The following is a 114,392-nucleotide window of genomic DNA, read 5'->3' on the forward strand; positions in this document are numbered from 1 at the left end:
AATAATTATTACTGTTAATTAGCCGTTTTAATTTTCTATGTGTGAATTTTTAAAATTTTTTGAATGCCTGAAATAGGTTTGCATGCTAATTTGCTTGAAAAATTTCTCTCAGTGTCGGCTGACAATAGTGTTATCATTATGATGGTTGAAAAGGGTGAAATTAACCCAGAAGTGATAAATTAACGGGTTCACGTGTACACGAATAGCGACGTGTTGAAAGTATCGGTCGCACTCGTGCTATGAATTTATTATTATTTTTTAAATATTATTATTGTTATATATATGTATATATATTGCCTGAAGCATTTCAATGTCAAGATGTCTGTCGCGTTTGGAGGCATGAACTTTTCATATGTGGAATTAATGCACTTCCGTTTTGCTTCGGATTCGCACGTGACATTTTTTTTTATTATGATGAATACATTTTTAATTTATTGAACTATTTTTGAGCCTCGCATTTCTTTTCGTAGATTTTTTTCATGATAAAAAAAATTTCACTAAATATTTATAAAAATTAAGTAGATAGTGAAAGTTTTCCGAAATAAAAAACTTCGCGATTTTCAGCTTTAAAAAGTAGTAATAAGAACAGAGTCGCCTATTTTTTGTATAAATTTATCAATACACGGGATTATATAAATATGTTTGAAAGCTCGGGTTATGTACGGCATTAAAAATAGAGGATTGAAAAATATGATCGTTCATTGACTGGTCAAATCATCCCATGTATGGAAATTGATGAAGTAACCCCACAGACCCGTACGAAAAAAGTATATATCGGCATATATTCGGGCAAAACTGAATATATGCCGCATATATAAGACATATATTGAATTTTGCCCGTATATATTCTGGATGTATATTTTTTTTTGTACGGGGAAATATATGTATGCAAAAAATCCATGTCATAAATATGTGACCAGTTGTTTTATTTTTGTGTGAACATATATTTGTAGATGTTTTGTATAGATGTCGATATATATGTAAAACTATACGCAAAATTTATCGGACATATTTTTATTTGCGCTAGAGGTACCGTTTTTGGTCTCTTTAGGGCCAGTTTTGACCCCTTGAAAAATTATAATAATATAATTTGTGATGTACGCAATGACATAATTCATTTTTTTAATTCGTTTAAAGACATTTTAATTACGGTATTAGAATATAAAATTTTTTTTCAACTTTTCCATTCAATAACATAAATTACTAACTGTCAAAAAATGGAGCAGTGGCCACAAATTGTGCTTTTACGCTACACGGAAAAAAATTTACTCTTGCTGCAATCGGAGGCAGCCATGTTGCAGCAACAGGAAATTTTTTTCCGTGTAGGGGAGGGTGGGGCAGAGCGGCCCCCCTAAGCCAATTATTATTTTTTGTGGCTTTCAACCATAAGATCACTTTGCTTTTGTCCTATTTCAAACAAATTTATGGACATTTTGCCAAAATTCTGAAAAAAAAAAAATTTTTTTTGTGGGGCAGAGCGGCCCCCCTCCAAAAAATGATAAAAAAATTTTTTTTTTCGTTTTTTTTTTTTTTTAAATTGTTTTCATCATTAAGAATGTATTTCTTTCTCTTGACAACTATTTTTGGTCTTATATTACTCGAAAAAAATTTTTTAAAGCGTAAAAAATCGTTCACTCTCGATTACCTTAATTACTAATTTTTATTTAATAAAAAAAAACATTAATTCTATAATTTTCTTTATTTCAAAAATTTATCAACTAAAAAAAAAATTTAATTTCTATAAATTTTTAGCGACCAAATTTGCCTCTTACATAGAGAAACGGCCGAAAAATATGAAAAAATAATTTTTTCGGAAGTTTCGGCTGGTCCATTTTGCCCCAGGTGTTATGCTTAGGGCTAGAAATGTTTAATTATAATAATTTTTTTTTAATTTGACGATAAAAATATGAAAAAATCACTTTTTCAAAATTTTGGGCTTGTCCATTTTGCTCCAAATGTCATGCGTAGGGGTAACAATGCGCAAACATATCGGATTTATAGTAATTAGTCGAAAAAAAAAAAATTTTTTTTTTGATCAAAATTTCAGGAGGGCCGCTCTGCCCCACCCTCCCCTATATGTTATATATATAGAACATAATTTTGCACGTGGGAAGCTAATTTATTAAACACATTAACTTTTTTTTTGTTCAGAGAAGTTTAATTCCTTTTGAAAAAGATTTTGAATAACTCTTTTTTTTTATATGAGAAAAAAAAATCAAATTTCCCATTGACTTTTACTTTTTTCGTATAAATATATAACATAAAAAACGGAAGTAATTAATTAATAAAGTATACCATCGATAAAAAAAAGAAAATTAACCGTAAAAAAATTTCTCTTATGGTCGTTATCAATTCGTCTCGCATATAATAAGTCTCTTGACATCGTCCACTTAATAATAAGTGCAGTAGGGTGTCAAATGTAATGACAGCATACACAAATGTCTAGATCGATCTGAAATATGAAGGCTCTAGTTGCCCATCCCGTTGTTTCGAGCACAACAAAGTATTTTACTCGAGCGAACTTACCTGCCGTGAGCTCATCAGCAGTCAAATCATGCACAATGAGACCTCGATAATCGAAGACCATACTGAATGAAAAGAAAATTAGTTCTTGCATTAACCAGGTAGGGGTACATTATAACTCGTGTGAGGACGATCCGTATACAGAGTATAGGTAAGTATAAATAGTCACTTGCTCCATCAACCGACATCAGTTGCAGAACTACCGTTGACAATTATCGTCGTCTTCAGTTGACCGTCACCACCAATCGGATCAGATCAATTATAGCAATACTATTGTTGTAGTTAAATTTAATATCTATCATAATGATGAATAAGTTTGTAATAGTGTTGACAGCAGTTGTGGCTTTGGCTGTTGCTCAGCCAGCGAAAATCGACAGTTGGAAAAGTACAAGCATGGATAGTATCGTCGAGCAAACAAAATCCGACTGTGCGCGTAACAATGACGACATGGCTTGTATGAAGTTCAAAGTTCTTAATTTACTTGACCAAATTTTCCGCAAAGACAATTTTAAGGTACTAATTTTTTTTTTTTTTTTTTAATTATTGTTGTTATTATTATGTTTTTTTTTTATGATTACAGGTATCAGATGCTATTGAGGTAACACGCAATACCCAATCTGTCGAAGAAACCGCACGCAGTGAATCATCATTCCTCGAAACAGTACAAAATTATCTTATTTCCCACGACGTGACGTTCAAAATGCCCCTTGACGCTGCGGTAAAAGTGAGCGCGAGGAACATCGAGGATGACCAATTGACTTTTGACGTCAAATTTGGGCAAGGAAGAGCCGTCGAGGAAGCCAGAAGATCCAAACTCAAGAAAGTTATCATCCCTATTATGGTGTTCGTCTTACTGAAGGCGATGACTCTGATCCCGTTGGCCATCGGTGTTTTGGGTCTCAAAGCCTGGAACGCACTTCAGTTGTCGTTCTTCAGCTTCGTCGTGTCTGTGGGACTGGCGATCTTCCAGCTGTGCAAGAAAATCGCGGCCGACAGCCACTCGGCTCCGATTGCTGCCCATGGGCCCTGGGAATATCAGGCCCAGTACCGGGGATTCAACGACCAGCCGGCTGATGAACCATCAGCTCAACATCTAGCATACGCTGCCTATGCTCCAGAATCATAAATTTTTAACGATGTAATTTTTGTTCCTCACTGATTAGATGATACTGTTGTATTATAATTTTTTATTTTAATATTTAATAAATTATTTATGTTATTACTGATATACTTTTTGTTTTTGATCCTCTCATTAAAATTATCTCATTAAAAATTTAAGGCATTCGTTATTCAAAAATTTATTTGCCGGGTGAAAAAATGTAGAGCGAGTTTCACTTGATTTTTTTTTTATTTGCATAGAAGTGATTTTACTTACATGCTGCTTTCAATAATACATTTTTATGCTTGTGAAAGCGTGTGGCAATTTTAAAAAATTCTAGAGTAGGGAGGGGCAAAGTGGCCCGTCTAAAAAAATTTGAAAATTACTTTTTTTTTAAATTAAATTTTATTTTAATTGCTTAGAAAATATTTTATATCACCCAGTTATTAAAAAAAAATTATGGGGGTAAAATGAGCCAGCGCAAAAAAATTCTAAAAGTTAACGAAATTAAATAAAATAATTAATTCTGACCTTTAATATCCTTTCCTGTTACACAGAATTGAAAAAAAAATTTAAACCAAACTCTGACTTTTTTTTTAAATAAAATTTTTAAATAAAAAATTTATAGAACTAATTTCGAGTTTCAAATTCGTAAGGAATTTTGTCCCATGTGGCCCCATGTGGTTTGAAAAAAAAAATCAGAAGTCTATTTTGCCTTTTCCCCTCCTTCGTATTTCAGAAGACTGTTATTATTATAAAATTTTTTAATTAAGGACTAATATAAAAAATATGATGATTTAGAAGGCATAGGAATGCAGTGACACAAAAATAAATAGTAATTCAAAAGCAAATATGAGGTTACCCATCTAAAATTCCAGTTATTACTGAACAACCGTTAGGTACACAATAAACGAAAGGCCCGCCTGACAATGAATATATATATGTATATATAAATATTTTTTTTCACATAATTTATTAAATAAATTTGTGGTTTCACTTCGTAACCATCCATAGCCTCAGACTACTTTTGGCTATTTTTCATATAAATTTTATATCTTCAGCAAATCAGCGGAGTATTACACAGGATGAGACACTACTTGTTCATTGCTCGTGACTCTGAATTAAACTGTCATGAAACCATTGGGGTGATCGAGCCAGCAAATTGATGATTGAGAGTTTTTATCAACAGCAAAAGTCATATTTTAGAGTAAAATATTTTTTAAGTTTTAGTTTCGAATTCTATTTATTTTAAGTAATCGGCTTCATATATTTTATGATTTTTATAGACAACTGACGTAAAACAGCCTTCATAAATAAGCATACAGTGAATACATTGCAAATCAAAATTACTCAGCAAAAACATTTTAAATCTTTTTTTAATTTGCGAGACTTGATCTCTAATTTTTTTCCTTAAAAAAAAAAAAAAAAATGCACGGAAAAATTGTTTTTATTTGACATGCTATGGTGTCATGGTAAAGCCGAGTCATGTTGGTCATCTTCAGAAATTGACTTCGGATTTAATCCGCAAATTTTGACAGCGAATTTAATCCTTTCACTCCCCAAATTTTTTACGGGGTAGTAATTTTTCCGTGTTTACTTCAATTTCCGTCAGGTGGCCAACAGTCCGTCTTTACTATGACCATACACAGAAAAAAATAATTTCTTGAGCCAAGAAAATTATAAGGAAGACCGAAGTTATTTTGGAGCAAGAAGAAATTTTCTTAGCCCAAGAAAATTTACCCTTGACTCAAGATTTTTTCCTTTCTGTGTAATATTTCAAATAAGAATAATTTTTCCATGTGATGCAAAAAATTTTTTTTAAAAACTTCAATCGAACACCAGTCTCTAGATTTTATTTACTAATTTTCCATCGCCAATATTTTCCAATTTACATATCAATAAACTTTAATTTAAAAATGAGACGATATATTTAACACTCACGTACTTGAAATGACTTTCTAATTTGAAAATCAGGCAAATTTACTTATTCATTGACGGAATAAATTTAGCAAAAAAAAAAAATAAAAATACCATAATAATTTGCCAATTACGAATAAAATAAACAAATCCCATGCATTAACACCAGATGACAATGACAGTGATGACAATGATAATGACCCTGCACCCGGTGGTAATAAGTTGAACTGGGAATCACTCATTAGCATACAGACACCATCGTATAACATACCAACATGATCGGGCTGTTCCGTTGTCCCGGTACGGCATGTAAGTGAATACCACAACGTGCAGCGTAAAACAAACGTCACCATACCCATCGGCTCATCGACTTATCAGCAACCAGTGACTTGCCTATCAAGCCTAATAATGCAATATATACATATATAACATATATGTATATATGAAGGATTGTAAGTAAATCGGCTGGCACCGAGTCAGGCGGCAAATGACGGCTCGGTTGTCGCCTTTTCTATGCGAAGTAAATTTAAATAATAAATTTTCTTTTGATAATAAATTCATATCATGTGCGACCGAATAACATAGATACTGTGGTTCGAAATTAAATAAAAGGGACGTGCCACTCCTCCGTCAGTCGCAGTTTGATCGTCGATTGCGTGCCATTGGACCGGTCACAATCGACAAATTTATTTTATTGATTAATAATTAATAATTAATAACAAATAAGAGTTGATAAATAAATTTTAAAATGCGTTCGTTAATTGTGATAAGCATATCCGTATTTTTGTTATCAACAAGTGGATTAACGTCAGCTTCGAGGCCGGATTTCATAACGAAATCGGTCGATGAGTGTATCGGAGCGGAGTCATGGTCCGGGTGCTTGAAACGCGAGGTATTGGAATATTTGGACGATAAGTTGGGCACTACCACCGAGGCCCGTTCCCTCGAATCCGTCGACGAGGCTTTGATTGTCAGAACGGTAAAATATTTGAAAAGTTTTGAGTATGGCGTTAATTTGCCGTTCGTCGAGGCTAAGCTCAAGTACCGCCCGGGACGCAGTCTCGCGGATTTGGACATCGAGTTCGAAAATAATCAAGTCGCGACCTCTCAAGCACGTGGTATTCTGAAGAAAAAATTGTTACTGCCGATTTTATTGCTGCTTAAGTTAAAACTCAAAGCACTCATGCCAATTTTCGTTGCTCTCATTGGGTTGAAAGCTATGAAAGCTTTGATTCTGTCAAAGCTTGCAATCATACTTGTTGTTGGATTTATTGCTGTGCAGTTTTTCAAAAAAGGCGGCATGACACCACCAATGGGTAAGTTTTAAATTTTCATTAATTTTTTTTTTTAAACATTTAAAATATTACTAATGAGGCGGCAAAAATATTTGATGCGATTTAATATTAAATTTTTTATTAACAAGGAATGACGATGGATCCTGCGCCTCCTGCTGGAGCTTACGGAGCACCACCAGCCCCTTCAACGACATCCGGATACGAACCCGTCAACACATGGGACGGAAACGGGCCTTACTCCCGCGTCTGGACACCCAGCAATGGCGAGACTGCGCAGAATCTTGCTTACAATTACTACGCCCCGAGTAGCGGCAGTAATTCAAACTCTTATAGCGCACCGTTGAGCTCATCCTCGAGCGCAAGTTCCAGCAGCAGCTCGTCGAATTAATGGATTAAAAATAAAAATAATTATTTATTTATATTTAAATTTATATTATTTACCCGAGCTCTTCAACGTGACTTGATAAAATCCTTTGATGGGATCGCCATTACAATGACTACGATTTAATAATTATCCAAAGACATGCAAGCAAATAATAGTTAGTTTTTACTTTTTTTTTTTAAAGTTATTATTGTTGTGATTAAAATAAATTATTTTTATCATGGCGTGTCTCTTTATTTAATAAAGATTTTTTTATTTATTTTATTATTAATAATTGTACAGATAAACTATTATTATTATTATTGATTTTTTTATTAAATTTATTTTAGTTGTTTTTTTAATAATCATTATTAAATGTGTAATATATTTATTTTGATATATTTATATATTTTTGTTAATAATAATTGTATTATTTTATGATTTAAAGACAATGCACTCCACCGACAATGGCACGTTTTTTTTTATTTTTACATACATTCATTTACTGTATTGAGTAATAAAAAATAAATATGAAAAAAAAAAAAATTATAATTTTATTTTAAAAAATGTGGAATTTATAAATGGGAAACTGGGGCCATTTTACAGCAGTCAGCGTTTTCGAATTTTAAATAAAAAGAGTCATGTACACGGAAAAAAAATAGGCCCTGCAACAGGATTTTTCCTGTGGAAACAATAGAATAAGGAACAAGTTTCATGTACCAAATTTTCAAAGAAAATTCAAATTTTGAAAAATAAATTCAAAGTTTTAATTTTAAAATTTGAATTTTTTTTCAAATTCTGAAATTTCACTGCACTGACAAAAAAATTGATACATAAAACTTGTTCCTTATTTCATTAATTCTGCCCGAAAAATCCTGTTGCTGCTACAGGATTTTGTCCTTTTGCTCCCACAGGATTTGTCCTGTTGCTGTAACATAAAAATTTTTTTACTCCCACAGGACTGCGGTCTGCTGCAGCGCCTATTTTTTTCCGTGTATCAAACACTTGAAAAAAAAAATTTCTCTAATGATAAACTTACCCCACTTTTTTCTAAAATATCTAATTTCGTTAAAAAATAAATGAAACATATTTACGGCAATTAAAAATTTATTAAATTAATTTTTGTTTTTAAAACAAAATTTTGTGTAACGACATTTCCAAGTTATTTTAAAAAGTGATTACGATTCTATTGGACAGTTTTAATGGGTTTATAAAACACTCAGTCTAAATTTAAAAGTTAATAGCAGGTTTTATTAGCCATGGTTCGATAAATTTCAAAGAATCTTCAAATTTTTTATACTTTATAGCGACTTTCTGAACAGTGTGTGCCATCATAATGGCATCAAAAATTTTCATAAAAATTATTGTAATTTTTGAATTCATTTTCGTCATAAGGACATCGTCTGATATCCAGAATTCGAGTGACGAATTCTCACAATCACAAGTGATATTATTCTACGCGCCATTAAACGGGGAATTGATCAGAGAGCAAATAGTCATTTATTGGCGGAATATTAATTTTAAAATAGGAGACACTGTAGCTTTGTTTTATGGTCTCCCTAGAGAAAAAAATACGAGGATTGCTTTTTCACATACGCCAGGAAGTATGAGCGGTGTAGTTAAAACAAATGTACCTCCTACGGGCGCGATTTATTTGTTGAATATGACCTACGTCTCGCAGTGCGTCGGTAAGTAAAATCATCAGTATTTAAACTTGATGTAAAAAACTTTTTTCCTCATATCAGGGTATTATGGGGCTTGGATTCGTAACAATACCATAAGAAAAATAAATTGTTTGTCTACTCATCCTGATTGGATGAGCAGAAACAAAGATTTGTTTGAAAAAATGACTCTTGGGAAAATATTTTTACCGGGAACACACAACTCAGGATCATATGGTAAAGAAATACCGAGACCACTTCATTCTAGATATACTGTAACTCAGGTACTCATTTTTTTTTTTAAATTTGGTCGACCAGCGATGGGATCGAACCCATGACTGCTCGGTCAAAGCTCCCTTTACTCTGTCCACCGAAACTTTGCTTTCGCTGCAGGATCGTGATGTTTTCGATCAACTGGTATCCGGTGCACGTTATCTAGACATCAGACCGTGCATATCCAATGGAGACATAAGAAAATACTGGGTCTGCCATGGCCCAATATTCATGCACCCTCTCAATGGTATTATCTACGACATTAAAGATTTTATGACCAACACTCACGAAATAGTGATTCTTAGTTTCAGAGAATTTCCCCGCGGTATTTATAAATATTCGTTTTAATAATATATACCGACGTTCTAATTAGCAAATTGTCTAACTCCATTTAAGAAATTCCTCCATTTATGCGAAAAAAAAGTAATTAAAAATTTTTTATTTCATCTGAAAATCAATTCCATATCTAGTATAGGGGAAGGGGGGCGAAACGGGTAGGGTGGGCAAAACGGGGTACCCTCAAAATTTTATGAAAAAAAAAATTTTTTTTTTTCGTCTAATTAGTATAAATCCGATAGATTTGCGCACTTTTAGCCCTACGCATGACACCTGGGGCAAAATGGACCAGCCGAAAATCCTGAAAAAATGATTCTTTCAAATTTTTATCGTTAAATTAAAAAAAATTTGATATAATTCCGCATTTTTAGCCTTACCCATAACACCTAGGGCAAAATGGACCAGCCGAAAATTTTGAAAAAATGATTCTTTTATATTTTTATCGTCAAATTAAATAAAATATAATACATTAATCCATTTTTCGGCTGATTTGTTATAGCTGGGGCAAATTTGGCCACTAAAAATATTCGAAAATAATATTTTATTGTTTTATTGATAAAATATTTTAAATAATGCAAAATAATCTGCAATCTAAAAAATCAAAAAACACGTTTTTTGGGTTCAAAATAATGACAAATAAGAAATACAGAATTGTTTTTTTTTATTAAATAGCAATTAGTAATTAAGCTAATCGATGGGAAACGATTTATTACACTTAAAAAAATTTTTCTTGAGTATTATAAAACCAAAAATAGTTGTCAAGAGAAAGAAATACATTCTTTATAATAAAAACAATTTAAAAAAAAAAAAAAAAAAAATATCATTTTTTGGAGGGAGGCCTCTCTGCCCCACAAAAATTTTTTTTTTTGCCTTCGTGTCCACCAATGATGTGAAATGTAATTTTTCTTTATGTATAATAGATATAAAAGATTCAAGTAATAAAATTTGATCAATTTTCAGAAATTTTTTTTTTTTTTCAACTTTTTTTAAGGGTACCTCGTTTTGCCCGCAAAAAATAAAAATTTTATTTTTTAACGGCAGCTAAAAATTTTGTCGATTTACCTCGAATATCACTAAAAACAAAAAGATTTAGCGTATTTTAGTCCTCGAAAACTTAGTATTTCCTTAGGTACCCTCTTTCCCCCCCCTCCCCTATATAATATTTTTGTCTAGGTTGCTCAAATAATATTTTTTCGTACTATTACTATCTGTAAATTGCACGGAATCACTTACTAAAAAATTTTAAGTTAGACAATTTGCTAATTAGAACGTCGATACTCTGAATATCAAATCACTCATCTCAGTCATTACTCATGAGCTTTCAATCCATCAGGGTTTGGCACTAATGATGACCACCGTGACTTCATAGAGTATCTGAAAAACCACTTTGATGACTTTATTTGTTTGCCAATGATACTTCCAGTAGAATCGATCACCCTCGGCAACATTTGGAAATCAAACAAACGGCTCATATTGAGTTACGACCATCCTATGCAACAAACATCAACTTATTTGTGGCCAGCGATATCTCAATTTTGGCCTAACGCTAAAACAACAGATCAGCTCTACAACTCCATTGACGGATTTGAAAATAGAAAGAAAGACCGTTCATTATTGTTCGTTGCTCTATAATTTAATTTAATTTCAGATGCATTCACAAGCAATGATCTTATAATGCTGTCTTATTTTTTATGTAAACAGAAGATCTAGTACGAAAATAATGAGAGTGACGATGGCCGAAATGACGCTGGACGCTGAGTCCGTCGTTTCTGATAGTTTTGCTCAGTTATTCGGACGAGGGACTGAATCATTGTTTCAACTAGGTGTTCAAGTTGGCCCACTTCTGACTGAATGGTACAATCAGAAGTATAATTCAACTGCTAACATTGTTGCCGTTGACTTTATTGACGCCACGGGAATTGTTGAAGTTGCTATCGACGCGAATAAACTTCGCGCCTCTCCATATTTTGTTGATGATTTCTATTATTATTGAACTGTTGGAGTTTTTAGCAGTCAAGAGAGTCCGTGGGATAGTAAAATATATAATTACTCATTTTTTTCTTCAAGTACTGAGCCCTTAGTCTAGATTTTCTATGAGATTTTTCTGGGATATTCAGAGAAATCTTATGGAATAACACTAGCACAAAATTTAAAGACGTCAGATTTTGCGTCATCATAAATTTTTTTATTTTATAAATTTATTTTCCACGATGGAGTTTTTTTTTAAATAAAAAATAAGTGATAAGTCGTAACGATAATTCTATAATTCTCAGAAAATAAAAGCATAATGCTTATTTCGAATGTATGTACGTGTGTTAAAAAAAAATTTTCAAGATACACATGACATAACTAAATAATCAATTTTTTATTAATTTAATCTAATTATGTAATTTTTTTGAAAATATTCCGCGTTTTATTTCCTCATATGATTATCATAATGCAGGCGATGAAATTCATATTTTTTTATAATTAAATTATAATATGTAAAAATAATTTTTTGTATTAATTGCATTCATTAACTTTATTCATTCATGACATTACAAGTTTAACTCCATCGGATACAATATCAATTATTTTTATTATTTTTCAATCCTGTTTATCCCATGATAAGATTTGGAATCTACAGAAAATTAATATTACCATTATTATTATTATTATTATTATTATTATTATTATTATTATTATTATTATTATTATTATTATTATTATTATTATTATTATTATTATTATTATTATTATTATTATTATTATTATTATTATTATTATTATTATTATTATTATTATTATTATTATTATTATTATTATTATTATTTTTACTTTAAAAAAAATAAATGATACAGAAGTTAATTGACGTCTAATAATTTTTGAAATATTTTCAAAATAATAAATTATAAAAAAAAAAATATTTAAAAAAATTGCACTTGTAGTTTTTTTAATTTTCTACATGTGCATATTTTTTTTTTTTTTTTTTTTTGTAATTCGGCTGCTCAATTTCAAAACACAGTAAGTGAAAAATTTTTTGAAATCGATTTTTTAGTACTTTTAGTTCCAGTGGAGTCTTGTGAACATGATTCGATGCATATTTCAAAAATTTTATTTTTCTCAGTCACTGTGTTTTGAAATTGGGCAGCCGAATTGATTTATTGAAAAAAAAAATCCAAAAATTGTTAATTGTCTGTTAACTTCAGGATCATTTATTGATTCAGAACTTTGTAATAAAAAAGTGATAAGTAATTGTGATTACGTAATATTTAACTTACATTATTCTCATGGAAACAAACAAAGAGCATGTGGGCTGTTTCACACTGGTCATTTCCCCCTGTAATTAATATATTTAATAATTTAAGTGCACAAAATTTGAATAATCCTTTATCATAATACAAATTACTATCAACACGTACTTCTGGTGCCACATGATCTGATTGCACCGACAAGCTGATCGTGGAATGGCAAATTTTCAGGAACTTTACTGGCAGCTACTTCAACATTCAGAGAACCGTCTGCAGTTAACTGAAAATAAAATCCACTACATTTTTTTCCCTCTACTAATTAGTAGTAAATAAATTAGTGTCTCAATCAACTAATCGTCGGCTTACCAAATTTAATTCCTTCAAAACACAAGCCACGTGGCAATCAAACTGCGGGTCGTTTATCATTTCGCCTTGGAGTACACGATCGATTACACTGGGATCGACTCTATTGGTACGGTCGCATGTTCTACGAGCCATTCCAAATTTTATAAGATCTTCGGCAGTTATTGCCTGTCAAAATCATTATAATTATTATTGACCCTATGCTGTAATTGCGCACCTCAATTACAAATAGGAACGACCTGAGCTAAATCGGACACCATTTCTGAGACAGATTTTATTTTCAATCCCTATTTAGAGCTCAGAAAAAAATGAAGAAGGCGGGAAGTTTCAAATATTTTTTACTGAAAATTTTGAATCGGTCACTGGCCAGGCTGATTAATACCCCAGCCCTTTTACAAACGATAACTGAACAATTTTGAACCCAGAAAAAATTTTCGTTTAAAAAATGGTGTCTGATTTTGCTCTGACTCTCTTTTTATAAAACAAGAAGAATTTTTTTGAAAAATATAAGACAGGTGTCACTGATTTCTTTAATTGGGTAGCTCTGCTGTCAGCATTAGAGGTACGCATTTAAATTTTCCTTATCGAACTTACCGATTCACTTAAAACTACAACCGAAGCGAAAATGAATACAACCGCGAATCGATACATGATTGAAGTTGAAGTTTTACTATCAGATAATATGCCATTTCCTCCTCAATACCTTTCCTTTTATACACAACCTGACCACTTATTTATTTTTTTATAATTCTCTTTTCTCAGAACATAAATTTAATAAGTGACAAGGTATCGTCGGAATAAATTTTCCGTCTATTAAATGGTAATTACCTCAATACTAATAAATAACAAACCAATAAATTTTTTCATCATTTTTTTCACAATTACTCAGCAACATTCGTCTCCATTTCATATCATTACTAATAATAGCCGTCAATTGATATAAATATTTTTAAGTCACAATGAGATCAAATATTGCAACTTTGTAGTCTGATTTTTAAAAAAACTCTTGTTTACGCATTATTGTTCCACATTATCGTGATCTCTGCTCCTCATGAACTAGTGCGATACTTATATTATTTATCACTTTAAGTAAAAATAAAAATTACCAATAATTTTCTTGCTGATTTAAATTATTTATTGACGTTCTGTTTTACAATTTCGCATTTCGTTATTTTTATTTTACAACAAAAACAAAATTAATAATAATAATAATTACATAATTTTTAATTAGCTTGGTAACAAGTAGAGAGCCATTGAGTCGTTATACAATATATATATATTTGTGATTCCTTCGGTCGCCAGAAATAAATAATTATTATTATTCGTCATGGTGATGGTGGTGGTGGTGGTGGGGAGGGTGAGGTAATGCCTGTATAACAATGAACAATAATTAAAATTATTACACAATTTTAATTACATATAAATATATATGAAGGTTAACGTTAGTGTTGATTATATCTTTCTTACAATTAAAATAATAAAATAGTAATTAGTAATTATTATGATTAATATCATTAGTTATATTTTTTTACCTTATTTTCACGAAGGCACTTGAAAACAAGATAAGCTGTCTCGCATTCGTCATCTGCCTCTGCAATTATATTATAATTATTAATTTTTTTTTTTCTTACAATCAAAACTGACATAATAGGGATAAGTGTCTCCCCTATTACACTGCCCCCTAAATACTGCTACTCATTAAAAATATTATTGAATATTATCACCCTATCTTGTTTGTTCCCTGGTGGAAATTTTTCGGAATTTTCTTTGAAAAACTCAGTTCTAAAGTTCTATAGACTTTTTCCAAGTTCTAAAATCTTTTTCAGAGTTATTCAGAGAAAAGTCCGAAAAATTTCCACCAGGGATTCAATTAAGTTTTAAATAAATATTATTAATTGCAAGTATCATTTGCGTGTATGGATATATTTTAAGTATTTTTTAACAATGCAATGATTGTTATTTTTTTTTACGATCTTTTAGAGTTAAAAAAAAAAACGTGAAAATATTTAAATAGTTTAGATTAATAGATCTTACTTTGTTCGCTGCATTTTGTAATGGCTTCAACAACTCTTTCGCGATCTGGTGCATCAGCAGGAATCTTCTCGATTATTTTGTCTTTATTAAGTTTTCCATCGACCATCTTTGCAATTTAAATTTGAATAAATATGTTATTATTACATGATTTTTTTCGTACTATATTAGACATAAAACATTAATATATTTTATATATATAGACTTATACATACAGCGCCTTCAGCCTTCGCAACACAAGCATGGAAACATTTGACTTTTGTCTCGGGTTCTTCGTCTTTCTTATGATTATGAAGATCTTCTTTAGTGACGCCTGCTTCTTCCGCACACTTTTTAAAGATTTCCTTATGCTTTTCTTTCATGTCATCATCTCCCAGAACCTAAATTTTCAAACAGCAAAAAATATTATTCAAATAATAATTTTCGCGCCCTTAGCAGATTCAAAACCATTAGATTTGAATCTTAAGAAACCAAGTCCCTGAAGCCCAACCACGTAAATCCCCTCTCTTTTATTTCTTAGAATTTAATCAAACTTTATTTTCACCTAAAATTAAGTATCATCAAAATTTGACCCATCTGCCGATTATGCACAAAAATAAAAATTAAAATCGTCTCTAATTATTTTACTTTCCAAATTAATTCTGATGAATCAAAGCCCACAATTTTACCAAATTTTACTAAAAAATTTTTTTTTCTCATACTTAACGCGACTATTATTTTAAAAAATCGAATTGACTTTTATCAAAAATTGGAGCGTAATTTTTTTTTTATTATTAATTAAAATTGAACGCTAATGAATAAGCAAATAAATAATTAATGATAATGGTAATAAACTTACACCAACTACAAGAGCACAAGCAACAATTGCTAAAACTGACCCACGCATTGTTTAATAGTAATGTATGTTGTTCAGAGAGTATTCAAAAAATATTATGTTTAGAGTGTGAAAAAATTTGTCTTATATACCCAGCTGACATTAATTAGCTCTCGGTACACATAACAAATGTAATTGACATACACGTAATACTATTATTATATATTATTTATCTTTGCTTTAAATAATTATATTTGTAGTTCACGTTATAATTTATTTTTACGATGATCATCCAGATCACACGGACATCAAGTCGTTGGTGTTGGAGACCAATCAACTTAAATATTTATTACTTTGAATGACTTTTTAATTTTTAGTTCGGGGAATCACATAAGCGTTATTGTGTACCTGAAAATTACTTCCTTCCCACTTGTTGTTTATTTACAATGAATACACCGACAAACTTATATGTATCTATATCTGTATATTTATATCATAAGGAAGTATCATATACTTGTTTTACGATGTTATATTTATGACAATACTGAGCATTTTTTCTAGCCTTGAATTTTAATTTTAGTTTAAATAAATATTAATAAATTAATATTTAATTTAAATTACATAAGTAATTATCTGTAATTAGATTCTGTACCGAACTTCAAAAAAAAAAAACGCGGGCCAAAATTAGGCACTATTTTGAAAATAAAAGAAAAATTATTTGTTTGTTTGAAATTTTTTATTTACGTCTAGAAAAAAATGCGGCAGCTTGACCACTTAAGGCAGAGTCCAATAAAAAATTTTTATCAAAATAAATTCAATTTTACGCGGTTCATTTTTCCCGCAATTTGAGTTCGTTTGATGCCTCCCTTGGAAAAAATAAAATAATAAATAACGAACATATGAAAAAAAAATTTGGCCGCTATAAAGTTCTGTCTGAAGTGACCAAGTTACCCCATGATTATAAAATAAACTTATATGGCCTCAGGTTCCCTGACTTTTTTAAAAATATTTTTTAGTCAATAAAATTTTTGAAAATTTGGTTACAGTAGACAACTACTCTCTAAACACGAATAAGTGAAATAAGTGAATATTCACTAATTTTGAGTGCCAACCGAACCACTTTTTGAAATGACTGGTTCGGTTTGCACTTGGAATTAGTGAATATTCACTTATTTCACTTATTCATGTTTAGAAAGTACTTCCGCTTTGCGCTCAGGGTGTGCAAGATTTTGGAGACAAATTTTGATGACCATTGAGATTGTTTTCAATTTCACTAGGATAATTTATAAAAATGGAACGTGTAATAGAAAATGTTAATTTGTCCTCGGACAGGCAATTCTCGTGTTATATATATTAAGTATGCAATATTTCTTACCGTGTAAAGTCACAAGGCTGCTTATATTATTAGTCATCGCATTATATTAATCTGCCGCTTGATCTGGATAATACTTGTTTGTTAATTTACATACTAATCTTCATTATTATTTTTTTTAATATCCTCGTGATTATTACTGTCATCCTGATTTAAAAAATAGCTGACGATTAATTGTTGTCATTCATATCGGGACAATGATTTTTTGACTTTGCACCCACGGTAATAAAATATCAATTTTTTAAAATTAATTTCCCGGTTTAAATTTTATTATTCTCGGGATAATTTTATATAAAAATTTCATAGCCTTGAATCTGAGAATCTGCCGAACTTCACAATTTGATGATCTCATTTCAATATCATATCACGAAAGTCATTAGTCATTAAATTTTATCGACCCATTTTCAACCTCCCCAAGCATATAATATATATAAAATTTGGTAGTTGATTAATGATATACTTACTGTCAAATTAATCGGTATTTTAAATTCTAATATATACATATGAGAATATGATAAATATAGAAATGGCGTGAGCGAATTAAGTCACTTTTAAAATTTCTTAAAAAATTTTATTTTGATAAATTTGTTCGTAAAATAAAATATTATCAAATTAATTTGAATTTATTTAAACTTTGGGAATAATAATGATTAGTATCATTAATAATAAACAAATATATAAATTTTTAAATTAAGTAAATGATGTCATAATAATATTTTGTGGCGATAATTTTAAAAAATTGTGTGTGTTGGACACGATAAATAAGTAAAATAAAATAGGTTATCATTTAACGAAAATAAAAGTTATAAGACTAATCTTCTGTGACAAGACCCCACTATTTTTTATTATATGCTAATATCAACCTTCACAGATGTAAAATATATTCAGTCCTCACCATATAAAAGAGATGATTTTCTCAGCTCGTTTATTCAGTGACTTGTAAGCTTTTGTGCTGATTTATATTTACACCACAACCAAAAATGAAAATATACGCTGTTATATTCGCTGTTTGCTTCGTTGGTGCTCTAGTAAGTATTGCAATTCATTTTACATCAGAGCAGTGATAAGAGTTCCATAAATTTCCTTATAAATTCAAACTATTGGCAAAATGGTTCCCATGATCACTACCAACCTTTTTTTTTTTTTAAAACCCGTTTTGCCCCTCTCCAGTTCCTCTATTCAAAAAATTGTAAGAAACCTTTCTTGTAGGGCTTTAAATTCTCTACAAAAAAGTATCTTATAATTTTTTCAAAAACTTAATAGTTATATAGTTATTTTGAATTTGAAATTACAAAAGTTAAATATCAAATGGAAATTTTGATTTTGAAATTTTTCGGAGGTTTTGAGATCTCGTGTCAACTTAAAAAATTGATTACCACAAAAAAAATGACATATTTTTATAAATACATTCATAATTTTATTATTAATTTTTTGACAAGTCATGACTCATATTTTATACAACTTTTTTTTTTTTTTAATTCAGGCCGAGCTCACAGAAGAACAATTGGCTAAGCTCCGCGAACACAGAACAGCTTGTGTAACTGAAACTGGTGTCGATGAGGGTAACGTAAAATTTTAAACCACTTGAAATCTGTTTAAAAATATTAAATAGTTAAATTAAATATCTATAATAATTTATTTATTTTTAGCCAACGTTGACACAGCTAAGAAAGGCGAATGGAAAATGGACGACCTTAAACTTCGGTGTTTCTTCGCTTGCATGATGAAGAAAATCAAAGTCGTGAGTAATAAATTTAAGAACAAATAATTTATTAATCAAGTGATTAAAAAACGTTATTTTTTTTTACTGTTATTAGATGAATGAGGATGGAACACTGAACGAAGAGATGACTCGCAAGAGGATGGCCAACGATTTGCCAGCAGACAAAATCGACGGCGTCATGATGAAATGCAAAGACATGAGTAAATTATTTTTAAAATATATTATTACGATTTCTTTAATCAAGGGGTTAAAATTAAATATATAATCGATAATTCTTTTTTCAGAGGGCGCTGACACGTGCGAAACCGCCATGATGATGATGAAGTGTTACGCTGGAGAAAAAGCCTTCACTAAGATAACTGACAAAAGCGCTTAACTAATTCATTTTTTCTTCATGTGACTACAAAATTCTATCAATGAAAAATTTCAAATGTATATCTTTATTTTTTATTTATTTTATAAATGTTAAAGAATAATAAATTAGCATATTTTTATTCTAAATTTGATTTGTTTATTTTTCTGTTCATTCATTCATTCGATAAAAATAAATTTATTCAAAAGTTTAGTAACTATAATTGACGTAGGGTAGAAATGGAAGATAAGAACTAGTCAGAATATTTTTTTTTTAATTCCACAAAAGGGTAAAATGGACATGGGTCAATTGAGTCCACGCAAGATTTCTATTAAAAATTTTTTGTTCATATAATTTAGCAAAGGACTCGTCTACTGACATTTGAATTATTGTCAAAAATTTGATTCAGGGCGCAAAAATTTTTTTCTCATACGTAAATCCCCGCCCTCCCCCACCTCCTTACATTTAGCGTCACCTCAGTGTTAATTTGATGTTGCTCATTTGGAAATAAATTGGATATAAATATATGATGTTTGACTGACGTCATTATTATTTTAGTTCTAACCCTTCTGGAAATTTTTCGGACTTTTCTTTGAAAAACTCTGAAAAAGTCTTTAGAACTTTAGAACTGAGTTTTTTAGAGAAAATTCCGAAAAATTTCCACCAGGGAATCCATATAAATATATATATATATATATGATGTATATATGTAAATATGATGAATATAGAAAAGGGATGGCAGCAACGAGTAATTTAAAAAACTTTCTGAATGATTTTTTGTTTGAATTTTGAATTATTAATTTTAAAAAAACTTAATTCGATTTATTTGAGAGAAAAAAAAACACAACAGTTTCTTGATAAATTTATTTACAAAATGAATTATTATCACATTAATATTAATTTATTTAAACTCTGAAAACAACGATAATAATTAGTATCATTACTAATAAACATATATGAAAACGTTTACGTAACAAAGTCAACGAGTGGAAAGCAAATAAATAGTGGAATAAACCGAGACGAGAAATGAAAAATAAAACTTTAAATAAAATAAATTATGTCATTATAATATTTTGTTGCGATAAATTTTAAAAAATTGTATGCAGTGGACACGATAAATAAGTAAATAGGTTATCAATCAACGAAAGTAAAAATTATAAGACTAATCTTCTGTGACACGACCCCACTATTTTTTATTATATGCTAATATCAACCTTCTCAGATGCACAATGCATTCAATTGTCACCATATAAAAGAGACGATTTTCTCAGATGCTTTATCCAGTAACTTGTAAACTTTCGTGCTGATTTGTATCTACACCATAACCAAAAATGAAAATATTTGCAGTTATATTCGCTGTTTGCTTTGTTGGTGCTCTAGTAAGTATTTCATTTCATTTTACATGAGAGCAGTGATAAGAGATCCCATAAATTTCCTTACAAATTCAAACTATTGGTAAAATGGTCCCTGTGATCACTACTCACCTATTTTTTTCGAAAAACCCTTTTTCCCCCTCTCCAGTTCCTTTATTCAAGAAATTGAAAGAGACCTTTCTTGTAGAACTTTAAATCCTCTACAAAAAAGGTATTTCATAATTTTTCCAAAAACTTAATAGTTATATAGATATTTTGGATTTAAAGTCACAAAAGTTAAATATTAGATAGAAATTTTGAGTTTGAAATTTCGCGGGAATTTTGGGATCTTGTGTCATTTTATAAAATTAATTACAGCCAAAAAAAATTGGATATTCTTATAAATACATATATAATTTTATAAATATTTTTTTTTACAAGACACGAATAAGATTTTATTTTATTGTTTTCTTTAAACTCAGGCCGAGCTCACTGAAGAACAATTGGCTAAGCTCCGCGAACACAGAACCGCTTGTGTGACTGAAACTGGTGTTGATGAAGGTACCGCAAAATTTTTAGTCACTTGAAATCTGCCTAAAAATGTTAAATAATTAAACTATAAATATCTACAATTATTTATTTATTTATAGACAAAGTCTCCAAGGCCAAGGAGGGCGAGTGGATGATGGACGACCTTAAGCTTCGGTGTTTCTTCTCTTGCATGCTGAAGAAAATCAATGTCGTATGTAACAAATATTTGGAAAAATAATTTATTATTATTAGCAAGTAAAACATGAATTTGTTTTTACTGTCATTAGATGAATGAGGATGGAACACTGAACGAAGAGAAAACTCGCAAGAGGATGGCCAACGATTTGCCAGCAGACAAAATCGACGCTGTTATGATGAAATGCAAAGACATGAGTAAATTGTTTTTTAAATACATTCTTACAATTTTTTTTTACCAAGGTATTAAAATTAAATATTTTTTTTTCTTTTTTCAGAGGGGGCTGATGTGTGTGAGACCGCCATGATGATGATGAAGTGTTACGCTGAAGAAAAAGCCTTCACTAAGATAATGACTGAAAAGAGCACTTAATTAATTACTTTTTTCTTCATGTGACTACACAATTTTCCCAATGAATTATGACTACTGTATACCTTATTTCTTATCTATTTTATAATAAATGAGTAGATATTTTTGCTTTAAATTTTATTTGTTTATTTAATTGTTTCCTTATTCGATAGAAAAAAATTCACTACATTTAATTGAAGTAGGGAAGAAGTGGAGGGGGAGAACTGAGCAGATTTTTTTTTTTAATTTTACAAGATGGTTAAATGGACATTAGTCGATTTGGTCCACCCAAAATTTAGATTCAAAAATTTTCATTTAAATGATTTTATAAAATACTCATACTGATACTGAATTATTACCCATGGGAAGGAAGGAAATTTAATTTTAGTAACAAATTTGATGTCAACACATGAGTCAATTATGTGCCTTTGAACCCTTATTAAAAGTGGAACAATTATTGTAAATAAAAAAATAAAAAAAGAAAATATAGCTTTTTCTATTAGCTATCAAGTTCTTTTTACATAATAAGGATAGATATACCCGTTACAAAATTATTTACGAATAAAGCCGGAAAAGTAGGATTTTTCGTTATTTTTGGAATTTCAAATGTCCACCATTTCTAAACTAGTTGACCGATTTTGCTCATCTTCCAACTTCACCGCGATAATCGTTCATAGAATAAGTGTGACACGTTTCATTGAGATCCGTTAAAAATTTTGGCCGCTATCGTCGCAACAAGGCATGTTATGTTATATATATATATAAACTTTTGAACCAATGGTATTTTTGAAACCTACGCGATGAATTATGATAGATTGTGGCAAAATTCTTTGAAAATTCCACCATGAGGACAAATGCAAAAGACAGATTTTTATGAAATCTACTAAAAAGGACAATGCGTCATTTCCATTTAGAAATAGATGTCAACTATGATTGGACACGATAAAGTAGATAGGTTATCATCTAACGAAAATAAAAAATTATAAGACTAATCTTCTGTGACACGACCTTTATTATTTGCTCATATATTAACCTTCTCAAATGCTCAATATATTCAATCGTAGGCATATAAAAGAGACGATTTTCTCAGCTTCTTTATCCAGTAACTTGTAAGTTCTCGTGCTGATTTATATTTACACGACAACCAAAAATGAATATATTCGCTGTTATATTGGCTGTTTGCTGCGTTGGTGCTCTAGTAAGTATTGCATTTCATTTTACATCAGAGAAGTGATAAGAGATCCCATAAATTTCCTTACAAATTCAAACTATTGGCAAAATGGTCCCTGTGATCTCTACTCACCTTTTTTTTTTTAAAACCCATTTTGCCCCTCTCCAGTTCCTCTATTCAAAAAATTGTAAGAGACCTTTCTTGTAGAGCTTTAAATTTTCTACAAAAAAGGTATCTTATAAATTTTTCAAAAACTTAATAGTTATACAGTTATTTTGAATTTAAAATTACTAAAGTTAAATATTATAAATTTTAAGTTTGAAATTTTGCGGGATTTTGGGATCTCGTGTCACCTTATAAAATTAATTACCGCAAAAAAATTATATATTTATGTAAATATATTTATAATTTTATTAATGCCTTTTTCGACAAGACACGAATAAGATTTTATTTGATTTTTTTTTTTAATTCAGGCCGAGCTCACTGAGGAACAGCAAGCTAAGCTCCACGAATTCAGAACAGCTTGTCTAACTGAAACTGGTGTTGATGAGGGTAACAAAATTCCTAATCACTTCAAATTTGCCTTAAATAAATTAATTAAATATCTATAATTATCCATTTATTTTTAGGAATAGTTGCCAAGGCCAATGAGGGCGAATGGTTGATGGACGACCTCAAACTTCGGTGTTTCTTCTCTTGCCTGCTGAAGAAAATAAAAGTCGTGAGTAATTAATATTAAGACAAATAATTTATTAAAATCAGCAAGTAAAATATGAATTTGTTTTTAATGTTACTAGATGAATGAGGATGGAACATTTAACGAAGAGAAAGCTCGCAAGAGCATAACCAACGATTTGCCAGAAGACAAAATTGACGCTGTTATAACGAAATGCAAAGACATGAGTAAATTATTTTTTAAATAAATTATTCCGATTTATTTTACACTGTAAAAAATTCGCGGAGTGAATGCGAATTAAATCCGGAGTGAATGCGGAGTGAATGAATTTTTAATTATTCACTTCCCTCGGAGTGAAATTCACTCTGCAGGGGAGTTTTCGCCGAGTGAATAAATTTTTATTAATTTAATCCCTCCGGAGTGACATTCACTCCGGAGGGGGGTTTTAAAAATATTATTAATAAAATATAACTCCACTATGTAAAATCGAAATAAAAATTCGCGTATTACAGTACTGATCAACCGATACGCACACACACCCGAACACACACACGCACATATTCGCACACATACGCACACACGCACGTACACATTCGCACACACCCGAACACACACACGCACACACTTGAACATATTCGCACACACCCGAAAACACACACGAACACATTCGCATAAACGCACTCCCGATCACACACACGCACACATTTGCAGAACTCGCACGCGCACTCGCGCACGCACACACATCCACAGACACGCCCACACACAGACACTCGCACTCACACACACACGCTGTTTAACAATTTAATATAAATTAATTTAAATGTTAAAACTCCGGAACTCCGAGTGGCGGAGTGAATCCGGAGTGAATTCGGATTTAATTTCAATCCGGATTCACTCCAGATTTTTTACAGTGTATCAAGGGGTTAAAATTAAATATTCATTTTCTTTTTTTAGAGGGTGCTGATGTGTGCGAAACCGCCATGTTGATAGTGAAGTGTTACGCTGAAGAAAAAGCCCTCACTAAGATAATAACTGAAAAGAGCACTTAATCAATTTCTTTTTTCTTCATATCACTACACAATTTTGCCAATAAATTATGACCACTTTGTACCTTATTTCTTATCTATTTTATAATAAATGAGTAGATATTTTTGTTTTGGATTTGATTTGTTTATTTAATTGTTTCCTTATTCGATAAAAAAAAGTGTATTCAAAAATTTATAACGTCTAATTGAAGAAGGGAAGAAGTGGAGGAAGAAAACTGAGCAAAATTTCTTTTTAACTTTACAAGAGGGTTAAATGGGCATTAGTCGATTTGGTCCACCCAAAATTTCGATTGAAATATTATTATCTAAATAATTTTATAAAATACTCATACTGATATTTGAATTATTACCCATGGGAAGGAAGGAAATTGAGTTTAAACAAATTTAATAATTTTTAGACTGACCCATTTTGCCCCACACTAAGATTTTTTCTTAGGTTAAATGAACTATCAAATGATTATATGGGGAATAAACCAAAATGAAAAATAAAAAACAAAATTTTAAATTGAATAAATTACGCCATAGTTATACTTTGTTGCAATAAATTTTCAAAACTTGTGTTCAGTTGACACGATAAATAAGTAGATCGGTTATCATCTAACGAAAATAAAAATTATAAGACTAATCTTCTGTGACATGACCCCACTATTTTATATTGTATTCTAATATCAACCGTCACAAATGCACAATATATTCAATTGACACCACATAAAAGAGATGATTTTCTCAGCTCGTTTATTCAGTGACTTGTAAGTTTTTGTGCTGATTTATATTTACACGATAACTGAAAATGAAAATATTCGCTGTTATAATTGCTGTTTGCTTTGTTGGTGCTGTAGTAGCTATAGTAAGTATTTCATGTCATTTTACGTCAGATGAGTGACAAGAGTTCCATTAATTCCCTTTTAAGTTCAAACTATTGGCAAAATGGTCCCTGTGATCACTCTTTACCTTTTTTATTCAAATCCCGTTTTGCCCCTCTCCGGTTCCTCTATTCGAAAAATTGTCAGAGACCTTTTTTGTAAGGCTTTAAATTTCCTACAGAAAAGACATCTTACAATTTTTTCAAAAACTTAATAGTTATATAGATATTTTGAATTTAAAATTACATAAGTTAAATATCAGATAAAAATTTTGAATTTGAAATTCCGCGGGAATTTTGGGATCTTGTGTCACCTTATAAACTTAATTACCGCAAATAAATTATATATTTTTATAATTTTATTAATGTTTTTTTTTACAAGACACGAATAATGTTTTGCTCAATTTTTTTTTTTGATTCAGGGCGATCTCACTGAAGAAGAAAGAGTAAAGCTTGACGAACACGCAAAAGCTTGTGTAAATGAAACTGGTTTTTATGACAGTAACTTAAAATTTTTTATCAGTTCAAATCTGCCTGAAAATATTAAATAGTTAACTTAAATATCTATAATCGTTTACTTATTTTTAGCCAACGCTGACACAGGCAAGAAAGACAAATGGATAACGTACGGGTTTAAACTTCAGTGTTACTTCTCTTGCATGCTGAAGAAAATGAACATCGTAAGTAATAAATATTACGACAAATAATTTATTATTATCAGCAGATAGAGCATAATTTTTTTTTACTGTCATTAGATGAATGAGGATGGAGCATTGAACGAAGAGATGATTCGCAAGAAGATGGCCGATGAGTTGCCAGCAGACCAAATTGACGTCGTTTATACGAAATGCAAAGATTTGAGTAAATTATATTTTTAATACATTCTTACGATCTTTTTTTATCAAGGGATTAAAATTACATATATATATTAAATACTTTTTTTTTCAGAGGGCGCGAATATGTGCGAGACTGCCATGGTGATAATGAAGTGTTACGATGATGAAAGAGCCTTACTAAAGCCAACTGAAAAGAGCGTTTGATTTATTTTTTTTTCTTTATGCGACTATACAATGCTGCCAATGAATTGTGTCTACTGTATGCTTTGATTTTTGTTTATTCTATAAATCATTAGTTGATAATAAATGAGTAGAAATTTTTGCTTTAAATTTGATTTGTTTATTTAATTGTTTCCTAATTCGATAAAAAAAAATTTATGGAAAAATTTATGACATCTAATTGAAGTAGAAAAGAAGTGGAGGAAGACAACTGAGCAGAATTTTTTTTTTAATTTAACCAGAGGGTTAAATGGACACTAGTTGATTTGGTCCACCCAAAATTTCGATTCGAACATTTTTATTTAAATAATTTACCAAAATACTCATACTGATATTTGAATTATTACCCATAGGAAGGAAGTAAATTGAGTTTAAACAAAAAATTTAATATTTTTTAGACTGACCCATTTTGCCCCACGCTAAGATTTTTTTTTTAGGTTAAATGAACTATCAAATAATTATATGGAGAATAAACCAAAATGAAAAATAAAAAATAAAATTTTAAATTAAATAAATTACGCAATAGTTATACTTTGTTGCAATAAATTTTCAAAACTTGTGTTCAGTTGACACGATAAATAAGTAGATAGGTTATCATCTAACGAAAATAAAAATTATAAGACTAATCTTCTGTGACACGACCCCACTATTTTCTATTATCCGCTTATATTAACCTTCTGCTCAATATATTCAATCGTAGGCATATAAAAGAGACGATTTTCTCAGCTTCTTTATCCAGTAACTTGTTAATTCTCGTGCTGATTTACATTTACACGACAACCAAAAATGAAAATATTCGCTTTTATATTCGCTGTTTGTTTTGTTGGTGCTCTAGTAAGTATTTCACTTCATTTTACATCAGATGAGTGACAAGAGCTCCATAAATTTCCTTATAAATTCAAACTATTGGTAAAATGGTCCCTGTGATCATTAATCACCGTTATTTTTTTAAAAACCCGTTTTGCCTCTATCCAGTTTCTCTATTCAAAAAACTGTAAGAAACCTTTCTTGTAGAGCTTTAAATTTTCTACAAAAAAAGTATCTTATAATTTTTCCAAAAACTTAATAGTTATATAGATAGTTTGAATTTAAAATCACAAAAGTTAAATATCGGAGAGAAATTTTGAGTTTAAAATTTTCTGGAGATTGTGGGATCTTATGTCACCTTAAAAAATTAATTACCGCGAAAAAAAACTAGATATTCTTATAAATACATATATAATTTTATTAATACCTTTTTTTTACAAGGCACGAATAAGATTTTGCTCAATTTTATTTTTTAATTCAGGCCGAGCTCGATGAACAAGAAGGAGCAAAGCTTGACGAATACAATGAGGCTTGTGTAGATGGAACTGGTTTTTATGACGGTAACTCAAAATTTTTGATCACTCAAAATTTGCCTTAAAATATTAAATAATTCAATTAAATATCTGCAATCATTTATTTTTAGTCCAAGATCCCAATGCTCCGATCAGGAACTGGATAACGTACGGCCTTAAACTTCAGTGTTATTTCTCTTGCATGCTGAAGAAAATGAACATCGTAAGTAATAAATATTACGACAAATAATTTATTATTATCAGAAGATAAAATATAAATTTTTTTTACTGTTGTTAGATGAATGAGGATGGAACATTGAACGAAGAGATTACTCGCCAGAAGATGGCCGACGATTTGCCAGCAGACAAAATTGACGTCATTATTACGAAATGCAAAGACAAGAGTAAATTATTTTTTAAATATATTATTACGACTTTTTTTGTCAAGGGATTGAAACTTAATATGTATTCAATATTTTTTTTTCAGAGGGTGCTAATATTTGCGAGACCGCCAGAATGATAATTAAGTGTTACGATGATGAAAGAGTCTTACTAGGGTCAACTGAAAAGAGCGCTTAATTTGTTTTTTTCTTCTTCATTCGACTATACATTGCTGTCAATGAATTATGTTTACTGTATACCTTTATTTTTCATTTATTGGATAAAAAATTAGTTGACAATAAATGAGTCGATATTTTTGCTTTAAATTTGATTATTTATCATTTCGATAAAAAAAAAATTCATTCAAAAATTTATTACATCGAATTAAAATAAGGAAACTCGGTGATTTTTTTATTGAAAATTATATTAGAGGGCAAAATGGACATGGGTCGATTTGGGCCACCCGGAATCTCGATTCAAAAATTTTTATTTAAATAATCATGTAAAATACTCATATTGACATTTGAATTATTGCCCATGGGAAGAAAGTGAATTTAATTTTAATAAAAAATTTGGAATAGTTTATTACACATCTAAGGCTTTGCCTCTATTCAAAATAAACAAATATGAAAACGTTTACGCAACAAAATGAACGATTGATAAGCGAATAAATATTGGAATGAAACGACGTTCAAAATATAAAATAAAAATTTAAATTAAATAAATTTCGTCGGAATTATATTTTGTTGCGATAAATATTCAAAAATTGTGTGCGGTTGACATGATAAATAAGTAGATCGGTTATCATCTAACGAAAATAAAAATTATAAGACTAATCTTCTGTGACACGACCTCACTATTTTTTATTTTATGCTAAGATCAACCTTCACAGATGCATAATATATTCAATCGTCACTATATAATAGAGATGATTTCCTTAGCTCGTTTATTCAGTAACTTGTAAGCTTTTGTGCTGATTTATATTTGCACAATTACTACCAAAAATGAAAATATTTGCAGTTATATTGGCTGTATGCTTTGTTGGTGCTCTGGTAAGAATTCCATTTTATTTTACGACCGAGGAGTGATAAAAGTTCCATAAATTTCCTTATAAATTCAAACTATTGGCAAGATGGTCCCTGTGATCACTACTCGTCTTTTTTTTTTCAAAAAACCCGTTTTGCCCCTCTCCAGTTCCTCTATTCAAAAAATTGTAAGAGACCTTTCTTGTAGAGCTTCAAATTTTCTACAAAAAATCTATCTTATAATTTTTTCAAAAACTTAATAGTTATATAGATATTTGAATTTGAAATTACAAAAGTTAAATGTTAGATAGAAATTTTGAGTTTGAAATTTTTCGGAGGTTTTGGGATCTCATGTCACCTCAAAAAATTAATTACAGCAAAAAAAAAAATAATTAGATATTTTTGTTAATACGTTTATAATTTTATTAATATTTTTTTTACAAGACACAAATAACATTTTGTTTATTTTATTTTTCAACTCAGGCCGAGCTCAATGAAGAAGAAAAAGCTAAGCTTCACGAATACAGAACAGCTTGTCTAACTGAAATTGGTTCTTATGAGGGTAACTCAAAATTTTAGATCACTTTAAATCAGCCTAAAAATATTGAATAATTTAATTAAGTATCTATAATTACTTATTTATTTTTAGACCAAGTTTCCAATGCTCCGGACGGCAACTGGATAGTATACGGCCTTCAACTTCAGTGTTTCTCCTCTTGCATGCTGATGAAAATCAAAGCCGTAAGTAATAAATATTAGGATAAATAATTAATTATTAGCGGTTATAAAACGTTGATTTTTTTTTTTACTGTTATTAGATGAATGAGGATGGAACATTGAACGAAGAGATAATTCGCAAGAGGATGGCCAACGATGTGCCAGCAGACAAAATTGACGCCGTTATTATGAAATGCAAAGACTTGAGTAAATTATTTTTTAAATATATTATTACGATTTATTTTGTCGAGGTCTTAAAATTAAATATTCATTTTTTTTTTTCAGAGGGCGCTAACATTTGCGAGACCGGAATGATGATTATGAGGTGTTGCACTAATGAAAAAATCTTCACTCAGATAACTGAAAAGAGCAATTGATTAATTTCTTTTTTCTTCATATAACTTTACAATTTTCCCAATTAATTGTGTCCACTGTAATCCTTTATTCTTTATTCATTTAATAAAAAATCAGATAATAATAAATGAGTAGATACTTTTGCTTGAAATTTAATTTGTTTATTTAATTGTTTCTTAATTCGATAAAAAATTTTATTCGAAAATTTATTAACCCTAATTAAATAGGGAAACTCAGCAAATTTTATTTTTGAAATTATACAAATGGGTAAAGTGGACACTAGTCAATTTGGGCCACCAAAAATTTCGATTCAAAAATTTTTATCTGAATAATTTAATAAAATACGCATACTGATATTTGAATTCCAGCTCATGGGAAGAAATTAAATTAAATTTTAATTTTCTCATTAGGGGAGGGTGGGGCAGAGCGGCCCCCCTGAAATTTTGATCAAGAAATAAATTTTTTTTTTTCGACTAATTACTATAAATCCGATGTGTTTGCGTATTTTTACCCCTACGCATGACATTTGGGGCAAAATGAACAAGCCCAAAATTTCGAAAAAGTGATTTTTTCATATTTTTATCGTCAAATTAAAAAAAAATTATTATAATTACACATTTCTAGCCCTACGCACAACACCTGGGGCAAAATGGACCAGTCGAAACTTCCGGAAAAATTATTTTTTCATATTTTTCCGCCGTTTCTCTATGTAGGAGGCAAATTTGGTCATTAAAAATTTCTAAAAATAAAATTTTTTTTTAGTTGATAAATTTTTGAAATAAAGTAAAACTATAGAATTGTTTTTTTTTTTTATTAAATAACAATTAGTAATTAAGGTAATCGATAGTGAACGATTTATTACACCTAAAAAAATTTTTTTTGAGTAATATAAAACCAAAAATAGTTGTCAAGAGAAAGAAATACATTCTTAATGATGAAAACAATTTAAAAAAACAAAAAAACGAAAAAAAAAATTTTTTTATCATTTTTTGGAGGGGGGCCGCTCTGCCCCACAAAAAAATTTTTTTTTTTTTCAGAATTTTGGCAAAATGTCCACAAATTTGTTCGAAATAGGACAAAAGTAAAGTGATCTTATGGTTCAAAGCCATAAAAATTAATAATTGGCTTAGGGGGGCCGCTCTGCCCCACCCTCCCCTACTCATTACGATTTTTAGAGATTAATTTAAATATCAAATATTTATTTGGGGACTCCAAAATTTTTTTCTTAAGCGTATAATCTCTCCTGCCTCCCCCTTCCTTACACTTAGGGTCAATTCAGTATAAATTTGATGTCGCGAATAGAAGAAACGTTTTTTGAAAAATTTTTACTGTAAAAAAAAAAATAAAAAGAACAATACGTCATTCCCATTTGAAAATAAATGTCAACAATAATTATCTCTGCATAATTATCAGTAGTATAACATTTCCCTAGAATACATAAATATATGATGTTTGACTGACGTCATTATTATTTTACAGCTACTCCATAAATTACTATTTTTTCTTTTTTTTTTTTTTTTATTACAGTATCAGCATATGACGACACTTGCGCCTTAAACATATACCCACTTTTATAATAAATATACAAAACAAAATGTGTGATTCTAATGCCCCAGTAGCGGTACTTATTCTCGGCTAGTAAATAATAAACGGTTTTCATTGTTTCCCATGACCATAAAATAGTAATTATTAAAAGCTCATCAATTAAATCCTCATTAGCACGTACTGGTGATTTTGTATCGTCATGGTTCGAATAATATATTATCATAAATAATGAAATGAATAACATATTTATTATTAATCACATTTATTTTAATAACTAAAGTACACATATATTTTATTATATTACTGGGTATGGCACCCGGGTATTAAAAATAATAAATTTTAAATAAATAAATAATCAATCCCTTATTATAAATAAATAGACTTATTTTTGCTTCAGTTTCTGTGAGATAACAGTAATTAAATTTTTTTTAATTGCACACCTCAAGCGCGACGTGCTCATTTTTTTTTGCTCTGTCTTACAAAAAATTTTCTTTATTTCACTCTTCAATTTTATTTTTCATACGCATACCATGAGTCGAGCAAAATAATTATAGTTGTAAATTTATAAATATGAACTTTTTATATATTTATGATATGAGCGCTCGAGGTGTGCAATTTTTTATTTTTAATAATTTTTGTAATTATTAATGACATTTTAATAATTATTGTTACTCAAGGGCTACAATGTCAAGTAAAAAAAAAATATTAACAGAGTAATTATAAAAAGTATAGAAGACCGGGATAAAATGAGACACCGACTAAGAAAAATATTAATTTTTAAATAAAAAGAAATTTTTTTCTGCTAAAAAATTCTTAATTATGGTTTAGAAAAATTGGGCAAGTTGGCCAGCCTAATAATTTCGGCCAATTTAAAATTTCAAAATTTTTTTTTCAAGTGTTCGTTATCTGAATTGATTTAATAAGAACTAAGACAAATTTACGTTGAGGTAAAACGGGCCACTATAAATCAATTATTTTTTTGGAAATCAAAAATTGGCTCTACTAATTGGCTGACCAGCTTGGCCCAATTTTTTTGACATCAGTACCTAAATATTTTTTAACAGAAAAAAAATTTGGTAATACGACTAAATATCCGCGTTCAAATTTCCCACGAATTTCAACATTTACGGCAAATTTAATATCATACACGTGTTTGGCCTTTTTTCATGAATTCTATGTCTCAAAAATTTTTGGTTTGAAAATGGTACCCGACTTTACGCGGTCTGCGGTGTGAATTTACGGTGTGAAGTATCAAGCGGTGTAATTTTGACACTGTGGGTGTTTTCTCTCTCACCATTCGGTGTTATTACCTCAATTATTGTCCGATAATATATTCTGTAGTTGAAATTTTCAAAAAATATAAAGATTGCAGCACTAGCATATCATTATTTTTACTGACGTCAGTCATTTCGGAGTCAAAATTAAATATCTGGTGTCGAAGTAATCGAGTCTTTAATAAATAACTTATACATTTACACCATTGCTGGTGTGAACGTTCTACCACCCGGTCCAAAATTTAACACCCCGTCAGTATTGAAAATTTTGACACCAAAAATTTATACCACAGTGCGGACTCAAAATTTTTCAGTGTAGAGAATTTTGACGTGGATATTTAGTCCTGTCATCAAAAAATAAATCATATCCCATTTTACCCCGGTCTCGCCTAGTGTTACTTAAAAATAATGAGCGTCAACAGAGCCACTGTTGAGTAACAATAATTAATAACTGAAGAAAAACACCAAATTGGTGTGAATATAAATAATAAATAATAAATAATTTTAAGTTGATAGCCATTACGAACTAGATTCTTAATAAATAATTGTTGATTTTGCTTTGTTACTTATAAACGTTTTTTTTTATGACTGTAAATTATTCACTCGGTATTTATATGACATGGATAATTTCTCAGACAATCTCCTCCTTCTTGTCCCAAACGTGCAGCTGTGACATACCGATAGAATCGTTGACTGGAGGCGCTACCAGTAACTTTACGCTTCAATTCTTGTGGGTCTCTAAAAAATAAATAAAGAAATAAAATGGATTTTTTAAACAAAATTATTATCTGGTTTAATGAATTTCTCGACAGATAAAAACCATATCGAGTGTAAACTAGGACTTGAATAATATTTATTATTCAAACGTAATTTATTAAATTACTAGAGTAATTGTTTTAATAAAAAAGTTACGTAATTAAAATAATATTTATGACGAAATCACGAGAATTTAAATTGGAGGGGACAAAAAATTCATGACCCGATTTTAATTATTGAGAGTGTCTATTAACCGTTGGTACTTATTACCTTTCTCCTTACGGTCCAAAACAATTAACTTCAAAAATTATTTTTAATTTTACGTGTATATTTATTTAATCAAAAGGAGAATGTTCACATTTGATTTATAAATATAATTAATTTTAATTCATGGCTTGGGTAAAAAAAAAAATTTATGATCATGTTTTTATATATTTATATATGAAGATATATCTTATGAGAAATTAACTTTAGTTTTAATTTTAGATGAACTGAGTACAAAAAAATACGACAAAATTTTGAAAAAAATTTTCTTGATCTAGAAAATTTAATGTTCGTTCAAATTTAAAAATTATTAATTACCTCTACCCGGGGTGTGAAAAACTTAAATCGAATAGAATATTAATAAAAAAAATTTTAATCTGAGATCTGATTAGATCTAGGATCTTATTTTTCAAAATTTATGTTAATTATCCTGAAGTTAGTAGACAATTAAAAATTCTAATTTTAGAACAAATCTATTAAAAAAAAAAAAAAAAAAAAAAAAAAAATGCACAAGTAGAAAATTAAAAAATCTACAAGTGCATTTTTTTAAAATATTTTTTTTTTTGCAATTTATCGTGTTTAAAATATTCCAAAAATTTCAGTATCATTTACATTCCCGGGAAAAAAAATTCAGATCTGTTCTGATCAAATAGATCAAATTAGATCAGCTCAGATAAAATTTGTTCATAATTTATACTGAACCCAGATCAGAGTAGATCTGATTTGATCTGTTCAGATCAAACTAGATCTGACCAGATATGACATTTTTTTTGGGGAAAAATAGTCCAGATCTACTCTGATCAAATCTAATCAAGTCAGATCAACCTAGATCTAGTCAGATCAAAATAGATCAACATTGATTAAGCGATCATTTTATGAAGTAAATATGGATAGATCTAATTGGATCTGTACGGATCAAACCAGATCTGAGCTGCTATCCCGGGAAAAAAAATTTAGATCTGTTCTGATCAAATTAGATCAAATTAGATCAGCTCAGATAAAATTTGATCATAATTTATACTGAACCCAGATCTGTTTAGAACTAAGCAGATCTATTCTGATCAGAGTAGATCTAATTTGATACGAACAGATCTGGCCAAAATGCAGATCTGTTCAGATCTGAAACATCAGGTCTAATTTGATCTGAATAGATCTAAATTTTTTTTCCCAGATTAACATAAATTAGTAGATCTATTTAGATCAATTTATCTTTACATAGATCTGATTCCCCAAAAATCGATCTGACAAGATCTAGTGACATCAAATTACGTCTGCCCAGATCTAATTTTTTTTCATCCACCCCATAGACCTGAATTAATTTTCCAGACTTTAAATCTCGTCCAACTTTCCTCTTAAATCTTACTGCCAATTAGTAGAAATTACTTAAGAAAAAAAAAAAAATTACCTCGACAATTCATTAGACACAATATTACTGTGCGGTGAATAAATTCCAGGATTTTTGTACATGCTACAAATGAGTCTCTCCTTACAAGGCTCTTCACTGAATTTAAGTTGTAAAAATATATCATCAAGCCTATGTAGTATTGGTCCATAAAAAGTATCGTCGTGGATCGCGACACGGTCAACTTGATTAGTAACTTGACCGAGCTCACCGGTATTTTTTTTATTCGTCACTTGGGTCTGTACGTGTTGCTGCGTGAGTCTTTTATTGTTTATTTGTGTTTGTTGCTGAGGATTTGTAACCGGCTGATGCGAGTGTTGCACAAAAACGGGATGCACTTGTTGCATGTTGTTGTTGTTGCTGTTAATAAGAGTATGAGTTGCCTTTAAATCATTACGCGCTGGTGCAACGGGAGTGTGTTTAATTGACGGAGTATTAAGTCCAACTTGTACCGAAGGAACTGGAACACTGGGCACTATTCCAGGTCCAACGCCCACAGATCCACCCGATACCCGCCGATTCAACTTTTGATCCTCCAGGTATCCACTGTAAGCCAAATTTTGACCATGAGACGGCACATTTACTGGCTGTCCCAGTTGCACTGGCCCATTTACGGGCTTAGGGCCCAGATACGGGGGACTGTAATTATGCTGGACCGGCGATAATTTGTTACTCAAATTATCGTCGTGGAGATCAGTAAAGGAATCGATTCCCCATTCTTTCAACTCCTCCATGTCTTTACGGAGCTGAATGTGCGGATGTGCGTAATCGTAACCTTCGAATTCCTCGTCGTGATAAGGCGGGTGAGGTGAATGATGATGTGGATCGTAGTACGTGGGTGCTGGCACTGGAGCCGGTACTGGAACGGGAACTGGAACGTGATGATGATGATGAGCGATCTAAAAGTATATACAATATTTTTTTTATCTGTTAAATTGATCATATAATATGAGAATGTAGGGCATCATTTTTTTCGACTTTTAATGATACGGGAAATTTATCATCTTATTTTTTAATTGAAGTTAACTTTTTTTGTTTACTTTAAATATATGATACTGAAGTTAGCAAACGTCAAATAATTTTTGGAATTAAAAAAAAATGATAAATTATAAAAAAAAAAAAATTTGGAAAATTGCACTTGTAGATTTTTTTATTTTCTACATGTGCATTTTTTTAGTTTTTTTTTCTTTGCAATTGATTTGGTGAAAAAAAAATTCAAAAATTGTTGATTGCCAACTTCTGGATCATTTAAATATCAAAAAACAATTCTCCTTTATGGGATGAAATTTTTAATAATTTTTTGGAGATATCAAAATTTTGATATAAAAAAAATATACCTGATGGTGGTGGTGATGATGATACTTTGTATGGGAGTTGTAATAACTCGAGCACAATTTAAATACATGAGCGAATGCTGGTATGAAGAAGAGCAAAAGTTTCAAAAATATTTTTTTAGCCGTTCCAATTCCAAACAAAAATGGTATTATGAACATAAACTTGACCTTAATCAATTTAATGATCAATATCAGAGCCAGGAAACTCAGGAGCAACCGGTTCTGGATAAATTTACCTGCAAGTAAAATAATGACATAAATTAGCCGGCTCATTAGCTGCCTCCTTAATCACAACTTATTAATAACTAATTATACATACGAATTTTTTTGAAAATTCTCCCATGCTCGAGTCCACGTGACCCAAAATCAACTCGTACTAGTGCCCCATCTCGATCTATTTCCTTCGGGCTTATTTTTATTTTCGCTTTGTCAAAAATAAATTCCGGAAGCTGGATTTCATAATCGCGCGTGGCCAAAAATTTAACCGTCCGGTCTCTTAGCGCCGATGTTATTTCTTCCAATGGTGTTTTGGGTTCTTTGTAACCCTGTTCATCATCATAATCACCATCATCTTTTTTACTCCGACCCTGATCGACAAAATTTTCTTCCTCTTCCATCTCATCCTCACAGTTCTTCGAACACGTGTCATAATTCAAATTATTTTTGGTCAACAAAAACCCGTCAAAAACCGTTATGTTGTCATAGTCACCAAGCGTATTGTCCAAATAGCTGTATGCATTTTTTTGTAAGCACGAAAAAGTTAATTTTTTGTTACAATCTCTCAAAATTCCTCTCCACAATTCGTTGCCGCCCGCGCCATTATTCAAATAAGTCAAATTTCGCGGGTACAAATATTTAGCATAACTTATAATATTTACAAAACTAAACGAGCTGACATATATCGTCGACAATAACAAAACATACAATACCCTTAACATTTTGATTATCAATAAATAAAAAATTTCAAAATTTTTAAAAAATTACTCTGTCCAAATTTATTTGAAAAAAATATTTCTAAAAATGTCTCATTACAACAAAATTTTTTGAACAATTTTGCAATCCCTTATTCGCCTGTGCCACTTGAAAAAATAATTCTTATCTCTTATCATGTCCTTATAAAACCCGGTACTTATTTTATTTATTAAAAAAAAAAATTTATAAAACTGTTTCACTAAATAAATTTTTACTGTCACAGTCGATCGATGCTGTTACGAAGATTTTTCTTAAAAAAAACAACTAACCCAGACTTGCGTTCACTTGGATCTCTCCTTTAAAACTAACATCGAGACCCAAGACTATCCAATCCACTATCCGGTCGGTCGGTCTCTCGTGGATTGGATTCACGCGGTCTAAAATGTGTGTCAAAAGTACTCCCTCTCTTATCCTTTCGATGGTTATTATAGAGACGCAACAAGACGAGCGTGTAAAACGGTGTAACCAAAAGGTATCTTATAGATATAAGGTCATTATCATCAGACGGGCTACTAAATTGTCAACGATGTGCTAAAAAAATTTTAAACCACGTAAATGCCTCTGTGTTGTTATTTATTAAACATATATTTATTATTGTTGTTATATGGAAAAATAAAGATGGACAGTGGATCGCGGATTGGTAAGAGAGCAAGGCCGTATCTTCATGCTCCGCTTCCTGGACCGTTGTAACACACGAAAGAGCCCACATTAATTCTGGTTTTACTTTATAACGACCGGCTGTATGAAATATTCAATGGGTTTCATATATTATTATATATACCTTGTATGGGGTAAGAGGAAGAAAAGCGCGGATTTTATTACGTTTAATTATTTACACTCGAGTGATCTGGATTAAATGGATTCTTGATGCGGGTATGTAATGATCGCCGTATCAAAACAATTATATGGTGAGATTGTATGGGGATAAGTGTAGGGAAGTATGGGTTTACATATAAATGTATCAATAAATTTATAGGGAATAGTTTTGGTATTGGGAATTTAGGGAGAGACTAGAGGTCACTGGATTCATATGAGAAACTATGGGTTCAAAAAAATTCATTATGGGTCTATGGGAATTTACTTATCAAGAAATTCGGGATCGAGATGATTATATGGGAAATTTATATGCCCTATAGAAAAATCTATGGAGAATTAAACGATAGAACTTTATGAAGAAAAAAATATAAATTTTTATAGGAATCTATGAATAAATCCATAGAAAAATTCATGGGGATCTAGATGCCCTATTAGAAAAAAAATCCATAGATCTTATGGGAATCTATATAAATAAAGTAGGAGTTTCCATAAAAATCCATGAGTTTTATTATTTAAAAAATTTCGTATAGAAAACCATGCAGGTCCTTCGGAAAACGTCATGGGAAATGGAGTTTCTGATCAGAAAATAAAATAAAAAAACTCATAAAGTAGTGAGTGGACAAGTAATTTTGAATCCTGACGTGCCCACACGGAAAAATTATATATCCGTGTGGGTGGGGTAAATTCCCATAGAAAATCATATGGAAATTACTACCAGTACACAGAAAAAACAGATATCTTGAGTCAAGAAAATATTTTTGAAGACAAAAGTTTTCGGGAACCAAGTCAAGATTTTCTTGAGCCAAGAGAATTCGTCTTGGTTGGAGAAGATTTATACTTTATCTGAGAAAATTTAGGTCTCCAAAAAAATTTTCTTGAATCAAGAATATTTACCTTCACAGTAAAAAACGAATCGTCAAAGTGTAAAGAAAACGTGTGTTAAAATTCAAAGTGCTGAATTTTTAACACTTTTGTGTGTCAATTTAACACACAGTATTTATCTTGTTTGAACTGTCGCAATCGATTGATTTTTTAACACACAGAAATGTCATTTTATTCAAAAGTAATACTTTTTATATGTTACTGTCAAATCAACACACAAGATATGTTAAAAATAATGTCAACCATCACAAAAGAATTCTTGGAAAATTTTTATTTTTAACGTATACGTGTGTAACTTTTTTTTAACACTCACAACATGTTAAAGTAACATATAAATAAGTGTAAAACGTTTGTTTTACACACGGTGTGTGTTGATTTTGACGAATCCTTTTTTACTGTGTTCAGTCGAGAATTTTTTTTTTTTGTGTGTATCTGTGCTTTTTTTTTTGATCGGGCGATGGGTTATCAATTTTAGTGATTTGTTTGTTTATCAATTTACAATTTTCAATATTTTATGGAGAAAAAAATGAGTGTATGTTAGACGGTATTATGCGGGATCTCGTAATCGAGGAGCAAAGAAAGCTTAAGTCACGCGAAACTGGTTATCCAAGTGATTGAGCGCTGGTTTATCATTTTTCTCTATTTTCTAACGCTCCGATGATCATGTTAGTGACATTAACTTACTATTTTATTGATATATAATAAGAGAGTAAGTGTAAGTAAGTACATAACTATATGTTATCATTATCATCATGTATACCGGTGTTATTATTGGTGTTGAAGTTTTTGTCCCAGTGAATTATTTATCAAGGATCGATGCAATTCCACAATAATTTGTCAAGTTCAGACTTTTTTCCGAATATTTTATTAGTGATTTGTTCGCGACCAATGAAAAAAAACTACAAACAATTATTTTTTTTTTCTTTCCATAGATTTATTTTTTAAAAATAAATCATCAGTTTCATAATTACTATTAACAAAGCGGTCAATTTAATGGCGCCCGTTCACCACGCGAGTGGTGAAAGGTCAAGACTTAATTGCGAGTGACCCAGGATTCAAATAAAAAGTGTCAAAGTGGTTTTAATTTTTTTATATAAAAACAAAAAAAAAAAATAATAAAATTATAGCGCAGGTTAAAGGATGTGGGACATGAAATAATTTTTTTATTGATGCTATATATTTATTATAGTTCAGATCATATTTTATGATTTATTGATTAACCGACTTCAGCAATAATAATAATAAATAAATAAATGCACCCGCAGAAACCCGTTAACGCATTAAAAATATATGTGATAAATATAATGAATAATAAAATATAAAAATATGAAACCGAGAATTTCATAAAACAATGAGCTGTCATTATAAATTCTTTAGAGTTTAAAGGTACAGATGTATCACAAGTAACAATGAATGACTTAAGAGTGAGTTGAAAGCATATTTACAAGGTACATATATTGTAATATACCTAGTATATGTGTACATATATGTATATAATTTAAGTGGGTTTCAGGTAAAACGGTAGAATGACAATAATTGATTCTTTAACCTACGGTAGGATGTACGCGCTATTGAGAATCCTTGAAATAAAGTAAAGTTAAAAAAAATAAAGTAAAATCTGTTGAGATTCGTCGCTGGTCGCGTTCCACTGTAGAACAGGTCGAACGGGCCAACGGGTCGACGTACACCTGAATTCCATTGGCCTACTAATTGAAATTGGCTTGATAACCGGATGAGCAATATATAAATTGCTTATTATTATTTTTTTTTTTTTAAACTAAATATTGTTTAAATTTTTTAAGTAAATGTTAATAATTTATTTATGCAGGAATTTTCTGGTTAATTTTAATTTTTAATGTCAACCGTAAACGCAGCCAATTATTTACAACTTTAATTTATTGGAATTAAAATTATAAATATTTTATTCAGATAAATTATTATTGTTATTAATGACGACAATTAATTAATATCGTAATTGTTAATTTAAAAAAATTTGTATAAATATATATATATATAAAAATTTCAGGTCTCGGAAGCAGGGGAGGGGTGGGGGTAAAATATTATGTGGGTCAGATAAAATTTATTACTGAGGCTCTAAAAATATCTTCATGGATGATATGCATAAAACTTCAATTAAAAAAAAATATAGATTTTTATTGCCAGCAATTTTGTTGATACTTAAAATGTATATAAAAACTGTAAATTAACATACGGATTTTATGGGGATTATTTTACATCGAGTTTTTAAGCTCGATAAATTTTTGATTGACGATCGAGCCGTATATTTATAGTCAATAGTGTTTATATACCGAATATCTTTACCTCCATTACATCAACCACTTATCAAAAAATTAAAAAAATTGACGAATTCCCTTTTATGTCATACCTTAAATTTATGCAAGTCCCCAGTGACGTTATTTAACTCAATACATAATCGAAAATTTAAAATATTGAATGAAAAAATTTGTAATTTTTTTTTTGCGAATCGAATGCCGAATTTAAAATTCAAATGTTGCCAAACAAGTTTGCAAATATGACTCAACTAATGGTCCCGAACGTTATGAAATAATAATAGAACACTTTCAGTATCAATATGTACATCAATCAACACACACACACACACACACACACACACACACACACACACACACACACACACACACACACACACACATCTACTAACATTATGATGATTATTTAAACTTGATAAGTAAATAATAAAACCCATTGATGCATGAAGAACATCACACTTCCGGTCGTTATCAATTTTTTTTTACAAAAAAATAAATATGAAAGTGAATTACATTCAGTGATAAGTGATCATTAACGCCTTAATTATATCACCAATTAGATCATTACTTTCATAATAAATTACTGATAACATTTTTTTTCTATTTTTATAATAAAAAAAAATAATTACTCTAATTAAAATAATTAAATTACAGCAATTGCTTTTATTAAAAATTAATTATATGGTAAATTAGAATCTTTCTAACAGTAATTTAAAACTTTTTCTTAAAATAATTTATTTAATTATTACAATTAATAAATTCATAAATTAAATAATTATTACAATTAATAATTATTTATTTTAAATAAATAAATTTATTATTGGGTTGACTAACGGTGAGAAACCATTGAGAATGAAAGCATGCGTATGCATATATATATATGTATATATATATATATTGACTTTTGAAAAGATGCCAGATAAAACAAACCGGAACTGGAAAAATCGGTGACCGCAAGGCTAAATATGACTGCCGGTTTACTTAATAAATATATGTATATATATAAAAAAAATATTATATTCGACAAAATTTAAATTCTGATCCATTAACATAAGCATCAAATTCATTAAATATTATAATTAACTATCTAGACATAACTGCAATAATAATAACTGTTGGTACGTATATAAAATATATAAAACATCTGGACACCTTGTGAGAAGTCAAGTGACATAAAAATAAATAATGGATAAAAAAATTTTAATGAGTGTGCAAGTAATCGAAAAAAGTATTCTCATTAACTCAACTGTTGGTGTGTAAAATATATATATAAATATAAGATGTTTTGTATGAGATAAAAATGAAACAATAACACATGAACCTGTCGTCCTACGCAACAGAAAATCTGGGCCGCTGTAGAGCAAACGCGAGTGAAAAATAATGGCAAGGAGGTTCAGTAGATAATATAAGAACAAGAGCAAATAAATCGGACGAGTACATATATGACACGTGCTTACAGTCACGTATTGTAGATATGTTGTGGGCAGACCGTTAGTTATACGAAGAATTCGTTCGTTTTCTACTACAGTTCTACTGCTTACAAGTTCATATGCTGTTCCAACGATTCCTCTTTCTTCTTTCTCTAACCGGTTTTTTGCGTTTCTTCTAAGTTTACTTGGCTTGTAACCGATTGTTTAGGATGTGGAGAACGGTAGTTTATTTTGTACAGCAGTCGGTAGAGATGAGAGGAAAGTAATGGCGATCGGTAACAGAGAAAATTTAAAGCGGCAAGAGTTGACGAACGATCAAACCGATTTTTTTGTAAATCATCTTTGTTTGGAAGCTTATCATCGGAAATTGATGATGGAGGGTTGAAAAGTTCGGACAGATGACGCGTCATGCATGATTTTTGCTGTCATTTTGTAGAAATTAGGAAACATTCCATGGGCAAAAACATTATTTTTTAAGGGTTTTTACTTTAGGTAAGATTTTAATATGGGAGGAACCTGGGGCGGTTCTAAGATTTTGCAAAAAAATGGAGTAGAATTCATTTCATTGCATGACAAAATTTTCATGGCCAAAATGGTCTCTAAGAAATCAAATTTTTAACATTTTGGGTCGAGTCATAGCTCTGAATTTTCTGGACACCTGTACCCTAGATAGTTTTCAAAATTTCATAACGCGTGTGTGTAATTGCCGATCTGATTTAAGCCATGAATAGCAAAAACGCGGTCAGAATTTCCTACTCTTCATGGTATGTCTCCTGTTGAACGACATTTCCACCAAAAAGTTTGAATTTTTGCCATTGTTTCAGGAAAAGTCGACCCATATTCATTTCAGTTCATTCTATTTGCCATAGAAAAGTTCGACTTTGTTTCCTTTTATCAGAGCATGAATTCCAACTTTTTGCGACCATGGAGTAAAAAAGATACTTTTCTAACCAAATTACTAACAAATTTTCATCAAAGCTGGAGTCGAATGCCATTCAAAACTCATATATTTTTGTTTAAAAATTTGGGATAAAAAAGGGTCAGAAATTACTCAAAAAAATGTACAAATATGTTGAATAATATATAATTTATTATAAAAAATAAATAAGTACAAAATAAATATATTAAATAAATTAGTAAATATCATTATAATTATTTATTTTTTTTAATACGAGTAGCAATTATTGAATTAGTGTTATCCCACATTCCTTGAGTTTCTTCGTAATTTCTCCAGTTACTAGCGTAAATATTTTTCTTAGCATTGGCATGATTAGTAATTCCTTCATGACTTTTGTTATCATCCATAATAACAATAGGTTTTTTATTGTCAAGCGAGTCATCGTTTAATTGAACCACTTCGCCGATGTTTTCTTGACTATCATGAGTCCCGGAGTTGTGATGACGACTGTCGCTGTCATTGATCTTATCTCCGGAATCAGGATAGACGTTGATGATTGAAATGTTGTCATCCTCAATCTGTTGGTTTGTGGGGTTTGAATATTGATCCGAGAAAGTTGACATGGAAAGTCGATTGTTGAAGCTGCGGCCCCAACCACCACCACCCCCACCACCGCTATAATCGTAACCACCGCCGCCTCCACCGCCACTTGAAGGGGGACCGTAACTAGTCGGTGGTGGTGAAATGTGACCTCCTCCACCACCACCATGACCTCCACCACCGCCACCGTGACCTCCTCCGCCACCGTAACCTCCACCCCCACCCCCACCGCCATGGCCTCCTCCACCTCCATCCGATGCTTTGGTCAACAGAACGATCTCCTTCAAGGGCGCTTTGGAAGAGACGATGACACGATTAATCTAATTAGTTTTTTATTCGTTATAATTATTGTTACTAAAACATTAACTACTAGATAATAATTACCTCCCCCACCACCGCCGCCGTGGCCTCCGCCTCCACCAGATGGCCAGCCTTTGAAACTCATCATTTTCATCACCAGCATCGCTTTGGTCATCATCATCGAGGCTCCTGCCATCATTAGTCCTTTCATTGCCATGAATCCCATCATAGCTAGACAATTTTCAAAATTTATTTTATTTATTCCCGCTCATAATTTCTTTCCGTCTATTAGTAATGATCTTACCAATCATCTTCATTTTCAACGCCATCATCATACACATCATCATTTGTTTGCATCCTTTGCCGCCTTTACCACCTCCTTTACCACCCCCGCCGCCTTTTCCACCTCTCCCTAAAATAATAATAACAACAATTATCTCATTTTATTTACTAAGATCGATAAAAAAAATCGAACTAATTACCTTCAACAATAGCATTTTCACCAAAAGTAAAATCGATTTGATTCTGTTCCCTCCTTCTGGGATTCCACTTTGGAAAATTAATCCTCAAAATAAATTTATCAAAAAAGTCGTCAATACTTCGGTCGATTTGGGTGCTGGTCCCAATAGCCCGGGGGTCAATGAACCTTCTCATCGGCGAACTGTTTCTCACTTTAATGAACTTAACATACTTCCCAATCAAATTAACATACTTGAGTCGTCCAATCGCGTCAATATAACGTGCAACCCGATCTCTGACGCAGCTAATCGACAAATCCAAAACACACTTTCCCAAATCTCGGACCGGTATCATCGGAAAATGATCGTCTTCTTCCTCAACGGTCTCATTAACCACCGGCACAATGCGTACATCCAATCTGACTCCATTTCTCTCATAGTCGAACACATGCTTACCCTCTTTTATCTCATTGAAGCGTTCACTCTCACCCTCACCCTCACCTTCACCCTCATGACCAAACTGTCTGTCCTTCGAAGCGCGCCCCGAAAATCCATTCAGATCGGCCGTTTCCAAAAGATTTACTTTGTTTCCAAAATTATCAGCACCAAATTTTCCCAGCACCTTCACTTTTTCCTCTTTTAAATCCCGCGGGTTTTCATCGGAGCGCGCGGAACAAATAAGACCGAAAATAAATAGACTGAAGTATAACTTTTTGTAACAGCTTCCGGTTACTAAGTACACGTCCCTCATCGCAGAAAGACGTTTTGACAGTCGCTTAGTGTCGATACAATGCGAAAAAACGACTGTCTTTGAAACAAAATCCAACTAGCTGTTTATATAGTAGAAAAATCATGTCGCTTGTGGTTTTAATCAATTTTATATTTTTATCGAAGTATTATAATTCGCGTCACGATTTTCATCAGTTTACTGTAAAATACTGTTAATATTGTCACACAACACCCAACAGATTTATTTATTTTCCTTAAGAACCAGAGAAATAAGGAGAGGCAGAGATAATTATATGGATTTATATTGTCATTTACCACTAAAATCTTCAATAAACTTATTATGATCCTCTTAACCTTGATACTGATACTTGAATATTAATTATCGTGACTTTAAAAGGAACACAGATATCATTAATTACTTTATTTAGATTTAAATACAGATATAAAATAAATAACAATTAAATTACATAAATAAATTTTCTAACAGTTTTAATTAATGGTGATGTTTTATAAAAAATGATGATTGAATTAGACGCCACGTCGATTTCGGGGGTTGCCGTACTTCTGGATGCTCTCCTGGACCAGTGAGTCTGAGAGGTCAATTGACCTCCCGTAACCCGAGTGCCCATAACCGTGACCTGCGTGATGTTCTTCGCTGCTGTGGGAGTGGGTGTTGGTGTAAACGGGTTTCGCGATCACTTCGTAGGTGGTTTTCTTCTCGGAGCTGCTGGTCAAGGATTTCAGGCCGACTATCGCTGAGAGCATCAGCGCCATCAGACCTGTCATCAGGGCTTTGCCGGCTAGCATCGCTAGGGCACCGAATCCTAGGGCTCCGAGGGTTCCTTTCATCATCATAAGTCCGGCTGTGAGGGTGCTCATTCCTCCCTTGTCTTTTTTTCCACGGCCTGTATCTGGAATTGCAGAGAAAATAATTTTGAAATTTATAATCACGTTTGGGAAATAAATTCCGGTTGCAGAAGAACATACTCAGGATTTCTTGACATCCAATCAGGAAATTTTCCTTTCCACTCGTCCATTAAACGTAATAGTGACAAATAAATTTAAAAAACTTACCCGTTTCCGAGTCGGTGCCAAAAATTCCAAAACTCTTGACTTCTTGGTTCAAATTTCGCGCGTCTTCAAGTGTTTTGGCATCAAAAAGTTTTATAGAAATCGAATGACTGTTCAAATACGTCCCAATTTTGTGGACCAGAAAAGCGTCTAATCTTTTTTCGACATCATTTGGAAAATCGCGGGCCAAATTGGCAACGAGCTCCGAAGCCGGTACATTGGCCGTATTATTTTCCTTGATCACGGAAATTCCAGGGAACAATCCCAAGTTTTGTTGCTCCGAAATTTTGTCCACAAACGAAACGACGTCAAGTTTCAGACACGTCATGCTGTAGGATTTTATGCAGTCTCTATTCATTGCAGTTTCTTTGTTTTCTTTGTAATCTCCCTTCAAATTGGCATCCTCGACAGATTGCTTCCAACTTTTCGGGTTTATTTCACCGTATCCATGTCCAAAAATTCCTATGACCAAATATATACCCACTAACATCCGTGAATCCATTTTATTATTTTTGAATAATTAAACTATCGATTCTAACAGAGTTAATAATTTTGAATTTGTTTTTCCGACCAAAGACGTGATTGCACACTGAGCAGAATCTGCAAATAGATGGACTATATATAGTAACTTAGAGCAAGAGGACAGGTACTTTTTCCTTTCGACAATTCATATTACATTCTCCTTTAAGCTGGAGCACACTATTAGACCCGCCTTTTTATTATTATTATTATAACTTTACTATTCGCATAAACAATTGTTGTGTCTGTGAATATCTATCGTCTTTCTCGCACCGACAGTGTCGTGGACGGAAAATAAAATCACAATCTTTTATCCTTTGATTATCCGCCACGTCAAATAGAGCGGAGAACAACAAAACTACCGCGAATTTATGTAAAAAAAAAATTGTAATAAATTATATCTGCTTGACTCACTTCAATAAATGGAAAAATAGTGTTGACTTAATGTAAAAACTATAAATTAAAATTATTCAGCTATAATATTTTTAGTAGGGTAAAAGTTATTGTATCCATATTTATGGGGCATTCGTTTTTTTGCGCTACAATTTTTATGGCGGGAAATTTTGTCCGATTGCTGAGAGATGATTGCAAGTGTCATATTTTTATTTTCGGATGAATTTATTATGAAGACTTTCAATTTTGGATTTTGGGAGTCAGATGAAATACAAATTTGATATAGGGGATGAATTATGGATCATATTTTATTATAAGGAGAGTCAATATTTTTTTTTAGGAAGGAAATTTTGAAAAAATCAGAATTTTTGCCAATTTATTGTACAGTGAGATCATGAATTAAAAAATTTTGAAATTTGGCTGACAGTAAAGGCAAGTGGGGAAAAATAAGATCTTAATTTTGTAACTCAAAATTTGAAACTTCGGGCATGAAAAAAAAAATTTTAATTAATGATGTCTCATTTTACCCCATCTCCTAATCTAAAGAATTTATAATTAATAATTTGTACACAAAATATCGCTGCCGTGAAAAAAAAATTGGAAAATTTTGGACTATGAATTGAAGAAAAAAATTTTATTAGGACTAGAAATTCTTTCACGTCCCAAAAAAATTTTTGTTTTTAATTTGTGATGCGAAAAATTTCTTGGAACCAGTGAAAATTTTCTTGGGGAAAGTAAAAATTTTTTGTGCCAAGAAATCTTCATTTTCTGTGAATATTTAAAAATTTTTCACTTGAAATTTTTCAATTAGAAATTTATAGAAACTAAAAAAAATGTTTATACTTAAAATATTAAATTTAACATATGGAAGTGTGCTAATACCCTATCATACAAAGCAAATACTATATAATACACACTAATAACATTTTCACTTTATAGTATATAATATAATCTGTATTATATGTTATCATCCAATCAATAACGTGTTATTTGTAGAAATAGAGCAAAAGTTAAGTATCAATTCATTTTGACGAAGAAAGTAATAATGTTATATTTTACGCTGATTATTATTTACTTAGCAGTTGTACAATTACTATATTTAAATAATTATGTGATGCACAAAAAAACTTTTTATTTTGATATTTATTATCTACTATTAAATGGAGGAGATTAATTATTAAAATATCCGATTCGGTAATCAAAAAATAAAAAATACATTTTTATTTAAATAAATTGCAAAATTTATTTATATTTTATAAATTTTTTTGATACTTTCATTATCTGACAAAGGAGAGCAGTTTATTTTCATATTTTCTTGATTAGTTTCCGCCTCTCCGTCTTCAAGTCAGCATTCAGAAGATTAATTTATAAGAAATAGTCTAATAGAAACTCGCCTACTCTTATAATTAAATTTATGTTAGTAAATTAATGTCAATTTTAAATTTTAATTAAAATTTCATACTCTAATTTTAAATTACACTCAACTTAGATAATTTTTCCCCGTCACATCGTCTGTCAAAAAAAAAAATGTTTACACATAAATTTATTTGTTTCGTAAACTTTTAATCAACAGACAGCAGAATCGAAATTTTGTATTTTTTCTTAAAAAAAAAAAAATTTTCTTTTTAAAAAGCGGTCCAAATTACCCGCTTTCCCCAAAGTAACTCAACTTTCCTGTGGGACTGAATTATATTTTCAAAGAAATAATTAATTTCCTTAATTGATCTTCGATTAAAATTTTGATAAAAAAATTTTGTTATTATAAAAAAAAAATTTCTAATCTAAAGTAATTTGCTGTAGAATCTAAAATTAAATAAAAATAATAAACCATCATTAGGTTTATGATCAATAAAAATTCTTGTAAAAAAATCATTAAAAAAAAAAAAAAAAATTAGATATATTCATATAAATAAATCGTAGCCTCGAGTCATAGTTCAATGTACTGAACGGTATATCATCTGGCACATGTGGTAACCAAGGAATCGCTCACCGCGACAGAGCAAGTGTGTTCACCTTTTGATAGCAACTCGCGTTTATATACTTGACGTCAAGCCAATTAAGCCCGATCCCTACTATTTACGCGGCATACCCACCACTAGTTGACGTATTGCACTGAGTGTCATGTGTAATTCCCGCCATGCTGATACATGACTGCAGCACACATACAACACAATAGCAATGATAATAATAACAGTATCAGCTTGCAATACGAGCAGCCTCACTTCAAAGTGAAGGTAACTTTTATCTGGTGGGAGTGAGTGACGTCAAATGGCCCCCACCTTGGCCTCCACCAGTGTCACGATTGACGGCCACGGACATATACTTGAGAATAGAATGGAAGTCAGGGCCAAGGCAATGGCACACTAACCTTGATGTTAAACTCGCTCAAGTTTATTGTGCGGAAAGTGGGGATCCATGCACAGTAAGTAGGAGGATGAAGAGTGGGAGGTGGAGAGGGAGACGAAGAAGGAGGATCAGGATAAAAAGAGACAGAGTTATCATTTTGCTCGAGGCTACCAGAAGAAGGCCAGTCGTATTAAGTCAAGGCTCTCTCCCCGTTTTTTTTATCCCACTAACCCACTTATCACTTCCTCACTCTCTTCATATATTTTTTATGTTTTTTATCCATTCACGTTCTCTCCCACTTTAAACCAACGGTATTCAGGTCATCGGCCTTTCTCATGTATTTTTTTTTTTTTTTTTATATTTATTAATATCAAGATATTTTTTAATGGAATTTTTAAATAAATAATTCGGTAATTAAATAAATTTATTTTTTATTTTATTTATAAATATTTTGATAAATTTTTTAAATAAATAAATAAATAATGAGTATGAAAAACGTGATAAAAAAATTTAATTTACAGGATTTTGATTATTTTAAAGGCAAGTCGTGATAGGGGTAAGGGTCGATGGGGAGCTCGGGTGCCCAGGCTTTGTAGGGCTGGTTCACTTCCTCCTGGGAGCGATGCCAGTGCTCGTGGTAGATCTCGGGCTTGACCACCCCGTAGCTCACCCGGGCTGGATAAGACGGTGGTGGAGTCAAAAGAGCCTTGAGGGCAACGGCACTTGACAGCAAAAGGGCCGCTAAGCCTACGCCGAGGCCCTTTATTCCCACAAGACCGATCAAAGTTATTATTATTGGCAAGACTATCAAGGCCTTGAGTTTCAATGCTAGTAATACTGGTAACACCATCCTCTTTAATTTTGTTCTTCCTATAACAGAATCATTAATTTTTAGTACATAAATCAGGTAAGAAAATTTATAAGCCTAATTTCGATATACAAAAGCGCAATCTAGATTTTTCGTAATATCGAAAGAAAAATTTGCACCTCAATTTTCGTTTTTTTTTTAAATTCTACTTCACCTCCGATTAAAGCAAAAAAAAACATTTTATTTATTAACAAAACATATAAATATCAGTCGTTGAATTTTTGCAACGAAAATTTGTAAAAAAAAAAATTCTGGAGATCTGGATCTGGTATTTTGTCAATCATTTAAATTTGTAGAGATTTCGGTAAACGAAAAAAAAAAAAAGTAAAATTACCCAAAGGTCAAAATTTCGATTTTAGAACAAAATTTCTAAGTCGTAAAAAAATTTGACATAAATATGGTGAAATTAACACGCGACTAATTTTGGAAAATATATAAATATATGTGATTAGACTACAAAGACGTCGTAGTCATAGAAAATAATGACTATTGATATATATGATATATAACAAAGCCTACTTTCTTCAGTTAACACTCGACACTCTCATTGCTGACCCTATCATTACATTATTCCTCTCGTCTCTGTACCAGTAAATTATTTTATGTTTTACCGTTTTCTTTGTCCCACAAACCGTGAATTTTCTACTATATCATGTACTTTGTCCAGCATTGGCTGCATCAATATACATCACGGTTAAAAAAAAATCTCCGCCCTTTTGAAAAAAAGACCCGAAACCCAAACCTGTAAAACTTCTCTCAGAATATCACAAAACCCCTCGCACCGAGTTGCAAGTTTCCACGAAGTTTTTTATTCAAAAAATAAGAAGCGTCAATTTAATAGAAATCTTAAATTTATGACATATATAATATTTTTTATGACTGTGGAATTCCGAGGCGGTGATATTTTAAAACCAGGTGGACGATTCGGATTCGGATTTGGATACGGAACCGATCGACCTACTAGTTGGCCAATCTCGGTATCATGTCAATGTCCCACTTAAATGTCATTGGTCGAAGACGAGAGATCTTGGATACTATATAAGAGTGTACCACCTCCAGAGTTAGCTATCATTCGATGGTTAAACTCTGCAGGAGATCAACATCGTAAACTTATGATTTTTTTATTACACCCAAATTTATCAATATCGAGTTATTAATTTAGAATTAGATTTTTTTTATTCCTTCATATTCTTTTGATCTTTTACCGACACCAAAATTTCATTAGAATGCTGCGATTGTTATTTTCAGATAATTACCTCTTGCATAAAAATTTTTCGAAAATTAGTCAATTAGATCATGCAATTATTTTCATATTTATTCATAGAAATTTATGATTATTAGAAATAATTCAAATTTTTTAACTTTGTATAATTCCCAAATCTGTTTGTTATTTTTTTTAGCCGCAAATAAGTATTCAGTGTCCATATGACCTCATAAAAAATTAGAAATCTGAATGTACTACAAGTGCATTTTATAGATTTGCTCATACTCTAGAAATTTCATTCACAAAAATTTAGGAGCTGATTCCGATTCAAAAAATTTTTTAGGTCGTTTTGAGTCGCTCTTATTACCCACTGGGTTCATATTGCCCCTTTGTTCTATTTTAAAAAATATCAGAGCCCCATTTTACTCTTGTAATTTTTATTTATGAAAAATTAATTGAGGCCCATTTTACTCCTTTCTATTACACGCTTTTTTTGCCAAACATTTGCGGAGTGAACTCGGAGTAAATCCGGAGCTGATGATTTTTTTTTTTATTTAATTCCCGGAGTAAAATTTACTCCGATGGGGAATTCAATTTTTTTAAATTCCAGTTTGGAGTAGATGCTAATGTAAATAAAATCCACACTCCGAAATTACCCCGCAAAAAAATTTCCTATTCCCTCCAAATTCACCTCATAATTTTATATCATTATATATTTTATATATATAAGTATTTATCAAGGACACATATAAATTTACTGCAGCGATGCAAGATTTGAACACTAATAAAATTAATCACTAAATTAATAATCAGGAAATTACCGCCCCTATGACGGAAATGACTCGTACTAAGATCAATTAAAAGTAATTCTTATTTTCCACATTAGATAAATAATTTAATAACAATCTCATAAAATCATACGAACTAACCTTCAGATGCGCCAGTAGTCAGACCACGCAATTCGATATCGATACTTTTTTTCCCCAAAGCGCGAGCGAATAAATCCGCAGCGGAACCGTCACTCGGGAATGTCAATTTTATTTTCCTCGTGGCCAAAAATTCGTCAACCCTCGCGACGAGCGGATCGTCAGTGCGCTTCGACCGATCATTAACAACATCACTGTCATCTAATTTCTCAAGCGTAACAATGTCTCCAAAAATTTTAATACTATGCAGTTTTTTGAGCTCCTCCATTTTGCGAACCATCTTGGTCTCGATCGTCTCGACGTCCTCGGAGTCACCCCTCGCGATCGCAACAACGCAAAGCAAAATGATAAATTTTTTTTTCATTTTATTTGAAGATATATATGAGCGAATATAAAATAAAGCGGCGACTCTTGAGATTGACGTACTTTTTTCGACTGTTTTAGCCCGTAGACATTTTTTCTTTTATATCGGCAGCGTATTTGTTTGGAGGGGCTATAACTCAATGTTTGTGAGCCATTTGGCAAAGAAAACGCAATGTTCTTGTCAAGAATTTAAATTTTTTTCATTCTTCATATATACATATATACATATATATATCATTTCAATTCATATGTACTATGTCTACAGTCTACATACACCTCTATGAGTCGTGTGTGATGCATTACAATGCACAAAGCAAATTTAAAACGTGATAGGTCTCTTTTGTTGCTGACCGACTAAATACATTTCGATCAATCGCACACTTTAATCCACTTTTAATTGTCACCATCCAAAGCTTATTTCCCTTTTTATCCGATTCTTATATATGTATATATGTAATATTGGCTATGAATGCAATATATTGCTTGAAAATTTATCTGTCATTCCTATAAAAAAAATTCTATTTTTTTCTAATGAGTTCATCTTTTGTGTTTTTTTAATGAGACCGTCGAGAATATGCAATAAAAAAACTTCTTTATGTTTGATGTCAAAGGTCAATTTTATACTTGAATTAGTTTATTTTGTTGTATTGAAATAATAATATAGGGAGGGTGGGGGAAAATGAGACCACTTTTCAAGGAAAATTTTTTTTGTAAATATTTATATGCAGTCTCTAGGAGAAGTATGGGGTAAATTGGTCAATGAGCAGTATGACAATTTCGAAATTTTGATTAAAAGAAAATTTCATATTTAATAGAAATTTGAAAATGTCAAAATAATAAGCGCGTATAAAAAATAAAATAAAACTATAAATTCTGCCTTATATATTGCTAAGAAAGTATGTAGGATAAATTAGGTAATAAACACGAGAAAAAATTGTTTTCATCAAAATTTTGAAAGGGTCATTTGGAGTGACCAACTCACTCTATATTTTTTCTAGAGACTGTAGAAAAACATTTACATTTAGAGAAAATAAATTTTTTGTTAAAAACGGTGTCTGTTCCCCCTCCCCCCTTTTATATATTTTTTCAAAAATATATACAAGACTTTTGAATTAAAAAAATTTATTTTAATAAAAAATCATACTATGAAAAAATTTCTCTTCGGACAATTAATTTGCTTTTGTTAAATTCTGTTGAACTAAAATTTGGGACAACTAAATTTTATTACGTCAACATAATCTATTTTGTCATCTGTAACAAATGATTTAATAGACTCTATTTGGTCGACATTAATATTCCTCTCTCTAAGATAATAAAATCATTTGGTAAAGTTAAGAAAATATTTATTTGATAGACAACTAAACTAATTTGTAGTGCCAACAAATCCAAATATTAATGCGTAGTATTGTTATATTAACTCTAATAAATATTAATTAGATACAAAAAAATATATTCATGAATAGAGAACATGGAAGTTGTAATTAAAGAAAGAGCTTGAGATACGTTTTAAACGCCTGAGACACTTGAGATCCGTTTTAAATTTCGACTCGGGGCGAGGTGAGGTACCTAAATTTGAACTCAACAATCGAAGATATTACAACAGCAGCCGGAATAGCGCCGGGCCATCTTAAAGGCCCCGAGACTAATTAAACAATAACTTCAAGAATATTGCTTAGATCGGATTAAAATTTTGAGGACATATTCTTGAAATGTTAAACAACAAGATAAAGAAAAAGCTTCAGTCACGAAATCAAAACCCTTACCCCGCCCTTATATTGAAAAGTGATACAAAGAACTCAACGAATTGTCTCGGCGCAATTGCACCGCAACCTCTGCCGAAGGGCAGTATGTTCTGCACAAATGAGACGAAATTAGAGTATCTGAAATTACTATTAAGAAAAAATCCGGGCGAAGTCAGTGTTAGTTTTCAAATCCATATTTTAGAATAATTTATTCTTAAAAGTATAAATTGACAAGTTGTTTTATTTCGTTTGTTACGTTAAGTTTTAACGTTTGCAACGTTAAAAAAAAAACTTTTATCGATCAGCTCAATAGTTTGGATTTTATTAGAAAAAAAGCGGAAAAAATGGGACTTAAAATGTTATCATGATATGAGAGGTAATTTAGAAAAATAATTTATTTCCTTGAAAAGTACTTTTTTTTTTACCATACAAAGAAAATTGTTCAGGGAGTCATTAATGTCATAGTGTAATGCAGGATACCTCCACATTACTATAAAAATGGATTATCACAACTCTGATAATTTGTGGCGAATGACGCGCTCCATAAATGCTTCAAGTATGGAATATAATAACTCTGAAATAAGTTTCTTACCAGGGACACTACAACTGGTGGGCGCGATCTAGCGGCGAGCACCGAACTACTCGCGCTGCTGCTTAGCACCATAACTTTTTAAATCAACAATCATTAGGTTTAAATATATATTTATTAACCTCGAACAAATATATATTTATTCTAAATGCATTTTCATAAAATTATTTACATAAATTAATAAAATATATGTGATGGACTTTTATTTGTCAAAGTATTTAATAAAAGTGTGTTTTATATTTGCAACTTTTTTGAAAGTTACGAAACTTTAATTAGATTATGAATATACCTGTCAAAAAATACTTAATAAATATTTAAATACAAATAAAAATAATTGTTTGGAAAGTATTTCATACAGATACTAAAACTTTATGAGTTTATATATATATATATATATATATATATATATATATATATATATATATATATCTATATAAAAGCGGCATTGACTTTCAGGTGAGGATTAGTTTTCCATGACTGTCGTGACACACTATGGTATGCAAAACTGTGTCCTAAATAATTCGGCTTCAATATACATACATATATATAAATATATACAATATATGGGCGAGTCTAAGGAATATTTGGGACAAGTGCTATGTTATATTGGGCGTTTATGTTAACAAGAGGGAGAGTCAATTTATGTAAGAAGAGAGAGCTGGAGTTAAAATTTTTCTGTTATATTTTTGTAATTTTGTATTTATAATCAAAATTCTCTGATAATTTTCCTTTTACTTTTAATTATAATTAATAAAAAAAAATTAATTTAAATAATTTATTTTATTCAAATAATTTACAGTAAAAAAGTGTTTAAGTACAAAAAATTTCAAATAAATAAATAATAGAGATCTAGCAGTCGTTAATAAATAATAATAATAATTATTAGTAATTATCAATACCTTGATAATTAAAATAAATATTAATATGTATAAGAAAGAAGTTTAAGTGAAAAATTGAATTAAGCCCTTAAATTTATTCGCTGTCAGCTGGTACGTGAGCTGAGAAAGCGAGTTTCTGTGCGTTCTTCTCATCGTTGAAGCTCCTTTTGTATTGATATCCGTTGTTGGTGGTAGCGACATTTGGAGCCCATTGGTTTGATGAACTGGGAGCGTCGTAGTAGGCAGCTACTGGTGCTGGTTGAGCGTAAGGAGCTTTGCCGAAGATGCTGCCGACACTGGATCCAGATCCTACGGCTCCGCTGCCGAAAAGTTTTTGGAACATCATCACTCCGGCAAGAAGTAGAGCGACTTTGCCAACAATCAAAGCTTTAAGTACCAAAAGACCGAGTCCTCCAAGTAAAATTGGGATCAATGCGAATACTTTAACTCCAGCGGCTGCGATCAGGGGCAAAATCATTTTCTTTATTTTGGCGCGACCTTTAAACAGAAAAAAATTATGTTTTTATTAGAAATTTATAATGTTCAAATTTGTTTAGTCATATATACAGATTTGATACTTTTTCAAAAATATATAAATGACTTTTCAGTAAAAAAAAATATTTTGATAAAAAATTCATAATGACCAAAAATTATTATGATTTTCAAATTTATTTGATCAAAAAAAAATTATAAGGGAGACTTGATTTTTAAAAAAATGGGACAAGTTGATCAGACTAGAAAATTTCAAATTTCCAGTAAAATTTTTTTTTTATCTTTCGGTGATGAAAATTGAAATTTGAAAATTTTTTTTAAATATTTCGATCTGATTTTTTTTATTGAGGTAAAAAAAAAAATTTAATTATCCCTACTGTCCATTCATATAAATTTGCCCTTTTTTTTTTCGACCGATTTTTTTTTTATTATAAAGAAAAAAATTTTTCAAATTATGAATTCATGATAAATTGAATTTAAGCAAATATATAAATATACTTTCTCTGAAATATATAAAAGACGGAGTGAAAGTAGGATTTATAAGTCTTAAATCACATGGCACAGAAATGATCACGCAAGAATTACATGAGTCAACTTAATATTAAAAATATAATAAGTAAAAGTAATCTGATGACTGCCAAATTTATTAATCAGTCAACCAGATTAGATATCAATAAATAATTACCTTCATTGAGGGAGCGTGAGATTGACTCTTCTGGAACATTGATCTTGAGACTGTGGCTCTTGAGGAAGGATACAGCTGAGTCATAGATCATGGCCACGAGTTTCAACGCTCTGTCGGACGTCTCTCTTGGCAGGGAGTTAATTAAATCCGTTTCTGTCTCAAGAGCTTTGCCCGTTCGTTCAACTGTAAAGAAATATATTTTGATATAAATTCGTCGAAATTTGTCAATTTTTTGATGACTCGGATCCTCAAGATATCGGAGATCGCTCTCGATAATAAAAAAAAAAAATTCACTTACGTGGAGTGTCGCGATTGAAAGTGACTCCAGGGATGAGTTCAAAAGAACCAGATCTGGCGGCTCTGGAGATCGCACTGTTCGCTTTAATGACAAAACAACTCAACATATTGTCATCTAATCCAAGACAATCCAAGCTGCCGGAGTTGTGGTCGGCGTTGGGGGCTGGTACGGCGACGGCCGAGGCCACGAGGAGACAGAAGATCACGAATTTATTCATTTTAATTAATATATTTACTAGATATCACCACACGATAAATCTCTGGTTTAGAGATGAGAGATCACTGACCAAACTGTGTCCGGAAAATTTTCGGAGCTGAGTGTGTCTTGGCCCTGCCGGCTTCGGATTTTATAGTTGACTCGATCCGGGCGTCTCCCACCTTTTTGACTCGCGAGTCCCTAGCCCCCTAGTGTATATGCTATATAGTCAATGTCTCATCTGAACACTACACGTGGACATACCAATACGACAATATAACCAACCAATACACCGACGTTCCAACACAGCATTAACAGGACATCTAACATCCACGGATGAGGTACGCAGCCAACTTACGACCAGCCGCCGTAACTTTCGACGTTAATTTTTTAAACAAACCCAAACCTAAACCACTAATACTAGTACTAATATACTAATACTAATACTGATGCTGATATCACGGTGCTCTTATTGGACACCAAACCGCCTACTTATGCTCCAATGACTTTCGTCTTATGATTGGGATCACTATTTTTTATTTGGGTCATAGGTAGACATAAATTGGGAATTTTTATTTCGAATGTACTGTTTAAAATTCATTAAAAATTTTAATTATAATTATAATTATCAAAATTTGAGAATTTGAGTTTCATTGCTTTGGATTCAAATTGTGGGCGAACCATTGAACTTAGAGATAAAGTCAATAAAAACTTTTTTGTAGAAAATTTTATTTCCGACAAAATTGTATACGGACATATTTCTCATATTTTTGATAGTTTAGTCAGAATTTTGATTTTTAAAAACTCTGTTATTCGGAGTGATATCTTTTATTGAATTAGAAACTGAGTACTATAAATCGATATTGTGAGTAATTTATCAAAGATACGACAAAAATGTATAAGACTAAATTTATAGAGAATTAAATTTGCTACAAAAAAGTATTCTTATAGTTTTTTCATTGGCCCACTAATTACTAAGTTATTTGAACTCAAAGTTTTGTGAAAATAATTTTTGAACTTCCAGTCATTTTTTGAACTAAATAATTATTTTTTTTTAATAATATATAAATGTCAGAGTAAAATAAAAAAATGAGTATTTACTTTCAAATTGACTATAGAAAAAATTTTTTTTAAATAAATTATTTATTAATAAATATTTGAGTATTTCATGCTTATCAACGTCGGACAATATTTGTTTAAAAAAATTTAAATACACATTGGTATCTATATTGTTGCTTAAACATTGTTATTATGAATGGACCGACACAAAAAGCATTAACTACTTTGCAAGACATACATACTATACTTATTACTATTCATCAGTATGTTCTTTATATTACCGAGTATGAATACTCTCAATAACAAAAGTTTAAAGCAAATGAATTTCTACTTATCGAGTACTCGCTCATAATACAGCCGCTAAAAAAAATTTTTTATGAAAAATTAATCGATGATTAAATAAATAAATTTTTTGAATTAATTATTGGACGTAATTTTTAATTTTTAATTGAAGCAGAAAATTTTTAACACCCTGTTAAACAATAAAAATTCCTGCGAGGTGTTCTCCTTGACCCAGAGACAGGAGTTTATAATAACCGGCATTGGAGGAAGTCAACATGTGTTTCTATATAAATTGCGGTCAAGCAACTCGATTATATAACTTTGTAACTCAAGAGATCTAAGAGCACGTTCTCTTCTATATGTCCTTTTCTTTTGTCTTTTTATGCATTCAGTAAATTTTTAAATTTTTTTCGACCTCGCTTTGGAAAAAAATTTTTTATTAAAATAAAGGGAAAGGGAGGGGGTAAATAGGAATCATAGAAAAAAATATCGTGAGTTTTCAGCTAGAAAATAAGAATTTGTGGTCAATATGACCCAGGCATAAAAAAATTTTTACTTCCGGGCCTTGAAAAAATTTTTGAAATTACAAAATTTAATTTTTGACAAATTTGTTGCCCATATTTCCCCATGTACAGTTTTTAAAAAAAATTTGAGACCCTTCCCCCTTCCACTGTTTTTTTTCAAAATTAACTACCAAATTTTTGAATTTAATTATTGATGTAAAAAATAACGTAATTAGGGGTAAGTTGACCACTGGGTCAAAGCGGCTGATCTAAATTTTTTTACCCCAGGGCCGGTAAAAATAGTGACTCATTTTACCCCAGTTCTCTAATTATTAAATTCGGTATCCAAAAAATTAATTTAAATTTAGTGCCGCAAGACTGACAAAAAAATTCAATGTCCTAAAATAAAAAATTATAAATTAAATTATTTAAAATATATAGAAATTATTTGGGTCAAATGATAAATTTAATAAGTTATGTGCAGATAAATCCATTGTATTCCATCATTGGATCTTAAATATTTAACAGACACTCACACCTAATATCATATATATTAAGTAGTTATTATCTTTAACGGTATCCACGTGCCTCTGAATAAGTATAGATTAATATTCAAGCGAAAATATATATATACATACATATATATTGGTTAGTTATTTTTATTCCGGGTCACAATAAAATAATCTTTGTCTAACCTGCGTCATCATTTTCATCTCCCACTTAATCACTCTGCTGGAATGCGTTTTCGTAATTATCAAGTGAGTAATCGATCGTTCGCGGTATAGCTTTCGATGCTAGTGGTTTCCATATAATCATCTTATATTATGTGGAATTCTTAAAATGGAAAGTGACCCGAAAGTGTTTGGATTTTTTTTTACTTACAGTCAGTTAGCACGAGCGATACGAGCTTTTAAAAGAGAAAAGGACAAAGCGACAATATATTGTGCAAAACAATTATTTAAAAAATTATATTATTTTTTTTTTTAAGGTATGTAGCACGCGTTAAACAGAGAAATTTTTGTCATGTCAATACACACAACCCACGCATACCACACGCACGCACACACATGATAGATCATGTCTATCATAATTTTTATCACAACTCTTTTGTGTGCAAATAAATTTTGAACTGTTCCTGCGCTTTTTTTTTGACATCCATTTTTTTCAATGTCCATATATATTTATATATATAAAAGTCGGTCCAAATTGAGGACATGGAATCATGGAATTTTTTTTTAAATATTGAATACACGATTTTTTTTTGGAAAAGTTGAGTGAGGGTCAAAAAATAAATATTTTGAAAAAATAATTTTTTATTACCTGACATCTAAAATCATAAAATTCTTTTACCAAAAATTTTAATTATATGTATATATATGTATATATATAAGGAATATTATCTCAAAAATGTCTACGATATAACTGCTATTTGGCCTATTTAAGTTGGTCTTCAAACTCATCAAACGAAAAATAATTTAAGTTTTATTTCCTCACTCTTTTGTCTTGACAAAAAAAAAGAAAAATATGTATATGTATATGTATATAAATTTTTTATGAGTGATAAAATTTTATCTCCATCTCGTATCAGTGATTGATACGTCGGGAAAGTTTTATTCAAATTAAAACTCCAGCTCAGAGTTCCATAGTTCTGTATCCAGATTCTATCGCATTTTATGATCGCTTGCTGACATTATTTTGTATACCTCATATATTCTCTTGTATGCTTTGTATTGCATTCTAAGACCTCAATTTAAACTTTTTTTTTTCCATTCAAACATTTCTATGAATTTTTTTTTTTTCCATTTCATTGTTCCCTCAAACACTTCGATCCGAATCCTTGTATAGATTTCTAGATCTGTATAGATCAGAGCCAAAAAAGTAAAAATTCAAAGTTCAAAATTTTGACTTAAATAAAAAAACTGCAATTTTTTATGATACTGAAATTAGCCGACGTCTAATAATTTTTGGATTTTTTAAAAAACGATAAATTATAAGAAAAAAAATTGCACCTGTAGTTTTTTAAATTTTCTACATGTGCATTTTTTTAGTTTTTTTTTTTCTTCAAATTTAATTATTAAAAAAAAAGTTCAAAAAATTTTAATTGTCTGCTGACTTCAGTATCATAATTTTTTATTTAAATTTATAAAATATAAGTGACTTATTTTTGGTCCACTGGTGAATAAATATAATAAATAAAATAAAAAAAAAGTAATAATTAATTTATCAGTTGGGTGGACGTCTGTCCTGATAATAATCATATGAGTCGCCCAAGTCGGACTGATTTTCGTGCTCCAAATAATCTTGTCGGTTATATTTAGCATATGCACTTGGTCCAGCGCTAAATCCCAAAGCCATCGGCAGTAATCCACCTTGCGCAAGTCTTCTCAATCCCATAATAGCGGCCAATATCAAGCTCATAAGGCTCAGGACCACAGCTTTCCCGCTCAATAGTGCCAGAGCTTTCAAGGCGATCGGCAGTAAAATAGACTTTATCAACAACCATCCGACTATCAGCGGTATTATATATTTGCTGTGCTTCTTCCACTTTTTCTTTTTTTTCTTTTTGCCTACAATAGAATAATTATTATTGTCATTATACTTTTACACAACCACGAGAACCGCTAGCTCAGAATTCATCGGGTACATGATGCGGATCATTTTTTTTTAAATTTAATTCTCAAAATAATTATATTATTTATTTTCTGACAGAAATATATTTTTTACAACAGTACCGTTCTACGATCGGCTTAAAATTAATTATCTTAAAATTATTCGTCCGCAAATTTACAGAATTGATGCCCTCGCGTACTTCCGTTACACTTTTACCGTAAACTAAAATAAATTTTGGCTAAAAAAATTAACAAATAATTTTTTTTCCATTTACTGCCAGACGGAAGACGAAATTTTTCGAGGAATTTCATTTCGGACCCAAAAAAAAAGAAGTGAAAGATTTAAAAAAACTTGAATTATAAGAATTACATATTTTTTTAAAATAATAAATACCCACATAGATATCGTCCTTGTCTATTATATTTATTTTCCCATGGAAAAATTCGGTCACCAGTTTTTACAAATCCAATATTACTCAAACCGGTGGTCAAATTAACAGTGTCAATAATATCCGGTAAAATAGTCGCCTGCAGTGAATTTTTCAATCGGAAATTTTCAGCAAGACACCAGTTATTGAACAAACACATCAAACATGCAATCAACACTTTGACCATTTCAAAAAAATATAAATTACCCACGTATTTTTCCGACCACTGTTTACTTTAAAGAGATTGCGAATAACTCGAAGATAAAGTTAGCAACCCCTGCCTTATATAGATCCGCGGTATTTGAACTGCGGAGATGACAGTAGAGTAGGAATTGATTAGTTAATCTAGCTTGGTAGTGATGCGTAAAAAGAGGTTACAAATACTATTGTATTAGTCTGTTATAAAAATAATTTAAAACGAAAATAATCATAACTGTCAATTGGTATGAAATATTATTATGCATTTTCTCAGTGAGCACCGAGCTAACTAATTTCATCTCAAGCATATCCAGAGCTAATATCTTTTATTGCCTGAGGTATATCATGGAACAACGCGTTAATAATATCGACATAGTGCAAAAATTTTTTTTTTATTAATTCTACAGTCGAGTTAAATCAAAGAAAACAAACTATTTTTTTATGTGAAAGAAAAAATTTTTATTTCAACTTTTGAATTTTTGTTTGAAATTTTTTTGGCCAAATTTTGATTTTTTATAATTATTTTTTTTTTCAATGCGTTGTGATGAAATAATTGGGGAAAAATGAAAAGGGGAGGCAACATGGGCCACCTAGATTGCAAATAAAAATTATACGTAGGGTTAAGATGGACATTAGGGGCTTTGGGCAAATCAAAATTTGTTAGAAAAAAATTTATTTAGGGGTCTATTTTACCCCGCAGTTTAAATTTTTTGTTGAAACCTGACCTGGGAACTAGAAGGAAGAACAGTAAAAAGATTTTATTTCAACTTTTGAATTTTTGTTTGAAATTGTTCTGTTCAAAATTTGAATTTTTGATAATTATTTATTATTTTATTTTTTTTCAATGCGTTCTGATGAAATAATTGAGGAAAAATGAGAAAGGGAGGCAATATAGGACACCTAGATTACGAATAAAAATTATATGTAGGGATAAGATGGACATGAGGTGATTTGGGGCCAACCAAAATTAGAAAAAATTTTATAGAGGGGTCTATTTTACCCCGCAGTTTAAATTTTTTGTTGAAACCTGACCTGGGAACTAGAAGGAAGAACAGTAAAAAGATTTTATTTCAACTTTTGAATTTTTGTTTGAAATTGTTCTGTTCAAAATTTGAATTTTTGATAATTATTTATTATTTTTTTTTTTTTCAATGCGTTCTGATGAAATAATTGAGGAAAAATGAGAAAGGGAGGCAAGATAGGACACCTAGATTACAAATAAAAATTATATGTAGGGTTAAGATGGACATTAGGTGATTTTGGGCCATCCAAAATTAGAAAAAAATTTATCGTTTACTCCGCAATTAAAATTTTTTGTTGAAACTCACCCCGGGAACTAGAAGGAAGAACAGATAAAAGATTTCATAGATATTTGGAGGTTCAAAAATATGAAATTATAAAAAATGAAAATATGATTAAAGAAAAAATTATGATTTAAAAAATAATTGTAATTAAAATTGAACAATGTCAATAAACGATCTAAACAAGATGCAGTCAAGTGAGTAATTTGATAGTAAGCATTAAAATTGCGGCCATAAATACCGTGAAATTAATATATGTAATGAGCCACACTCGATTTAAGAACTGGCACAAGTAATGAAAAATTATCGTTGATATTGAATTTGAATTCACGAAATTTTTTTAATTTTTTCGTAATAAAAGTAAATTTCTAATCTAGTTAATAAACACTTGCATTAGTGTTAATAGTTTTTGATACTCAAAAAATAATAAAGACAAGTCAATAAGTCAATAGAAAGTACAAAAAAAAATTATAACAAATTAATAAAATATCCGGCATTGTTTTGATGTACGATGATCGCTTATTTTACACTTGAGAAATTTATATAATTTTATATTTAATACTCAATTGTGGTTATCACAATTTTTTTTTCTTTTTCAGTTCAAACTTTTTCAATATTTATAAATTACTTTAACTCATTTCTTTTAAACTCATTTCTTTTGAAGGAAAAGGAAGAAGGTCAGTCACAAAAAATTTTATAATCAGACAAAATGTTCACCGGAAATAAAAAAATAATAATTCATTTGGGTATGACCTGATCTTTCATAGAAACCAAATTTTTTTCAATAATTACATACAGGAAACGAGAACCGTTTCAAAAAAACACCTCATAGAAATCTACACAAAAAAAGAAATTTCTTTGCTCAAGAAATTTTCTCTCGCCCCGAAATTTTTTTTCTCAATTCATAATTCAAAAGATTTCTTATTTGGGTAGGTAAAAATTTTTCCCGCCAAGAATTCAAATTTTTCTGTCTTCATGTCGATCTGCACTAAAAAAGTTTTCCAAAACCAACCCAATGAACTTTTTTTCAAAATCCAACTCTAGTCACGTTTTGATCGAGTTCTCTCAATCGATATCGATAATTTTCCGCGAATCAGTCGTCCCAAATACCCAACCAGCATGACAAATAAAAAATAACCTCAAGCACCCTCAGTCATCACTAGAACAATCCGATTGTAAATAACAAATAATTATCCCCACCTCGATGATTTTTTTTACATTGTAACTAAAAAGTAGAGACATTGATGCCTCCACTTAGATCGTAGCTTACTTTTTATTCCGTTTATTGGTGAATCGGGCATTATAATTCCGTCAACATATACCTCTATATATATAAATATAAACATAATAGTATACCTACTTACGACACGCATATTATATCGAGCTAATTTTTCCACGGGCTGCCAATTTTCTTAGCAACTCAACCGTTACATCTCGTTGGCAATGTTGTTGTTGTTGTTGCGGGTCCTCTATATCCTAACTGGGGATAAAGATCGGATCGGTTAGTTCACAGTTGTACGTTGTCCCGATCGTTCAAGTGACATCAATTTAATTTAAATAAACGTCTGGATTATTTTTTCAAATTTAAATAACCCGCGCAAAAATTAATTTAAGTGTAGAAATAAATAAAGTGCAAATGTAATTAATAATAAATGATAATGGTGTCGAAAGAGGATGACAGAAAAATAAATGTCATGATTTATTCATAATAAATAAATATATATATATATATATACTAATTATTTAAAGTTAATTATTGAACGTGTAAATATGCATAAGTCGATAGTGTATCTAGTCTTAATAGTACTGACACTTATTTATATAGCAAGTGGATTTAAAGTCGATAATCGAAAAAAAATTGTTAAGAATAATTTAAATAAAATTATGGAAAAAAATAAGACTGTCAATTACAAGCAGAACAAATTTACTGTAAGACCGGTGTCCAAAATACCCCTGACTACTAGTGCCCCGAAATCGCTTGTGAAAAATGTAAAGCGCGTTGAGGTGAAGCCGAGTAATAAACTGCCGATCACTGACTTAGAGCTGGTGACAATTCAACCCAGGGGTAATTTTTTTATTTATTTAATTTTTTTTTTTTGAGGTTTTTAAATTCTATTTATTTTCAGGTCGGCCGAAAAAGCCGAAGAAACACAAAATGAACCAGACGTTAATGGCACTATTGCTGGCTTACAAATTTAAATTTGCTGCGCTTATTCCCACAATTATTATGGGATTGTTTTTGTTGCTGGGTACCACTGGACTTGCTGGATTTTTTTTCGCACTTTTTGCTGCCATACTTGGACTCAAAGCTCATTAAAACATCGTTATCATGAATTTATTTTGTTCTTGTGTTTAAATTACAGGGGTTTTATTTTTAAATTTCAAGTTTTAATTAAAATTTCAAATTTTGAAATTCGCGGTCATAATTTTATTTTTCAAATATTGAATTTTTTTTGGAAATTCATTGCCAATAAAAAAGTGACATAAATTTCTCATATTTCCAATGGAAAATAATCATTTTTTTTAAATTTCAAAATTTGACACTGAAATTTTTTCAAAATTCAAAACTAATTAAACAATTTCTAAAAAATATTTTTTGGAGTCGAGTTTCGTTAAAAAATTTTACTCTTATTAATTTTTTCAAAGAAAATTTATATAGAAAAATCACAAAATTTAGAAAAAAAAAAAAATGTCCCATGAAATTAAAAAAAAATAATTTCTGTAATTTTCACACAAGTATTTTCGTAAATAAAATTGTTATAAATAATAAATATAAAATGTAACAAAGGAAGAAATAAAAAATTCAATTATTGTGCTATTGTACAATTTATTTAATCGTCTTACATAAATAGTTAAAATAAATAAATAATGGCTGTAATAACTTTAAGACATGTATAAATAAAGTGAATTAATTTTTAAAAAATTCATAGATTAAATAAAATAAAATAAAAGTAAACTGTACTGATGAGTAGCAGGTGCGCAAGTATGCCATCGGTCTCGCTTGACACGTAACAATCATTCATACGTACAACGGCGTATATGCAATAAAATATTCCGCTATAAAATAAAAAAAATAATATCTAAATCATCTCCATGGATGCGTGTAGATAAAATTATCGTAATGAAGATTTTCCGTATGGGCGAGCGTAAAACCGCGTCACATTTAAATACGCGACCGGGAACTCTGAGCACGCGACAAACGACCGCTTCCCGTCTGAAAATGGGTTAGTTTATTTTCCGATAAATTTATTACCCGAAAAACAAGTAAATAAATAAATAATCACTTTTAATTAAATATAAATATAAATACTAATTAATAAAGATCACGTCTTAATTATTTAATTTCAGAATTAATGCTGGTAAGGCTTCTGCCCAGAGTACGCCAAATTTTGGGCGTAATTGCTGTCAGTAGACTCGACGTTCTGTAAATCCAGAGACGAGTGATGGACGTCTTTGATGCTTCGGTCCCATCCGCCGCCGCCGCCACCACCGCCACCACTCTGCCATCCTCCGTGAGAATCTCCGCCCTGTTTTTGGCTCAACAGTTTCTTCAATCCGATGATCATCGACAGCACGAGAGCTATTTTGCTGATGATCAGAGCTTTTCCCGCCAACATGAACAGGACACCCATCGCAATGGGAACCATAGCTGCCATTTTCATGGCCATTCCAGTCATCATCATTCCCATCATTTTCTTCATCTTGCCTCTGCCCTCCTCCATGCTTCTCTTCAGCTCCACAGTATTAGTCTTCGGCAAACTTATCTGAACATTGAAACCGTTCATCAAATTCGCCACGCGGTCCAGCAGAATTTCGTTGAGTATTTCCTCTCTCGAGGCACCAGAACGACCCAAATTATCCAAATCACTTGGATTATTCAGCTTACTTATCGTCGCGTTATCATTAGAGACTCTTACTAGCTCGAGATTTTCCGTTATCGGGATGTTGTCAATCCGTCCGAGTCTCTCGAAGAACGCGATGGCTTTTTTCTTAAAACACGGCGACAATCCGCCATTCCGCTGCTGGCATTCTTCGTAAACACGGTACAGTGATCTGTACCCACGTTCGAATGCCATATCGTCGGCGGTTGATCCCAACACGAGGGCCAAAAGTACCGAAAATATCACACACTGTAAGTACGGCTTCATGGTTTTAAAACGTTTGTTTGCCAAAATATAGCAAATGCAATTAAGTAAAGACTCGCGTTTCGTTAATAATCACTGATTCAGATTGGCAAGTTAGTGCCTGGACAGTTCACGAGTTAACTGGCGTCAGGATGAGGTTTTGCTGGTTGCTTTATACTGATGGTGGTTGCTGGTAGGTTCGTAGATCAGGACGACGAAGGAATACGCGGGATGAGCGGGATCCTCTTTCGAGGGGAGAGAGAATTATTCCCACAACAAGACCTGCATGAATGTATACCACTTACCGTATGTATCAAGAGATGGATGAAGAAAAGAGAAGAGAAGAGAAGAGAAGAGAAAGATTTAACATTGTAACTGTGTGCTCTATGGAGACGGGGAATAGGGAACCGAGAATGCGAAACGAGGAAGCGAATCCTGTTGGCGAATCAACAGCTGGGTCTTGGATTTTTTATCCGTTCAATCACATGAGCATTTATGGTAAGCATGTACTGGTAGGTACATGCTTTCATAGGTGTACGTGACCTTTGTGACATAAAGACCTACTAGTGTATCTCACATTGTGGATAGAGAGAGAGTTTAATAGGAAGATGAACTTGCGGAGGTAAAGGGGAAAGAAGCGGAGGCGGAGATCTAAGAGGGGGAAGGGGACCTGGGAGATGATGACAATGAATAAAAAACGAGAGACCTTCACGACAGGTAGATAAGCGCAAAGTGAAGGTACTTGAGTTATTTAAATAGTTGCAACCACCAATTGAAACGCGATTCCGAACGATACATACACTTGGGGATCCGCCAATCACATTCGCTAAGAGAGGTTCTGACACCGTGACCTGCGCTATGATCTTTGGGCTACAGAGAATACGAATCTAGACCACTCGTGTGATCATCGTGAAGACGATGCTGTGCCACAAGGTCTTGGAGAAAGAGAGGGACGAAGGATTGTGGAAAGGAAGAGGCTACCGAACAACGAGTGTGGGTGAAATTTATTATCTAGTCAGTTTTACTCACTTATTTTTTTAATTTTGTTACAAATAATATTGAATTTTAATTAATGTTCAAATTTGATTAACTTGGAAATTATTGGGTTTAAGAAAAAATTGAAAGAATTCTTTTTTGTAGGAAATTTTATTCTACATAAATTTGTTCATGTGCGTTTTTATCGTATCTTTGATAGATAACTTGCAATTACAGTTTAAAGTACTGGGTTCATAATTTGGCGGGAATTTCAGTTCTTTAAATACTTTCGTAGCTTAAATCCGAAATTCCGGCTAAACTATCGAAAATATGACAAATATGTATGAGTGTAAGCTTGTAGGGAATTAAATTTTCTACAAAAAGTGTCTCTTTGACTTTGCCTGTAAATTCAGGCATTCAATATTATAAATAATATTGAATTTTAATTAATGTTCAAATTTGAATAACTTGGAAATTATTGAGTTGAGGAAAAAATTGAAAGAATTCTTTTTTGTAGGAAATTTTATTCTACATAAATTTGTTCATGTGCATTTTTATCGTATCTTTGATAGATAACTTGCAATTACAATTTGAAGTACTGGATTCATATTTTGGCGGGAATTTCAGTCTTTTAAATAATTTTGTTGCTTAAATCCGAAATTCTGGCTAAACTATCAAAAATATGACAAATATGTATGAGTATAAGTTTGTAGGAAATTAAATTTTCTACAAAAAGTGTCTCTTTGACTTTGCCTGTAAATTCAATAGTTTAGACGGAAATTCGATTTCAAGTCTAAAAGAATTTTAATATTTTAAAAATAAAATAATTGAATAATTATTTAATTTCTGCAAATCCTATTATTGTAAAATTACATATATTTTTATGATTATAATATACATAAAAATAACAAGAATTTATCATAAATGTTAACAACACTGATTTATATTAGTTATCATAATAAAAATGATGACTGGATAGATCTTTTAGTGGCGATTCGTAGCAACGGTACTTTGATGACCGTTTTAACACTATCAATTTTTTTCATATCTCCTATGACTAACACATCCTACAGCATTCTTGAGTTTGGAATCCTACTGTATGAGAAAAATAATGAAAACTCTAAACGAATTATAAATAAAAATAAATAAAATTATAATCTTGCCAACTCAATTTTGAAAAGTTTATTCCGGCATAATTAGCAATTATCTAATAAATGCAGCTGTGATTTAAATATTGCAAGTATCATGTGTAAATTATCGTAATGAGAATAAGGAGAGAAAAGAGACAGGAATACAAAAGAGTTGAGACCGTGAGATCGCGTAGTCAGTACTCTTACCACAGATTGTGCATGTGTGCATACATTCAATCCATCTGTGTAACATTTTATCGAGATTAGTGTGCATCTGCTGATGCATCTTTAATGCGACACTAATGCACGTGTAACGCACATGCATGTGCGGACAAGCAAACCCGTGCTCTTCTCACCTACTTTGGGATAATCCCATCCTCGATATAATAGAATCAAAAGGTAGTTAGGCACTTACACTAATATAATCATTAACACAACAATATATATATTACATATATATTTGTGTCATGTGTAGTGTGCCACATGCAGAAGGCGCGAATTATAAAATATCTTTGAACATGTGGTTTTTAGGAATTTCTTGTATTAATATTTTTTTTTTGTACACAGAAAAAAAGGATTTCTTGGCGCAAAAAATTTTTTCTTGTTCTAAGAAAATTTTTACTTGACCCAAGAAATTTTTTGTATTATAAAGTGAAGACAAAACTTTTCTTGGGGTAAGAAAAAATTTTCTCGGATCAAGAAAAAAATCTTTTAGGCGAGAAAAAAATTCTTGAGCCAAGAAAAATTTTTGTCTTCAATTTATAATTCAAAATATTTCTTGCGCCAAGAAATTCTTTTTTTCTGTGTAATATCAGGGGGGGGGGGGGAATTGACCCATAGAAAAAAAATACCATAGGTGATATTTTTTACTAATTATAATTTTGTTTAATAAAATAAATATGACAGCCATAGAAACGAAAATTTTAAATGTTGGGCAAAATGAGTCCGCGGGAAAAAATTTTTGGAATATTAATCAAAATTAGAACCTTGTTAATGAGTGATTATAAATATTTTCTGTTTGAAAATTAATTGAAAGTCGACAATAATACAAATTTATTGGAATGAAATTTAAATTAAATTGTTTAATTAGAAGTTTTTTTCATTTGAAATTCTGAGTGGCCCAAATTGCCCCAGGAATCAGTATTGTTTCTCAGTAGAATTTAAAAAAAAAATTTGGCCCATTTTATTTCTCATAAATTGAAATCATGGATATCATAGGGCCCATCTTTCCTCTTCTTTCTCTCTATATATGAAATATATATATATTTATTATGTGTAGTGTGCTACATTCAGAAGGCGCGAATAGTACGATATCTGTAAAACAATCGCACATACACGTTATTTTCACACAAATTAAATGTAATTTTTCGGAGCCTCTTTATTAATATTTTTATTATTTTTTTTTTTTTTTATATACTTAAAATAATAACCGTTTCGCTACTTTCGAGACTTTTATCATGCGTGAGAATAGTTTTTGCTAATTGTAAGCAATTACTACAGAAATCGAAGGTTGTGCTCGTAATTATCATTATTAAAAATTTTTTTTCCTCCATTCATTTTTAAAAATTCTCCATTCCCGCCATACATTTTTTTCGTGACCTCAAATTATATTTAAGTACTCGGTCACAAATCTCAAGTAAACTAAAAATTATTCGACTTTTTACTAAAAGTTTGTACAAAATTTCTTTCTTAATCTAAAAAAAAAAAAAAATGACTATTTACTTTTAATAAAAAAAAAAAAAATTAGAAAACTAAACACGTAATTTATCGATGATAATTTAACGGAATTTTATTGAATTGTTTTTATGCATCATCATTGATCATTTAGTGATAATGAATAAAGTAATTTATAGAGAAACTGTTAAACCAATGGTACGTAATATACAATAAATATATACCTATATATATATTAGAAGATATTCGATCGTCCTGGTGGCATACAAAAGAAATGAGGAAAATATATCCAACGGCGATGGTACTTTTAGACCCCGTTATCCACTTTCAGCTCTTACAGTGTCAATCTTTACCTATATATATTGTAAATTGTGGGAGGATGTTCACATGTGACTGAGTCAGTACTCACTGCGTTCAAAAATCAGGAAATTCATTGTAAATATAAAACTTTACAACCCACAATTAATCTTAAAATCTTCAGTGCTCTCATTTCAGGCCATAGCTCTCTTTAGAAAAAAAAAAAAAAAAAAAAATGCCGAATTCAATACTGAGTACGATACTCATTTTTGACTATTAATCCTGAATGATGAAAGTTTAATAAAAGCAATTAAAGGATTCGATTAATTTATTCTGACCTAATCTCGTTTGCGCTACTAAGTAGAGTAAAAGTGAGAAAGACGCGATGAGGGAAAGGATACCGCTTATATTGTACATATATATGTGCTCAAGATAAATTTCGAGGTTGAGATCATTACTATGAGCAATAATGTCGAGATTACTTTGTAATTCAATCTTGATTATTTATTTTAAATCACTGACGCATTCATTTTTGGTTTTGGGCATAAATTGGGGTTACCTGAATTGGGATATGATAATTTTGGTCGAGGAAAAAATTTTAATTGGTAAGTAGCCCGGTGAATAAAATTCATTGAAAAAATTTTTATAATAGCCCGGGTAAAAAATTTTAAGCTGAAATGATATTCAAAATTTTTCTCGGCCGATAAGTGGTCTAGGAAGTGAACACGAGGCTGAAAACTAGCTAGGCCAAAAAATGGCTAATAATGAGGCCTTAAAATAATCGAAAATAGAACGACTCAATTTATCGACCAATTTTCGGCCTGTTTATGAAGAATAATAAAATTTCGGCGTGATTTCGGCCAATTTTCGACCTCATCCAACAAAATTCTACGGCTCCAATGAAATTTCGACCAAATTTTGGCCTCTTTAAACAAAATTCTATGGTTTCGGTGTAATTTCGGCCAACTTTAGCCTTTTTGGCCAAATATTTTTACTCACAAGTTAAAAATCTTGTACTGAGTAGTCTCTAGAAGTTTTTCAGAGTTTTGTAAGCAAAAATAGTTCACTCTGCCCTGTTATGACAAAACGACGTATCTCGAGATACGCTGTTTTGTCGTAACAAAGCTAAAAAGGTTTATTTAGTGTCACTTAATAATAGGGTATTATCAAAATTTTATTAATTTAATTAATTATGCCAATAATATTGATCAAATGTGCGTATAGTTTCTTCACGTTAAAATTTAATTCTTCGAGTTACAGCGTTTTGCCATAACAATTTCATCTATTTATCAAAATAAGCATTAGTTTCTTACGATACAAAAAACGTATCTCGAGATACGTCGTTTTGTCATAACAGGGCAGCACTTTGATGGGGCAAACAAAAAATGGGGCAAATCATCCCAAATAAGGCCAATTTAAAATTTCCAGTAACTATTTTCCTCAAACTAATTTCAAAAAAGCCTCTCACTAATAAAAAAATAAGCAGACAATTAAAATAAATTTCTATTGAAACCTATAAATAAATAAGTAATTAATTACAAAAAGTCATTAATTTTCACCGAGCTATTTACACACACTGCTCTCCTCCCATTACTACCATCACCCCACCCAGCCTGCCCACAAATATATTTTATTCACATGAATTCAGCATACATCCATACATTAATAGATCGCCCATCACTCAAAGCCATTCATACACATATTTAATAACAGACCTTGAGATTAGTAATTAATCCACCTAATAATTCATTTAAACGTTTCGTTGATTCACACGGCCAGTCGTTATCTAGAACAAAGAGTACCATTTCAAAATAGCCTTACAATTGTTCACAAAATCCACCAATAAAAAATAATAATCATAACAAAGTCATACATTTATTATACGAAAGAAAATAGTGCTGCCATATAACATACATATTATATATAAATACAATGTACAAAGGAACAGACATACTAGATACATATTATCACATATATTTACGTATATATAGTAACTAGAGTAGGTGTGTATCATGTTGGTATACAAATGAGCGCTGTAAGTGGTCAACGAAGCAGTGATTACGTGTTTAATGCATCCATAAATGCATATTCACGCTCTGTATGGTGTAACAAGAGGAGTTCTCATCTCCAAACTTTGTTGGCAGGAGTTAATTACTCTCTACGTTCTTTATAAAAATGATACGTTCATGGGTAACATGCCAGTCAGTAGTGTGTTATCATCAAATATGATGCTACAAGGCATTAGAGTTTGTGCTTTAGTTGTTATTGGATTTACTGCTGCTAGTTATGGGGAACCGGCTTATCGGCGGCATCGTACGCTTAATTATCAAATAAATAATAATAATAATAATAGTAGTTTTGATCCAGTGACAGTTGATTGCACAGGAACTCGTGCTGATTCACCAGAGTGTCGGTTATTTGCGAGCAAACCGAAAAATGATACAATTTCTGATGATAGTAATGAGAGGAATAGTCGAGTGGAAAATGTCGATAAAGATAAATCCTGGAGTATTACTGATTTGTTTTATGATGATGGTGATGACAGTGCTGTAGAAGAAGGTAAGATTTTATGGGTCGATCGGATTTACTGTGATCGGTTTATTAATTTTTGTAATTCGTTACACGGAAAAAAATAGTGGCTACTTTCTGGGATAGTACTGAGTAATTTCTGTAAAAAAAAATTTTAGACAGTACTGTATATTATCTAGACTGTATCCACAACTGTCCGGGATAGTACTGAAATTTTTTTTTTACAGAAAATACTCAGTACTATCCCAGAGAGTACCCACTATTTTTTTTCCGTGTAGTGAGTAGTAAAATAGTTTTCGGTGATTTTAGTAGTGGAATTTTTTTTATTGGGAGAAAATTGTATGAATTTTTTGTACAATTGACAAATTTTTAATTGATTTATTGACTATTGGTTTTTTTTTATTGTAATTTATTGTGAAGAGATTTTGAAAACCGAAAACTCACGATAAGACTTCTCGGTAATCAAATGGCGCCGTGGCTTAGTTGGTTAAAGCGCCTGTCTAGTAAACAGGAGATCGGGGGTTCGAATCCCCCCGGAGCCTAATGTGGAAAATTTTTTTTTTGTTAATTATTGTTACTCCGTTTTTTTGTAAAGATTTGAATATTTGTTGCAAAATATCATGAACTTTTTGCTTATTTTAGCGAAGTAAGAAAATAATTAAAATTCCAGGTCGAGGTAAAAAAAAGAAGAAGGGCAAAGGAGGAATTATTTTTATGGTGGCAGCAGCAATGAAAGCAACCATGTTATGGATAATGGTCCACGCGACGGCAGTTCTCGCTGGTAAAGCCTTTGTCATGGCTAAGATTGCTCTAGCTCTTGCGGGAGTGATCGCGCTCAAAAAATCACTAGGTAATTTATTTTGAATTCTTGATCTGAGAATTGAGTTAAATTTTGTTATCTGTTTTATGTTCGCAGAACATCATGACAAAACTTCTTATGAGATAGTAAAACACCCTCAGCACAGCTACTCTCAGTCCCACAGTTCGAGCATCGATTACGATCATCACGGAGGATTTGAGGGTCACCGAAGAAGGAGATGATCTCAAATGCCCAAATAATTATCTTCACATACTCATTGTACAATTAAAAATTATTAATCATTATATATTTATTTTCATATTTATTTATTTATAAAATATTTGTATCTAAAAACTAAATAAATAAAAAATATTCCTAATTATTATTAAGTAGATTTTTTATGTAAGTCTACTTTTTGGCTTTGGCCCCATGACAGAACTTCCCAAAATTTTTCTATAACCATTCATGGGTTTTGTAAATTTGGTCGGGTCAAAATCAAACCTCCACAAATTTTTTGGACGAATTTCTCAAGTGAGTTAAGAAATGAGTAAAATGTGGAATATTTTCGAAATAGCTCTGGTACAAATTCAAAAAATTTTCAAAAATACTTGTCTCGAATTCCAATATGTTCAAAATTGGTCAAGGAATTTAAAATAATAGCGATTCAAAAATTTTCTGGTAAAAGAAAGAAATCTTCTCATTTCTTACGGATGCTGCAATTTTTGTTTATTTTTGGACAGAACGTTTTTTGGGATTTAGAATTTATGAGGCCACTGTGTCATAGACAGAAAAAAATATGAATTTTTAATTATATAGATTTCAGTTGCATTTCATGCGTTTTCGGAAGTTTCCATATGAAATTTTTCCAATGGACTATTTAAATTATTCATAATTTTTTGAATGCCTGCATTTATTATCTTGAAATAAAAACTATTTCAATAAAGTAAGAAAGCCGCTTCCGAGCTTAAGGTTTCTTACAAACGAAATCCATTTTCGACATGATAAATTCGACCTGACCTTTATTTCAGAATTAAAGTTTTTTGTCGCCGCGACTAAAGACATAATCGGCTAGAAACTCAATCCATAGAATATGAAAGACATTCACGGCATATGAGACGTAAGAGATGAAAGAAATGCGTCACTAATAAAGAGAAAAGGTCTTTGAAAGCTAATTGATTTCTTAGAAAACTAATGACGTATTTAACTATCACCGGACTCTTTCCACACCAGGTCAACACTGACTTAAATTAACGACAAGTGTAAATGTAAACAGCTTTATTAATTTATTAAATTATAAATCATGAGTGATGATCATAACAGGAAACAATAAATAAATAAATAAATAAATTAATAAATACAAAATTAAAAATAAACGTGACTAATAACTATCATTGATTGGTTGAGATTTATTGAGCTTTGGTGATTGTCTTTAAATTGATCTACGACGACCCGAGGGACCTTGACCATCCGCCATATCCGCCATGAGGGTCGGAAGCAGTGGCGTAAATGACCTCGTGACCTCCGCCGCTACTGGATACTAATTTTTTCAGTCCAATTATTGCGCTGAGTACCAACGCTATTTTAGCTGTCAAAAGTGCTGTACCTGCGATGAAAGCTATTTTTGCATATGCCAACTGCGCCATTACACCTGAAACAATTGATAAAAAAATGTATTGTCTGCAGTCCGACAGAGGGAAAAGTCCACAGAAAGTACAAGACTCAAAAACACAACAAAAATTTTCGAGTCCGTTGTGTTCTGCCTCTTCATCAATTCGAAAAAAAACGAAAATTTCATTACCTGCCATTGCCATTCCTCCCATTAATAAAGCGCCACCGTATCCACCTTTGTCCTTCTTCTTACCACGTCCTTAAAAACAAATTCGATCATAAAAATAAATATAATTAATTACACTGATAAATTTGAAAAATAAAAAATACCTTCAATTACTCCCCCAGGAATCGTGAGTTTGATACTCCTCGAAGCCAAGTAATCATGTAACTTTCGTTCGAGCTTATCGTCCAAAGTCATTGCCGTGTTGTTGTCACCCGCGGATCTCTGCTCTGCGTCGGAATCCGGAATAACCGCGGGGTCTTTGGCAATAGACACATAATCGTTAACAACATAAACCGTATCGTCCTTGACAGCGCGATCCAAAACGTCCAGTGCCCGGCGTTTCAAACAATCGAATGTGTTTTTTTCCTTGGTACATTTTTCAAAAAATTTAACGTAATCTCCTCGACACTCGGCCACCAAAAAGGCCAAACAGAGCCCGACTACCAAATTCATCTCGCTCCCAATAAACGACCAGCGGAAATAAAAGCAGCCCAATACCTGATACTGGAGATCAAGTATTCGCGTAAACTAAGCATACGACCACTGTAACATGACTCTTTTATACTCGTTTAGATATTAGGGAGACTATTAAACTTCCACCTCTACCAGCAACCACCGGCAGTCCATTTAAACAACGGCCTGTTCATTTCCCTGATGTCTAGATTATCCAGAAACGCGATTTGCAGCGTCTGATTCGCACAAGCCCTGCCCATAATCTAGTCTGCTTGGTTTTTTCAGCTCTTTCTTATTCCTACTCCCGTCTTTTTTACTCAACATGTACACGCGCTGTTTAACGCCCCGGGTATTAAGAAAAAATCCATGTATATAATAATGCTACACTTTTGAATTACAGAAACAATGTCGTAGTGGTTTACGAACAAGTAGATCCCTCCATCTGACCCGGATGCCAAACGATCCGAAGGCTTTGCTTACAATATACTCCTCAACTGCCTCTGTCTCATTCGCGCGATCCACAATCCAGCTAATGCTGTATGCTGTAATTTAAATGCTGGGCTTAGTTTGTTAAACATAATAGCCAACTCGACCGAAACTAAGTGTAGGCCTTCATATACTATCATTTTTACTACTACTGTTATTATTGAGGCGGGCAATCACAATATTTTTTTAAAACTCAATTTCCCCAATTTTGAAGCTCGGGAAAAGTCAATCATTCAGAGCATTTTTTTTGCACCAATTTTATTACAAGCACGGAAATTTCTTGAAAGAATGGCACAGAAACCCGAGTCGAAATTTAGAGCCTATTTAGATCCCTCTAGCCCTAAATAGATCCGATTTAGAGCCCTGTAGTCCTGTAGCTCCGACTTTGAACCCAGAGGTCCTAACATTCACTGAGAGGTCCGATTTTGAGCCTTCAAGTCCGACAATATTAGTCCCGTAATAAATTTCGATTCATTATAATTGAATAATTTATGATGATTATTATAAATATTATTATTATTACAATAAACCAGGGCTTACAGGCCCTAAATCGGACCTAATTTTAATTTTCATCAGGTCCTAGATTGAGCCCGCAAGTGCCGAAAACGGAAATTTGTAGCACCTCAGGGACCAAAATCGGACCTAATTTAACATAGAAACAGACTCTATTTAGAGCCTCCAAGTCCGAAATAGGTCCGACTTTAGAAGGCTCTAAATGGGCTCTAAATTTCGACTCGGGAACAACAATGTCAACATTTTTTCCAAAAAATCTCTTAAAGAATTCAAATTTTCCAAAATTCAAAAATGATTCCGGTATGAAACCGTTACAAATATTGCTAACATCTGCGCATGCGTGTTAAGTTTAGTGCAGGAATAATATGTCGATTGTTTGAATTATAGCATTATATGTATATGTATACATATATAAATATGTAAAGAAACTGTACTTTTATGTTTATTTTTTTATGTAGACTTAATTGCTGTAGGTAATGGAATATTTGAGTTTACGGATGTGGTTGATGTTGTTGTTGCAATTCCGAGTAAATGTTTATTGTTAATTGATAATTCAAAGATTATGGGTGTAAGTATGAGCGTGCGTTCACCGCAGATAGAGCGGAAGGAGAAGATTTAACGAAAGCAGGATATGTGTTATGTGCAATCTAGTTTTACTTTAAAGGAATGGGAAATAAGGATAAAGGTGAAGGATATGTAGGCTGAAATCGACAGTGATCTGGCTTATGTAGGATAAACTTTACTGTATAAATTTAATCTATGGAGTTGGAAGAATTACGGACGGCTAAAGGTAATCTAGAACGTCTTTCACTTTTAGATTAACGGATAAGTAATTTGAGATTGATTAATTTAAATCGCTGGCGCAAATTAGCGGTGCTCGGTTTAGTTGGGAACTGGAAACTAGACCAATTGGATTGAATTATTTTATATTATTTAATTAACGGTCCGTAGGGTTCGATTGTTGTTGTGATAATTGTTATTGCATGGTTTTATTTCCTTTTATAAGACTATCATTTGCGGTAACCAAGATGGGAAGTTGATTTTATTGGATGCTTCTAAATGAGAGCGTTATGCTTTGATGTCCAAGCAACAATGTAAGAAAAATTAATTTACTTCGATCTATTTTTTTAGAAATTATTCAAATGAACATCCGCGAAGTCAATTATATTTTTTTCTACAAAAAAAATTGATCTATAGATCAATGAATTGAAAATAATTTTTTTTTACTGAAAATTCGAATTATAGACAGGGGTCATAGAGTAGGGAAGTTCTCTTATTTTTCACTTTCGGAAAAATAACCTGCTATGGTTAATTTTTAGAAAATTGTTAAGAAAAAAAAAATCTTGAGAAAAGTTTGGACCCAGTGGAAAAAAATTCTAAAAACCATAAAATATAAGTGTCTATACTAAACACTTTTTTACAGAGTAAAGGAAACCATGACATAAATACGATAAATAATGTTCGAGTGCCGCGCTTCGAGTACTTTTACTCAATTACTTTATTTCATAAGACTACTTACTCTACAACTTTAGTAACTTTCTTGTCTGCGGATTCAGACCCATATCGATAATTTTTTAAAGCCTTTTATCGGTATTTGAAAAATTGCTAGATCAATTTGTATTGGTTCTGTACGGAGAAAAAGAGTTTCGTCCTCATAACAAAATACGGGATAACCAGCAATTTCTTTACAGTGACAAACATGATAAGCTTACGGTATCAAATGAGATTGTTATAATTACACTGAAAAAAAGATTTATTTGAGCCAACTAAGATTTATTTGAGCCAAAGATATCGTATATTTGGATATGGCCAAATAAATATTTAATTGTGAGAAAGATATAATATACACACAAAAAAAAAATTCTCGACTGAAGGTAAATATTCGTGATTCAAGAAAATTTTTTTAGAGACCTAAATTTTCTCAGATAAAGTAGGAATCTTCTCCAACCAAGACGAATTCTCTTGGCTCAAGAAAATCTTGACTTGGTTCCCGAAAACGTTTGTCTTCAAAAATATTTTCTTGACTCAAGATATCTGTTTTTTCTGTGTATTTGAGTAGTTTAATTGCGTGAAATGAGTGATTTATTTGTGGTAAAGAAATGATCCAATTGCTACAAATAAATAAGGGCTTCAAATATATGTATAGTATCGCCAAATTTTAGGTTATTTGTCACAAATTTAATTTTCTTGGCGACAATTGTTCAGGTGCGTTAAAGACGACCCCCTGCACTAGAAAAATTATATTAGCAAATATGGAAAGCGATAGATTCTCTGTTAAAAGAGCTATTGCCGTCGACAATGTGGACGACCTAATTTGTTACCCTAAGTAATTTTAGGTTATGACTACAAAAATTTGGTCAGTGCTATAAATTCACGTTGTTATTTCAACAAATTAATTATTTTATTGTTATACAACTGTTTTTATGCAGTAACAAACCATTACTAGTCGCAGCAAACAATTCGCTAGAGTTACAAGAACATCTTTATCATAACGAATTGTTCATTATCTGTATGTTACTGTAGAAGTTTGTTACCGTAAGTTCTCTTATCTTCTGTTTACAAAATTTTTTTTTCGTGTGAAATTTAATGAAACCTAAATCTTGATAAGCTTTCCCAATTACCGCAACATTCACTCAGATAAATTAATTAGTTCACAAGAGATATCGGGAACGAAATAATTATTAGCAGCACTTATTCAAAGAAATTTTCACTCCATAGTTAAAGATGGCCCTCATGGTTTCAAACCGTAGCTTTGATATCAAATTACATATTATATTTTTTAATTATTTTCTAAGTAAAGTAAAATATAATTAAAATTATTCGTACTGTACTCTTAGCCTCTTTATTTCTCCCACTTTCTTCTACTCGACTAATTTAATCTGATACATAAAAAAACATAACAAATATCAACAGCTGTTTAGAAAATAAAAATAAAATATTTTCTTGTAAATAAACTAGTCCCTTGACCACAGAAAATTTTTTCCGTTTCGAGGAGTGCTGTCATGCCGAGTATCGGCTTCAGGGTCATAAACTTCGACTACTTCTTTTATAACATGATGGTTGTATCCGCCGACGTCTTTGACCAAATTTCGGTACGGACGATAAGGGTAATGATGGTCGTTAATGGTGTTGTGGTCATAACCGTAGTGATGTTGGAACCCATTCAAATTATTGTAATTATAAGGAAATCCAGAAGATACACCGTGAGAAAGTCCTCCGATGTTTGGTGAGTTCACGAATGCATTCCATCCAAGTAGACCGCTTATAATAAGTGCTATTTTCGTAAGCAGCAAAGCTTTCTTTGTCACGACAAGCAAGATTCCAAATACCAAGGGTATAAGTGATGATAAACTGAATTTCAGACCTAGAAGGAAGGGCAGTACGACACTTCTCATTATCATCCTTCCTGAAAGAAACAAAAGTTTGTAATTAATAGTAATAATGATAATAATGATTGTAGTAACGGTAGCAGGGACAGTGGTGGGGATCAATGAGTTCATTGGCAATGGCCTTGACTTCAACGCCACCTCACGGTAAAATCCCAAAGCTACTAGACCTTGAACTTGGTAAGACATTTTTCTCAGTTATCTTACTATCGACTGAGTTCTGGTCATGGTTCGAAATTTTGCCTCTAGAGGATCCTAATTTTTTTTTTAATTAAACGGGTAATTTTTATTCATCGGAAATATTTTTAGCGGATTTATACTTCTAGTAATTTTTCAGGATTATTATTCATCGCAGATTCTGCGCATCTTAAAATTTGGAAGGGACAAAATTTAATTAGGATGCTGATTTAATTACCCTGATTAAACAACTGAATTCGATCGAATTAAACAGAATTAAATTTTTAATTCTATTTAATTCAGATAAATTCTGTTAATTCGGTACCTAACTTAAAAATTCATTCTGTCTAATTCGGCAGGAAAACCAGAATTTGTTCAAATTAAAACGAATTTAAATAATTCTATTCGGTTTAATCCTGATTAATTCGAAAATAATTCTCCAATTTCTGCTTCTGAATCCGAATTAAACTGAATTAAAACGAATTTGAAATTTTTAAACTGGTTTTATTCTGCTTAATTCAAATTCAAATTTTCAATTCAGTTGAATTCTGTTTTGCAGAATTCGACAGAATATAACAGAATTAAAATTTTTAATTCGGTCAAATTCAGTTGTTTAATCAGGATATTCAAAATTTACCTGGACCAAGTTGTCTATTAGAATACCCAGCGACCCTTCCATCCAGCGCGAACTCTAGCATCCCATTGCCATTTAACGCCGGGCCGACTCTCATCATCAATCCTGGGTACAAATAACCCAAGTCCCATTTCAAATTTCTCCTCTCCATCATCCTAGCCGCAGCTTTTACCACATTTCCAAAATCCTTCGGGTCGTAATCAAGATCTAGTAGATCTCTAGCTTCACCCTCACACCTGTCTAATTGGACGTCGCCGAAATCCAATTGATCCTCGTCATTCATAGATCTTAGGACACTCAAGCTGCCCTCATTGAAGCACTCGAATGTCGTGTGGATTTTTTTTTCCACGCACTGCGAAAACACACGCGAAAAACTACTGTCCATATTATCATTATTATTATTATTGTTATTATTTGAACTTGAATGGATATTGTCAGAATGATTTTTGTCTTTGGGCTCCAAAATAACTGTTATCACTGTGGGTACACTAAGCCATGAAATAACGAGAAGTACGTCGCGGAGTTTTATCATTTTGCGACATGAAAACAAAAGTTTAGAAAACGGTAGAGTACTAGCGACCCTCGAGCAAGTGCCAGGGGGATATATAGCTTCGTACCGGCAGCAAAATTTCACCCACCAGAGAACAATCGGTTTCACTTGGCAGATCTTTTATCATCGGCGAAAGTAAACTGGGTATATATTTGTATACTCATATATGTATGTATATTTTATTTAATGAATGTATTGTTCGGCATGCCCCGAAAAATTCTCATCGCGGATACACCGGATGCACCTGACAGACAGATTATTTCCTGTGGCTTATTATTTTTTTTGTTGTTAACAAAAGTCTCGATTAGTCTCACTAGATATCATACTAATCAAGTGATTAAATTAAATTGCTCCATTTGTGAAATTGTCCAAATCCATGTAAAAACCCAAGAGACTTTTTTCAGAAATTCCTAGTCGATTTTCTGGCAGCGATCGATATTTATTGAAATATTTAAATTCTATACTTCATTTGGGCAGGGGGAGGGGGGATTGACTTAAAAAATATCCAATCAATTTTTTCAGAAAATTCAAAAATTAACATGTAAATTTTTTTTTTTTTTTTAAATTATAAAAAATCGTCATATATTTTTTAAATATAAAATCAAAATATATACACACAAAAAAAAAAGATTTCTTGGTGCGTAAAATTTTTATTCGCCCCCAGAAAATTTTTACTTGACCCAAGAAATTTTTTGTATAATAAATTGAAAAAAAAAATTTTCTTGGGGTAGGAAAAAATTTTGTGGGCAAGAAATTCTTGGACGATTAATATTGTAGTGACGTCATTACCACAAAAGTCCAATTGTATGAAATTAGACAAATAATTAATAAAAAAATTTGTCCCAAAAAAAGAAGAAGTCGAAATTTGGATATTAAAATTATGGAAATAATTGTACTTTGTAATTTATAATTAATATTAATGTATAATTATACTAAAAATATTGAGGTATGTAAATAAAAAATATTTATTATATTAAAATTATATTTATTCATAAATAACAAATATATATAAGTTACATATTAAAATGAATCGATTTTATTTTCGAAAAACAAAAATCGTTTATAAATAATTAGTCATTGGGGTGATCTGTCTGTACGGTAATCTGACTAGGAGTCTGCTGTTAACTGACCAGTACACATAAAAAAAAATTAAAACAACTGATAATTTATAAATAATTATTAAAAAGACTCCAAGCGAAACCGCACATAATTCCGGGCGCGTGTCAATCTCGTCCTCAATAAAAATCACTGTCTTGCTCTGTCCAGTGCTGTGTCCTTATTCGTCCGTCCGTGAGTCAAAAAAAGTCAAAATAAAAAATCACTAAAAATGTATCCAAAAGTCGTAAGGTCTCCGATCAAAAATCCCTCAATCAATGGCAGCTCAGATTATGAATAAAAAAAATATCGCGTAATCCCAGGTAGTGTCCGTACGAGTGATGTACTGTCTTGAGCGTTATTTAAATAATAATTATTTAAAAATAAAAATAAAACTAAAAAAAGTCTAATTCGTGTCGTCATAATTGTCATTCTCTCTTCTCTCTCTTGTATTAAAAAAAAAAATGTCTGATTGTTTTGTCATTTAGTATGATAGTAAACTTAGTCAATGGCCGTTAATAATTAGTTTTGATAAATAAATAAATAAATAAATATATTAATTAGTTGGTTTGTAGGCATTGTAAGCCAGTTCTCCAGCAGTTGCCGATCTTCCCCATCCGTGATGTTCCTCATGATGGCCGGGATGGGCAACAACTTCGTAGCTCTGATGGTTATTTTTCTGTCCCCACAATTTTTGAAGAGCCAAAATTGCCGATATGATCAGAGCGATCTTACCGATCACCAGAGCTTTGAATGCGATCAGTGCCAATGCACCGAGAACGATTGGGATCAAAGCTGCGGCTTTAAGTTTCAGCAGCAGAAGGATCGGCAGCAATGACTTGACGATTTTCTTCTTTTTTCCACGAGCTATAAAAATATAATTAATTAATTAATCAATCAATCAATCGATTAATGGTCTATTCAATTTATTTATATTTATATATATTTATATATACCTTCATCGAATGACCGAGAAACTTCTTCGGGTAAACTGAGCTCGACGGTGTGAGTTGACAAGAATTTGCCAGCTCTTTCAACCAAAGCTTCATCAACAGCAGCTTCACGTGCTTCGATTTCTGTTGGTAAACTTGCCTCGATGTCATTCAACGACCTTGCGTTATCGGCACGACTGTAATTCATACATTTATATATTATATAAGTGCACATATATATTACAATAATTATTGCGTAATTTATTTAATAAAAAAAAAGTAAAAAAAATTGAAGTAACGGTCACTGTTCTATAAATCGGTGGTAAAAAAAATTGAACAAGTGAAAGTAATAAATGAAATGCGCGCACATGTTAATAATTAAAATTCCACAGTTCACTTTCATGATGATGTATATAATGAGTAATCACTTACCTTCTCTTAGCCTCGTCGGTCTGAACGATTTTAAGCCCATCTACGATACTGATGTCCGCGGCCCGCGCAGCCCGATCGACAATTTTTAGCGCTTTCAATTTTAGACAAACCGACAAATCTGTTTCCGATGCGCATGAGGCGTAAACGTCAAACGCGTCTTCCAGCAGCGATTTCGTCGCGGATTCTTGTGCCGCGGGCGCTGCCCAAACGCAACCGATCAATGCGATAACAACCACGTATTTAATCATTTTTTTTATTTATATTTTTTATTACTTATTATTATCACGAGTAAAAACTTCACTTTTTTTGTTGTTTGAGTAACGATTTTTTTAATTTTATTTTTTTATAAATACTGATGACTATATATTTAAAAAATAAATAATTCGCAGCTGGTTGAACCGACTACGCCGATCGTATCGACACTGACCGAAAGAATCACGATGCTGCCTTTTATCCTCGACGCGAAAGGGGTCCGCGTACGTTTTTGAAATTTTGATGGCCCCCACTTTTGTTGGTCCACTGTACGAGCATTGACTATAAGCACCGTACGATCGTAACTGCCCCTGTCCCATCCACCAAACACACACACACACACACGCACACATGTGTAAGTCCAGTGTCTTCCTCTTTTCTCTCTTCACCTCTTACCACTTTTCTCTTTGCTCTTTACTCCTCACCAATCAACGACAAACGTTCGGAGAAAAAAAAAAACTTAAAAAAAATTTGTTAGAGAATCTGAACTGTCATCGAATCATTTATCTATACGTCATACATATATGTCTGCTTACACATATGTATATATGCTTACAATGACCCGCCCTTTTACTAATACATTCATATATTAGTTTCTCTGATACGTCAAAGCTCCTCCCATTTAAAAAAAATTTCATTTTTTAATTAATATTTTTTTTTTTTTTTTTTTTTGGAGCTCAAATTAAAAAAAAATTTAATTATAAGCTTTTGCCTAATTAATGAATTCGAAAAATTTTTTTTTTGGAGTAAAAATTTTTTGAATGAATTAGCTGATAGATATTTAATTTTTAGGTAAAAATTGTGAAATTTTACAGTTAGAGATGTTCATACTTGGAGAATCCATGAAGACGAGAATTAAGAGAGTAAGAAGAAGAAAGAAATAAAAAAAAAATACGTGGGCATAAAAATTGTGTCGCCTCATGTGTGCCCGATGGCTATAACACCATCATCAGCTACAGCACCAGCAGCAGCGACAACGAGAACCCGGCGTTCCTATGAATAAATTATTGTTTATCTTTAAATTTTTTAAACGTGAGAATTGGGACTTTGGGAATTAAAATAAGATAATGAATTTTTTAACGTTTTTATTTACATTGACCTCAAAAATATCATTTAGTAAACTTTTAATCGCTGATTAATATTTATAATTAACACACTCATTCGTTCAGGTTTCGTTGGCCCAGGGAAGGAGACTTGTCCTGTGGTCAACAAAATAATTTTTTGGTACAATTAAATTTTTGAAAACAATGTTATCAATTTGTATTTGGAGTAAAAAGCCTTAGGGAGGCTTGCGTTTGAACGAGCAACGGTTTTTACGGAATGCACGGTCGCGAGTTGGGATCGCGCCAGACCCGCGGAGAAGACGGCCGGCCGCGCCTCCCGTTGACCCCGAACCGATCTCAGTCTGTTGTCTAGAGTGAGAGAGAGGATCGACTATTTTGTTAGCAATCTACTAATAGGTGTCACTTATTGTCACCGTCCTGTTTATTGTTAGACAAAATTTAATTTTTACAAATATATATATATATATATATATATTGTAACATATACTCCAATATGATGGCGGAGATAAGAGTCAAACTTTCTCCGGTCGGGTCCAATCATCCGGGACCTGTCTCTGTCAACCAGATATACAATAAAGTAAAGTAAGAGCGATCAAGTTGGATTTTAAATTGATGCCTTACTCTCGAGACTGCGAGGCGTGCTTAATATTATCATCATTATTATTTATTCTAATAAATTTATTCGATAAATTATTTAAAATTTTTTTGCCCGTTTAATTAATCAATAAAAGTCATTGACTAAAAAACATAAAAGTTTTACAGTTATTTAATATTTTGTGGGTTTGCTTTTAATTAACACCTGACTGATGAATTTAAAACTTCGATTTAGAAAAAAACTTAAAATATTTAATGACAAAAATAGTTTTTAAATTTGAGAATTAAAGAGGACGTGAGAAAAAAATGTTACGACTTTCTCTTAATAAGTGAAGGAGGACCTGAACTCTCCCTTATATTAATATGAGACTGATGCAAAAAATATTTCATTCATGTATATAATATATATATTGATATTTATGTAAATAGTATTTTATGAGTAGTAATTTTTTATTTTTTTATTTTGTCATTGATGCGTTTTGGGCAGGTATAAAATTAAAGGGAAATTCGGTGCGAGGACTGGAGTTGTGAATTAAAAAATGATAAAAAAAAATGATGATCTGAGCATCTTGTGAGCAGGTACACCGGGTAGTATAATGGAACACTTTCCTCTCCCCGACTGCGGCGAGAGTGAACTCGCTGGTCGTTGGAAGATCGAGGTCAGGTCAAGGCCCCCGTCCAGCCAACCAGACTTCATCTTAGTATTTTTTTTTTTTTTATATTATATATTTATTACATTTTTTTTATAGTCGCATTTATCCAATTTATTAAATTACAAGTTAAATATTTATTTAACAAAACAATTATGTCTAATTTTTAAAAAAAATTTTTTAACAAAATTTCGCGCCAAATAATTTGAAGGAATAAAGGCTCAATTTTTTTCACAAAATTTCGCGCCAAATAATTTGAAGGAAAGAGCTCATTTTTTTTCACAGCTCATATGAATTTTCAAAAAATGGGCCGTCTAAAAAAAATTTCAAATAAATTTTCCACAGTAAATCATTTAAAAAAAAAAAATTCGCGCCTTTTCAAACTTTTTTAAAAAAATTTCGGCTGACTCATTGTCCCTGCCCATTTTCCCCCATCCTCCATTTAAAAAAAAAATTCACACCCCTCATTTTAATTCAGCTCCCCCCCACCCTTCCAACATATCATAAACATTTTTTTTATTTTACCCCAGACATTTAAAAAATATCATTACTCATTTTGACCCAGTCTTTATATACACATATATTTTTTATTTTATTAGAGAGTGTTAGAATCTTTGATAGTAATATAAATTCAACTACAACATTCTCTATATATATATGTATATATATATAAAGACTGAGTTATAGCAGCAAAGCGATTGACTGTCAAGTTTTGTTGGATGCTGGTGCTGGCCTGTTGTACGGCCTGGTTTACTTCTTAGTACGTGAGCCCAAGTCACACGCACACTCGCACATTCCAATAAACTTGTACATGTGTATTTAAAACCACAAGCTCGATAACACAGCTAAGCGTAAAATATATAAACGTGCGTAAAGTTTTCGATCATTGCTCATAATTTATTTCGTAAATTTAAATCCATTTATTAATTAATTAATTAATTAATTAATGAGTATGTCAGATGTCAATTGTCGGCTACTCACCGCACAACTAAACCTACGGCTCAGACTGTACGGACACGAGTGGTGAGTCCATATGTAGGTAAGACTCGGTAACCGGACGTTAATCGACGAGCCGATATCAAGATGGAAAGAGGCGACGCACACAACAAATGCTGCTCCGGTGGCCTGCATCTACATCATATATATACATATATATATATATATATACAATAAGGCTTTTGATATCCGGGTGAAAAGCAAAGTAAACTTGTACTTTATTTTAAATACCACAACGTAATTTATATCTATTCGGTCAGGCTCTAATTGCGCTCGATTTTTTTTTACTCAACAAGTTCAATGACAAGAAAAAAAAAAATAAACTTGACCGCATTAGTCGGTTATCGGACTTTGATTCGGAGTTTGATTTCGCAGGGAAACTGACTTCCGGTAAATAATATTTTTTATAAATTACAGGTGAAAGTACAAATGAGCGGGTAAAAATATATTTTTTTTAAAAATAATATAATTTTTAATAAACAAAATATATATTCAATTAAATAATTTATTACAATTTATTATGATTATTATAATAATTAAATAATTTAATTTATTAGTCTTTTTTTTCTATAGATACATATTTTTTAATAATAAATACTGCGAGTGATAAATTATTATTTTAATGGATTTAAATAATGTGTAATTTAATATGTTGATTGTAATTGACATGAGGTGCTGGGAATATTGCCGATGACAATGAGGAAATGAAAAAGAATGGAGTAAAAGAAAAGTCTGAATGAAATTGTAAGAAAATAAAAATAAAAAAAAATCACAGTGCGTGGGCGGATTTTTTCAGGTGAAAAAACCCGCCATTTTTTAGTAGAAAAAGTAACGAGGGATTGTGTCTAATGGGAGTTGATGCTGCTCATGGATGAGTTTTAGTGTGGGTTAGTGTTGAGTTTTATGATGAGGGACCCGGTTTGTAAGCCGAGTAAGCGAGGTCTTGAGCCGCGGAGGATCTTGCCCATCCGCTTCCACCGTGACCAACTTGGACGACTTCATGGCCGCCCTCGTGGCCAGAAACGAGTTTCTTCAGTCCGATAATTGACGCTAGCACCAGTGCAAGTTTGCTGACGATCAACGCCTTACCGGCCAATAGAGCCAGGGCACCGAGGGCAAGAGGGACCAGGGTACCGCCGATCAACAGAGGAATGGCCAAAAGACCTCCCATGCCCTTCTTCTTTTTGCCACGACCTTAAATCAAATAAATATATATCATTACTTTAAATTTATCCAAATTGACAAAATCCAAATTTTTGTGGGAACCAAAAATCAAAATTTTCTAACAAAAATTAGACTTTTAATTTTACATCAACAAAAAATTTTTTCGATGTTTCAAAATTTTGATAAAACTAAAAAATTTTAAAAATTGGAAAAAAAATAGTAGACAAACCTTCTTCGGTGAGACTCCTCGACAATTCTTCAACATTAGGGAGCTTCAATTTAAGAGTATGACTCTGGAAAAATCGTACAAATTTATCAAAAATCATAGAATTGAGCGCATCCTCTTTGTCTTCGAGTGCACGTGGCAGCGAAGCCTCAATTTCCTGAGGTGTTTTTGGCGCTTCTTCAATTTTATCCCTTGGACTGTTTTCGTCCCTCACAACCGTGACGCCCTCGGCGATATTGAGCTGCGCACTTCGTGACACGCGGTCCATTGCAGTGATAAGTCTGAGTTTCAAGCAAGAGCTCATCTCGTCTCCCGAACATTCTTTGTAGATTTGGTAAACATAACGCAATTCACCGAGCAGGCCGTTTGCGGCCGCCGACCGTCCCGTCTGATCGTCGATCGAGTTGCTCTTGGAGTTGGTGTCCGTTGATCTCGCGGAGGCAGCAACCGCGATCACCAAAATAAAATAACAGTAACGGTGGGCCGTATGTCTCATTTTTATCTGCAAATAATTTAAGTTATTATTTTGTTAGTTGGCATAAAAAAAAACTTTCACGTAATGGATTAACTATTTTTGATTCAATACGAAAGTCTATATCAGTTGTTTAAGTATCAACTTTGCCGTTATATTTATACTCGTTGCCAACGATCTCTTCAACTACACATGGATCAACCGGATAAAAATCAACTGACCACGCGTTTATGTCTTTTAAGACTGGGTCAGTAATGGAATAATAATTATAATACCCAATGCCAAGTGGGTTAGAACTAAGATTTTTTTTTAAATTTCAAATTTTCGCGGGAGATTTGAAATCTAAAAATCGAAGATAAAAAAGTAAATTATCAAACTGTCAGAAGAAAATGTTTTTCATTTGAATTCAAATTTCGGAATCTTGCAAAAAAAAATTCGAACTCTAAGATCTAAAAAATCGAAATTTAGATCTTTGATCTAAATAGATCACGCTGGATCTATATTATTTTTTCAGGTTAGAATTGAGATTTTTTAAATTTGTGAAAAAATGTAAAATTATTATAAAACCAAAAAAACAAAATTTCGATTTCGGAAAATTTTAGATCTAGATCTCCACAAATATAAATAGATCTCGTGATATTCATGATCTAGTAACTGAAGAAATCAAATCAATTGTTTTTCAAAAAGATAAAAATAAAAATTTCAAAAAAATTTCGGTGCCTTATAGAAAAAATTCCAAATTCGATCGAAAATAAAAAAAATTAGATCACATCTAAATAATTTACTTCCGGTTTTTAATTTCACTCGAACAAACAAATCCCAAATATCGAGCAAAAGTCACTTTTAATTTGCAAAAGTAAAAAAAAATTTGAATTTCTTAAGTAAAAAAAATAAAATCCACGTACGTTTAAATGAGTTAATAAACAAAATCCGTAGATTCCGATAAAATTGTTGAGCTTAGACGTTAGAGATGACGATGACAATGACGATGATAGTGATGATGATGATGTGAGATGCGTTTTCTTCAACGAGCACTCTACGTTGACTGTACGTAACGGAAGCCCTGCCCTAGCTCTATATATCTGGTCAGGTGTACACAGACTTGCCGTACTCGGGGATATTTTCCCCACTTGCCTCCCACTTTATATCATACTGCCCGTCCTCGGTACGCTATTTTCACGGCTTCGAGTTACAGGAGCTATGATAAAATGGGATTGTGTACCAATTTATAATCCATGGGAATGGTATGGGAATAAACACTAAGAAAAATAAATCTGTGTTGGTAGTTTCGATTATGACGACAGCAAACTAAGCCACCCAGGTGAAACGATCGCTTTTATTTTGTACGTAAACAGTTTTAATTATCTTTTTAAACCCAATCGGCTTTTTATTTTTATTATCTAAGTCCTCATTGGTCAGTTGTGGATTTAAACCCATTGCTGTGTACGTGTCGCATCCACACCGACGCTCATGAGCAATTAGTATTATTAACACACAATTAACTTGTATGGCTGACGCTAAAAATGATACTGATGATGATGATTATCATTATTATTATTAAGTGAGACGAGAAAACGGACGTTACTGCCAGCAACAAATGTTTTAACTCGGATTTATTATGAAAAACTGCATTTCATTCAGTAGTTTCTTTGACCTGGTACTCATTATTTATCATTATCATTATTGTAATTATTCATATATGACTTTAGACCATAGTTATTTTTATTTTTATTTAGGGATATTGTTATAAGCTATCGAGATTTTCTGTGACAAATTATGGGGTATTGTGAGATAAGTGTGTTTATGGCCAGAGAAAATTAATGCTGGCAGTAAACTCAAAGGATAATGCATTTTTTATTTTAATTGTTTAAGGAATATATGGGTTGCAAATTTTTTTTTTTATTTATTAGAGAAGAGACTGATTTTTTTTTTTTTTTTACTGTAAAAAATTTTTGGAGTGAACGCGGATTAAATCTGGAGTAAATGCGGATTTGAATAAAATCCAGATCAGTCAAAAATTATTATGCTGAAAAAAACAAACTCCATATTTATTTCGTATGCAGAGTAATTTTTTTTTGACTCCGAATTTGGTCCCGATTTTTTATAGTGTAATTATTAATTTTGATTTAAAAGCTAGACCCTGTAACACGCAGTTAATTTTTTTAATTATTTATATCCATGTCACGAAAATTAAAAATTTCTAAAATTAATTTCAAAAAAAAAATTTAGCGAGAACCGAAAATGAATTATATTTAAAAATACCAAATGAAACTTTCATTGATCGGTTTTAAAATTGTCATAGGTTAAGAATGAACGATATATATTTTTCAACACGTGCGCGCGCATTCTCTTTTGAATTTCAAATAATTAACGGACGAAAATTTCTGTACGAATAAATTTGATATTCCCAAAAAAGTTGTTATTGAAATTAATTATTTATCGTGCAACTGGTGCCCAAATTAATTTTCTGCGGTAAAAAATTGCAAATGAGCTTTTAATGACAGTAATAATAATTACGAAGCTGGCAAATGATGGGTTGGAGGAAAGAACGAAAAACTGTCGAATTTGATGAACAGATGGAGGAAAAATATATATATTAAATTCAACCTTGATATAATCTTCTCTTTCATGGTCGCGCTCGCCTAAGAATCGGTAACTGGGTCACACCAAGTGAAAACTTTGAATTGCTATATGTGCTGCAGTATGTACGCGTCAAGATTTATTAAAAGATTAAATAAATGTTACATAGATGTTTATTTTAATTGACTTGGAAAAAGCAACAGCATTCAATGGATAGATACATATATATTTACATAAATCATGGTACATTTTAATTTAAAAATTTTTTCGCGAGTTGATACCGCGAATTGTTTTCTCAGCCACTTGTTGCCTGATGATATTCATTTGGCAATTTGTACATTCTATCTCGGCCGGAACTTACGTGCTTCAGTTGTCTTGCGACTCTTTTGAAACTGGTGATGTATATAGGTATGGAATGGAATGGTGTGTAGTATGATATATGGTATGGTATGGTATGGTATATGGAATATGGTGTGGTATGGAGTTGATCGCGTTACCGATTTCACGTACGTGCCGTGAAAATGATCTTCGCAGGCGGCGAAAGCGAGGATCCGAGATAAAAGTAGACGCAGCTACTCTACTTCCGGTTCGAAGTCTCGGTCATGGTGATCGTCCTACTGTGAACAGTTTTATCTTATGTTTAGATTCATTTTTTTTTTTTTTTTTTTATTACACACTAATTATTTTTTTTAATTATAATGATTTTGGTATTTAATCAGTACTTTGTAATTCATACATTTAATTATTATTATTATTCATCTTTTTATGTATATTGAGATCGATAAAGATCTGATGGATCTAAAATTAAAAAAAATTTTTTTCGCCAAATTTCAAAATTTTTCTGCAACTCAAAATTTTGTTCTTTTTTTTACACTGATAATTTTGAATTTCTCTGCTATAATTTGTAGGGGAGGGTGGGGCGAAGTCGGCCTCCCTTTTATAGATAAAAAAATTAAGATTTAAGGACTGAAAATTCAAAATTTAGATCTAGTGGATCCGAATTAATCTTCCGGTTGGGAAAAAATGAATAAATTAAATGAACCATTAAACTGATTCATAAAGAAGTAATTTCATACTATATACCTAGATAAATAAATATAAGAAGTATTGTTCAGTGTAAATATAATATAATAGTGTTATTAGGTTTTCAAGACAATGATCTATTACATATTTCTATCGTTAATAATAAATATCTATTAAAATAAATTACCATATTTATTGAGAATAAACAATTAGTAATTATTAGAGTAAATAAAAAAATAATTAATCATGTATTTATATCCATATATACATGTATAAATAATAAATAAAAATTTTGTAACATCAGTAAATTAATTTTGATATTTTGATAAAAAAAAAATTTTGCTAATGGAAATAAAGAAGTCAAATTTATGCTGATAATTACATTAGTGGAAAATAGTAATGGAAAAAATGTGAATGATAGTTTGCGTGAAGAGAATACTCTCTTTTAATTATAATGTATGTACAAGAAAATAGTTCATATTATAAAGATAAATATATAGCATCCATTCTCTTTCTCATACTTAAGTATAGACAGATAAATATTTTTTGTTACACTTGCATGGTAATTAGGAATTTCAGTATCTAATTATAATTATTAATGAAGAATGCAACTGAAAAAAAAAAAAAAAAATTATGTGCAGTCTACACTTTTCAAAATTTTTCAATTCAGTGTTTTTTTCCGAGCCCATTAGTCAATTAATTGCAAATAATAATTAAATTAATCAGCAGTAATTATTAATTACTAATTTTTTTTCAAGTTGAAAAAAATGAATATCAAAATTTCGTTATTTTTATGGTTTTTTTTTTTAAATGATAAATTAAAAAAAAAAAACATTTAAAAAATTGCACCTATAGCTTTTTTATTTTTCTACATGTGCATTTTTTTAGTTTTTTTTTTTTGTAACCGATTTGCTAAAAAATAAATCCGAAAATTATTAATTGTCTGCTGACTACAGGATCATAAAATTTTAATGAACAATAAAAAAAGTAGAGAACCCTTGAAAAAAAAAAAAAAATTGCCATCGGTTTCTAATCGGCATAAAAAATTTGAGTAAAAATTTTCGATGAAATTCAGCTGACCGGTCATCCTTGAGCGACTCGACATTAAAAATGATAAATGAACATTAAAATAAATTGATAAGTAAGTTGACATATCTATAACACAATAGAATAAGTTATGCTTGGTCATTCAGGCCGATGGACACCACAAATATTTTCCCATTCGATGTCCCGTTTTCTTTTCTTTTAATCCCGATCTCGAGCAAGTACACATAATCACTCGTGTGAATCGAACGATAGTGTTGCTTTTGCCTCATACAAGCCAATTACTTATTAAATGAAACAACTCTCTCGCAGCTCAAACAAATCGACAACAAATACCGCCAAAAATTTTATACATAAATATCCCGTGTAAAAAAAATTTTTGTTCCTAATGAATTTAGATCTGAATTTCATAACGAAACTCAGATCGTGACACAAATATGACTTCCATCATGAATTTGCTGCCACAATTTTTCGTCTAGTAAATCCGTATCACTTCTAAAAATTTATTATTATGTCTTTGAATTGGACTTGGGATGACTTCGATAGAAACTTGACTGAATTAAACCTTTTGTCAAATTTATCGACTCCGAAATTACCAATAAATTTCTTCTATCAAGTACTCGATTATCGTAAATCAGTTTCGATTGTAAAATTAATTTAGTGAATGAACTTCGGATCGCTTGGGTAAAAATTTGACTGAGTCATAATTTTGTCGTGATTGAAATTGTTGATACAAATTCATGATGAAAGTCATATTTGTGTCACGATCTTAATTTCGTGATGAAATTTAGATCTAAATTCATTATGAATAAAAATTTTTTTACACGGGATATATACATATATATTTTTACTCAGGATTATCATATTTAATTCACACTTTATTTAATGAAAGACCGGTAGATTAGTTACTGGCCGTTAGATTGGTCAGCAACAAATGAATATTATTATTATTATTATAAAAATTGTGGTGATGACGATGGGTAATATATGAGCTAAATAATCAAGAGAAAGATATATCGATGGGATTTGAAAAGTATGTCACTTAGCACATTAAAAGAACATGCGGCCTCATAGTGCGTAACAGACATTCATTATACATATATATACATTTTTATTTTCTCATTCTATTCTACACTTGGTTCTTTTATTTCATATATATATAAATATATATTATTATTAATTTTAAGTCATTTTATATTTTATGTCCAAATTAATGATCAAAAACTTTACCAATGTTTGAACCCATATATTTATTCAAATTCTGTGGCATTATTGTAAAAAATATGTTCAATTATTTGATGAAAAATTGTATATATATTTTGAATAATATATTTTTGAGAATGAATTAAGTGAAATGTTCTGAGACGACAATTTTTTATGACTTCTAGTTTGAGTAGAGAAAAGTAATTTATTCAAATCAAACGGTATTTTAAAAGTAATTGAATGTGTATATATATGTATATATATGAAGCGATGAATTTAGCCCAAAAGAAGTTACCAAAAAATTGAAGTAGAACCGCTACGAGGTACTGAAAGCAGGATTGCGTAACGGTAAACGACATTATCATCTTCTCACGAGTGTGATCATTAAACTTGAATTAGTTTTTTTTTTTTTTTTATCATTATAAGTATCAATGAAACACAACCCACATTAATAATCATGTTTATTAGTTACATTAATTTATAAATATATATACTGATGTATATGCATACTAATTCTTTAAAAATATATAAAATATAATATTAAAATTATAATTTTTGTTTTATTAAAAATTCATGTCTAAAAATAATCGAAAAAATTCTTACCGTATTTATCGATACCCAAATTTTGTAAATTTAAATCTAAAAAATCAAAAATTAATAAACAGGAGTTGGTATAAAATAGTCTATCATTTTTCATAATATCCACTTGCATTTTCTTTGGAACAATTCACTTATTATTTTTTTTATTACAAAAAAAAAAAAAAAAATTACATTAAAAAAAAAAATTTATATAAATAAAATACAAATAAATATATATATTATAAATAATAAAAAAAAATTTTTTTATAAATTATAAAAAAAGAGTATTTCGAGGTACCAGTATTAAATTACAATAAATATATAAGGAAATAAATTAATTTAATGGGAAAGTATTTTTTTTTTTTTTCAAAAAAAAATCGGTGGAGTCAAAAGGGAGAGATCAGTTAAGCTTGGGGAGGAATTTGTCCACTGTAAGCTAATTGCTGTGCGTGTTGCTGTACATCTTGTGGGAGACTTCGCGCCCATCCGTGACCGCTGGATCCACCGCCACCGCCACCACCACCGTAGCCGCCGCCGAAGTCACCACCACTGAAGCCACCGCCGCCACCACCGTGACCGCCGTCGTCGTGGCTGACCACGTGGCTGCTGCTGCTGCTGTGATGCGGGTGCGCGACGACCTCATACGTCACGTGCTTCTGACCGCCGAGTAATTTCTTCAGCCCGATTATCGTCGAAATAACGAGCGCTATCTTACCGACTAGAAGTGCTTTACCAGCAATCAGAGCTATCGTTCCCAATGCCAAGGGCAGCAGTGCCGCGGCTTTTAGTGCCATCGCCATCATCAACGGTCCCATTAATTTCTGCTGCTTCTCTGTAATTAATAATATTCAAATGTATTTAATTACTAGTCATGCTAATTAATTCACTATATTTAGTGCGTTAATTTATTTAATACAAGCTCATTAAATTGATTAGCCGTTAAATTAATAACTATTCTATTTTTTATTAAATTAATTACTGTAATTATTATTAGTAATTAAAATTTATTTTTAAATAAATGGAATTTTAAATAAAGGAGGCGGGAAAATTTAGTACTTTTATTTAAAATACATGTGCAAATTTTTTTTTTTTAATTCGTCATTAGTGATTTAGTTGGTAATTAATGACAGAAAAAAAAATTATGACAGTAGAGCTTCGAGGCGCAATTAATTTGAAAAAAAATTTTGGTGCCATTTTCAAAAATAATAAGAAGAGTAAAAATTTCGGAATGAATATTTATCGAGTGCTTAGAGTGAGCCATTTTACCCCCTATCGTTAGTATAAAAATATATTTAAGTATTCTGGTGATGTATTGAAATAGTAATTTGTAAACTTTCGAATAATGATAGAACAAGTATATAATAGTAGAGTAGACTAGACTAGAGAAGTTGAATAAAGTAAAATAAAATAAAGACAAGCCGATGTTGGTATGAATTAAAAATGACAAGTGTGCAATTTCTATAATCACGTGGATACGAATGTGGAATAGGTGAGTTGAGGGTCAAGGTAAAGTACCATGACGACAACCGGGAAAAGAAAGTATGTCAAAAATCCCGTCTTACACAGCACAGGATCCTGTCTCCTAAACGTTTTATTATACTCTCTTTCTCTTTTTTTTATTTATTTTTTTATTTATTTAATACGCTCACATTGTGAGCTCGCGGATGCACAAGTACAAGTACGAGTGTGAGTACGAAAGAAAGAAGGAAGAGAAAGAATTTAAAAAAGTTACCTCTCACCGTCGAATCATGAATCATGAACTTAAGTTCAATGTGAACATGTTCGTGTGAGACAAGAGTAAACGGAACCAGTTCCTCAGTGGGTCAACGGCATCGTCATAAACTTTATACCACCTCCACCACCAACACCATCAATTACTACTCATGTGTACATGTGTGTTGTACGTTAAGGATGTATGGAAATATATGTGTACAAATATATGATATTGATATATGGGAGTCCTTAAATCTTAAAGCTATGCAGGTTCATGTTCATGTTTATGTTTATGTTTATATGAAGAGTACCAGAGTTAATAATTTATTTATGGGTCACAGTAATCACTCGACCATAAAAAATATTTTTGATGGTTGTTTTCATTTTTTAGGGACTGGTTTATTAATTTTAGTTACAAGTTATTAAAATGTTTTTTTTATGGTGAGTTTTATAGAGTCGATATTTTTTTTTAACAGATTAATTATGAAATTAATTTTTTTTTAATCTCGAAAAAAATTTTAAATAAATCAGCCGAAAAAAATAAATTACTGTCCTAATTTATATTTTGAAATTAAATTTGTATTTTGAATACATTGTTGCATAAAAAATTATAGCAATACACAGAAAAAAATAATTTCTTGGCACAAGAATTTTTCACTCGTCCCAAGAAAATTTTTTCCCAGCCCAAGAAATTTTTTGCATTATGAATTGAAAACAGAAATTTCCTTACGGCGAGCATGAATTTTCTCAGAGCAAAAAAAAACTTTTTGAGTCAATAAATTTTCTCTCGTCCCAAGAAAATTTTTTTGTTCAATTTGTAATACAAAAAAATTCTTGCGCCCATAAATTATTTCTTTCTGTGTAAACTAGACCCATAATAAATTTTTGAATTAACCGCAATCCCATAGACCACAAATAAAAATAATAAACATCACTTACTCTTTTTACCCCGTCCCTCAACAAGACTTTCACTCAAGTCATCCAGACTTCTCCCAGCGGACTCGACGACCCCCAAAATATCGCTGCCCTTAAGGTCGACCTTGATAGAGTGGGTCTTCAGGAACCTCCCGACTCTGTCGAAAATCAAAGTGTCCACATCCGTCGAGTCGATGGACCTAAAAAACCAACAAAAATAAATCAACAACCACCACCCCCACCCACCCTCAAAATCGTTTTAACAGGCAGTAAAAATCTTACCTCGGTGCGCCTTCCTCAGCAGTCGAAGTTTTGACGACCGTAATGCCCTCCGACAACGTGATATCCTCTTTGTCCGTGAGCATTTTGTCAACGAAATTGAAAAACTTGACTTTTATGCAGTCGACCGAGTCCTTTTTACTGCAGTCTGAGTAAATGGTCGCCATGAGATCGTTGTCACCCGACTTATTGTCGTTCGCAGGCAGCGTAAGGACCACCGTCGCCATCATGGCCCACAGGATCGGCACAAATATTTTATTCATTATATATATATATATATATATATATATTTATATATATATATATTGTTTACTGTTCGTAATATCCAAGACACCACTTGGCGAAATATATGTATATATATTTAAATAAACAAAACAAAATAAATAAGGAGTCTTATGTGCATAAGCTCCTTGTTAAATAAATAAATAACCGAGCGCGGTAATGTGTGACACAGGATAGTGGCGTTGTTGACGTTGTTATGTTGCATCTAAAAGAGGTTTGGTTAGCTTTTATACCAATGCGGACGAGGGGATATTAAATTGTGTTGTGTAGTGGTGTAAGTATGGAAGGAAGGTTCACGGGGACTACTCGTGCAGACTTTACTCTCAAAGATTGCCCCCCACTTAACTGCTGTATCATCATCATCAGCAACAGCAACAGCAGGAACAGTAAAACAACAAGAAGAGCGCGAGAAAGAGCAAGAAGAAGAACAAGAACGAGAATAAAAAACCAACACATGGCTGATAATTTAATATGCGTTCGCTGTTGCTGGTTCAGATCTCGGTATCTTTTGTCTCTCCTCGATGTGGAGAGGGAATAAAAATATGTGGAGTGAATAAATGAGAGGAGGTGAGGATTCAATGCCGACCCGGTCATCCCTGGATGCTCTTTCTCCTGAGGTTCACCTTCACCATTCAGAGAATGGGACTGAAAAAAGGTTAATAAGGAGGGAATGAGAGAAAGATCAAGAGTGGTAGCGTTGAGCATCTGGATGATGTTGACCGAGGGATCATGAGCAACGGGGATCTGTGTGAAAGGATTACAGGCCAGTGGCCCTTTTATTTTCATTTTAGCTCTTTGTTTTTTTAGACGATTCGAGTTGAGTTGAGGTAAAGCAGAGGGGGAGAAAAGTGGGGTATGGTTTTTTAATATTAAATTTAAATGCACGCGAGACTTGTCCTACGGTCATCATCATTATCGTCATTAAGATTATCATCTTTCACTTTGGTGCTGACATATGTCTTGCGAAGACCTACTTATTGAATGAGAGGACCGACAAGGAGAATATGAGGATTTGTGGGGGAATAGATGGGATATTTGTTAATTATTTTATGGATTCTTGTAATTTATTGATTAATTATTTTATCTGTAAGGGTTCAAATTAATTACAGGTCATTAATTTCCTAAAATTTTGGTTTTTTACGCATGTGTTCCCGAGTCGAAATTTAGAGCCCATCTAGAGCCTTCTAAAGTCGGACCTATTTCGGACTTGGAGGCTCTAAATAGAGTCTGTTTCTATGTTAAATTAGGTCTGATTTTGGTCCCTGAGGTGCTACAAATTTCCGTTTTCGGCACTTGCGGGCTCAATCTAGGACCTGATGAAAATTAAAATTAGGTCCGATTTAGGGCCTGTAAGCCCTGGTTTATTGTAATAATAATAATATTAATAATAATCATCATAAATTATTCAATTATAATGAATCGAAATTTATTACGGGACTAATATTGTCGGACTTGAAGGCTCAAAATCGGACCTCTCAGTGAATGTTAGGACCTCTAGGTTCAAAGTCGGAGCTACAGGACTACAGGGCTCTAAATCGGATCTATTTAGGGCTAGAGGGATCTAAATAGGCTCTAAATTTCGACTCGGGTTCAAAGTCAATGCAGTTTTTTGTCTGAATCAAATGTACACAAATTATAATTTTCCAAAGATTTCATTAAAAATGTCCTACCTGGCTAATATTAAAAAAAAAAAAAATACGACTTAATTATTATATTCAAAGAAATTATTCAAGCTCTTATGTCATAAATAAACTGATTTAAATATTTATCATTCAAATATTATTTTAAACCCACTTATTATTTATTTATTTATGAGTGCATTAAATAATTAACTTATGCGCGAGTTGAAAGACTTTTCAAAAAAATTTAAATGGAGATTTATGGGTCTCTAATTCGTATACGACAGTCGTAGTCTTCACTAGATTTATTTGTCGGCTTACTTTCTAGCGCCTCGCTAAATAAAACATCAATCGATACAATAGAAAATCAATAAATCCACAAATAGCCGAATTATACAACGACAAATGATAAGAAATTTGCGGTAAAAATAAATTTTGTACAGTTATAATTCCGTAAACTATAAACCTCTTTAATAGTGAAAATAAAATAAATATATATGACATTAATGATGTTATAACCATGTGTTGGTTATAAAATATACTAATAATATAAGCAAAGGTACTAATTTAGTACTTCTTGGATCACAGCAGCTATTTTTTGCAATTTAACATAAAAAAATTTAATTTAAAATTAATTTGCAGACCCGTTACTTAAATATACACGATAAATTGCTGATTTTAATCGTAATTGTTTATTGTTTGCACATTTTCGATTCAATTAAAAAAAATTTATGACGAATTGTTTCAAAGTCTCGGGATATGGATCGTTGGTTGTGTTAATTATTAATGCTATTATTAGTACTTTTTTTTTTTATAAAATACTTTCTGGTGTTATTGGATATGTCTTCGATTTCTGGGTTATGAAGTCGATTTCACATACAGAAGTCATCTGCGATCGATGAATCCAGTTGTAAAGAAAGCGCACAATTTTTAAGTGACCGATTTTTAAATAACTTCTTTACCAAAAAAAATTTTATCAGTATTTATGTCTTTTTTATTTTCAATAAATATATGAGCTTAGTTTTGGTGTGTGGAAAAATGGGCCATAGTCAGCCTAGACAGTCGGAGTAATTTAAAATTTTTGAAAAATTTTTTTTTGTAATTCAGAGCCGTTTTACCCCAGGATCAGATTTTTCTAATTTTCAATAAAATGATTCAGAGAACGGGTACTTGAATTAGATATCAATATATTAGGGTAGTCCAAAAAAATTTGAACCAAATTTGAGCTAAAAAAAAATTTGGAAAATATTAGAAATGTCAAATTTATTTATTTTTTTTATTACAGCAAATTTTATTTTACGTAAAAAAAAATAATTATCTCCTGAAAAATGACAGCTAAAAAAAATGAATTTTTGAAGGTCGTTCGAAAATTTCCCCAACTCGTAAAATTTCAAAACTTTTTAGCTTTTTATAAAACTGAAATATTCATGACCTTGGTCAATAGAAAAAAAAAGTACAGTTATTATAATTTTATTAGTGACCTATCATACCCCATTGTAATAGCAAGAGTAACCCCCTGTAAATAAAGGTCTTAAAAAATAAATGGAGAGTAAAATAACCGGGCCAGTTGGGCAGTTATAACTAGGTCGGGGCCATTTTGCTTCCGATAAATTTCTTCTTCGTCATCATCATCATCTTCATCAGTTGGTCTTACTTGTACAACTGCACACTCACCACTCAACATACATTATACACACATATATATATATATATATATATATATATACATATATATAATAATACAAAGTTAACATTCACATTTTATTTGTAGTGACTGAATCCTCGCGACCGAGATCCCGAGACCTCCGACCGTGTGAGCTTGTGAGAAAATCTTCATGTCGCTATGGGCAAATCTCTTATATTAGCTTTGCTGGTATTCCTATCATATATATACATATATACATATATATGTAATCCAATGCTTGTAATAAGAGCCTTTGACTTGTAAACCGACACATATATTTACCTCATGTAACACTTATCGCTAAATTCCACATGTGCGCATATATATATAATATATATTGATATATGTATATAAATATTAACACCACATTTTATTTTACCTCTCCCTCATTAATGAACAAATTATTTAATCAGCTTGAAAAAATAAATCTCGAATTACATTAAATACTGCTCATAATCATAACAAATTACGACTTATACATATATACATATATATATTTATAAAAAAAAATTATTACATTACGATGTGACGAGGTTAATATAATATATATAATTAATTTTAATTGCATATTGTCTGAGATAATAATTACGACAATAAGGAGTAAAGTGAGCTAACGCATTAACATTATGCTGAGAGTCAAGATCATGTAGATCAGTAGATCTGCTTCAACTACAGGAAGATAACGGTTTATTTTTTGTATCATATCACAAATGTTATATATATATGTAACACTATTGTTCAAAGATTGTTCTTTAGTTTGGGAATTTTTTTTATTCTCCACATGAACGTCGCTGTCAACTACTTTTGTATAACAATACCCATTTTAAGTGGGTGGTGGGTGGGGGTAATTTTTTTATGGAACAACACCAGCAAGTAATTTTGAAAATAATAAAAATAAATCAAAATTCATTTATTATTAAAAAGTAGTTTTAGTAGAAACAAAAAAAAAGTCACTGCACTGATAATTTTTATAAAGGAGGCGGGGGTGGGGGTGTTGCAAGATGGGGTGGCTCCAAAATTTTATAAAAAATTCCAGTGTCAGTCGAAAAATTTTTTTAATGGCAGTTTTTTTTTATTCCCTTTGGATGTCATTAAAAAAAAAAAGTGACGTATGTGGGTCCCTGAACTCTTAGTAATTCATGTGTACCCCGTTTTGTTTCCCCCTCCCCAATTTGACATCCTAGTAAAAATATAAGTAAGTAATAAAAAAAAAAATGTTATTGTTAATCACTAATTGAAAAATAAATAAAAATAAGACAAAGAGAAACGTCGAGGTATGCGTTGGAGTGTTTACCACAAATAAAATGAAAGTTATCGCTCTTGCTTTCAATCTAACTAGACAGTTTGTGTCTCTCTTTCGCCTACTGGATACTAGCTTATTATCCTTTACGCTCTTGGGTTCTCGTTCACGTTTTATTTATATTATGCCGATGTCCATTACCCATTTCCCATTACTATACCACTAACCACTTAACCCAACCCGGTACCCATTGCATTGGAGTGAATCTTTACGGTGGCAAGATTGATACCGAGTACAAGTAATTGGTAGCTGTGGAGATAGTCATCTTATCGCGGGTCTTATCTATATCTAAGTCTGCAGGATAGATATAATAGGTGTAGCTGCACTTAAACACCAAGTAGATGTAGTCAGTCATGGTCAGCCGTGAGAGTAACAGAGATAGCGATTATTCTGTAAAACGCGAGATCGTTAATTAGTTATAGTAATTAACATCTATTTGTTTTTAAATTCAATTAGGGGAGGGTGGAGCAGAGCGGCCTCCCTGAAATTTTGATCAAAAAAAAAATTTTTTTTTTCGCCTAATTATTATAAATTCGATATGTTTGCGCATTTTTACCCCTACGCATGACATTTGGGGCAAAATGGACAAGCCCAAAATTTTTAAAAATTAATTTTTTCATATTTTTATCGTCAAATTAAAAAAAAATTATTATAATTCTACACTTCTAGCCCTACGCATAACATCTGGGGCAAAATGGACCAGCCGAAACTTCCGAAAAAATTATTTTTTCATATTTTTCGGCCGTTTCTCGATGTAAGAGGCAAATTTGGTCACTAAAAATATATAAAAAAAAAAATTTTTTTTTTAGTTGATAAATTTTTGAAATAAAGTAAAACTATAGATTTGTTTTTTTTTTTTATTAAATAACAATTAGTAATTAAGGTAATCGAGAGTGAACGATTTATTACACCTTAAAAAATTTTTTTCGAGTAATATAAAACCAAAAATAGTTGTCAAGAGAAAGATATACATCCTTAATGATGAAAACAATTTAAAAAAAAAAAAAACGAAAAAAAAAATTTTTTTATCATTTTTTGGAGGGGGGCCGCTCTGCCCCACAAAAAAAATTTTTTTTTTTTTAGAATTTTGGCAAAATGTCAATAAATTTGTTCAAAATAGGACAAAAGTAAAGTGATCTTATGGTTGAAAGCCACAAAAAGTAATAATTGGCTTAGGGGGGCCGCTCTGCCCCACCCTCCCCTATCGCGCCCTTTAATATTTTTATTCATATGCAAATTTTTTTTTTTTTAATATTTTGATAATCGAGCATTTAAAAAAAAAATTTGAATCGAAGGCTCGTATTTAAGGGGGGGGGGGGTGGATAATAATTGGGGGTATTAATTAAAAAATGAGAGGTTAATTTTCAGATTAATGTAAAATACCCAAGAATGCGTGGATCGTTTGTGTGAGTAATTTCTAGACAAGCCCATGAACTTGACATTATCGTCAAGTACAGAAGCAACCAGGCGCAGTGCCAAGGCCTTTTACGTCCACTGACGTCGACTGCCATCGCACAATTTAACAACCAGTGACTTAACATTTAACAGCTAAGTATATACCGTATATTTAATACACGACAGTAGACAGAGCTCACTTATTTGTATGGTAATGCAAACTTGTTTGTCAATGTGCCGATAAGAGCCGCGACACTGTGTACGTTTGAGGGAAAGTGCACTTTGCGGTATTCAGCTAGACCGGATGATGGTACCATGTGTCTTAGAGAACCAGGTCGAGCATTTGTCGTAGATATTTCACATTTTTTTTCTTTCTTCAAACTTCCTTTTGAATATCATTTACTTTGTGTCGTAGATACACAAGTGGAATTAAAAATTCAAATTTCAAATAGAAATTGACTTTCACAGGTTAAGTATTTAACTGTTCAAGTAATCACCTGATTAGCGATTACTGATTAGGATATAAATCAGGGAAATATTGGATTTAAAAAAAAAATTGTAGGAGTATCAGAGGTCACTTCCTCCCCCTTTCTCATTGGAAATATTCAAAATATTTTCTCACTAATTTTGAATGCTATACATATATATTCTTAGTAAATAGAGAAGGGGCAAATCGGCCCTCTATAGTTCTCTTGAGCTAAAACTATGAAAGATTAATCGACCCCTGATTTTTTGATTATCAAAAAATTGAATTTTTTGCTTACAATCCATTTTGCCCCGAATTTTGGAAATTTTTTATTTGTGGCTGGGCCCTAATGATACTAAATTTTTATTTGAAAAAAGAGACTCATTTTGCCCCCACTTCATTCTCTGTATATTTATGTATGAAGTAAAATGGGGCAGTTTGGCCACTTTAGGCAAAATGGGGAAATTTTTCAATGAAAAATTTAATTTTTTGATTTAAAAATTTTTATTACCGCAAATAGAGAAAAAAAAATTTATCATGGGGTCAAATGGTTACAAAACTTTTAGTGCAACAAAAAAAAAATCCCATTAATAATTTTGATCAATAAATTTTTCCTACAGAGTAATTATGAAAATATTTGATGATACTGAAGTTAGCAAACGTCTAATAATTTTTTGATTTTTTTTTTTAGACGATAAACCATAAAAAAAAAATATTTGAAAAAATTGCACCTGTAGTTTTAAAAATTTTCTACATGTGCATATTTTTAGTTTTTTTTTTTCTGCAAATTTAATTGTTCAAAAAGACATCAAAAAATTTTGAATTGTCTGCTAACCTCAGGATCATAAATACTTGATATATTTATAATAAATCATATTTATAAAATATATAAATAATTACAATAAATAAATAATAAATATTTTCAAGTGCATTTTGATGTATGAGGCCACAAAATCAGGTTTTCTGGACACATGCGACGTTCGTAAGCATAACGGTCAGTTGATCGAAATTCTCAAAGCAATAGTATGTATAATACATCCATATATACCTCCACACATATAACCATAAAAAATAATATTCCAAGAATTACTGGAAAGTGGAAATTTCCTCTCCTATTTAAATGAAATTCGTCGCGGGTCAACGACCTCCAAAATATTTACTTACAAAATATTATTTAACCAAAAATAAATAAATAAAATCCTGAATATTTATAAAAAATTTTTATTTCCATTCAGTAATAAAATTAAATAAATTACAAAAAATATTAAAATTCCCAATAAATTCAAAAAATATAAATATCCTATTTTTAGCTTAATTGACATTATTTTTTTGTACTATCAATTAATGGCTACAGAAAAAATTGTGGCTAATAAATATTAAAATTATTATTTTTAAATACAAAAAAAAATTAATTTGTGTATTTTTAATTTGCTATTGTTTTTTTTTTATCAGAATTAATTTACGTATAAAATGATCATACATAATAAGTATTTACACATGAAGCCACATTGAAATATAAAATTGTCAATAATGGCGACAGCTTAAAACGACCAACGATAAATATTAAAAAATAAATACTTTAATCTCCATTTGGTTATTTAATTAAGTGGTAATTAAAAATAAACCGCTAATTAAATAACCTTGGGGATCTACGATGGCAATGACAGTGGCAGTGACAGTAACAGTGACAGTGACAGTGACAGTGACAGTGACAGTAGAATGTAATGATGATTTAATTTAATTGTCGTCTCTTTTAAATAAACGTTATTTGGCAGTTAAGTCATGAAATTTTAAACAAAATAATTAATGGTAGCCAGAGAAGGGCTGGTTTTGTCCAGCGTAAGATCCATGTCCGTCATCCCAGCCTCCAGATGACCATCCGCCATTTGCGACCGGTGGTGACCATCCGCCGACACTTCCTGAGTTCCAACCCGCATTGTAAGCCGTCGTGTCAGCGCCCTTTGACCAGAGTGACTTCAGACCAATGAACGCCGAGATTGCGAGGGAGATAAGAGATGCAAAGATCGCCTTCTTGGCTAATAATGCGATTCCGAAGTACGCCAAGACTGCGAGGGCGCCAATTTTGACTTTCGCGGCGATCAAAAGTGGGAGGATTGACTTGAGAAGTTTTTTCTTTCCACGGCCTGCAATCAAAAAATTTTAATTGTCAATCATTTTTTTTTATCACACCTTCAAATTATCACTTGAAAAAAATCGAAGGCCAATTTTCGTATCTTCAATTTTTAAAAATTAATTATTAATTATAAATTACCTTCAACGACTTCATCGACAGCTTGTCTAACTTCTTGGGGAACAGAGTCAACCATAGCACGTGCAGTCTGTCCGATTTTTTCAACGACTGGAGCGAAATTGATCTACAAAATATCAAACAATAAAATATTTACCGACCTAAAATAATTTATTTTTTAAATTAAATTTTTAAAAAATTACCCTGAGGCTGCGTCCGGTCATAAAATCGCTCGCCTCGTCACTGACGAAATTTTCTAAGGCACTTTGACGCCCGGCGACGTCATTAGCGGCGTCTATTTCCTGATCATAAATAACGTCTTTTGAACCCCGCGAATCCCGAGCGGCGCTTTTAACCAGACTAACACCACTGAATAATTCAATGCTGTCTTTCGTGAAGAACTCTTTGGCCTTTCTGTAGAGGCTCTTTTGCACGCAGGAAATGCTGTCTTGTTCAAAACACTTGTTAATATCCTGACCGCTTATTAACACAACAGCCATCGAGAAGCACACGATTTTTAAATACGTATTCATTGTCACGTTTTTTTTTTAAATTGTTTAAAAACTTTATATTAATAAGTAAACTTTGTATATAAATTTATATATATACGACAGTTGTATTAGACGAGGACTTAATACCGACTCTCACGTGGTTAAAATTTGGTGTGGTCCATCCGACAGGCTCTTTAGCTTATATTTGGCGTTGTCCCCTCTTCGTGGCCCAAGACGCCCAGCAAATCCCCTCCCAAATATATTTGACGTTGATTTTTTATCCTTCTATTAGTGTGTGTACCACGTGTGCCCATCTGGCTGGTGGGCATGCTGATGTCGTCGTACTCGTAATCGTTAAAGACGGTTTATTTTAACGCTAAGACCCAGTACCGAGCAATACAATCGGTGCCGGGCATAGCGGACAGACGTGTTTTAACCTCTCGACCAAAAGTATTCACCAATGAGGTGAACCACAGAGCTGGTGGGACGAAGCTCCACGATGACCCAGCCCGTCAACGACAAATAGAAAACCGCACCTTTGAATTTTTTTTCTTTTTTTTTTATTATTATTGTTATTATTGTGCGTCTTTGTCATGTGGACACACTAGAGTACTTGTACCCATATCCTCTTTTATGTTTATTTTATGTTATATGTCCACTACACGAGACCTAGATCTAATGGATATTTTTAGTTTAGAGAAAATTTTTTAAATTTAGGTTTAGGAATTTTTTACAGTTCGGGTGATATGGAAATTATTTTAATATATGAGGAATTTTATAGGATGGATAAAAAAATTCAGGAAATTTTTTTTTAGAAAATTAGACGTTTTTTGAAAATTGTATTTATTCAATTAAAATTTAAATTTTGAAAAAATGTGGAAAATTTTGACGGGGTTATATATATTTTGTAAAAATATATAGAATTTTTAGAAAAATAAAATACTGTTGGGTAAAAAAAGACAAAATGGCACAGCCTAAATAGAGTAAAAAAAATATATATTTTTTTTATATTTTTAACGGAATTTATAAGGTGAAGTGATTTACGTGTAAATTCAGTACGTGATTCGCAAGACAATTGAGAGTAAAAGTGCCGAAACGAATTTACAAAAAAAGTATAAAACATTTCTACAAATTCGCGGCGCCCAGAATTTACCGAAATTTAGTCATCCAATTTTTTTTTTTTTTTTATTGAAAAGTGAAAAATAATAAGGGAGAGGGGGGCAGAGTGGGCCCCATAAGGAAAATAATTATAATATCATTTTTTTTACTTCTTTTTAGACCCTTGGTACTTATTTTCACTTCATTATGCTGCGTCCATTAAAATTGAAAAATCTAAAATTAGGGGCAAAGTGGACCCTCCAAAAAATTTCGGATTTGATATTTTTTATTCTTTACACGTGTGATATTTGCAAATAACTATAAAACAATTGTATTTTAATAACATAAAAGTCATTTTAATTCTGCTGCGATATAACTTTAAAACGTAATTTCATTATCTTTATCTTTCTTAATAAATTTATCTTTAATGAACAGTTTTGGTGGTCTATTTTAGCCCTCATTATGTAACAAATTTCGATAAGCTTATTATCCGTCCGAATTAATTCGCGTATAGAAAATTTTCAGGGACCCACTTTGCCGCCATATTTTTTGAACTTTTGAAAATTTTAAGGGGCCTACTTTGCCCCCTCCTCCCCTCTATGTGATTGGAAATTCAAGAAAAAGTTCTCCAAATTAAATTTAGAAAATTTTTTTCTATATATCCAATTATCAAAAAAAAATAAATTGTTACTTTTTTTCTATTCCTAATTTACTTGACCTTTTATTTGATAAATTTTACAGTTAACGCGATAGACAATCTTAAATATATATATCGACGACATAAAAAGAAAATTAACGTCAATAACAATCTTTCTTATCCACAAAACTCATCTCGATTAGAAACTTCCTAACCCGTTTACTTTTATCTCTTCCACATATTTTTTACTTTTACTACTCATATATCTTTCATATATTTTTATTTACCGCAAACCATAGAACATTAATAACAATAGTGCTGCTGGTTCTTTAGGGACCTAATTGTCAGTCAAAAGAGCCGAAAAAAAAATGTTGTGAATAAAAAGCACAAACGTGCGTCATAAAGAGTGAAAGTCACTAATGGAGTGACTATTCCAAGCACGAGTGTTAACATGTCGCCTGGACATTGAACATGCATGGAACGAAAATAAATATTATTTTATCGCATTACCAAAAAGTAACTCGATTCATTCATTACAATTCATTACATTATAATTTACTTTCTATATCTTTTATTGCATTTCATTATAATTATTATCCTCTAGAAAAAGTCATTCATCTTTTCTGAGCCAAATAAATTAAAAATGGAGTTTTTGATTGATGACCATATTTTGATTTATTCATTTTTGTGAGCTACATTTTTTTTGAAATTTTTTCAATGATGAAATTTGAAATTTTACATGAGTAAGAAATTTTCATGGACTAGTTTTTAACCGAAAGAACATGAAAATTTGAAAAAGGGTCGGCTGAGAATTTTTTTGAAATATTTTCTGAAGGGAAGAAATTATGAAATGAAAATTAGGGGCATAGAGTCAAAAAATTGTCGGAAAAAATTCAGAATCGGGTTTTTGTATGAAAAAGACCAAATTTCGATGTCCGAATTTTTACTTTTCAATGTGGAAATTTTAAATTTTAGATAATGAGGAATTTTTTAAATGGAAGACTGAGAAAAAGTAAAAAAGAGTTGGCGGAAATTTCTTTTTAAATGTTTTCTGAAAGAAAAGAAATTTCAAATTGGAAATTATGGACACGGTATCGAAAAACTATCAGAAAAAT

At 31.3% G+C, this 114,392-nt stretch overlaps 24 protein-coding genes and 1 non-coding gene across 26 annotated transcripts; 10 read left to right on the forward strand and 15 right to left on the reverse strand.

The window, feature by feature from the left end:
• Positions 1 to 2,504: 2,504 nt before the first annotated feature.
• On the forward strand, positions 2,505 to 3,763 carry LOC130677246 (uncharacterized). 2 transcript variants are annotated; one of them, XM_057483929.1, is made up of 3 exons: positions 2,505 to 2,624; positions 2,715 to 3,036; positions 3,104 to 3,763. In XM_057483929.1, exons 2-3 carry the CDS (start codon positions 2,827 to 2,829, stop codon positions 3,647 to 3,649), a joined length of 756 nt encoding a protein of 251 aa, XP_057339912.1. In that variant the 5' UTR covers positions 2,505 to 2,624; positions 2,715 to 2,826; the 3' UTR covers positions 3,650 to 3,763. The 2 variants fall into 2 exon arrangements, with proteins under 2 accessions (XP_057339912.1, XP_057339913.1); XM_057483930.1 differs by lacking the exon at positions 2,505 to 2,624 and having other exon boundaries at positions 2,703 to 3,036.
• Positions 3,764 to 6,060: 2,297 nt separating this feature from the next.
• Positions 6,061 to 7,505, forward strand: LOC130677267 (uncharacterized). The gene is made up of 2 exons (XM_057483955.1): positions 6,061 to 6,855; positions 6,963 to 7,505. Exons 1-2 carry the CDS (start codon positions 6,288 to 6,290, stop codon positions 7,220 to 7,222), a joined length of 828 nt encoding a protein of 275 aa, XP_057339938.1. The 5' UTR covers positions 6,061 to 6,287; the 3' UTR covers positions 7,223 to 7,505.
• A 1,296-nt stretch (positions 7,506 to 8,801) lies between these two features.
• LOC130677023 (PI-PLC X domain-containing protein 1-like) lies at positions 8,802 to 11,458 on the forward strand. Its single transcript, XM_057483541.1, has 5 exons — positions 8,802 to 8,883; positions 8,941 to 9,131; positions 9,175 to 9,454; positions 10,835 to 11,081; positions 11,167 to 11,458. Exons 1-5 carry the CDS (start codon positions 8,802 to 8,804, stop codon positions 11,456 to 11,458), a joined length of 1,092 nt encoding a protein of 363 aa, XP_057339524.1.
• Positions 11,459 to 11,926: 468 nt separating this feature from the next.
• Positions 11,927 to 13,800, reverse strand: LOC130677649 (general odorant-binding protein 72-like). The gene is made up of 5 exons (XM_057484474.1): positions 13,653 to 13,800; positions 13,062 to 13,226; positions 12,867 to 12,975; positions 12,726 to 12,784; positions 11,927 to 12,085 (listed from the first exon to the last, which is right to left on the reverse strand). Exons 1-5 carry the CDS (start codon positions 13,707 to 13,709, stop codon positions 12,062 to 12,064), a joined length of 414 nt encoding a protein of 137 aa, XP_057340457.1. The 5' UTR covers positions 13,710 to 13,800; the 3' UTR covers positions 11,927 to 12,061.
• Positions 13,801 to 14,170: 370 nt separating this feature from the next.
• Positions 14,171 to 16,086, reverse strand: LOC130677648 (general odorant-binding protein 56d-like). The gene is made up of 5 exons (XM_057484473.1): positions 15,928 to 16,086; positions 15,305 to 15,469; positions 15,093 to 15,198; positions 14,591 to 14,649; positions 14,171 to 14,427 (listed from the first exon to the last, which is right to left on the reverse strand). The coding sequence occupies exons 1-5, from the start codon at positions 15,973 to 15,975 to the stop codon at positions 14,377 to 14,379; spliced, it is 429 nt and encodes a 142-aa protein (XP_057340456.1). The 5' UTR covers positions 15,976 to 16,086; the 3' UTR covers positions 14,171 to 14,376.
• A 2,058-nt stretch (positions 16,087 to 18,144) lies between these two features.
• LOC130677992 (general odorant-binding protein 56d-like) lies at positions 18,145 to 19,499 on the forward strand. The gene is made up of 5 exons (XM_057484936.1): positions 18,145 to 18,303; positions 18,759 to 18,837; positions 18,925 to 19,016; positions 19,093 to 19,198; positions 19,283 to 19,499. The coding sequence occupies exons 1-5, from the start codon at positions 18,256 to 18,258 to the stop codon at positions 19,372 to 19,374; spliced, it is 417 nt and encodes a 138-aa protein (XP_057340919.1). The 5' UTR covers positions 18,145 to 18,255; the 3' UTR covers positions 19,375 to 19,499.
• A 1,071-nt stretch (positions 19,500 to 20,570) lies between these two features.
• LOC130677024 (uncharacterized) lies at positions 20,571 to 28,613 on the forward strand. Its single transcript, XM_057483542.1, has 19 exons — positions 20,571 to 20,729; positions 21,185 to 21,263; positions 21,353 to 21,444; positions 21,521 to 21,626; positions 21,707 to 21,799; positions 22,908 to 22,975; positions 23,422 to 23,500; positions 23,578 to 23,669; positions 23,746 to 23,851; positions 24,579 to 24,637; positions 25,955 to 26,033; positions 26,121 to 26,212; positions 26,288 to 26,393; positions 26,481 to 26,566; positions 27,350 to 27,421; positions 27,876 to 27,954; positions 28,038 to 28,129; positions 28,205 to 28,310; positions 28,394 to 28,613. Exons 1-19 carry the CDS (start codon positions 20,682 to 20,684, stop codon positions 28,483 to 28,485), a joined length of 1,626 nt encoding a protein of 541 aa, XP_057339525.1. The 5' UTR covers positions 20,571 to 20,681; the 3' UTR covers positions 28,486 to 28,613.
• Positions 25,343 to 26,698, forward strand: LOC130677990 (general odorant-binding protein 56a-like). Its single transcript, XM_057484934.1, has 5 exons — positions 25,343 to 25,517; positions 25,955 to 26,033; positions 26,121 to 26,212; positions 26,288 to 26,393; positions 26,481 to 26,698. Exons 1-5 carry the CDS (start codon positions 25,461 to 25,463, stop codon positions 26,570 to 26,572), a joined length of 426 nt encoding a protein of 141 aa, XP_057340917.1. The 5' UTR covers positions 25,343 to 25,460; the 3' UTR covers positions 26,573 to 26,698.
• A 141-nt stretch (positions 28,614 to 28,754) lies between the features above and the next one.
• Positions 28,755 to 31,180, forward strand: LOC130677993 (uncharacterized). Its single transcript, XM_057484937.1, has 5 exons — positions 28,755 to 29,339; positions 29,796 to 29,874; positions 29,962 to 30,053; positions 30,131 to 30,236; positions 30,315 to 31,180. Exons 1-5 carry the CDS (start codon positions 29,292 to 29,294, stop codon positions 30,404 to 30,406), a joined length of 417 nt encoding a protein of 138 aa, XP_057340920.1. The 5' UTR covers positions 28,755 to 29,291; the 3' UTR covers positions 30,407 to 31,180.
• Positions 31,181 to 31,537: 357 nt separating this feature from the next.
• On the reverse strand, positions 31,538 to 38,277 carry LOC130677958 (uncharacterized). Its single transcript, XM_057484899.1, has 4 exons — positions 37,278 to 38,277; positions 36,962 to 37,194; positions 35,628 to 36,523; positions 31,538 to 33,940 (listed from the first exon to the last, which is right to left on the reverse strand). The coding sequence occupies exons 1-4, from the start codon at positions 37,894 to 37,896 to the stop codon at positions 33,802 to 33,804; spliced, it is 1,887 nt and encodes a 628-aa protein (XP_057340882.1). The 5' UTR covers positions 37,897 to 38,277; the 3' UTR covers positions 31,538 to 33,801.
• Positions 38,278 to 44,421: 6,144 nt separating this feature from the next.
• LOC130677962 (uncharacterized) lies at positions 44,422 to 46,636 on the reverse strand. Its single transcript, XM_057484904.1, has 4 exons — positions 45,630 to 46,636; positions 45,452 to 45,559; positions 45,232 to 45,378; positions 44,422 to 45,139 (listed from the first exon to the last, which is right to left on the reverse strand). The coding sequence occupies exons 1-4, from the start codon at positions 46,354 to 46,356 to the stop codon at positions 44,502 to 44,504; spliced, it is 1,620 nt and encodes a 539-aa protein (XP_057340887.1). The 5' UTR covers positions 46,357 to 46,636; the 3' UTR covers positions 44,422 to 44,501.
• Positions 46,637 to 46,740: 104 nt separating this feature from the next.
• LOC130677973 (uncharacterized) lies at positions 46,741 to 47,984 on the reverse strand. Its single transcript, XM_057484917.1, has 2 exons — positions 47,409 to 47,984; positions 46,741 to 47,245 (listed from the first exon to the last, which is right to left on the reverse strand). Exons 1-2 carry the CDS (start codon positions 47,905 to 47,907, stop codon positions 46,863 to 46,865), a joined length of 882 nt encoding a protein of 293 aa, XP_057340900.1. The 5' UTR covers positions 47,908 to 47,984; the 3' UTR covers positions 46,741 to 46,862.
• Positions 47,985 to 51,172: 3,188 nt separating this feature from the next.
• Positions 51,173 to 54,075, reverse strand: LOC130677985 (uncharacterized). Its single transcript, XM_057484928.1, has 2 exons — positions 53,665 to 54,075; positions 51,173 to 51,533 (listed from the first exon to the last, which is right to left on the reverse strand). The coding sequence occupies exons 1-2, from the start codon at positions 54,023 to 54,025 to the stop codon at positions 51,193 to 51,195; spliced, it is 702 nt and encodes a 233-aa protein (XP_057340911.1). The 5' UTR covers positions 54,026 to 54,075; the 3' UTR covers positions 51,173 to 51,192.
• A 3,045-nt stretch (positions 54,076 to 57,120) lies between these two features.
• Positions 57,121 to 59,048, reverse strand: LOC130677976 (uncharacterized). Its single transcript, XM_057484919.1, has 3 exons — positions 58,709 to 59,048; positions 58,411 to 58,593; positions 57,121 to 57,731 (listed from the first exon to the last, which is right to left on the reverse strand). Exons 1-3 carry the CDS (start codon positions 58,923 to 58,925, stop codon positions 57,328 to 57,330), a joined length of 804 nt encoding a protein of 267 aa, XP_057340902.1. The 5' UTR covers positions 58,926 to 59,048; the 3' UTR covers positions 57,121 to 57,327.
• A 3,136-nt stretch (positions 59,049 to 62,184) lies between these two features.
• Positions 62,185 to 64,011, reverse strand: LOC130677987 (uncharacterized). The gene is made up of 2 exons (XM_057484930.1): positions 63,755 to 64,011; positions 62,185 to 63,314 (listed from the first exon to the last, which is right to left on the reverse strand). The coding sequence occupies exons 1-2, from the start codon at positions 63,969 to 63,971 to the stop codon at positions 62,971 to 62,973; spliced, it is 561 nt and encodes a 186-aa protein (XP_057340913.1). The 5' UTR covers positions 63,972 to 64,011; the 3' UTR covers positions 62,185 to 62,970.
• Positions 64,012 to 66,810: 2,799 nt separating this feature from the next.
• Positions 66,811 to 67,761, forward strand: LOC130677988 (uncharacterized). The gene is made up of 2 exons (XM_057484931.1): positions 66,811 to 67,348; positions 67,410 to 67,761. Exons 1-2 carry the CDS (start codon positions 67,054 to 67,056, stop codon positions 67,598 to 67,600), a joined length of 486 nt encoding a protein of 161 aa, XP_057340914.1. The 5' UTR covers positions 66,811 to 67,053; the 3' UTR covers positions 67,601 to 67,761.
• A 329-nt stretch (positions 67,762 to 68,090) lies between these two features.
• LOC130677977 (uncharacterized) lies at positions 68,091 to 69,563 on the reverse strand. The gene has a single exon (XM_057484920.1). The coding sequence runs from the start codon at positions 69,429 to 69,431 to the stop codon at positions 68,634 to 68,636; it is 798 nt and encodes a 265-aa protein (XP_057340903.1). The 5' UTR covers positions 69,432 to 69,563; the 3' UTR covers positions 68,091 to 68,633.
• Positions 69,564 to 75,663: 6,100 nt separating this feature from the next.
• Positions 75,664 to 77,186, forward strand: LOC130677978 (uncharacterized). Its single transcript, XM_057484921.1, has 3 exons — positions 75,664 to 76,042; positions 76,683 to 76,862; positions 76,929 to 77,186. Exons 1-3 carry the CDS (start codon positions 75,670 to 75,672, stop codon positions 77,051 to 77,053), a joined length of 678 nt encoding a protein of 225 aa, XP_057340904.1. The 5' UTR covers positions 75,664 to 75,669; the 3' UTR covers positions 77,054 to 77,186.
• On the forward strand, positions 76,481 to 76,554 carry Trnat-agu (transfer RNA threonine (anticodon AGU)). The gene has a single exon. It is a non-coding gene; the product is annotated as a tRNA-Thr (tRNA).
• An 885-nt stretch (positions 77,187 to 78,071) lies between the features above and the next one.
• Positions 78,072 to 79,193, reverse strand: LOC130677986 (uncharacterized). The gene is made up of 3 exons (XM_057484929.1): positions 78,750 to 79,193; positions 78,610 to 78,678; positions 78,072 to 78,459 (listed from the first exon to the last, which is right to left on the reverse strand). Exons 1-3 carry the CDS (start codon positions 79,096 to 79,098, stop codon positions 78,251 to 78,253), a joined length of 627 nt encoding a protein of 208 aa, XP_057340912.1. The 5' UTR covers positions 79,099 to 79,193; the 3' UTR covers positions 78,072 to 78,250.
• A 3,447-nt stretch (positions 79,194 to 82,640) lies between these two features.
• On the reverse strand, positions 82,641 to 84,844 carry LOC130677969 (uncharacterized). Its single transcript, XM_057484912.1, has 2 exons — positions 84,298 to 84,844; positions 82,641 to 83,503 (listed from the first exon to the last, which is right to left on the reverse strand). Exons 1-2 carry the CDS (start codon positions 84,824 to 84,826, stop codon positions 83,052 to 83,054), a joined length of 981 nt encoding a protein of 326 aa, XP_057340895.1. The 5' UTR covers positions 84,827 to 84,844; the 3' UTR covers positions 82,641 to 83,051.
• A 968-nt stretch (positions 84,845 to 85,812) lies between these two features.
• LOC130677983 (uncharacterized) lies at positions 85,813 to 87,728 on the reverse strand. The gene is made up of 3 exons (XM_057484926.1): positions 87,304 to 87,728; positions 86,896 to 87,068; positions 85,813 to 86,806 (listed from the first exon to the last, which is right to left on the reverse strand). Exons 1-3 carry the CDS (start codon positions 87,549 to 87,551, stop codon positions 86,496 to 86,498), a joined length of 732 nt encoding a protein of 243 aa, XP_057340909.1. The 5' UTR covers positions 87,552 to 87,728; the 3' UTR covers positions 85,813 to 86,495.
• Positions 87,729 to 91,325: 3,597 nt separating this feature from the next.
• LOC130677991 (uncharacterized) lies at positions 91,326 to 93,858 on the reverse strand. The gene is made up of 3 exons (XM_057484935.1): positions 93,627 to 93,858; positions 92,253 to 92,751; positions 91,326 to 92,053 (listed from the first exon to the last, which is right to left on the reverse strand). Exons 2-3 carry the CDS (start codon positions 92,743 to 92,745, stop codon positions 91,761 to 91,763), a joined length of 786 nt encoding a protein of 261 aa, XP_057340918.1. The 5' UTR covers positions 92,746 to 92,751; positions 93,627 to 93,858; the 3' UTR covers positions 91,326 to 91,760.
• A 5,488-nt stretch (positions 93,859 to 99,346) lies between these two features.
• LOC130677974 (uncharacterized) lies at positions 99,347 to 102,548 on the reverse strand. Its single transcript, XM_057484918.1, has 3 exons — positions 102,061 to 102,548; positions 101,803 to 101,978; positions 99,347 to 99,982 (listed from the first exon to the last, which is right to left on the reverse strand). Exons 1-3 carry the CDS (start codon positions 102,318 to 102,320, stop codon positions 99,555 to 99,557), a joined length of 864 nt encoding a protein of 287 aa, XP_057340901.1. The 5' UTR covers positions 102,321 to 102,548; the 3' UTR covers positions 99,347 to 99,554.
• A 7,584-nt stretch (positions 102,549 to 110,132) lies between these two features.
• Positions 110,133 to 111,722, reverse strand: LOC130677980 (uncharacterized). The gene is made up of 3 exons (XM_057484922.1): positions 111,255 to 111,722; positions 111,076 to 111,178; positions 110,133 to 110,947 (listed from the first exon to the last, which is right to left on the reverse strand). The coding sequence occupies exons 1-3, from the start codon at positions 111,582 to 111,584 to the stop codon at positions 110,607 to 110,609; spliced, it is 774 nt and encodes a 257-aa protein (XP_057340905.1). The 5' UTR covers positions 111,585 to 111,722; the 3' UTR covers positions 110,133 to 110,606.
• Positions 111,723 to 114,392: the final 2,670 nt, after the last annotated feature.

The sequence above is a fragment of the Microplitis mediator genome, chromosome 11 (assembly GCF_029852145.1).
Source record: "Microplitis mediator isolate UGA2020A chromosome 11, iyMicMedi2.1, whole genome shotgun sequence".
In the NCBI taxonomy this organism is placed as follows: Eukaryota; Metazoa; Arthropoda; class Insecta; order Hymenoptera; family Braconidae; genus Microplitis; species Microplitis mediator.

What these genes read in the sequence shown, in the direction of transcription:
- LOC130677974 (XM_057484918.1), bottom strand. Translation starts at nt 102,320, where the DNA reads ATGAATAAAATATTTGTGCCGATCCTGTGGGCCATGATGGCGACGGTG. An exon ending in GCTGAGGAAGGCGCACCGAG is followed by an intron (nt 101,979 to 102,060) that starts GTAAGATTTTTA and finishes TTGGTTTTTTAG; the next exon opens with GTCCATCGACTCGACGGATG. An exon ending in TGAGGGACGGGGTAAAAAGA is followed by an intron (nt 99,983 to 101,802) that starts GTAAGTGATGTT and finishes TATTAATTACAG; the next exon opens with AGAAGCAGCAGAAATTAATG.
- LOC130677976 (XM_057484919.1), bottom strand. Translation starts at nt 58,925, where the DNA reads ATGAATAAATTCGTGATCTTCTGTCTCCTCGTGGCCTCGGCCGTCGCC. An exon ending in TTTCAATCGCGACACTCCAC is followed by an intron (nt 58,594 to 58,708) that starts GTAAGTGAATTT and finishes ATTTCTTTACAG; the next exon opens with TTGAACGAACGGGCAAAGCT. An exon ending in CTCACGCTCCCTCAATGAAG is followed by an intron (nt 57,732 to 58,410) that starts GTAATTATTTAT and finishes TTCTGTTTAAAG; the next exon opens with GTCGCGCCAAAATAAAGAAA.
- LOC130677988 (XM_057484931.1), top strand. Translation starts at nt 67,054, where the DNA reads ATGCATAAGTCGATAGTGTATCTAGTCTTAATAGTACTGACACTTATT. An exon ending in GGTGACAATTCAACCCAGGG is followed by an intron (nt 67,349 to 67,409) that starts GTAATTTTTTTA and finishes ATTTATTTTCAG; the next exon opens with GTCGGCCGAAAAAGCCGAAG.
- LOC130677990 (XM_057484934.1), top strand. Translation starts at nt 25,461, where the DNA reads ATGAAAATATTCGCTGTTATAATTGCTGTTTGCTTTGTTGGTGCTGTA. An exon ending in TTGGTGCTGTAGTAGCTATA is followed by an intron (nt 25,518 to 25,954) that starts GTAAGTATTTCA and finishes TTTTTGATTCAG; the next exon opens with GGCGATCTCACTGAAGAAGA. An exon ending in TACGAAATGCAAAGATTTGA is followed by an intron (nt 26,394 to 26,480) that starts GTAAATTATATT and finishes TTTTTTTTTCAG; the next exon opens with AGGGCGCGAATATGTGCGAG.
- LOC130677648 (XM_057484473.1), bottom strand. Translation starts at nt 15,975, where the DNA reads ATGCGTGGGTCAGTTTTAGCAATTGTTGCTTGTGCTCTTGTAGTTGGT. An exon ending in TTGCGAAGGCTGAAGGCGCT is followed by an intron (nt 15,199 to 15,304) that starts GTATGTATAAGT and finishes TAAATTGCAAAG; the next exon opens with ATGGTCGATGGAAAACTTAA. An exon ending in TACAAAATGCAGCGAACAAA is followed by an intron (nt 14,650 to 15,092) that starts GTAAGATCTATT and finishes ATATAATTGCAG; the next exon opens with AGGCAGATGACGAATGCGAG.
- LOC130677024 (XM_057483542.1), top strand. Translation starts at nt 20,682, where the DNA reads ATGAAAATATTTGCAGTTATATTCGCTGTTTGCTTTGTTGGTGCTCTA. An exon ending in TGAAACTGGTGTTGATGAGG is followed by an intron (nt 23,501 to 23,577) that starts GTAACAAAATTC and finishes ATTTATTTTTAG; the next exon opens with GAATAGTTGCCAAGGCCAAT. An exon ending in TGGAACTGGTTTTTATGACG is followed by an intron (nt 27,955 to 28,037) that starts GTAACTCAAAAT and finishes ATTTATTTTTAG; the next exon opens with TCCAAGATCCCAATGCTCCG.
- LOC130677969 (XM_057484912.1), bottom strand. Translation starts at nt 84,826, where the DNA reads ATGATAAAACTCCGCGACGTACTTCTCGTTATTTCATGGCTTAGTGTA. An exon ending in TAATAGACAACTTGGTCCAG is followed by an intron (nt 83,504 to 84,297) that starts GTAAATTTTGAA and finishes TGTTTCTTTCAG; the next exon opens with GAAGGATGATAATGAGAAGT.
- LOC130677987 (XM_057484930.1), bottom strand. Translation starts at nt 63,971, where the DNA reads ATGGTCAAAGTGTTGATTGCATGTTTGATGTGTTTGTTCAATAACTGG. An exon ending in TAGACAAGGACGATATCTAT is followed by an intron (nt 63,315 to 63,754) that starts GTGGGTATTTAT and finishes ATTCTATTGTAG; the next exon opens with GCAAAAAGAAAAAAAAGAAA.
- LOC130677977 (XM_057484920.1), bottom strand. Translation starts at nt 69,431, where the DNA reads ATGAAGCCGTACTTACAGTGTGTGATATTTTCGGTACTTTTGGCCCTC.
- LOC130677267 (XM_057483955.1), top strand. Translation starts at nt 6,288, where the DNA reads ATGCGTTCGTTAATTGTGATAAGCATATCCGTATTTTTGTTATCAACA. An exon ending in CGGCATGACACCACCAATGG is followed by an intron (nt 6,856 to 6,962) that starts GTAAGTTTTAAA and finishes TTTATTAACAAG; the next exon opens with GAATGACGATGGATCCTGCG.
- LOC130677978 (XM_057484921.1), top strand. Translation starts at nt 75,670, where the DNA reads ATGGGTAACATGCCAGTCAGTAGTGTGTTATCATCAAATATGATGCTA. An exon ending in TGACAGTGCTGTAGAAGAAG is followed by an intron (nt 76,043 to 76,682) that starts GTAAGATTTTAT and finishes TTAAAATTCCAG; the next exon opens with GTCGAGGTAAAAAAAAGAAG. An exon ending in CGCGCTCAAAAAATCACTAG is followed by an intron (nt 76,863 to 76,928) that starts GTAATTTATTTT and finishes TTATGTTCGCAG; the next exon opens with AACATCATGACAAAACTTCT.
- LOC130677993 (XM_057484937.1), top strand. Translation starts at nt 29,292, where the DNA reads ATGAAAATATTTGCAGTTATATTGGCTGTATGCTTTGTTGGTGCTCTG. An exon ending in TGAAATTGGTTCTTATGAGG is followed by an intron (nt 29,875 to 29,961) that starts GTAACTCAAAAT and finishes ATTTATTTTTAG; the next exon opens with ACCAAGTTTCCAATGCTCCG. An exon ending in TGCTGATGAAAATCAAAGCC is followed by an intron (nt 30,054 to 30,130) that starts GTAAGTAATAAA and finishes TACTGTTATTAG; the next exon opens with ATGAATGAGGATGGAACATT.
- LOC130677023 (XM_057483541.1), top strand. Translation starts at nt 8,802, where the DNA reads ATGAGCGGTGTAGTTAAAACAAATGTACCTCCTACGGGCGCGATTTAT. An exon ending in CTACGTCTCGCAGTGCGTCG is followed by an intron (nt 8,884 to 8,940) that starts GTAAGTAAAATC and finishes TCCTCATATCAG; the next exon opens with GGTATTATGGGGCTTGGATT. An exon ending in CACTTCATTCTAGATATACT is followed by an intron (nt 9,132 to 9,174) that starts GTAACTCAGGTA and finishes TTGGTCGACCAG; the next exon opens with CGATGGGATCGAACCCATGA.
- LOC130677973 (XM_057484917.1), bottom strand. Translation starts at nt 47,907, where the DNA reads ATGGATTCACGGATGTTAGTGGGTATATATTTGGTCATAGGAATTTTT. An exon ending in TGGCACCGACTCGGAAACGG is followed by an intron (nt 47,246 to 47,408) that starts GTAAGTTTTTTA and finishes CTGCAATTCCAG; the next exon opens with ATACAGGCCGTGGAAAAAAA.
- LOC130677980 (XM_057484922.1), bottom strand. Translation starts at nt 111,584, where the DNA reads ATGAATACGTATTTAAAAATCGTGTGCTTCTCGATGGCTGTTGTGTTA. An exon ending in TGACCGGACGCAGCCTCAGG is followed by an intron (nt 111,179 to 111,254) that starts GTAATTTTTTAA and finishes GATATTTTGTAG; the next exon opens with ATCAATTTCGCTCCAGTCGT. An exon ending in TGTCGATGAAGTCGTTGAAG is followed by an intron (nt 110,948 to 111,075) that starts GTAATTTATAAT and finishes TTTTGATTGCAG; the next exon opens with GCCGTGGAAAGAAAAAACTT.
- LOC130677986 (XM_057484929.1), bottom strand. Translation starts at nt 79,098, where the DNA reads ATGAATTTGGTAGTCGGGCTCTGTTTGGCCTTTTTGGTGGCCGAGTGT. An exon ending in TCCTGGGGGAGTAATTGAAG is followed by an intron (nt 78,679 to 78,749) that starts GTATTTTTTATT and finishes TTTGTTTTTAAG; the next exon opens with GACGTGGTAAGAAGAAGGAC. An exon ending in GGGAGGAATGGCAATGGCAG is followed by an intron (nt 78,460 to 78,609) that starts GTAATGAAATTT and finishes CAATTGTTTCAG; the next exon opens with GTGTAATGGCGCAGTTGGCA.
- LOC130677649 (XM_057484474.1), bottom strand. Translation starts at nt 13,709, where the DNA reads ATGTATCGATTCGCGGTTGTATTCATTTTCGCTTCGGTTGTAGTTTTA. An exon ending in TTTTGAAGGAATTAAATTTG is followed by an intron (nt 12,976 to 13,061) that starts GTAAGCCGACGA and finishes TTTTATTTTCAG; the next exon opens with TTAACTGCAGACGGTTCTCT. An exon ending in CAGATCATGTGGCACCAGAA is followed by an intron (nt 12,785 to 12,866) that starts GTACGTGTTGAT and finishes TATTAATTACAG; the next exon opens with GGGGAAATGACCAGTGTGAA.
- LOC130677958 (XM_057484899.1), bottom strand. Translation starts at nt 37,896, where the DNA reads ATGTTAAGGGTATTGTATGTTTTGTTATTGTCGACGATATATGTCAGC. An exon ending in GAGAATTTTCAAAAAAATTC is followed by an intron (nt 37,195 to 37,277) that starts GTATGTATAATT and finishes TTTTACTTGCAG; the next exon opens with GTAAATTTATCCAGAACCGG. An exon ending in GTGTCTAATGAATTGTCGAG is followed by an intron (nt 33,941 to 35,627) that starts GTAATTTTTTTT and finishes TTTATTTTTTAG; the next exon opens with AGACCCACAAGAATTGAAGC.
- LOC130677962 (XM_057484904.1), bottom strand. Translation starts at nt 46,356, where the DNA reads ATGAGGGACGTGTACTTAGTAACCGGAAGCTGTTACAAAAAGTTATAC. An exon ending in GTTGAAAATGAAGATGATTG is followed by an intron (nt 45,379 to 45,451) that starts GTAAGATCATTA and finishes AAAATTGTCTAG; the next exon opens with CTATGATGGGATTCATGGCA. An exon ending in CGGCGGCGGTGGTGGGGGAG is followed by an intron (nt 45,140 to 45,231) that starts GTAATTATTATC and finishes TCTCTTCCAAAG; the next exon opens with CGCCCTTGAAGGAGATCGTT.
- LOC130677246 (XM_057483929.1), top strand. Translation starts at nt 2,827, where the DNA reads ATGATGAATAAGTTTGTAATAGTGTTGACAGCAGTTGTGGCTTTGGCT. An exon ending in TCCGCAAAGACAATTTTAAG is followed by an intron (nt 3,037 to 3,103) that starts GTACTAATTTTT and finishes TTATGATTACAG; the next exon opens with GTATCAGATGCTATTGAGGT.
- LOC130677985 (XM_057484928.1), bottom strand. Translation starts at nt 54,025, where the DNA reads ATGAAAAAAAAATTTATCATTTTGCTTTGCGTTGTTGCGATCGCGAGG. An exon ending in GACTACTGGCGCATCTGAAG is followed by an intron (nt 51,534 to 53,664) that starts GTTAGTTCGTAT and finishes ATTCTGTTATAG; the next exon opens with GAAGAACAAAATTAAAGAGG.
- LOC130677992 (XM_057484936.1), top strand. Translation starts at nt 18,256, where the DNA reads ATGAAAATATACGCTGTTATATTCGCTGTTTGCTTCGTTGGTGCTCTA. An exon ending in TTTGCTTCGTTGGTGCTCTA is followed by an intron (nt 18,304 to 18,758) that starts GTAAGTATTGCA and finishes TTTTTAATTCAG; the next exon opens with GCCGAGCTCACAGAAGAACA. An exon ending in TGAAACTGGTGTCGATGAGG is followed by an intron (nt 18,838 to 18,924) that starts GTAACGTAAAAT and finishes ATTTATTTTTAG; the next exon opens with CCAACGTTGACACAGCTAAG.
- LOC130677983 (XM_057484926.1), bottom strand. Translation starts at nt 87,551, where the DNA reads ATGATTAAATACGTGGTTGTTATCGCATTGATCGGTTGCGTTTGGGCA. An exon ending in ACCGACGAGGCTAAGAGAAG is followed by an intron (nt 87,069 to 87,303) that starts GTAAGTGATTAC and finishes TATGAATTACAG; the next exon opens with TCGTGCCGATAACGCAAGGT. An exon ending in TTCTCGGTCATTCGATGAAG is followed by an intron (nt 86,807 to 86,895) that starts GTATATATAAAT and finishes ATATTTTTATAG; the next exon opens with CTCGTGGAAAAAAGAAGAAA.
- LOC130677991 (XM_057484935.1), bottom strand. Translation starts at nt 92,745, where the DNA reads ATGAGACATACGGCCCACCGTTACTGTTATTTTATTTTGGTGATCGCG. An exon ending in GAGGAGTCTCACCGAAGAAG is followed by an intron (nt 92,054 to 92,252) that starts GTTTGTCTACTA and finishes ATTTGATTTAAG; the next exon opens with GTCGTGGCAAAAAGAAGAAG.